Source organism: Ambystoma mexicanum, chromosome 2p, assembly GCF_040938575.1.
Source record: "Ambystoma mexicanum isolate Mex_15411 chromosome 2p, UKY_AmexF1_1, whole genome shotgun sequence".
NCBI lineage: Eukaryota > Metazoa > Chordata > Amphibia > Caudata > Ambystomatidae > Ambystoma > Ambystoma mexicanum.
Window position 1 is genome coordinate 107,814,134 of NC_090923.1, and position 144,179 is coordinate 107,958,312.

At 46.1% G+C, this 144,179-nt stretch overlaps 1 protein-coding gene and 2 long non-coding RNA genes across 3 annotated transcripts in view; 2 read left to right on the plus strand and 1 right to left on the minus strand.

Annotated features, from left to right (window-relative positions):
- Positions 1-72, minus strand: part of LOC138565840 (uncharacterized) — a 1,469-nt gene extending 1,397 nt beyond the window's left edge. Inside the window, exon 1 of the long non-coding RNA XR_011301651.1 lies at positions 1-72. This exon is cut by the window's left edge and continues 7 nt beyond it. This is a non-coding gene — a long non-coding RNA (uncharacterized lncRNA).
- A 398-nt stretch (positions 73-470) lies between these two features.
- Positions 471-2,834, plus strand: LOC138566262 (uncharacterized). Its single transcript, XR_011301882.1, has 4 exons — positions 471-581; positions 960-1,074; positions 1,179-1,280; positions 1,402-2,834. It is a non-coding gene; the product is annotated as an uncharacterized lncRNA (long non-coding RNA).
- A 5,315-nt stretch (positions 2,835-8,149) lies between these two features.
- Positions 8,150-120,671, plus strand: RPN1 (ribophorin I). The gene is made up of 10 exons (XM_069643350.1): positions 8,150-8,450; positions 28,524-28,588; positions 28,675-28,981; positions 37,711-37,920; positions 40,003-40,195; positions 41,291-41,390; positions 51,557-51,695; positions 63,712-63,831; positions 117,318-117,563; positions 119,963-120,671. The coding sequence occupies exons 1-10, from the start codon at positions 8,223-8,225 to the stop codon at positions 120,143-120,145; spliced, it is 1,791 nt and encodes a 596-aa protein (XP_069499451.1). The 5' UTR covers positions 8,150-8,222; the 3' UTR covers positions 120,146-120,671.
- The last annotated feature ends 23,508 nt before the right edge of the window (positions 120,672-144,179 follow it).

The following is a 144,179-nucleotide window of genomic DNA, read 5'->3' on the forward strand; positions in this document are numbered from 1 at the left end:
ATGGGTCATAGTCCATGCGTACCGATCCGGGGTCTTATTGATACGCCCTGTAGCAAGATGTGTCGGCTAAGTACGTAATTTAAAGGAAATTTTAAGCATGAAAATTTTAAAGGAATTTTAAGCATGAATAATATAAGCGGTCTGTTTGAATTGAAAAATTACATCTACTTTCTTGCTATGCATTATACAACTGTTTAACGTGATGGTTTTCTATTTTCTATTCCGTCGCTATTAATACACGAATCATACCATGTGCACTACATTTCCCAGCATGCACAATACGGGTGCACTTTGCCTGACTGATATAAGAGTCGGCCCCAAGTATTTCTAACTATGAGCATTTGATCATGTTCATAGGCCGTCCTTGCCTTTTTTGCTCAAATACTTAACATTAGATTCCCTGCAAAGTAATTTAAAAGTTAAAGCTCGGATGCAAAAAGTCGTTTTACGTACACACACGTGATATATATCACGTGTCGACGACGTTTCCTTTAAATTACGGACTTAGCCGACACATCTTGCTACAGGGCGTATCAATAAGACCCCGGATCGGTACGCATGGACTATGGCCCATGCTGCAGGTGAGCTGAGACACCATATTTATGGCGCTGTAGTCATGATTTTGTTAAATAAACTGCCTCGCGCTGCTCTCAAAGCACTTGCAGTACTGGCTAAGCGTTTTCCTTTCTGTGTTCGCAATACACATTTTTGAAATACGTAACAATGTATCAGCTGCCATTCATCGTGGCGCATAAGAACCAAAACGACTAAAAAATTCTCTTTACAATAGAAAGTACCCTAGTTGTTGGGCCGGCCGTTTTTGCGTGTTTATAACACATCTGTGCATTATGCACGGATATATAAACCGGTATTTATTGGTCTTAAAACAACACGATTCAGAATAGATCTGGATGCTCCATATATGAACAAGCCCTAATGGTTTCTGTTACTTTTCACAGCCACAGCACAACATCAATAAATGGAAGTGTCTCTACTTTAAATCCATCACTATTGCGAATTGAGCCAAGTGAAGCTTCTTTGCCTCACCAGCTTGCTAAGATCGAATCACGAAAGGTAACTTTTGTAAATTATTGGTACCTCTTAATCAATATGTAATTAATTAAGTAATGTAGAGCCTAAATAGGCGTCTTACTGATCACTGTTCGTATGTTTTACAGACACAGTGCATGAAATGAAATATATGGTATTCCTGAAGGAACCCATTGAAATTGCCGACAACTACCACCATATACGACCCAAAGAAATTGAGCTACTCTCAGGTTAGTCCAAGCCACTGCAGTTCTAAGACTGACAGTCCACACCGCTTCTAAGAATTGGTGAACAATATGTCCCAATCTATACAAACTTTTCATGTACTCCTTTTTATGTATTTTAATCTAGATGTTCTACTAATGGGAAAGTATTCACTACGGAAAAGTATCAATCTGCCCCTGTCCTGAAGACGGCCACTATCTACATCCTGACCAACGGCACCAGAGAGAGTCCCGTATGAGTCACAAAGGCCGAAACATATGTCGACGTGTTAATAGGAACTTGTGTATTTGCCGATTCCTACCTCTCATATTGAATAAATTATAAAAGGATAGCTGGTGTGTATTAAATAACCCGCAGCTATCCTATACCAATGCAAGTTATCTCAACAGAGTGATTAATAAAATAAAAAAACAATATTAGATTATTCACTCTGGTCAAAAACCTTTGAGGTACACATCAGAAGTTGGGAGACTACAATATATTTTGACTCTTCCGTGTAAACACATATGTACGCACTCACAGTAAGATATACTGTCCTTTCCTGTTACCTTTCACTATGGTCATTGACATTCTGAAAGGCCTGGTGAACCTTCACCAGTCAGATTGTAAGTGACTAGCACAGTTTGTTTTTACATTTTTTAGGTGTTGTTTTTATACTCATTTTTTGAATAATAAATTGAAAAGCGTATAAGTAATAGACGTGTGTGAATCAGGTGTGGAATGTGTAACCTAAAATTTACATGAGGCTACCTTGGACATAACCCTGTGCGACTCAGGGTCTTTAGGTAGGGGAAGGCGACCTATCACTCCTTGTTCTTCGCAGACAGCCATGAGGGTCAGTGTTGCACGGCAGGGGCACTATCATGGTGGAGGGCCCTGCAGTGCAAGCCCACTGCTAACTAAGCAGCACCAACCTGGTGCTGCGTAATGAAGACAAAGCACACTGTGGTTTCATACTCCAAGACTGAATGCGTGTGAGACCGTCCATTCCTTTTTATTGAGTATGGTGATGTGGCTACAGCCACGAGCTCCTGGGAGATACCATGCTCCCAGGAAGGGTGACCCATTAGACATGTGACAGCACGCGGGAAGTCAGAGACGGGATGGTAGATATCTACTACCTATGCTGCAATAATGAATGAGGATCAAATAAAGTTTACCACCTCCTAGTGTATGTATGTGTGTCTTTGTTCTCCAACTGTGGACACAACTGTCTCTTTTCTCTTTACTACCTGAAATGAAAAAAAAGTGTTCCACACACTGCCTGTTTGTACGCTTGACTTATATTTTAAGTTTCTGAAATATCACCTATTTGTATTGATTGTTATTTTTTTTATAATAAATAAAATATTTAAAAAATCAAAATGGTCATTTCCTAGGTAGCTGACGTTACCATTAAAGCTGCCTGTCAGTTCCCTTTTCTATTGTTGTTGTTGTCATGTAGAGGAGCAGTCCTCTGTTAATTCCAGTTGTTTTAGTGGGCTGCGACCCACGTGGGTGACGAGGCGGGGTTACCACCTCGAAGAGAGTTCGTGCCTGAATAAAGAGCTGTTAGGACACATCGCCTCCGGCTCCTGATTTATTACTTTGATTAGCTCCTGTCTATGATTGCTTGCATGCAGCATTGCGGCCTATTCATAATTGAACACATAACAATGGCGACGAGGTCAGCTTGACATGACACTGGAACCCGAAGCTCAGTCCAGCCACTCCGATGCAGCACAAGATAAGAATCTGACTGAATTGATGCACCGGAGTCACATAGAACACACGCGGCATCAGCACCTACCTCAAGTAAGGAACTCCTGGTGCATTGACTGCAGCGGGTGCATTTCAAGAAGAAAGCCGCCAGTACACGTGTTACGCATGTCGCATATCACACGAGGGGAGCCGGCGTATCCATACGCGCGCACTCGGAACCAAGTGCAAGGACATTCTAATTGTGAAATCTCCCGCGGCCGCCCAGCACGCTCCATATAAAGCGTGGATTGCAATCTTGGGATAGCACAATCACACGCGTGGGTAAGGGAGGAGCGCCGACTGAGAGGAATCCTGCTACATCATTGGGCCCAGTAGTACGTGATATTGTCTTTGAAATGCCTGAGTCCAAAACAGACACTTTCCAAGGCATCATTGATGCGTTAAATGCCTACTTCGCACCACTGCGCAACGCTGACTATGAACGACACATCTTTCACACATCCACACAACAAAGTGGTGAAAATATGGACAATTTTGTAATGAGGCTAAGAAAGAGAGAGAAATATTGTGACTGACAGATATTCAACGGACGAAGTGCTAAAATCTCAAACCATAGCCGGCATTGCGTCACACGAATTCAGAGAGAAGCTGCATCAAAAGAGCAGAACACTAGAAGACATATTGCAATTGGCAAGGGCTGACTCTGCTCTCATGCTACAGACGGAATCATTAAGCAACTTAAAAATTACACAGTACAGTCCGCTTCCACTGCATCGCTATGCCCCATCAGAACAAGGTGAGACACTCGTCCTGCAGAACAAAAAAAATGCTACAGGTGTGGTTTCAAATTTCCACATGTAGGCCCATGCCCTGCTATTGGACATAACTGTGACAAATGCGGTGGTGAAAACCATTTCCAGTCCTTGTGCAGAAACATCAATTTCTTTCAACTGACTGAAGTGAACAGGGACACTCGGAGGCAAGACCGCAACCCAGGGCGGGAAAGCGCCAGACCACGCAGACCATCTTCCAGATATCAATCTCAAGGCTCATCACGCGATACACCACAAGAGGAGAGAAAGCGAGAAGACCGAAGAGATTACTCCAGCCACACCAGCACCAGACATGATTCGCAAAGACGTCATTCCAGGCAAAAGATTAGACATCTCGATGACTCACCTCGCAGAAGACTTGAGTCACACTCATCCTCATCAAGTGGGGACCGGAAAAGGGGATACGTACATTCCATCTGAAACAGCATAGCCGCGGAATACAGCCCCACTCTACTACTACAAGTAAATGGACAAAACAAGGAGTTTCTAATTGACACGGGAGCAACGGTCAATGTCATCAATGATGAGACATATAAACTACTCACCTACAAGAAAGCACTGAAAGAAGCTGACACATTGATATATCCATATGGCTCCAATAAGCCACTCAACTGCCAAGGAATATTTACGGTACACTGTCAATACAAGGACAAGAGTCAAAAGATCAAAATATATGTGATAAAAGGGGAAGTGCCAGGTGGCAGCATCCTAAGTTTCAAATCTGCGATTCAAATGGGACGCATCCAAATAATGTACAAATAATGTCGGCATACACCACAAGCCCAAAGGACATGATGCAGAAAATGTTCCCTTCCCTATTCACAGGCCTGGGAAAACTAAAGGACAAACAAGTCAAACTACACATAAATCCACAAATTCCCCCAACGGTGCAACATTACAGAGGCATACCTCTCAACATACAAAAACATGTGGAGGACGAAATTCAGTCATTATTACAGCAGGACATCATAGAACCAGCGTCGGGACTGACCCCGTGGGTGTCGCCCATCGTACCAGTAGCCAAGAAGGACAACAAGGACAGTATTCACATATGTGTTGACATGAGGGCCCCAAATGTGGCCATAGAGCGAGAACGACATCTCGCCCCAAGAATGACTGATATGATGCATCTACTTCACGGATCTAAAGTGTTCTCAAAGCTAGACTTGAATAAGGGATAACACCAGCTGGAGTTGCACCCTGCTTCAAGATATATCACCACATTTTCAACACATCTTGGCCTGTTCAGATATAAAAGACTCAGCTTCGGGGTATCTTCAGCTGCTGAAATCTTCCAGAACGAAATACACCAAATAATAAAATACATTCCCAACTGCCTGAACTACTCCGACGACATACTAATTTTTGGCACCACACAAGATAGTCACAATGACACACTGAGGAGAGTCTGCATGGCTTTGGAAAACGCCCACCTCACACTCAACCCGTATAAATTTGAGATCAGCAAATCCACTCTCAAATTATTCGACCATATCTTCTCAAAAGACGGCCTGAAACCAGATCCGGAAAAAGTTCAAGCGCTAGTGGAAACCCCCACACTCACATCAGTTTCCGCAGTACGCTCATTCCTCTGCATGGCGAGCTACTGCGCACGATATATTCAAGATTTTGCGTCTGTGAGCACACCGTTTCGACTTCTCACCGGGAAGCATCAAGAATTCCAATGTTCCAACACATGTGAAGAGGCATTCCAAGAAATTAAAAAACGGATCACCACAGCCTCATGCATGGCATACTACGACCCCCACCTTGACACGGAACTCACAGAAGATGCTAGCCCTGTAGGGCTAGGAGCCATTCTAGCGCAATCCAAGCGCGGAGCGTCCCCAGACACTCAAGGAGAATCGTAGCATACGCACGCCGCAGTTTGTCCACCACAGAATGTGCATATTCTCAACCTGAAAAGGAGATCCTGGCAGTAGTCTGGGCACGCAAACATTACCACCTATTCCTGTACAGGCAACCTTTCACCATAATCACTGATCACCAGGCTCTCAACACTATCTACGGCAAACCAACAGCGAAAATGCCACCACGCATCGCCAGGTGGGGCCTGAGGCTACAAGAGTACTCATTTAAAATAATCCATCAGCCGGGCAAGGACAACAACCCTGCCGATTTTCTCTCAAGATATCCACTGCCAGCCCAAGACGATCGTCAATCACACAAAGCGAATCAATACTTACGCTACCTGATCAGCAGCGCACTACCCAAGACCGTCACCACAGATCAACTGCTGGAGGCAACACAAAAAGACTGATTACTTCAGACAGTACAAGCATGTCTGAGATCGAACCAGTGGCAAAGCAAACAGAGAGGGGTACCACTCATGTCCGTGGATGAAGAACAACACTTCCGAACATTCAAGCTAGTCCGCAACACCTTATCCACATCACCCGAAGGCCTGTTACTGAAGGAAAACAGAATAGTAATTCCAGCTGCCTTGCAAGACCAAGTGCTAGACATCACGCACGCAGGACACAGAGGCATCGTATCAACCAAACGACAATTGAGGACCAAGGTGTGGTTCCCATCCATCGATGAACGAGTAGAACAGCTACTACGAAAGTGCCTACCATGCCAGGCAGTGGCTCCTCGCACATTCCCCGAGCCAATCCAACCATCTGAAACGCCTCTACGAGTGTGGGACGAGGTAGCTGTAGACATGTTTGGGCCGCTGGCCAATGGCAAATATGCTCTAGTGATCATCAAAGAGATGTCATGATTCCCAGGAGTCCATCTGATCCACTCCACCAGCGCTCAGGCCGTCATACCAGCTCTGGACAAGACCTTTGCCGACTACGGCATCCCTTCCAAGGTCAAATCAGACAATGGGCCTCCTTTCATTGGGCATGACTTCGCAATGTTCGCAGAACACCTAGGCTTCCATCATCACAAGGTCACACCTCTGTGGCCACAAGCGAATGGAATGGTGGAATGGTTCATGGGAAACCTCAAGCGCACCCTACAGATATGTTCCATCACAAACGGGTCGTTCATGCAAGCCATCTGCACATTGCTACGAGAGTACCGGAACACGCCACACAGCTCAACTGGTAAATTTCCATCAATGCTAATGTTTGGGCGTGTCATCAAAACAAGACTCCCGCATAACCCACGAGATAAGACTGAAGCCACCCAAGTAGAAGATGCCAGAAGCAAGGATCGAGAGAGCAAGACCAGGATGAAAGAGTATGCGGACACAAAGAGAAAAGCAAAACCAAGCTCAATTCGAATTGGAGACCAAGTCCTGGTACGGCAAAATCAAACCACGAAAGACATGCCCACCTTCAAGCCGGATCCCATGACAGTCACTCACGTTCAGGGTTCGATGGTAATGGCAGCTAGCCCACAGGGCACAGTCACCAGAAATTCATCTTTCTTCAGGACATTTAGAGGCACTGACATAGCTCTCAACTCACACGCTTTTTCATTCCAATGGGCGTCTCACCCGCCAAAAACAAAATCGGGTGATTTCACCCGCCTTTGCAACACAAATGGTTGAGAGCTATGCACTGACACCAATGTCAGAACCCCCAGGACATTGACTGATGACTCCTCAGACATAGACTCTGAGTACCATGAAGAGGAAAGAGACCCTGACAACAGCAACAGTGATGGTGAAGAGACACTTTCGAAGTCGCCCCCACCAGTGAGCAGGCCATCCAAGAGAGTCATCAGAAGGCCCACAAGATGGATTGAAGAACTGAACTAATCAAGTTGAAGTGTTTGTTCAAGTGACAGGGAGATCATGTCATGTCCCTTGTTGTTGCTGTCATGTAGAGGAACTGTCCTCTGTTTATTCCAGTTGTTTTAGTTGGCTATGACCCACGTGGGTGACGAGGCGGGGTTACCGCCTCAATAAAGAGCTGTTAGGACACAGCGCCTTGGCTCCCGATTTATTACTTTGATTAGCTCATGTATATGATTGCTTGTATGCAGCATTGCGGCCTATTCATAATTGAACACATAACAATGCCGTGCCTTTATATCCATGGACAGATCCTATGTCTTTATGTGTGTTCAAATGTTTACATTTTGAACAAAAAATTTAAATAATCACAACTATGGGCCGTTTAGATCTGAGATGGTAGTGAACCAAAAGTACATATAAATATACAGTGATAAACATTGGACACGTGAACAAATAGTTTGGGGTGGTAAGGACGTTCTCTATGCAATACGTTGACAGACGTCCACTGTGCCTGAGAGCTTCTGGCGCATGCGCAAAGAATCTCCTCGGCTCGAGAGGGCGTGTACTCGAAGGACGCCATGTTTGACTCGAGTTCCCCGGATGAATGAAGCGTCAGCAGCAGCCGAGGCGGAAGTAGCAGCGTGCGCGCAGGCGCAGTCTCCCCGTGTCACCATCCTTCACCCCCCTGCTTGCCAACCATGGAGCGCTCCGTAACCCGTCTGCTGCTTGCCACCGCCGCCTTGCTGCTGTGCCGGTGCCGAGCACAGGAGCTGCTGAACGAGGAAGTGAAGCGCACCGTGGACCTCAGCACGCACCTGGCCAAAGTCACGGCCGAAGTCACTCTGAGTTGCCAGGGCCCTGCAGCTGCCAGCTCTTTCCTGGTGGCGCTGGAGCCGGAGCTGGAGAACCGAGTTGCCTACCTTGGGGTCAGTAATGTCGATCTACCAGCCTGACAAGTACACCCCGGCAGGCATGAGGCCATGTATCGAGCATACGTGGTGGATTTAGAGCATGCATTTTTTTGGACACCTGGAGGTGCAAGGAGTATGGTTAAGAACATGGTTTGTTCGTTTCGTGTTCCGTAGGGAGAATGGGGGCTTAATGGCTATTATGCACCCGTGGTCAGAGATCATCATGTGCAAATGGTGGTGCACGGCCGGTATTGGTTTCATGCATGTGATCATTTATTCACGTGCACTTTCAGGGGAACGTGTACACACTAGTGGTGACAGTGCACCAGTGACAGGCATTGGGTAGGCACTCGTTTGCTACAGTTGTATTCAGCATATGTATATAGTATGCCCTTTGAGTGATGCTCTAGTCTGAAAAGTGTACAGGTGCAATGTTCGATAGAGAAATGTGAATGCACATCGTACATGTAAGTTCAGAGGTGCTACGACACCTACATTTCGTGGGTGTAGTTAACTGGTGTTGGGCCAGTCTAACTTGGAGCTTCCGCTCCTTCTGTAACTTCTTTACGCATTTTAATTCGACTACTCTGATGAGGCTTCAACGTTACAAGCAGTTAACTCTTCCCTTTCACGTCTGAAATCGCCCACTGATCTGCAGTCAGTGATTAGTGGATACACGCATGACATGACTTAAAATGTTGCAGGACTGCTGTGCCTTCTTCAGTATTCTGATATGGTTTACAGGTCTCTCTCTCTCCATATTCGTTCGTCCGTGGTATGGTTGTGGGTATTATTTTGTCGGGAAGCCCACCACGTCAAATGCTTGCATGATGTCTTCCTCGCTGAATCTGTATACCAGCGCACAATGTCTGTTGCTTTTAAAGTGATTCATAAACTGTAACGTAATGCGTTTGGTGTCTAGAGAGAGTTTTCATGTTTGTACCCTGGCATCAAACGTACAGGTGCGTTTTTATCAATCGCATAGAAATTGCGTAACGTATGGTTTGGAACGCAGACAACGCTTAAAGAGCATTTACCCCACAATGACTGGAGTACGCATGGCGAACTAAGAGCGCACAGAACCAACTCGAACGCACGCGGCAAGCCGGAATGCATGAATGCGTGACCGAAATATATGTAACAGACTGGGGTGCATGGAATGGATTGGAGTGTATGGAACGGACTGGAGCATGCGACGTATATAGTATGATTTAGAATGCAGAGAATATCTGAAAGGGTATATAACCCATTTTATCCCACCACGCTTACTCTCTCCTTACATCACCACTCAACTAGAACACAGTGATACTATGACACCATTCGGTATAACTGTTCTCATACCAACACTCGCCGCTCACTCCACATCATTCTAAGTAATCACTGCTGGTAACACACCCCCCCCCAGCCAGGCGTTCTCCTCAGGCCTAATGCAGCCACATCCGGTCTGGATAAATCCTGCCAGAACGAACACATACTCCTGACCTCTCAACCAGCACCCCTACCGCTAGAATGCAGCTATTACACGGTTACCGCACAAGCTGCACACATACCCACACGCCCCCTTTCGACTCTCTCTACTGATATGGACTTCGGTTCCCAAGGGCGTTCAACCTACCAGCGCCTTCAGACCATACCAATGGTATATAAGGCGCTATATAAATGCAAAATAACAATAACAATAAACAGGTGCTGTAATCACCTGCAGATTGGACGTGTGCAATTTCTCATTTTACGCATGTACATCAATATGATATGGCATTTGTAACGCACCTATAAACACATGTTTCAAGGCGCGATGAGGCAAGGAAGGGGAGACAGAGGAAGGATAAAGACAACGTTCTTACTAGGCCAAGTTACATTGAGATTGTGCAAGTGCGGGTGGAAGGGAGTGGCAGTGCTGTATGTGGGATTAAAACAATAACAAGAAGTGCGACCAGCTGGTGCAAGGGTAAGTGCAGGCAGCAGGTGTCCAAAAGTGCATGTGTGTGGACTGTAGGGTTACAGATGCAATGGTTGCCGGGTGGCAGTGCGGGTGTGCAACTGGGCAGGCAGGGTCCTGGGCAGGAACAGAGGGTGGCCAGTGCAGCATCAGACAAGAAATCAGCAGGGGAGAGGAAGAGGTCCCTAGGTTTGGTGCCATTGCTCATTGCATTGATTTAGTGGCGTTCCTATGCCCCCTTACACATGTATTGTTTTTATATTCTTTCTCTTTTATAAAGTGGCAATTTACAATAGTGTTTCAAAGTGCCAAAAGCAGAGAAACGGAGGGGAAGGCGTTTTCAAATGGGCACAGTGTAATGAATTTTACCTTATCACGCAGTCACATCGGAATGTATTCACTCGCGGCTGCATAGTCTTTGACAACGTAGCATATTTAGAACATCATATGAGATCCCGAGAACCTCGGTAGGTACAGAAAGCAGGCAACTCCTGGCAGTACATCGGTCCAGGTGGTATTTATACCTCGTTTGAAACTCCTTGTGAAAAGCCTGGAATGTTGTGCCTTTTGTGTACGGATACCAATGAGTGCATTTTTTGTTTTGGAATCGCACAACGTTTTTGAGTTAAAAGCGGCATCGTCTTTCCCTTAATTGTATCCAAGTTGACGCTACCGGCGTGTAGCATGAATGTTTAATGGAACATTTGTTTAATGTTTCACAAAGTGAAATAAATCGGTGTGTACTGGACGGAGTGAACGCGACCTTTGCTAGGAATCGTTTGCGCTCCGCCCCTTAAACATGATCGTCATTTTGCACTCCCCCGAGCCCACTTATGGCTCGCCTCCACGCACATCTTGCCTGGAACCCGGTGCCTTTGCTTCTGCACAGCGGATGTTGGATATTGTGGTTTGTAAACGCGCGCCCAATCGCAGGCTGACCCGGGCTCTATCGCATACGCTTGCAGCGGCGTCTGACACGTCAGCGCAAGCCTCCCTCCTCCCAGTGCAGAGAGCAATGAACGAGTGTGCATGGCCATCGAACAGAGGATGCCCCCTCGAACTCCAGCTTAAACGCGATTTTTGCACTACATTTAACAGTACCATGTTTCATAGACATCCCTACCGGTTGCCGCAAATGTATTGCTTCATGGTGTTGTAAACGTGCTCCAATGTCGGGAGCATTCGGTTGGGTCTTTAAGCCACCTCTGTAACTTCAGTATGTTCGATTATATTTTCACTGCTACATGGGCGTCTTGCAGTGTGGGTCTGCAACTTTTGGCTTCCCATAGGTAGACAGTTCTTTAAGTGAGATGAAAAATCGAGGTGGTGTTTTAAAGAGGTGGTGTGGCCGGAGTGCTCGCAGTTGCCTGGCCGGCTTACCTACAATCAAGACTTTAGAAACGCGTACATACACGTTTTCAGGACCTACGTGAAAATATCACGTGTGTTTGAAATTTCGTAGTCTTTCTGTTTAGTTTTCCATTAAACATTCAACATTGCATGATGGGCTTTGTACAGTATCCTTGCCCAACCCTGTTTTTTTCCCTTTGCGTTCTGGGACTTCTAGATTTCCATTATAAATCCAGAAAGACGCAACAAAAAGGACTGTACTAGCTAATCTGTTGAATGGCACGTGGGAAGTACAAGGGCACGATTTCTTGCACATACAGAGCCGACTCACAGGTTGATAAGCCCTGCTAGCAGTCATCATTGTGAACTGGATAGTCCAGCCCCTTTGATGAGTAGCAATTACCCTTGAGATGGATGGGGATGCAGCCCTTACTCATACATCAATAATGGAGCTGATTCAGGAAGTTGACAAAAGGAAGACTGTTTGTTTTAATATCAACCTTATCAGGGAGCATAACGAACATCATTGCAATCACTTGATCTTCAAACTCAAAGCCTTTAATAAAAAACGGAGCTTATATAAGCAATATGTGTCATCAATGATGTTTAACCTGCGTACGTATCAACGTCCTCCCACGTGGCAAATTACAAAAACCTAAGAGTATCGGGGATAGGCTCTAAGTGAACATCTAAGTATATGATCCTTACTAGTCTAAAAAGGTGTATCTGTGTGTTTAGTTACTTAACATCAGGTGGGGCAACTAAGCCCTCCACTTAAAATGACCATTATGAACGTCAGTAAATACACAACGTCCCATTGGTTTTCATAACTATAGGACCCCTAAATACGCAGGTCCTCTACAATTGATTGCCACTTTACCCTCCTTCAGTATTTTTCCACCTACGTTAGCAGCAAACAGGCTGGCCATCCAGATGCTGGTGAGGTCGTCTTAACTTTAGCTTCCGACCAAATAGCATATCAATCCATCATCACCTCAGTGGTCTACTGTCAATTAGGTCTTTGAAATTCGCCCTTGAGAGTGTTCTTATCTCTGTGAAAATTAGGGAGTGAGAAGCACAGTCTGCCTCCATGCGTAGGTGTGACCATCTCGTTTATCCAACTTCATGCTTCCATGTAGCTAGAGACCATAAAATTGAGCATTTGGTGCATTTAATATTATTTTCTAATAGACCTCTGACGTCTTCCCTGTTATGTTCATGCCTCCCAAACAGGAGTTTGTTCTTTCACACGATTTTGTATCCAAGTCAGTTTACTCCAGTTTGATAAGACCTTGGTTTATTGGCTCGTCCAGCCTCGCCTTTGCTGAAACTCACTTGTAATTCAATTGCTACTTTTTAACTGCAACACACTGAAATGAGGTATTTTCACCATTGTCCAACCTGTTATAATACCTTAGTGGAAACATCCATAAGTCTCTCCTTCCTATATGTATACGTTGGTGCTTGCCGCAGTCTATTCACTATAAGCTAAAAGCTAACTTCACGATTACTTTGCTACTTGCGTTTCTTCTGCATCTGTACATGTGTAAAATAACTTGATATCTTCTGCTTCTGTGGCATAGGTTTCTTCACCTTGATCCCGAGATGTCACTTATCCACGACACTTTCTTGATGCCTTATATAATGTCTGCATTCTCTGATCACTGTATCTTTTATGTACGTCATTTCAGCTTCATGTAATATGTAATGGTAATTGACTTTACCATTCAGCTTATTGGCTCTGCTTCTTCAGGAGTTTCTTTCAACTGGCCATCATATTTTCTTGTATGCAGATATGGCTTTCTCAATGGGTACCTTGGCTCCCAGATTCTCTTGGGTACTATGCACTTTCTCTGGTACTAGACTGAGTCCATAGTCTGCTCTTTGACGATTCAACTGCTCAGTGTATGTCACATGCTCTGGCTTCCAATCTATGGGTAATATGGGCGGGACGGTTGAGGTGGGGGTACTTGGCTCCTCCTCTACACTTGCTTCACAATTTATGAACTCCCCAATGTACTTTTTTTTTTTTTTGTTTTTATTTTTAAATGTTTTTATTTTTTAAGGGAACCATTTACCACCAGAAACACTCAAATGTGCACAATTAATATATTTTTATTGTGAAGTAGTCATCATTGTGACTTTTTACACAGAAAAGAAAGAATTCTCTAACAATTAACTTAAAATAGACAAACAATATATTCTTATCACAAATAAAACACCTAAAATATGTACAAATTAACATCTTAATATCAGAAGATAGTTACAAAATAAAGTCAAAACCACACAAACGCGCAGTTTTACAGAGAAGCATAGAATTAAGAAACCACATATTGTCATACCTTAGTATTAATCTGCTGTCATTCTTTCAATAATAAGACCACTTCAGAGCTAATAAACAACTCGCTACCCTGTGCCAATTTTTGCCAGAACATACCTGTATTCAAATTTCTTATATCGTCCACAAATCTTTGTAGTCTTTTTCACTCTGACAGTCCATTTACCTGTGCAATCAAATAAAAGGTGGCAGGCTGTTTCTCACCCAAACCTCACACTGGTCACAACTATCTGATGGAAATCTTTCTGGCTCTCTTATATGGCGAATTTGCATAGTCTGTAGCAGGTTTAATCTTAATCTTAGGAAATCCATCCTAGCTGTTGGATTCGTTGATTTCTTTAAATATGGAAGAAGAAAAGATCTTGGTTTGTCCGCTTGAGTCCATGATGCCAACATTTTAGTCGTTCTCATTTTATGTATCGTTTCTACATTTCCAATATTTCATTACATTTGGTTCTCAAGTTACCTAGAAAATGATTACCGTTATTATTCATTTGTTGAGCGACCTCTTCATATGTCAGCTTTGGAGGAACCAAGATTAATCTATGCAAGGCAACCCACTTCCATTCCATCATTGACAGCAGAGATGGGAGCCCCAATTCATACCGCAAACATGCAATCAGGATAGAACTTGGAATAGCTAACGTCCCTTTCCATATTTTGCCTACAAGCCTATCCCAATCCAGATTGGGTGCTTGAAGATTACATTCTAGGCCAAAGGTAATTGATGGGATAACTTTCCCTGCATAGAAATTGATTAGTGGAAGCAATGAGAATCTTCAGTATTGGGTATATATTCTCTTCGTTTGGGCACACATCTTCAACAAATTTGTCTCAATGGTTGATTGGAGGTGGGCAACGGTTGGATAGGCCGCAATTTGTGATCCTAAGTAACTTCTTTGGCAATGCGTTCGATTACATTATCCATTTGCCACGTATACAATTTAGTTTTCTTCAGAGGATGCTTTAAAGATGAGAATCTTTGATGTAATGGGATTATCAAATCGTTTTCTGAGGCATAGTTGACCACAGCTTTTAATAGGTGCTGTAAGCCGACTTGAGTGTGACCCAAGACCACTATCGTCGGCATATGCCAAGCAATTAATTTGTTTTGGTGCCACCAGACCCTTCTCCATTAGCCACCGGGACAATTCTGACAAAAATAAGATAAACAATAAGGGAGCCAGTAGATAACCCTGTCGTACTCCCGTTTTCGACATTCTCACTCTTAAGGCCGAGCCCTGATGAAGATTAATAAGGATAGTTAACAGTTGGTCTGGTTTGTCCCTTGGGAGAGATCCACCCAGGCTCCAAAAAGCGGTTGTCCAGCCTTTTCTAATGAATTCATAGTAATAGATCTAAGTACCAGAGTTTTTAAGGAGGTGGATACCCCTTTTCTAAAGCTGGTTTGTTGTTTCGGGAGTATACCCTAGGAGTCCGCCCATCTCTCTAGTTCTTCCAAGATTATTCCCGAAAAGATTTTCCCATCTGCATCTGTGCACAATAATTGAGGAACAGGATGTATCCTTTTACTATTTTTAAAATATAGTTGACTATTGATTGCTATGGAGACATTCTCCAGCAACAACCCGTGCTCATGGTCTGATCACCACGTGATCCACTTCTCCATGTCGTCTATCGGACACTCCACCCCTACCACATCCCTTTTGCCCCCAACACTAGCCTGCAGCTCCAGAAATCTCACCAAGGAGCGTCTTGCCCGTTGCTTGGCTCACTCCTTCCTGAATTTCCCCTTCTTTTCGACCCTAACACCATAGCTGACCTGTGCTCTAATATCCTGACTACAGCAATTGACTCTTATTGCCCCATCTGACCACAGGAACTCCTGGTTCACTCGGAGATTCTTGAATTCTGAGCCAATAAACGGCTCGCTGAAGCCAACTGGAGAAAGTCCTCAACCAAATCTACAAAGCTGGGGTTTTCCTCTGCTGCCAAATGCTATAAACACGCTATCCTCCTAGCCAAGTCCACTCGTATAACACTCTTATTGCCAATGCCAAAGTTCTTTTTCATCCTTGGCGGAACTTGAAACACCCACCACCCCTGCCACCATCACCAAAGATGATCTATGGTGCACCAATATTCAGAACGCTATGCTAGCTAAAATGAACACATTGCAAAACAAAATGAACTTAAAGCAATTCCTTTTTTAGCCAACCTCTCCTCTCTTCCCCTGCAACATGCAAGACCTCCCTGTATTTCGCTTTGGCAATGGCTGTTTCCGAGGTTAAGACCATCCTTAAAGGTCTAAAACCCTTAAGATGCAAAGGAGAAATATGCCCTGCAGCTCTTTTCAAGGACTGCTCCGAGGATCTCGCACCGCTCATCACCCCCCTTCATTAATTCCTCCCTTTCCATTGGCATAGCCCTGTGCCTCAAGGAAGCCTGGGCTCTCCACCTCATAAGAAAAAAACACGCTAGATCCCACGAACCCCTCTAACTACCGCACCATCACGACTCTCCTGTTCTTAGTAAAAATTCTAAACTGGGTAGCCTACCTCCAAATCCAGAAATACTTGGAAGTCAATCACATCCTAGGGATCCGTAGGGCTGGGTTCCGCCCGGGCAATGGTACAGAATCAACACTGCTAGACCTTAAGAATCAGTTGGATGACTTCAGGGACATGGGCAAAACTGCCCTACTCCTACATCTCGGCCTATCGGCTACCTTTGACTTGGACCACAAGATTCTCTGCCATCACCTTATCACAGCAGCAAACCTTTCGCCTGAACTACAAGCTGGATCGCCTCCTTCCAAGGTTTGAGATCTACGAGAGTATTCCCAGAAAATGTCAGCGCCCTGCCTGCACACATTTCCTGTGATGTCCCTCAAGGGTCTTGTACCCATTTGTCCTCCTTGACTCCATCGGCAAACTATGCTCATGACACACACACTCTACTCCCTCTCTCAGGCAACTACATGGAAGACTCCCTCATTGAACTCTGTCTACTCAACCGTTCAGACTTGCATGGCCATGCACTAACTATGCCTAAACTATGAAAACAACTGAGCTCCTCCTGGTGGCCCCCTCAGCATTGCTTAAGAAGCTTGACCCTCAATACACCACCTTTGCCATCTCCTTCGCCTCACACCTTCACATGGTTTTCCACTGCACCGTAGGACGCAGATGGTTCACTATGTTGGGGGGGTTTAGGGGCAAAAGCCACATATTCACCCCGGAGCTTCCAGAAATGTAACTTCTGTTCTCTGGTGATCAACATGTGGAGGGGAAAGAGAGTCGAGGGGGGGGGAAAGGGCAGGGAATAATTATCCGGCACCTGTATGTAGAGAAAGAGATGAACACAACACCAGACTCAGGATAAAACAGGACGATAGGATTTGCTCACTGGCTAAGGGGCCAAGTTGATGGCTGCAGTTCTAAGTGTGATTTGCATATGGTCTTTCCCCTCTCTGTAATGGCTTAGCAGGTTAAAGAACGATCGTTTGGAGGGATGTCCAGATTTGTGTAAGAGGTTGAAATCAGTTCTATATGTTCTAGCCATCACCTTTGTTTTGCCACAACGGCGCCCCAGAATACATTTTGATTGCTACATTCTTCTAAACGTGGTGTCACATGGACAGTAAATGAACATCCACAATCTATATATGTAGGGATCTTTATTATTCTTTAGCTAGTTGTAAATGTAGGAGTGTACACGGGAGGTCCCAAAGGGATTGTCGAAGGTTAAGAGGTCAGGAGAGACTTGTCACTGCTTATGAGATAAAGTACATTGTTTGTAGTTTAAAGTACAGTTCATACATACCCACGCCATAACAAATTGGTATTTAGTGAAACCTAAGTAGGGTGTCCTTTTGGAAGAAATCGATTGGTTTCCTTTTAATCGTACGGTTTTAAGGTTTGGACTTTCCCACAAAATACTGTATCTTGCCGCCTGACGAGGAATGTATAAGCTTTGCAGCATACGTTTATTGTCGGGTCTATTATAGGAAATGTGATTGTGTTCTTCGTCTACATTGAAGGTACAACCATTAGATAAAAAGGGAGGTTAATAACATTTTCAAAATCCTGCCTTTTTGTTGCAGAAGAGTTTGGAGATCTGCTGAACCATTGTGTCAAACGTCTACTTTTGAAAGCAAATTCGTACGCCAAAGTCTTGTAAACTAAGTCCTTCCGGTTGCTTCGGAATTCTGAGTTTGACCAGCTCTCGATCTTTTTATTTATATGAATCTCTAGATTTCTAAGGAAAGCTTTTGGTATCAAGAGAGGGGAACACACTGACTCTCTAGGTGCAATCCATAATTTCCCTGGTTTCAATGTTGCCACACCTAGTTTAATAATCTGGTGACAATGCTTCCTATTATTCCTTGACTCCTTAAAGGAGTTTAATGCTCTAGTCTCTAGAACAGTGGCATTCAAACTGTTTTTATGCCGAGTCCCACTTGGGTAAAAATATTGCTGCGGGGCCCCCTAGAAGCCATTTCTGCTTATATTTTCTATTAAAATCAGTCAGTACTCCCTTTTGGTGGAGCCTCTCCAGCCCCACAGTTTTAGGACCCACTGCTCTAGAATATAATACTCGACTATATTCAAGATATTTTGCAGGGCCACTTTGGCAGTTCAGACCAAAATGCTCTGGCTTTTTATGCAGTTTTTCATTGGTATACATTTTACATTTGTTTAAAGTGTAGCCTGATCCGTTGGTGTACTCGTTGATAGTGTCTAAGAGTACTGGCAATGAGGTTGCCTGCTGGGATCGATGCATTCTTTTTTTAATACGTTTTCTAATTGTGTACGAGCAGGGGTTCATTGGAAAGAGGAAGCAAAAGTGGACATACTTGACTAGTGCCCTCTTAAGTGAACCGGGGGTGGGGGTGTATCTAATTCCTGTTAATATGCATGGACGTGTTTGGGTGATAGTAAACACTGGCATCCCCCCAAAATGATTACTGAACATAAGCTAGTCCAAAGTTTCAGGGAAAAAAGTCAGAGGCCTTATTGAACGCATTTTTCATATGTAATATGGTTCCACACTCACATTTCCTTTTCATTTCTTACTCCACGCCGTACCACCAGTGCAAACCTATTGAATGCCTTGTGTCTATTTGACACTGCATGGCCTTTCTTTCCTTAATGTTCTGCTCAATGAAAAACAATATCTATTGGCCTCTGGCCAGGCTCTCCCAAACACCAAACAGAGAACCTCTATTGCTGGTCATCCACTGGACCCTGAACAGGCTGATTCAGTCCACTGGTCACTCTGTTTAGGGGAGTGCAGGCCATAGTGTTTGGTTGGGGCCCATGGGGTATAGTGTTTGGTTGGGGGCCATGGGGCATAGTGTTTGGTTGAGGGGTGGGTACAATGGGGCATAGTGTTTAGTTGGGGGGGGGGGGGTCGCTGCAATGGGGCATTGTGTTCGGTTGAGGGGAGTGGGGCATGTTGTCCCAAGAGTGAACCCAATAACAAAGCTAAAACAGGCACTGTTGGATGTACACCTGACTCCATGAATGCCATATTCCTCTTGGCCAACCCAAACGGCAAAGTATAGCAGTCCAAAATAATGGAATGTCCAATCAAGGGTCAATAAAATATATATACTTTAAACAGACAATATGCAATAACTAAATGGAAAATGTGTAGTACAAAATGTAAGTTTGAAATACAAAAACACTGCTACACCTCAAAAACATAATCTTTTTCCTTGTTTTTTAAAAGAAAATGCAAAGAAAATAATAATAATTGGGGGTTGAAAAAGCCTCCTGCCCCGCCCCACCGACATTTACATTTCGGCCCACTATAGGCAGCATGTAAGGTACTTCCGGCCCTCTGTCAAAATCAGTTGTGCACCCCTGCTTAACCCATTCCTCATGTAACATTTTGTCACACTAACTCACTTGAATGGCTGGTAGCAGTGGTTTCTTTTTTTTTTTTTTTGTCTTTACTATCTAGTGACCTGTATCTGCAGGCTGTTAACCTCAGCTGCATTGCTGCACCCAAGGATGACTATTTTCTAAAAATGGCCCCTCTCTTCTTTTGTTTTTTATTTATTTTTTAAACATTTTTTTGCCGTTTCTTGTTAGTTAGTTTCTTCTGGGCATTTACTCTGTTCGCATCAGGTTTGAGTCCTTTGTGTAGTTTGCCTTTGGAGGACAGCCTCCCTGTTGTGTGATTGACAGCCTAGGGCTGTGAATGAATGGGAACTTGAATAAAAAGTGTGGTTTTTTGGACTGAGTAGACCACTGGAGGACAAAATCTGAATCCGAAGACGAGAGAAGACTCCAGCAGCACCCTCTTGGACGCAGGAGCCTGCCAGACCCCTTCGCTTTCGTCACCACGACCAAGAACCAGGAACAAGGGTCTATTAATATCAGTCAGCACTCCCTTTTTGATAGAGCCTCGGCAGCCCCACAGTTTGACGACCCACTGCCCTAGAATATAATCATATTCAAGATATTTCAATATAATCATATTCAAGATATTTTGCAAGGCCACTTTGGCTTTTCAGACCAAAATGCTCTGTCTTCCTTTTTATGCAGTATTTCATTGGTGGTATACATTTTACGTTTGGTGTATTTAAAGTGTAGCCTTATGCGTTGGTATACTTGTTGATGTGAGTACTGGCAATGAGGTCGCCTGGTGGGATAGATGCATAAGGAGTTGGTTGAGTACAGAAATATTATTTTTTCAAACTGTATACATATTTTCTTTAATAGCACGGAGCAAGCGTTCATTGTAAAGAGGAAGTGGACATATTTAACTAGTACCCTCTTAAGTGAATGGGGGGGGGCTCTATAATTCCTGGGTAAAATGCATTAGAGTTTCGGTGATTGTAAACTCTAGATGGCATCCCTCCAAAATGATTACTCAACATAGGCGTTGCATTGGAGGTCAACAAGCTGGAACACTTTCTTCTTTTTCAAGGCACTGTGGGGCTTGGAGTATTTTATTCTTTTGCCATTTGGGTGCTTCTTATCTTTGGGAGTGCAATTTAACTCTACACTTAGTTCACCTCAACATACCCGCACTGGCCTTGGAGCTTGTGCTTTCTAAAGGTGATTCCTCTTGAGTTGCTGTGATTTTTTATTTATTTTTTTGTAATTTTTTTTAAAAAAGAATTCTTTAAATATCTTTGTGTATAAATATGTAACTTTACATGTGTAAGTGTTTAATTGGATACTTGTATTGACTGGTTTCATTGCACAGCTCTACAACTCACATTACCCCTCTTAAGATAAGCCTGGCTGCTTAGTCACCAACGTGCTTACTACAGGCCTACATTAAAACCTGGGTTACCTAATACCAAGAGATGTCGTGTGTAGTCCCACCCCAGTTGGACTGCACTAATTCTTACCCAACACAGAGTTTGAGGTTGGCATATGAGTTTACCTATTATGGGCGCTAAATTGTTTGCCAAGATTTTTGTGACCAATGTATAGTATGTGTTAAATGAAGGAATGGCCCAGAGTTTGATGGAGATAGTGGGTCTTTCTTGGCTTCGGTTGGACCACACTAGTGGCCTTTTTACATGGTCTGTGAAGTTCCTTATTTTCAGGTTATGCAAAGTTATAGTAGAATGAACGCTGGCAAACAATCTGGACCACCAGCTTTACTGGATTTACTTTTCTCATATTTTTGTTGATTTTGCATTAGAGGTGACTAAGGTCACTTTCATTTGGTATCATGTTTTAGAGCTTATTCCTTTAAAATAATCAGTCTGCTGGTGAATAGCTGTGAAAAGTTTATTCTTAGATTTTAATGCAAGCTAAAAAAAATGTTTTGCAACTAAAGTAAGTCAATTTGTGACGCCAGATCCTAAAGCATCAATTTCTGATATTATGATGGGAAATGTAGCATTAACTCACTTGGAAGAGATTGACAGTACTCAGAAACCTCCCATTCAAGAGCCAATTCGCAATTTGAATATAGAACAAAATATCAACATTCCAGAATTGGTTAAAAAATCCAAATTTACCCCCAATTTTCAGGGAGACGATGCAATTGCGATCTTTCATGAAGCAGTTACTCTTGATAATCAGAGATTTGAAGATAAGGCCAGGACCAACAGGCACCAATGTAAACAGAATTTGACCAAATTGCAAAGAGATGCCCTACAGAATCCTTTTATTGTCATTCGGGAAGCAGACAAAGGCGGCAATCTAGTGGTACAAGACAGAGGTGATTATATACAAATGGCATTCAACCATTTGGACCTTCCAGGATGTTAGGCCAAATGATGTGCGGCCAAATGATGTGCCAATCCTTCCAATCATTTTGCAAGCACATAATCTCATTCACAAATGGCCACAGAAGTGTCTATTGACAGACAAAGAGAAGGCATTCCTGATTGTTGAACATGCTTGTATGCCCACTATCTATTTCTTACCAAAGGTACACAAATGCTTTGAGGGACCCCCAGAAGGTAGACCCATTTCGAGTGACATGGGATGGGTAACTGAGCCTTTTGGTGCCTATATAAATGTTGTACAGAAAGAAGTCGTCAAAACTCCCACTTACCTACTTGACACCATGCACATTCAACAAATTCTTTACACTATGCATTGGTAACCTGACTACACATTAGTACGTTAGATGTTAAAGCTGTGTATCAAGCATGATCTGGCCATTGAGAGTATCAGTTTCACTTACCAAGTCTGCCTCTTTCCATTTACACATCCAAATTATCATTTTTGGAACTTTCTTTGAGTAACAAGGTATTCGGTTACCAGATATTTGGTCGAAAAAAATTGGTCGACCAGACAAATGGTCGAACCAATTTGGTCGAAAACCATATGGTCGAATTTTTTTTTTTTTATTTTAACCCTTTTTTTAAATTTTTTTGGGGGGTCCTCCCCAACCCCCTTTTTTTTTCTCTAAAAACCCCTTTTTTTACAAAATGAAAACCCGAAAATTAAATATATAAATAAAAAAAAAATTCGACCATTTGGTTTTCGACCAAATTGCAGTCGACTAATTGACTGGACACCAAGGTATTCTTGTTCAACGGGCAATATTTTCAACAAATGAATGGTATTGCCATGGGGGCTAACTCTACGCCCTAGTCCTGGCAAACATTTTATGAATTCTGTGGCAGAGACATACGCTTGATAGTTTGTTTTGCCACTGGATCTCGTGAATTCACGGACACCTGCAGCTGGCTGTTTTAACATTTCCGTCTTGTTCATTGTTACGAGCGCATGTGATTCTGTTTCTAGTGCCCACGCTTCTTTCCCGCAATTTATTTTCGTAAACATTTTTCTATAGTGCGGCTTGGCATCCGAGCCATTGTACAGTAAACTCATTTAATAACATTCTATGCAACTCCATTTACAGGCAATAGACCTACACCTTGTTACAAATCTAAGACAACTTCAGAAAATCAATTAAACCCATAGCATATCCTACAAAGCATCTTTAACTTTGCAGCAACACTGAAATTACATAAATGTTTGCTTAGTTTCTGAAAGCAAGTCCCTGCATGCTCGCACCAAAAAATACAGCCTGCTAGGGAAAAAGGGTCAAGATGCGCTTGCAAGGATAAACGGTATTTATTCTTCCAAAATACAAATGCATCAGCGAACAACTATGCTGTCGCCAAACATTCTGAGTTACGTAGGTACGTGCAGCACATTATAAGCACAAAAGACTTCACTGCTGACGTCATGACATATAGTACAAATCTACAATATGGATTGGCGGTGCCCTATACATGGAGGGCCTGCTCCATATCGGATGCCAGGCCATTAGTCCGTCTTCATCTGTCCATCTCCTTCTAGGTGGGCGCTGCTGGGCTCGTCCTCCGAGGTGAAGTTGGGCTAAAAATGTATTGGCTATTAACACAAACAATGTTATTTTGTTGTTGTAACAAGCACCTGGAAAATACAGGGCTGGGCTCGTGGGGAGAGCCAAGGTCCCATGCTTTACTCGCTCTCAGACAGATCAGCAACTCCCAAGGCCCTCCACCTTAATTTTTGACTATAATTTGTTGCCACCCTTCACTTCCCTGCACAAATCATGTGTCCCAGTTGTGAAGGCGCAATAACCTTGCCTTCTTACTTTAGTGATTGATCAAGGGGTGTAAACGTTTTATGGTCGTTGGTCTGTGTTTCGATGGCCTTGTGGCACGCGGGGGTCTCAGGATAAAAGCATTGCAAATCTGCATTTCTTGTGGGGTATATTTGGGGGCAGGAGGGCCTTGCTATCTGTCCCTTGGGATAGTACTACCAAGAGGCGCTCTGCTCCCTACTCGTGACCTTGCAGGGCGCATTCTTCCCATGGCGCAAGGGCCTGCCACACTTGGAACAATGGAGGATCTTTAAGACTCTGTGAAATCTGGCTGGGGTGGGGGGTGGTGTTCGCGCTCATGAAATGTATCTAATACTAACACACAAAATGGTGTTCGCCTCGCTTGGGCCTAAATTCCTAGATGGCTGCCTTTCGCCAAGATGGCGATTGCACCCACAGCTACCATGTAGCTTGTAATGCATGCACTAAGGTGATCGCACACCCTCCTCTATGTACACCCACCACCCCCCTGCTACCTGGATGGGCTCCCTTAGTGTTTATTTCTCATTCAGTATTGCCTGGGGGAGGGGTGGGAAACCCTCTCTCCTTCCCAACATTTCCCCTTCCGTTAATCCTAAATAAACGTACTGCTGGAGTGTTAGTGGCAGCTAAGTTCCAATATATATTGCCCCCTTCACACCCTCTGTACGTTTTCAGCTTCCAGGAATGGTGGTGACCCTGCCTTTGGAACCCATGCTCTGCAAACTTCTTGCAAGCTTTCCCCAGACTGGGCATATTCTTCTAGGTTACATGTCATGTAAATAAAAACCCCATCACAAGCTAAATCATCCCAGTGCTCTGTGTAATTCTCGGGTCAGGTGGGGGTGTGGTGAGTGTGCCACAATGATGTAAGGGATGATAAATCTCTATCATGCAAGGTTTGTTTGGGTCGTCTGTCTGCGTACCGCTTTCTATGGTACCGCGAAGGGCTTTGGGTTGACCACCATCATTGCGCTATTGGACACTGCTTTGGCATAACATCGGAGTCCCATTCTTCAATTATGTGTGACAAAGAGATGTTCTCAACATCTTAATGTGCAGTAGGAATCCCCTATTTATTTTGCACATGCCTCCCTCCATTGCCCTAAGCATATCAAGGATGTAGCGGTTCTGCATCTTCATTGGTCTCAAGGTGCGAATCTCCACTTTCATGACGTTGACGCCTTGCTCTGTGTCATTAGTCTGGTGTATCAGTTACCAGCGGACAATCTGCAGCCCTTTGACGTTTTCTGCAGGTTGCACAACAGTCAGTAACAATGAGGCAAAAAATGGCTCTGCTTTGCTGAACTCGTCTGGTATTTACTCAGGCAAGCTTGAGGAGTCTTTGGACAGAGTTCATTCTCTTTTTTTCCTTCACATGGTTGCAGCTTTTTCTTGCCGAGCGAGGGTGTGGAACTCTGTGGGCTGGCAATGGGTTTCTTGTTTCATCCTCAGGGCATAGAAAGGTGGTAGGGGTAAAAGTCTCCGGTTGCACTCCCCCTTCCAAATTTACTTCTGGAATTATAAGCAGGGCTGAGTGCAGCGTGGCCATCTAACAATAGCCCATCCATGATGGTGGAGGTGCAAGTACGCTTGTTGGCCACACACCCAATAGTAATCCATCACTGCTGCTGTGCCTTTCTTGAGATCAGGAATGAGCAGTCTTGTTGCAATGTTTGTTGGCCCTTTTCGGATATTGTTGCGGCATAATAAAAGTTCATATGTTTCATCTCTCTGCACTTTCACCGGCTTCTCCTTCTCCATGCTTCGATCCAGGTTAGTTTTGCAATGTCTTCAGTCCAGAAGGGTGCACATGCTGCTTCCACCCGGGCCAGAACCTCTTCTTATTAGACCTTCTGCCTTGCAGCTTACTGTGGTTCCTTGCCATTTTTGTTTGTGTATTTCAGTCTCTGTATTACCAGGTAGGATCGCTTTAGGCATTTGCTTTCTTTTGTATTTTTGTTGCATTGCTGGTGTTCTGGATCAACAAGTTCGAAAGTACCCCTGAGACTACATAGCGCAAGATGTACTTGGCATTGTGACTCTAAAATTGGTACTTCTTGTGGCACTAGGACCTTGGGTGCCCCTGATTCAACGAACAGACATAACAGCTGCCATTCACTTTGTTCCTACCCACGGAGCTCATATCTGTGTACCAGCTATTGGGCAGTTCTTGGTGACTCACATCTATGGCATCAAGACCAAGCCTGTGGTAGGCGTCATACTTTTGCCCTCTGTGCTTGTCTCCTTGTACTTTTGGGGGTACCTATATATCTATTAATAACACTAATAATAGTATTTACATTAGTAAGGTTTGTGTTAAAAAAAGCATTGCGAGATTTTGAAAACAGTAGGGTCCTAACAATACATTCTAACCAGTGTGAAGAGGTGGTTTCTCATAATGTGCAGAATTGTTGCCATGATGATGCTTCAGGTTGGGCCCTGGGAGAAACGCATAATTCAGTTTCATTTTATGGGTGTGCAATTACATTTACCTGTATATCTGACCTATTATTTACAGTGGAATTGTGATCTTCTCCTCTCCTCCCACGCCCCCCTCTATTTTATGTTCTTCTAATATAAAAGAAGCCCCTAAATAAATCCCCAAAACAAACATTGAAATACCAAATATATATAATGCATTGCACACATGTAAGAATACGAAACCCTGGAATATTTATTAATGTGCAAGGAGTGATTTGAGAGCGGTGGTTCCGTTTTCTTCTTCACAATCTGAAAGGCAATATTATGCACACAAAGGAGTGAGAGGGAGAGTGCCCCCCTTGTGCAAATTGCCCCCTTGTGCAAATGTATCTCTTTTAGCAGCTGTGCACGTGTTTGGGGTGGTTGGGGCAATCCAAATTTGGATGCTGGTAGTGTAAAGGGAAATGAGGTTGATGCCCTGTACCGTTTAAGTGCTGGTGCAGTGTTCGAAGGTGCCTTCCGAACATCTGACAGGTGTATCCAATAAAGGAGACCCTCAAACGGTCCATTACATCTGTAGCTGTTCCACCTGGGAACAAAGGACCGCTCACAGACAAATTCACTTGGCAGCTGCGGTTGAGTGGGCGGGGAATTAGTCGTGGAGTCAGCTGCGGTGCTTGGCACATCCTCTGATCGTTGTGGTACAATCTGTCGGGGAAATCCATTTGAGTGCTCATATTTGGGTTGTCAATTTTACGTTTGTTGCCTAAAACAGCTACTATGGGGTGATAAATGGTGGTCTTTGCTGGGCTGTGTGTGCCAACTGAACAGGGCCAAGGGTAGGCAATGGACCCGAGTTTTCTTCAACGAGATGCAAAGCTCAAACTGCTTACTATCATCAATCTTAATCTTGTGTCTTCAGAGCATCAAAGAGGCTGCTGCAAGCAAATATGATATATAACGCGCCTATACACAAGTGTTTCAAGGCACGATACAGCAGTCTCTCTTATTCTGTTGGGCTGATATCTGTAAACGGCCTGTCTGCTCGTGCTAGACATAGTGGGAATTCATTTCTACTTCCATGTGATGGCAACACATTTCTGTCTTACACGTTTGGAAGATGTTTGTATGCCACTAGTTGGCCGTGAGAGTCAAAAGTAGCAATATAGTTGTTGGTATCAAGCTAGCCGGGCACCTCTAGTAAACCAGCAGGAGATATAGCTCTCGGCAATTTATACAACTGTAGAGTTTGGACAGGAAGAGGCAACTTCTTTTGGGGGCAGGACGTTGTCCAGGCCTTTCACTTTAAGTACTGGATGCGTTTGCCCCATAGGTTTCTCTGAACTGATGATAAAGTGGTTACTGTGGGGCTGCTGGGGAAACAATCTTCGAACAATCTTTGAGGTGAGTTGGCACCGTCCTCCGCTTTCAGGCTTCATTTCGGGCGGGGGGTAGGGGGACAGCACTGAGACGTCAGCATTCAGGCTTAATTTCCGAATATTGTTGTGCATATATTTTTGGACCACCTGCTTTTAGGTGCTGCTATCATTTCCTAAGATTTTTGCCATGATGAAAACCGAGGCAGTCTCTGCCTTTGAACAAGAGAGAAAGCTTCAGTATGTGGCGCCGGATCCTGAATTTACAGCAGCATAGTGGGTGTTTTTTTTATTTTTATTTTTAAATTTTGTTTTTTAATTAAATTGTACAATAGCAACGCAAATCACAGCTCTGAGCGGGAACAGTGTGCCGATCTAAATTCTTTGTCATCGGAAACCCTCTAGTCAATAGTTGAAAAAAACAAGTATATTCTAGTAGGGATGCTAACTTAGTCTAGAGCCAAATATGTTGCCTCTTAAGTGCGTTATTGAATAAATGGAGCACTATATTTAGCCATGGTCCAAATATTTAATAATGTGGAGTTTCACGTTTCTCAAAGTATTACATTCATGCATATTTTTGCCGGTTTAATTGTATTCGATGATCCAATGAGTATGCTTCCCCCACCCCCAAACAGGTAAAAGGTGAAGGCGAAGAAGATGGCCATTTGGAAATTCGAGAGTCTAAAGTGAAAGGTAAAAGGTAAGGATGCTATTACTTGCTGAGTAGTACATGGAAGCAATGCACATTTTTTTGTCCTAATGATTTTTATTCAACCTTTTCTACAGTGTTAAGTATTACATGGTCAAATTACCCTCATCCCTTGCTCCTGGCTCGAAGACTAAAGTTACTATAGAAACGGTTTATACACATGTTCTGCATCCCTACCCGACGCACATCACCCAGGCAGAGAAACAATTTGTGGTATTCGAGGGAAATCATTACTTTTATTCTCCGTATCCAACCAAGACTCAAACAACCCGCGTGAAGCTTGCATCCAGGAATGTTGAGAGTTATAGCAAGCTTGGTAATCCCTCCAGAACGGAAGATATCATCGAGTATGGGCCATTCAAAGATGTCGAACCTTTAAGCCAGGTACGTGCTTTGAAATGTTGGCAGAGTTTTGCTCAATGTGGTTAAAACCATATTTCACTACTAGGACGCTACACTTGCAAAGCTGTTTTTTTTTATTTTTATTTTTTCAAAGCAAATCCCGGCGAAACCTTCAAGCTGTTCAGGACGGTTTTAGTGCCACTTGCAGGCCATTATCGCAGGGTTGCGCAGGCACAGCCCCCTACACAAAACTCGCCCTTGAGACCCCCAGTAACATTATTAATGGGCCATGCAAGGCTGGGGAAGCAAAACACCCCTTGCCTTGTTGGTGTGTGCGATTTTGAATGCAAAGTACGAAATTTGGTTTCCCTAAACCCTGCACCCCTCCCCCGGGCGTGCTCTCGTAGCGACCAGCTACAGATAAAGAATCGTTTGTGTTTCATTGACCTGTTTTCTGGGTTCCTTATAATTGGTGGCCCAGCACTGGCCTATTGCTTATTTTGGAGGAGTCTCCACTGCCATCTCCTATGATCTGCATTTACCATCTCCATAGCAACTGCTCTCTGGCTAGATCAGGGACAGTTGCAGAAACCTTTTTCTGGCTACTGCCACCACCACGTGTTTTCATCTGCATACTTGTGTGTCCGATACAACTCCACCTCCAGCTCTATAATTAAGATGACTGGGTGTATATATCGTACCACATGTGGTGAGGCAACCTGGGTGGCGTAGTTTTACTGAGTCTGTTTTCAATTGCAAGAACCAATTATTTTTGATCAAGAGGAGATAAGATCGTTTGTCAATGGCAAGTGATCACACTAGTCATGGAGAAAACTGAGTTCCATTGCCTGCTTCCTTGGCACAAGGCTTGACAATAGCTGCAGGGTTCCTAAATTGATTTTGCATGGTAAAAGATGGGTCCTACTCCCTGGAAAAAGACGGTGTGATGAAATGGCCTTTATTTTGGACAGTTTACTCCTCAGCGAAGACTTTGCACATTGGCATCAGCGAGAAACACGGTTGCGTTTTCCCAGATTAGGCACGCAAAACTGCCATGTTATCTCTTTGCTGGCTGCGAACTATTACATATTTTGGGAACCCAAAGTAAATTTGTCCATGTTTCAGACTAGCAGAGATTACTGCACTGTGTGCCATTTGAAAGTGGCCTACTAATAATGCAAGTTAAATGAAGCATTTTCCAGGGACTGATTCCAGCTATCACTTGAGGCACACATCGCTGGAATTTCCTCTATACCAAGTGATTTGGATGCTTAAAAAGATGTCCTCTTATACTAGAATGGCTTCTAGCGGTAATGGTTTAGACATATTAAAATGTATTTGGACCTACTAGGGCTAGATAATATGTGGTAGAAACCTGAGGACCAGCAAACTGTCAAAAATGCACACTTAGACTCTGTGATGGGCCAATCTATATCAAGTCTTTGCATCTTTCAATGGGTTATTCTTTTCCGTTAATCAAACAGTCACTTGTGCGAACCTTATCTGGATTTGATTGTATATTGTACCATATTGTTATGGTCTTATACCAACATAAAGTAATTTACTACTACTACTATTTCAAGCTACGCTGTTTACCCTGTGGTAGGTTGCTATAGCCAGTGCTGGGTATACACAGTTTATCACAATGCTGCCCTTACTGAGTTTGCCACCCTTTTGTATGTGAATTTGGTTTTTGGCATCTTCCAAATCTGGACCCCATGTTTTGTTTATTTGTATTGCGCACCCGACCCGAGGGCATCTGGTCGCCGTTGCACAGTAAAATTACAGGAATACTTTCAGCTTGGTTACAAAGTTACATAGAGTAAGGTGAAAACAGTAGGACAGGGAATACAGTAGGAATGCAATAAAACACACATACAAGAGTATATATACAGAATGAAGCAGAAGGCTTCATGATCATTTTAGGAGGCTGATTGGAGTCAGAGCGGGCGAAGGTATAGTCTGTTTCTAATGTTTAAATGACTAATGCTGACCATGGTTGATGCATTTATGTGTTATGGATAAGGTTTTGAGCATGATTGTATCTTTGGTATTGAGCCATTTGATCTGTCTCCTCAGATGAGAAATGTGTTCTCTCCTGGGTATACCAAGAGAAGCTGTTAAGGCGTTATTTTGAGAGTTTGGATTTTCTAGATGAGGTATTTGTTGGCCTCCAGTTAAAGAGCATTATAATAATCCAGCTTGGATAAGATAAGTGCTCTCGCTAGGGTAGTGCAGCTTTCCTTCGACAAGAAGGTTCTGCATGCTCTGATCAGCTTACATGTTTAGACTGTGGCGGAAGCCAGGCTGCTAACTTGTTTTAAGTGTGAAGGCAGAGTCTAAGTAAAAACCAAAGGTTTTTACTACTTTTGCCACTTTGATATACTTACCTTCAATGTTGAAGGTGGTATGGTTCAGGCCTAGTTTGTGGAGGTTAGATGTGGACCCAAGTATTAGCAGCTCGGTCTTGTCATCATTCAGGCATAGACCGTGTGCGGCCATCCATGCCTGGATGATTAGGTATATTTTATTCACCAGAGCCAGGTCCTCATCACAATTGCCCGATAGGGGTATGAGGATCTTGGTGTCATCTGCATAGTTGGTGTAGGTGACACCCAGATAGTCCAGTTCCTGTAACAATGGCTTTGTAAATAGATTACATAATGTGGGGGAAACACAAGAACCTTGTGGTACCCCACAGGTTATAGGTATAGGGTCGGCAGCTGCCAGTGGCAAGAAGACTTGCATGGTCCTGTTATTGAGAAAATATTTGATCCAGGTAATGGCATCTTGTGAAAAATGCGTAGCTGAGGCCCAATGATTAGAGAACTTGGTGGCCCACCAGGTCGAAGGCGGCTGAAAAAGATCGAGAAGAAGCAGCACAGCTGTTTTTCCCTTGTCCTTCGGGTCATCTATCTGTGTTTTTAAGTCCATTAGAGCTGTCTCGGTCCCATGATGGGTGTCTGAAGCCCGATTGTCGGGCACCAAGGACGTGATTAGACTCTTAAGTAATCCTGGATTTGAATATAAGCCACTTTGTCAAGGATCTTGAGTAAGAAAGGTACAGTGGTAATGGGTCTGTATTTAGTCAGAATTGACGGATCTAGAGTCTGTTTTTTTTCAGGAGGGGGTATGACCCATGACTCTTTTAGGTTGAAAGGGACAGTGCCCGAGGTAAATGAGCGATTGATCAGTTTGGTTATGAACGGCGCAAGGTCTCTGTTGGCAGCTTTGATGATTTGTGACGGGCAGCTGTCTCCTTGGCAGTTAAACTGTTTGAGTGACAGAATAACCTTTTCAACCTCATAAATCGAGACTTGCGAGAATTTAAACTGGTTAGTGGGTTTTTTGGTGGCTGCTGTGGTAATGCCATGTTCGTCTATATTGGGTAGTGTGGCTTTTTCCTTAGCAATTTTCCTTTGGAGTAGGGAGATTTTATTCTGTAAGGCATTCTGTATGCTTGTGCACCAGGATTTGTCCTTGATGCAATCATCTGTCACTGGGATAGGAGCTTCCACTTCCCTAAGAATGGTAAATAGTTCCCTGGAACTTGAGCTGGCTTTATTAATCCCTCTCATAAGACTCTTGTTTGGCGCGTATAATTTCCTTTTTGTAGAGGGATGCTAGGTATAGTAGATTTGTTTTTTCTGCTGTGGGGCTGACTTTCCATAAGGATTCAAATGTTCTTTTTTCTTTTCTCAAAGTTTTTAGATGTGGCGTAATCCATGAGCCAATGGGCTTTTGGTTTACTTTTCCGTGTCTTGAGTGGAGCAATAGAATCAAGGGCTTTCGCCGTGGCATCATTATAGGCCTGTATTGGGTTTACTGGACTAGTTGAGTTAGGAAGTAGGTCAAGAGTCGGCAAGATGGGTGGAATGATCTTATCTGCAGTAGTGTTATTCCTTGTGGGGAGGGAAGGTGCGATAGGGATGACCTTAGCTTTAGGAGTAATGGCAGGCACAGTAAATGATATCGGACGATGATCTGTCCAGGCTAAAAGTGATATCGATGTGATGGAGGTTACGCAGTTGTAGTCTGATACCCAGTCAAAGGTTCTCCCTTTGTCGTGAGTGGCTTGGGTCACTCTTTAGGGTAAGCCCCTGTTCTGCTAGTACATTAGCAATGGCTTGGTGATCATTCGGATCATTGAATCCTAGTTTGAAGTCTCCCATCAGGAGGTGTTGGGAGATCCGTTTGGTATTCTCCGAGAGGATGGCAGAAAGGTCTTCTTCAAATGATCCAGTGGGTCCAGGAGGTCTGTTTATAAGATGGATTTTGTGGGTGTCGTCATCTGCGATCAGGAATTTAGCTGTGAGTAGTTCACATCAGCTGGTAACCTGGCTGGGTACAATTCTCAGGGCCAGGTTGATTTGGCGATGAGAGCAATGCCACCACCTTTTAGACTCAGTTCTGTCAGCTCTTAGGATTTGGTAGTTATCCGATATGGCTAGAAGGAGGGCGGGGCCAGTGGCAGTGTGAAGCCAGGACTCGGTTATGTCCATGAAGTAATAGTCATCACCAGTAATCCGATCTGCTATTTCTTTGGGGTGTGCTATAAGGGATCTAGTGGTAATTAAGGCGCCTTTGATGTCTGGGGGCTTAGTAGCTGACTCTGGATTCTTCAATAGTCTTTTTGTGTGGGCGTGGATGGTAGCAATAGTGGTGGCAGGCAAAGTAGCGTGGTATATTTTGAGTGGAGGGACTGGACTGGCAGGTGGGAGTTTTTTTTGTTGATGGGAGTTTTAGTCGTGGCATTGATACTGTTAGCGGTGTGGTTGGTTTGAAAGGTGGACTTGAAGTTAGTGTCGCTTGTATAATCCTGCACGAAGTCTAAGGTTTCTGACTAGGGGTGCGCATGGGAGATTGGTGAGAATGGTAGGGTGATAAATCGGGATAGGTGGAAGGCTGTGGCTAATGACCATGCTGATGGTGTTTCCTGATTGTGGTGGACAGCCACCTATGAGCTGGGGGTGCAGATTAGTTACTAAGGGGATATGGCTGTCTTTACCTGTTCTAGATGTCCTTAGGTAGTCGTGATTATTTATGCTGGGTGTGTACACAACTGATCTCGGCGCTAGTGGGACATGTACGTTTTTGCAGTGTCAACCTAAAGGCATACATAATGCTAACAGTGTGCAGTAAGATAGTGATTACTGCAATAATGTCCACGGTGGCTAAGAGCAAGAGAGGTGTTAGAGGGTCACTATGTACTAGAGATATCCTAAATTCAGGAAATGTAATTGGGTACAGTGATATATCTTGGTGTACAATACTGGGCTATGTAGCCGAATTCACATAGCATAGTTGATACATAATTGACCCAACACAGGCATTACTTAGACATGTAAGGCATAAACAGGAACTGTTGAGGGGCAATGTCATAGAAGGGCTAGAGGGGGTAAACTTCCTATCTGATAGGATAGTTGCACATTAGGCGACGTACTGTTCAGCGATGGGGCAGTTTGGCTAGGTAATTAAAACGTGAATAAAAGCATTGTAGTCACCGTAGGCAGCAATCCTATTTCACCAGAGCATATACTAGCCTTGAGCAGAAGTGGGCTAGTACCCTGTCTTAGGAGTGCTAGTGTAGAGTCGGCCTAGCCGTGTGGTAAAGCTAGCATAGTGCTGAAGGCCTGACACCAAGTTGGACTCGGCAAGGATAGGTTATGCAAAGTCAGAACAGAGCCTATAACACAACGTATGCAAACGTGGGACAAAGCATAGCGTACAAGATATGCAGAAAAATGAGAGCAAGGAATATAATAACACGTATACAGATCAACGGGAGGCACAATATCTATAGGTGGGTTTGACTCTAAGGTAGGGCAATTGGGGTTGATGCGCTAGTTGTCCAGGCTTTATCGTGATGGGTGACAAAGATATCTGGTGATGCAGCGAGCATAGGGTGCTGGTCCTTGAAGCGTAACGGATTACTGGGGACTCTCCACGTAGGTCTAGGGAAAAGGATGTGCGGAGTAGGTATAACAGAGAGCAGATCGTAGCAGCGGTCTCAATAGAAGTGGAATCGCATCCTGTGTGATTAGGTCTAGGTGCAGGCCAATGCCCAGAGCCTTACCTTGATTGGGTAGGCAAAATGTAACACTGCTTCCCAGCGACGTAGGTAGCAGATGGGGAGCTCCTTCTCCGGGGGACGACGATGGACTAAGGTGGCTCAGTCAGGCACCTTATGTTGCTCCTTGGGGTGCACCGGCATTGCCTTCCGGCAATCTAGGATTGGCTAATGAACAATAGACAAGCCAATCGGGGGGCAGAAGGCAGGGGTGAGGCTCGGGGTCGTGGGGATGGCAACAACGGCCATCTTAATGCAGTACAACCCACGTGGTTTATGAACGGGCAAATTCGGAGCTGCACTCATTTCAGTTGCTCAGCTGTGCAGTATACGTCAATTGAATAATGCAATAAAGCCATGTTGATGTCCCATGGACGTAGAAATGACTTCCCATTATATCTAGCAACAGCTTGTTTAGTTTAGTTAATTTATTTATAGAGCGCAGCCAAACGCATGGGTAACTGGGCGCATAGACATGATGAACAGCATGTTACATATATGTTGCACATACGCGATAAGTAGGTGGCAAGAGACCAGGTTACACAGTGGTTCATGACAAGATTAGAGTAAACGTAAACCATATGAAATGGATTAAATGTGGGTGAGTAGGGCTTATCTTTTTACTGCGATGAGTTTTTACTTTAGCTCTGAAGGTCCAGAATGGTTTTTCAGCCCTGAATGTCATGGGGAGTGCATTCCAGCATTTTGCTGCAAGCACAGGGAAGCTGGATCCCCCTGCTGTTTTCAGGTTGAATTTGGGAATGTTCAGTTGGTGCATGTTAGGTGTTCTAGTGGGTCTAGACGAGCTATGTCTGGAGAATTTGCCAGATAAGTAGCGTGGTGCAGTCAGTGATGGGCATTTATGTGTAATGACAGGCAATCTTAGTTTGATTATGTCTCTAATGGGTAGCCAGCGGAATTCCTTGCTAATGGAGGAGATGTGGGCCTTGCAAGGAAGGTTGAGGGCACATCTGAGGGCATTCTTTTGAAGGAACTGCAGTCTGTTCAGATTGTGATTGGAGGAACCCAGGAAGAGTGTGTGTTACAGTAGTCCAGTCTGGACAGTATCAATGCTCTGGATAGTGTAAGGCAGCTAGAGGTTGAGAGAAATTGCTTGCTGGCATTGATTAATTTGTTGGTGTAGGCTGTGGATGAGATGAGATGGTGGCATTTATTTGTTTTTTGAGAGATAATGTCGAGTCAAGATACACGCTGTTGAGTCTACTGATCTATGAGTTAATTAGGTAGGCATGTATTGAACAATTATTAACAAGGTAATATAGTTCTGAGTGTGGATCCAGACCAATCGCAATGTTCTGTTCATGTATTCTATTCAGTGTTCCATTTAAGGCATGTGTATTCTTAGTGTTATTATTTGTGGAGTTCTCTATGGAGTTCTGAAATCTTCAGTTGGGTCCTGCCTTTAGAGGTGGTGCCTGCTGTCGCTTGAACTAGACTTGAATAAACAAGTCTTTAACTACTACATTGCCTCGAGTTTACTTTTTAACACACACCTAGCGTTTTGACTTCCTTTAATACTTTAATGATATTGCCGTCAATAGTGAATGATTGGTACCTGGGGTCCAATTTGTTGAGATGAGCCTGAGACCCTACTATAAGTAGTTCCGTCTTGTCATCATTCAAGTAGAGGCTATGGGTGGCCATCCTTGCTTGACTTTCAAGGTAGATTTCTTTCAGTTTTACAACCTCTTTCTCATAGTTCCCAGTGAGTGTAATGAGGACCTGGGTGTCGTCTGCATAATTGGTATGTGACGCCCAGTTCGTTAAGTTGGTCAAAGAGGCGCTTGGTGAAGATGTTGTGAAGTGTGGGGGAAATACTGGAACCTTGGGGGAACTCCACATTGGATTGGGACAGGGTCAACGCCAGCCGCTGGTGCGAAGACCCTAGTCGACCTATAGGAAAGGAAGGACCGAATCCAATTGGTGGCATTCTGTGAGAATGCAGCAGCCGAAGAGAGGTGTTGGGTCAGAATTTGATGGTCAACTAGGTCAAAGGTTGCTGATAGATCCAACAGGAGTAAGATGGCCAGGTTGCCCTTGTCTTTGGCTACATCCATTTGGATTTTTAGATCCAAGAGGGCTGTTTCAGTCCCGTGTCTGGGTCTAAAGCCGGATTGTTGCAGGCCTAGTAGATTTGTTTTCCAAATGTTGTATTTGGAGGTATGCCACTCTGTCTACAATTTTAAGGAGAAAGGGGATGGTAGTAATGGGCCTGTAATTGGTAGGTCTATTCTGGTCTAGGTTGGGTTTTTTGAGGAGGGGTAAGACCCACGCTAGGTAGGAAGGTTGGCATTGGTGATTGGGTTTAGTCATGGTCTTAGATTCTCTATGGTGATATTACGTCTGTTTCTAGACGCTGTTTGTGGTATCGTTCAGGTAGGTGCACATTTGGGCAGATCTTTGGGTATGGAGAAGGTGATCAGATGGTGGTCTCTCCAGGCGCAGGGGGTGCTTGAACCTTAACAAAACATTGATACATTGGCCTCTTTGAAATATAGAAACATTAATATTGCTAGAAGTCACTGAGCTAATCATTTGTGCAGTGGGGTGTATAATGTAGCTTTTTTGTGTTGTATTTCCAATTCAGAACTGTTCTTTATTTATGATTTTCCTACAAATATGTAGTTGATTCTTTTTTTTTTCTTTTGAATATTTTTAATTTCGTTTGTTATTTTTGAAGGATCCCCTTAAAGTACACTATGAAAATAACAGCCCTTTCCTGACGATTGCCAGCATGACCCGGCTTATTGAAGTATCCCATTGGGGAAACATTGCTGTGGAGGAGACTGTTGATTTGAAACACACCGGAGCAGTCCTTAAGGGGCCTTTCTCAAGATACGACTACCAAAGACAGCCCGATAGCGGAATATCTTCTGTCAAATCTGTTAAGGTATCTTTTAGATGTTCCTCTTGTTCAGCCTTTGTGTTATATACTGCTTTTCCGCTGCTATGTTCTCATGAGTCATCCTGACCAGCTGCGCCATTCCATCTACGCACGTAGAGATGGCAACAATATTAAAATCATCCCTACAAAAATGTATTGGCCAAAATCAAACTTGTTTTCGGTGCGCCTAGTTATTGATATGTTGGAACGTTTTGTGCACCGTCTATGAAAAAAGTATTGTATTGTACAATTGAAAAGGGTTCGACTTAACGAAAATTAGATACGGCTGTAGTTCCTCCCTATCTGCACGAAAGCAATTCGATTTCCGTTATCCAGGTACGAGATTGGTTAAAACGATAACCATTGTTTCGCTAAAATATAAATAAAGAGGCAAATAATAGTACCATGTCTAAAAGGCGCATGTTAGTGGCTCATGATCCATCAGCCTGATTAATGTTTATGGCCTGTAATAGGACGAGCAATATGTCCCGTAGCATTGACTGCCAAAAAGCTACTTGATTGGGGACATAAGCGTTGTCCATACAGGGTTGGAGGACCGCTGGAGAGCTATTCCGATGGTAACTTTCAGCTGAGATTGCAAGAATGGTAAACTTGAGTTCTGGAGGCAATGGTGCTTTCATTTCAAGTTAATATTACCTTGGTTAATAAAGGTGGGTGCAGCAACGTATATACACAAATTCTAACATGACTTGGTCCTGGTGCAATAATTTCTAAGAGGCGCAATATCTAGGGTTTTATTTATAAGTCTGTAGGAAATTAGGATGGCATATGATCGTGTTTGTGCGTGCAGTAGATGTCTCTAGTCCTCACTTTCTTTTCAAATCTCCAGGCAGCTCATTAAAGGTGAAAGGGACAGACTTGTGTTGTCATTGTGCACGTTTTACCAAGAATAACAAAGTTTAACTAATTATAGAACTTAATATGAAAGCAGGGTAGAAACTTCAAGTTGCAAGCTAGCCATTGTGCATCATCGCTTGCTCGCCAAGAGGCAATTCTCGCTACTGGCGAGTGCAAATTGTGCCAGATGAAATCATAGCGTGTGCATAGTAAGGCCTCCACACTAGCCATTGGTGAGTGATAATGACTCTTGCCAAGTAACACATGCTGGACTCTGTGCGTGTGGAGAATAGAGGGCGCAATTGACTTATTCTACTTGCTTGAACGTTTCACCTCTGGCATAGTGATAATCTATTAAAACATGTCCCTTAAATGATTTGAAGCTCTTGTTATAAATCCAGAGTCTGTCCCTTCTCCTCAAGGTGAGCCACCCCCTTTGGGACTAGGGAGGTGAGCCCTTTATGGAGCACCCTTCCTAGCGGACAGGGTCATTGGGATCCCACTGGGAGGGTCCACACTCTCTTTTGGGGACAATTAATACATCCCACCTACTCTTACTTCAAAGTATTACATGTTTGCCCTGTTTTAATATTTTATATATGCGAAAGTCTATATGGAAAAGATGGGGTTGGCCAGTCACGTGAATGAAGCTCCTGCTCATATGGTGTTCGCTTCGCCCTTGCAATAATCCAGCAATTAGTGTGGTTTACTAAAATTTCAGGTTGTTTGCGAACGTATATGGTTTTCATGCAAAGTTAATTTACTCTCAAAATATGGGAGAAGAGTTTGAAGGGAACTGGTGCAAACGTGATACATAGTCAGTTTACTCTGCACAGTTTTAAGAATGCATACACATTTAAGGGGTTAAAGTGTTTAACCCTCAATCTATGTGTCTGCTATATTTTTTTATATAAACTGGGCTGAGAAGGGCGTGATGAATTGGGGAGCGCATGCACTTGGTTGGCAGTATTGCAGCAAAAAAGCCCATGTCGGTCACTGAATGGGTAACTGTGTTTCTTGAACAAAAATATTCTTTTGCTTCTGGCAAACTCCTTCCAAAACTTCGAGAGCTGCAATATTGTGTGCTCAAATATAATTTGTCTAGGCTAGTCTGTGAATCTCTACAGGAGACATCCCTGTCACACTTCCTGTACTCTGACGCAATGGCTGTGATGCAATATAACTTTGTAAACGTCTTAATACTTGCTGTTGGTTTTTTTTGCCTCGCAGACCATCCTTCCGGCTGCTGCTCAGGACGTGTATTACAGGGATGAGATTGGTAATATCTCCACTAGCCATCTTCTCATTCTAGATGATTCTGTTGAACTAGAGATCCGTCCTCGCTTTCCACTTTTCGGAGGTTGGAAGACTCACTATATACTTGGATACAATCTGCCCAGCTACGAGTATCTTTACAACCTTGGTAAGCAGTGTTTTAGAGCTCCTAGATTAGGCGTTCTTTAGATTAAATGGCCCGTAAAAAGAGTTTTTAAACATTTAACACGTTTTAAAGTACCCGATTGTGAATGAATAAATCCTGGTGGTCACTAATGCAACAGGAATACATGTTTGCCTGAGGTAAAAATGGGATAACAAATGATGACACAGAACCTACCCATCGTCTAATGCAGCCTCTAGGCAAACAATGTTGGTTACCCATCAAGTCTAAAAGGGACAGCCAGTATTTTAGAGAGACACACTATCTAAATCTAAACTTTGATTTGTTTATCAAGAAGGCAAAACCTCCCAAATGGGCGCTTGGAACGTTCTTGCTTATCCGTCGCCACGACCTCGGTAGCTTTGCTGCTTGTCTCTACATTACTGTAACCTCTTCTATAAGGAGTGCGGGGGAGGGGCAAGACATGGAAGTGTGCACGCTTTATTAGAGAGCAGCCAGTCAATACCTAAATCTGAGCAATACTGATCACAAAGCATCTGCTCAGAAAGCACTGCCCTGCCTCTCTGAGCATAGAATACACCTCAAATGTCTCTTTTCACGCAGCAGCACACAATGCCCTCCAATCCCCAAGGCGCAAAGTTCCCAACAGAATGGAAACCCCAGCATTATTTAACAGGCCTAAAAGAAGCCTGTAAACAAATGCTAGGCTGAAGATAATCAATAACTGACAATTAAGATAAAGGACATACAAGGAAAATATCTTTTTGAGAGTTTAAAATTAAGTAATGATGGAGAGTCACAAAAGGGTAGATTGGCGAGAAGTAAAGTTGGAAACAAACATGGAAGGGGAAAAAAGATGTAGTTCAAGAGAAATTGGGGTGAGCTGGAAGGAGAGAAGGAAAAATAGGTCAAAACTAGTGAATATTGAAGGGTTCATTTATAGACGTCTTGTGGGAAGGCAAGAAGCCACTTTAGTACAACAAGGAACCATACTTGTGGAGGTTAACTTTTGCATTTGGGTTTAAATGTTTTTGTTCACGATCATGCAGTTAATAATTGTAAAGAGCCTAGATGCACCCCTCATTGTTATGCTGCATTGATTCCGATCTCTTTCCACAGGGGACCAATATGCCTTGAAGATGCGATTCATTGACCATGTCTTTGATGAACAGCTAGTTGATTCTCTGACTGTCAAGATAATACTACCTGAAGGAGCCAAGTAAGTACTTTTTTTGTGTGGCAAATGTTGTGAGATGGCTACTGGTTAAGCTGACCAAAAAACGCTTGTGGGGAAAATACTTGATCAGTACCTGGGACACGGGATACAAAGTACAACAAAATACCACTACCTTCAATATGTTGAACTCCTAGAAATTAAACCCTTCTAGAAAACAGCCCACAAACATAACATTGTGACAGTTGCCCCCTTATTGAAAACGCACACAATTAAAACTACGATTCCTTAATACCAAACTATAAAAATATTGACCTGGATAAAAACAGAGTCAAACGAAAAAAAAAAAAACTTTTTCTTCTGTAGTTTAATTGTGCTTGAGATGTCAAAGCAGCTTTAATCTACTCTTATTATAAATGAATATCAATTCATCATTGTTCATTAAAGAACGCATGGCTTATTTACACGTTTTTACATGATTATACTGAATAAATGGTCCACCCCATTGCTTTTGTGCTGCTAAAAACATGGACATATCAGAATAAAATGCACCACATTTTAATCATGACCCAAGCCTGTCGCCCATGTCAATTTATTAAGGGGCAATTTGTTCAAACGTACCAGTAAAAATAACCTGCTAACCCGGGTTCGAATTTGACAAAAATTACTTGGCTTGAGAGGGATACTCCCAGAGCTCGTGGATCAAGAAGGCAGGGACTGTGTAGTTTGCATTTCATATTCTCTTGTCAGATTGTGGAATCAGAAAAAATACAATATTACGGCTGTTACACCAAGCAAAGGAAAATACACCGACATGGGCTTGTAAAGATTCCCAGAATCTTTATTACAAAACTGAACAGTAGTCACCAAAGTACACAAATAACTATTTGGCTGTCAATATATCACAGAGACCACCAGCAGATTTCAATGTGAGCAGAATATCCCAGCTGGACATCAGCGTATTTATACAGTTTGTTAGAATGATGTCCAGCCCCTTTACAAGTTAATAACACACTGGGTTCATTTCCTAATTTACATATCTCGTGCATGCAGTATACTTTTAAATACACTTACTAACAGACATTATTATTCTCTAATTTAACGTTACACTCTTTACATATTACTTTAATACAAATCAAACAAATGTTTTGCATGTCGTATTTGGATAGCATTATTGTTCTTGTATACTTGTAGGTTAACATTGCTAATTCAAGCAATCCCCTGATCCCGAGGTCAACCAAGGACAAGGTCTGCATGACCCTAACATGTAGCCTGAAGGCAGGTTGGACATTAACCCTCCTACAGAGGTTAAAGAGGTTAAGGCAAGAACAAGAGCACATAAGACGGCCATTTTAGACTACAGGGTGACTTTGTACAATAAACTAAAATGGCGGCTCTAACCTAAAATGGAGGCTTGATTTACTTGATGTCACGACCTTGTAATACGGATTTCCTCGCAAAGCGACTGGGTGTAGGCCAACATATAGAATGAGGACAAAACAATATTATATCGGTTCTAACGGGATCGCCCATCTTGGATTTAATGGCTAGTTTAAAATAGTTCAGTGAGCCAGAGTTTAAACAGTACCCACCATGCGTGAGCCTTGGCCAAACCCATACCACTTGTATCTGTCGCTACTTGTGGAGGACTCTGTTTCTAGGACTCCCTATTTAACATTGTATTTAACTGAAAACCCCATTCAAGTTTTTGAAAGATGTATTAAATGCTTGACTGCACATTGGGTTCCAGGTGGGAGCCCCAATCATTTACCTGGGAATATATTCTGAACCACTTCTAGTGCCCCCAGACTTCACTCCCGTAGATGATCATTGAGTAAACTTTAGACTTGCAAACTTCTAGGCATTTATTCAATCTATAAGCTCCATACAAGAAGTTACATCGTATTAGCCCTTTGAGTCTAAGAGTAGCTCCCTTTTATAGCTTTTATGTCTGACCCAAGAGTCATTCCTGGTAAGGGAAGTCCAAGGTACCTATGAAAGTTGCCTATCTCGATTGGTACCTTTTTTTTGTTTCACACTGTTTTTCCAGGTAGTTATTGGCATACCGAAGGAAGCTCCTGCCCTTTCCCCACACCTAATCCAGCCACACAACATTCCCTGCTATTACCTTTCTATGTTTTCTTACTGTCCTGAAAAATGTTAAACTTTTATTTCACCTCCCACCTTGTAAAGTGCTCAGAGGCCCTCCTGTGTATTGCCAGTGTTGAATAAAAATTCAAATGTCATTTATTCTTTATCCACCTTCCTCAACTTCATAGTGATGCATACTGTTACAGCATTGCTGCAAGCTCTGGAAGATTTGTAATGGGTAGCTGCCTACATTGGGCCTGCAAACATTCATTCATGTGTACCAAGGATCATCATGTAATTCCATATTAATAAAGAAATATATAGTCATATGTTTGTTCCCCCAACCTTACCTGAGCTGCAGAGCTAGTAGTCTTGCATGTATGTCTTATGTGGTGGAAATGCCTCAAACAACTACGTGTCTAAGGATTCTGTTACTGGATGGATGGTATCCTGAAATGCCCAACTTATTTGTCAAGGGAGGGGGAAACCCCATTTACATTCCTTCAAACAATATTTCAAAACCACAGTGTTGGGGAGAATTCTCAAAAATGGGTTAATTCCCTCCACCTCAGAGACCCCAAGCAACTTGCTGGATTTTGAGGACTTGATTTTTTTAACCTGGAGAGTGTGATTTTCCCCCCTCCCCCCACCACCCCCCTCACCCTCTCATATTTTAATGTGATTTTTCATACACTGTTTATTTTGGTTATGGAGTCTGACAAACTCCATAGGCATCATCTTTTACATTGTGCCACACAGAACCCTCAGTGCAGTGACACAGGGAAGTCTTTCAGATTTCCCAAGGTTTAAATACCTTCTCTGGGATAAACTACTGTTCCCAGAGCAGTAAAGTGAAATTGACTTTAACTTGCTAGACCCAATCTTAGAATAGAGTGCTGGAGGGGTTACTTATTATCCCCTGTGTCCAGCTTCTCATGTAACATTTTTATGTTCCCCTTTCCTCACAGAATGGCTGGTGGCAGTGATTTGATTTGAACTACCATGGTTTGCATTTACCGTGGTCTGCGTTCACAGCCAAAGTAAAGCAACCGCGGCAGCCATCTTTGTCAAAATGGCGCCCGGTCGTATTCTTTCGCTATTTCTTTGTGGAAAGGGCCTTCTAGAGATTTGGTCTCTTTGTTCATTTCGCCTTTGGTGGGGTTTCTGGATGAAACCCGCCTTTGGTCCCAGAGCGTCTGGGGTAGGCAGGAAGTGAGGGAGGTGCCTGAAACTCCCTGTGCTTAGTCTCCTAGGAGACCCAAATGCACTTTGTGGTGATTGGCTGGCTAACTGTCCGGCAAGTGTGCACAAGAGGTTTGTCCTGACCTCAAAAATGTAATTGCAGTCAATTCTTGCCATGATTATTCAAACCTTTGAAGAGAAGCCAGTGGAACATAATGAAAGTTTGTGTCACTGGCAGAAATCCATCCATACACAAAGATTTAGCTACATCTTCCTATTTGTATTTGGCTATAAATGTAGATTCATGTATTTTTTGTAAAGGAAGAAACAAGTGCTCAGACAGTATGAGAGAACAAATCTGCAAGTAGTGCTTGCAGTCAAAAAATAATTTTTTTTTTTGGGTCATATGCACAGTGTAGTACCCCAAATATCTTGCCTGACTAGTATTGCTTCATAGTAGTCAAACAAATGAAACGATTAAGAATTCGTTGGCTAGTGTCTGCAAAATATACACATTTCAACAAGTGTTTTGAATACAACATTTCGTGGATAATTGATAAAACAATGTGCATAGAGAATGCATACATTCCAAGCTAATACACATTAGAAAACCTGGTGTGCTATAAATGGGGGTACCACAAATGCCGAGGATGGGTTTGACTTGCTGTCCTTGAGAGTGGTTAACGGGTAGCAGGAATCTGGTGTGTGGAACCACTGAGAGTGGAATTATGCCCTCTCGTGGGGTATACCAAAGCCTGGCAATCGGGGATGACCAAGAAACTGGTCGACGTCTGGGTGTTAACATAAAAAGTTCATGTGGTCCATGTTCAGGGACCCCCAGGTGGGGGGCTCAGTAACCACTGACGTTTCGGCTTAGCTGGATGTAAGCCGCTTTCTAGGGCCAAGTGTTAGTAGGTCTCCCTGGGGGTGGAAACATATACATACACAGTGTTAGGCATGTAAGGAGCGTGCCTAGGTAGGATTAAAAAGGTTAAACCTGTGATAAGGATAAAAACAACAAGAGAGGCATTTGGCCCCGTATCTAAAGGACTGAGCTGTGTTTAGTTGGGCTCAGAGAAATTTCTTGAAAAAGTGGTAGACAAGTGTAGGTGTTCATGTTTGGAACGGGCTCCTCTCTCAAGAAATGGCAGTTCAGGCAAAACAGGTGCAGCCTAAGGAGAAGTGCCTGATGGAGACAGAGTTAGGAGCAGCTATGGCCTGGGACTGTGGATACATAAACAATCGGAGAAGGGTTGCAGCAAGTGGACAGAGTAGTTACCTTGCCATCAAGGAACTAGTTACCTTGCCATCAAGGAACTGTGTGCATGGTTCTAAAATCCCATGAAGGGTAAGTCTGGGAAATGGATTTCGTAGGCTGCGTGCCTGTGGACAGGGGATATAAAAGACAGAGCCCATGTCAGGAGTGGCACCCAAGACTAGTGAATGTAAGGGCTGAACAAACCTGTCTAGTAGAGGTCGGCACCTGGAGGTGCTGCAGTGGCGTCTTCGCACGTACCGGATTGGCAAGGGAAGGAGCTGTATTCGCACCCGAGTGCGCATGCGTAGGTAATAAGTGGCTGAGTGACAAGGCGCATGCGCGCTGGAGATGGCATAATGTTGCCATGAAGGGTAAGTCCGTTCTCAGCCACTGGAGCCTCAGGTCGCTTGTTATAACCTTTTGTCTTTTACCAACTTCTAAAAATATTCTAAATGTCAACAGTAAGATATTAATGTCCCCAGCACCTTTTGTTACTGAAGTCACCTGTGGGTGTAGGTTGTGTCTGTGGGCCATCCCAAAGGGTCTTTACTGATTTAGTAACTAGAGTATACAGTATTGAAGTATATTTGTGCGTTACCATTCTATTGCTCCTTACTGATAAATTAATATTTGTTTATGCAAGAAACCTTGAGTGTAAGAGTTTATTTGAATACCTCTAACTGTGAATCTTTGAGTAACTCAACTACAGCTCACGTTTCCCCTCTTGAGATAAGCCTGGCTGCTCAACACGCTACCAAAACTGTGTAGTACAAGCTTATACCAAAGGTTGGGTTGCCTATACCTGTAGTCCTAGTTCTTTGTAGTGTTCCCAGAGGGTACTGCATACAAACTTTGCCTAACGCACAGTATAGTTGAAATTGTATATGTTATGCAATTCCATTTTCTTGACCTACTCTTGACCCTCGTGACCCCAACAACCTAAGACCCATTACAAATTGCAATTTTACTCTTAAAGTACTGGACAAAATAGCAACAGCCCAATTCCAAGAATATGTAGAAAGCCATGAGATCTTACATCCACAACAATCTGGCTTTAGAGCCATGCATAGCACCGAGACAGCTATGCTGGACCTACAGTCTAGAATGTTGGAAATTATGGACAAGGGAAAGGCTGGACTTCTGGTCCTGTTGGATCTGAGCGCTGCCTTCGACCTGCTTGACCACCAGCTCTTGCAGCAAGCACTTGAGAAGGTTGCTAATTGCTCCAAGGAATCAATAAGTTGGTTATCATCCTTCCTTGAAAACAGAATATCCAGAGTACACTGGGGGGACAAATTCTCATCTGAATTTAACATCTTCTGCGGGGTACCACAGGGAGCTAGTCTATCCCCCCTGCTCTTCAATATGTACATCCGATTACTATGTGAGCTACTACAACAACTCCAGATATTTTTCACCAACTATGCTGACGATACTCAGCTGGTCCTGGAACTGAGTGGGGATTACACTAAGGATAGTACGATACTAAATACACTCTACGGAAACATCGAAGATTGGATGGACAATAACTGGATGTGCCTGAACGGCAATAAAACCGAATTAATGATTTTCGGATCCATCCAGGCTCGAGCCAAACTCCCCGCTGAATATCAGGCCTTCCAACTTAAAGAAACTCTTATTCCAGTGTCTGATAAGGTCAAAACACTAGGCATCACGTTGGAAGCATCCCTCAACTCTGATGCCCAGGCAACGTACGCGAGTAAAAACTGTAATTCCATCCGGCTACTTAAAGCCATTAGACCACTATTGAGTGAGAAACTATGCCACAATAGCAAGAGCTACCATCATGTCACGTTTGGACTATGGTAATGCCCTCCTGGTAGGAGCTAGTAAGCAAAGTATCCAAAAGTTCCAGCTGGTCCAAAACAATGCGATCAGAATGGTCAAAAAGAAAGCAAGAAGTGAACACATCAGTGAAGCTAGGCGGGACCTCCATTGGCTGAGAATAGAGGAACGCATACAATTCAAGTCTATGTGCCTTTCTCACAAGTGTTTATATGGCAAGGCACCAGCCTATTTGAAGTCCAAACTCACGTTTTACCATCCTTCCAGGGCATTAAGATCAGAGGCTAATGGGCTCATAACGCCTCTGAAACACAAGAAGGAACTTGGTATGGGCAGAGCCTTCCCTAACCGAGCGGCCTCTAACTGGAACAAATTGCCGAAGTACCTTAGATTGGAGTCCAATCATTTGGTCTTCCGCAAAAAACTAAAAACGGAGCTTTTCAAGTAACACATGTTTAGGACCCAATGAATCAGTCAACCTGTAGTTTTATGTTTTTGTCCTGTTGCTTCTTCAGGCTCCACCTTGAGCTATGTACATGTCTACATGTAAGCGCCCCGATGCCTGCGGGCGGTCGGCGCTATATAAATAAATACAATTTTCACCTGTAGTGGATACTCCTGTACTTAAAACACAGTCCAGATCTAATCCCCCCCCCCCTCCATCCCAGAATGCTGCAGCTTGGAAAGTCAGATTTTATTTTCTTTTTTCTTTTTTTTTTTTTCTTTTCCAAGGTACCCATTTGAAGAACAAGCTTACCATAACTTTTTCCTCGGAATAACCATCAGATTTCTTTGAATAACCACTCTTCGAAACCAGAAGCTTCCTAGCTGTTGGGTAAGAATTAGAGCAGTCCAACTGGTGCAGACTACACAAGACTTATCATCTTAGAATTAGATAGCCCAACTTTTAATATAGGCCTTTACTACACAAGTTGGTAGTGTGACTGAGCGGCCACGATTACCTTAAGAGGGTTAATGTGAGCTGTAGAGCTGTGCAATTGAAATCCGGAAGTACACTTAGTTATATGTAAATATTTATTTATAATATACACAAGGTTTGAATAAGCATTCTTTAAAAAGCGTTATCTACTAGTAACATTCAATCTAAGTTGGGATTCCGTTTTTAAGCAATAAAAGTTTGTAAAGACTTTTCTTATGCTAGCACGTGTTCAGCACATGGAGTGAATACTAAAGGTCAGTATTGCACTTATTTCGATTACCAAATCCGTTATTGGGTTGTTTATGGAAGGAAGGGTTAGAATAAGATTTAGAACATACTTTCCACAGTTTGTATAACAATTACACTCTCACAAAGGGAGGCAGGTAGATGTTTATCCCATCAATAATGGTGTCAACAATTAAAACCAATGATGGAGCACGCACTGCCAAAGCCAGTAGGTTCAGAAGTGTACCAGGACAGCCAAAGTGAATGGATAAAGTCAATAGTTCTGATGCACATCTTCTTAGATAAAGTCTTGACAAATTTAGTAGGCTCAGAATAAATCACAGTAAATCAATTGAGCTACTTTGTAGAGAGCACAAGCTGTTCGGCCAGCGCAGGTCAGCTGGGATCAACTCCAAAAAGCATTACCTAAGGCAGGAGGCACAACTGTACCTGTGATTCGAAGAAACATTTTCCAGCTGGATTCCTCCTTGATACAGTTTGGCAGACTCTTGTTCCTGGACCTTTGTCGTGGTATTGAAAGGGAGGACGTCTGACAGGCTACTGCGGCAGTACTCTGGAGAGGGACTCCTCAGCAACCTCTTTGTTTTGGCACCTTTTCCTCGGCACCAACGAAGAACGAAAAGCTCTGGTTGGATGTTGCTTGCTCCCTCTGTCCTGGACTCTGTTGAGTGGACTCTGGATCAAGATTTCCTGCTTCTACAGGGTCCTCTGGATGCCCACAAAGATTTGGCCTGATTCAGACTTCTGAAGCCGAAGCACTTGTCATGGTCACAGGACCCGTGGCATTGGGCTTCAGCAGCTCTGGTGAGGCACAGCAAGTCGGAGGTTGCGCCAAATGGAAGCTTGTCTTGAGGTTAGTTGGTCCCACCAGCCCAAGGGAGGAAGTCGTCCCGTGCGGGTCTTCCCAGTCGATTTTTGAAAACGAGGTCAGCACAGCTGCATGGCATCACCGGGCACTTCGCAGTACAGTAGGGTGCTGCTGGTGTTCCTTCACTTCTTCGGATGCTCCTCTCCAGTGGTCGACTCGGCCTCTAGTCCACAAATCCTTGCTTTTTATGCGATTATTATTTTCTTTTTATTTTCCTCCCCCATTCACTCGCAGCCTAGCTGTTAATCATCAATATGTCAGGACTGGTTTCACTCAGGCACACCTAGAGACAAAGAACAGGGAAGTTTTGGGACCCTCCCTAACTTCATGCCTTTCCAGACATCCTGGTGCCTTGGCGGGCTTCAGGGCTGAAGCCTGCCAAAGGCAAAACACACAAGGGGCTCGAACCAGTTTCAACTAACAGAGTAAACGCCAAGAAAGAACTAACAAACAAAGTGGTGAACAAAGAAGACAGAGGCCATTTTGGGAAAATGGTCACCCGTGGATGCTATACTGAAGCTGAGGGTTCAGCCCGCAGTAAAAAGGCACACTGGTAGTAAAGGTAAACGACTGACACCAGCTAATTGAAGTGTGTTAAGTGTAACAAAAAATGTTACATGAGCAGTGGGGTAGGGAATTACTAAGTAACCCCCCAGCACTCCACATTGGGTGGTGTGTGCTGGTCCCACAAAGATAAAGGTAAGTAAGACTGTGATCATCTTACTATTCTTGGGAACGGTAGTTCACCAAAGAAAATGTAATTAAAAAGAGATGTCCAAGGGACTTCTTAGTGGCAGTGCACCTAAGGTGCTGTGTGTCACTACACAAAAAGCAGATCCCCGTGGAGCTTGTCAAACTCCAAAAAACAGTAAAACACAAATATCCTATTCATGAAAAATACATGAGGATGTGAGTAAAAAGGTCCCACTCAGGAGGAAATGAGCCCCAAGTCCAGCAAGAGCTGGTGGGCTCTAAGGTTGAAGGGAATTAGCACAGAAATGAAAATTTTCCCTAACACTAGTGCAATATAGTTTTTCTTGATACAACTTGTAGGAACTTCATTAGATATTTTATACCAATGTAAATGGAACCCATGTTCTCTTTGTGGCATTGTAGTAAACTCCCACCAAGCGTAATACAATGCAAACCCCATTTCTCAGTAATTCCTTGCCTACTGGCATCCACCCTTCTGTCAAAATCAGAAACGTGTATTTGCCGGTTAGCAATGGTCTTTTCAGCTTTAGCGTACTGACAATTGTTTGATTCTTTGGTAATTTTCAGTCCATTAATCATAGCAGTCAAATTTCAAACTGCTTCCTGTTTAAACTAGTGGATTCTATCTTACGTCCTTGTTTATCCTCGTAGCATGTTTGTTGTCGGCATGGTTATGCTAGCCCAATTCAACTAAGGTTTTCTCGACTTTCTGTAGCATCTAGAAAGCAAATAGACGATGCTATATCATCCCTTGTTGTTAACCCTTGTTTTCCATCAAATACATTTTAAATTGCTACACTGTTTTACTGGGTGATGCACAGATCTGCCTTATGGTGGATTTGGCAATTTATGGATAGCTCACCTGATTGTGTAGTTTTGGTCTTGCCTCAGTGAAGAATTAAAATGTGTGTGTTTGCTTTTGTACAAGAGTATGTTTGTCATGCAAGTAAAAGAAGCTTTTTTTGTGCATCAACCGCGTTGGGAAAATTGTTTTTCTAGATTGGAAAACCTGAGCATTGCAGTTTGTTTGGCAAGCCTCCTATATTTTAGTATGAAGTTGTTAATGTCTCAATCGAGAGAAATGAGCAATATATGTTCTCTTACAGGAATATCCAGGTGGACAGCCCGTACGATATCGATAGAGCCCAAGATGAATTGCATTACACCTACTTGGATACCTTTGGTCGCCCTGTTATAGTCGCGCATAAGAACAACCTGGTAGAACAACACATTCAGGATATTGTGGTGAGTTTGCCTTTTTTTATTGCGCTTTTTTTATTATTTGTCATTTTGCCTGGTAGATTAACATGCACTGCGACCCACTAAGTGTCGGACCACAGACGTATTTGGCTTTTCCACCAGTTGGTCTGGGGAATGCAAAGTAACACTTAATGGTGGCTGTTGGTCTCGTATTTCTAGGCTGCATGGAGAAACAAAATGGGTCCCAGCAATTTGGATCCTTGCTTACACATGGTGAGCCCAGTTGGTTTTATTCATTGCTTTGTTTTCAGCAGCTGAATGAAGCAGATGCATTTTGGAAATCAGAATAAAATGAATAAATACAATGTTTTGTGGATGGGTAATGTCACAAATCAGTTAGTACAGTTTTCCTATGTATGTTTTAATAAATGTAAAAATAAATCATTCCTGCATTCGCAAATGGAAAATAAACTGTGCAAAAGAACATTAGTACCTGTAATCCTTGATGTTCGTTGAGGTTGTTTGTGGGTTGCAGGAGCTCTTGGTGCAGTGCGAGAAGACTTGGTTTGTGATATCACACTGTATACATTCTTTGATCTAGGTAATCATTAATTTCATCTGCTATTGCCAGATAATATTTTTTAGATCAGTCTTGCATTGTAAATGAGTGCATATGGTTACAAACCCTGGAAGAAAATTGTCCCTGTAAGCTGCTGGGAGGCCCGAATAACTCATTGGACTACTGCACAAGCCTTTTTCCCCACCTGCCCTCTTCTACCCTCCGTCCTCTTCAACTCATCCAGAACTGAACCGCAAGACTTATCCTTGGCCTCAAGCCCATGGACCACATCTCTCGGGCGCTGAAATCCATTCACTTGCTCCCTGTGGCTGCAAGGTTTAAGTTCAAGACCCTTTGTGTTGTCCACAAGGCTTTCTGGGCCTGGGCCCATTCTATCTGCAACGTTCTCTTCCTAAATATTCTCCTCCCCGAGCCCTCCGCTAATCTTCCTCCAACTCTTTGCGGGTAAGCCGCTTCTCCAAGCAGAGACTTCAGGGGTAGATCTTTATCCTCTGTAGGTGCCTCTCTCTGCAACAGCCACCCTGCCTCTGTCTTGAGCCAGACCTCCTTCCATTTCGGAAACTCCTACTCTCTCCCTCTCCCCTGCTAACTACCCCTTTCTGCTCTCTCCTCTGCTTCTGCTCAGTTTCTCTGACTGTCTTCCTGGTGTACTTTTTAGAGCCTCACAGGTCCCAATCTTTTCTCGCCAGTCTCCTGCACTCGCCCCCCGTCCTTGCACTTGCCGCAGCACTACTGTACTTCAGTTATGACCCATGATAGTAGTATCTCTCTGCACTTAAATGTTCTGACGGGACAGCGCACACTCGTCCCTATTGCCCCCAACCCCCCCCCCCCCCTCCGCTCAATTAATTTTCTGTTCAGCTGCATAATCTGAATGTACCATGCCTAGTAAGATGGTTTGTCTGGTCTTCCCCTCCCATGCATGGTTGCGCTTTGAAACACTTGTGTACAAGAACATAAGAAATTATCAATCCTTCCATATAGTGTTTTGAAATCTAGTTATTGTATTGATCGCGGACCTAGTTTCGAGAAGCAACAGAGTGCTTTCCAGAGGTATACAACAGTACAGATGCCTAACTTTCAGAGGTCAAAACAGATATACTGCGGGGGGTGGGGGATATAGAGGAGGGTTATAGCTGTGGTGGGGCGAGGGGTGGGCGGTGTCTAGCGAGTCGGGTGGTTTTATGTTTTTAACTTGATTCCGACCAAGAACCTTTTTTATTCCCTTTCTGGTGACATTTTCATGATAACCTACAGAAAGATTGTTAGGATAAAGTTTTCAACTACCTGTTAGTAATACATCTTCTGCAAGCTAGAGTAGGAAAGCAGGCACTTTTTAGCGGGCAGGAGGTTGGAGTAATCTGTGAAAGCAGAATTATATTGATAAACACATTGGTACAGGGTGTAAATGAGTTTGGAGTCTATATAGGCATGGGCAGGTGCCCTTAAGTTTGAGGGTACCCAAATGCCAGACTGTTAATATGCCAGCCATAGAGGAAACTATTCTCACACTTCTTGTCTTTATTTTCTTTGTCATAGTCTGACCTGTGGAATGGGAGCTAGGTAATGGGTCACTCCATTGGATAGGGTACTAGTGAAACAGAAACCTGCATATATTCTGGGGTCGTTTGTAGGACCAAAGGTTCCAACCTACCACTCGAGTGCTATACACTGTGTTAGGGAGAATTGTCATTTCTGTGTTAATTTCCTACCACTTTGGAGATCCCCAGCTCTTTTACTGGACTTGGGACCTTTCAATTTTAACTCCTGAGTGAGTGGGACCTTTTCCCTCTCTCCCTCATGTGTTTTTCCCTGATTTGGATTCTATGTTTTCACCTTTTTTGGAGACTGACAAACTCCATAGGCATCTGATTTTTGTATAGTGTCACACAGCACCTTTTTCTTAGCCTAGAATAGTAAGGTGAAATTGATCTTACTTTGTAGGTCCAGCACACACCATTTTATGTGGAGCGCAGGAGGTGAGGGAGGGAGGGTGGTTACCTAGTATCCCCTTATCCTACTTTCTCATGTAACATTTTGTGTTAACCCTCACTACTTTAAATGGCCGGTGGCAGTCGTTTACCTTTTACTATCAGTTTTTTTACTGCTGGTTGATCCCTCAACAGTGCAGCACCCATGTGTGACCATTTTGTCAAAATGGCTCCTGTCTTATTTTTTTCGCCATTTTCTGTTTGTGAGGTCTTTCTTGGCTTTTACTCTGAAAATTGAGACAGGTTTGAGCCCTTGGTGTGTTTTGCCTTTGGTGGGCTTCAGCCCTGAAGCCCGCCCCTGACTCCAGTGTGTCATCTGGAATGACACAAAGTGAGGGAGGGTCCTGAACTCCCCTGTCCTTTGTCTCTAGGTGTGCCTGAACGAAATCTGTCCTGATTGACTGGCTGATTGTCCGGGAAGGATAGCCACCCTGCTATGTGATTGACACAGGGCTGGGAATGAATGAGAACGAGCTTAAAAGGCGAAGTTCTTGGGACTACAGGCAGAGTCTGAGTCATTCAGTAAAGTGTATCCGAAGGAGAAATCGCGAAGAGAAGCGCGCTGCAACCACTTGGACCTCGAATGAGCCGGTGAAGCCCTGCTGCTGTGCTGTGCTGACCTCCCATTTTTTAAATTTTTTTTTACGACTTCTCCCATTGGGCTGGTGGGTCTAACTAGCCTGGTAACAAACTGTTTGGCGCAATCCCCGACTTGCTGTGCCACTCCAGTGCTGAAGAAGCCCAATGCCAGCGGTCGAGTGTCCATAACCGAGTGCAACATCTTCTGTGGAACAAATGTCCTCCCAAGGACACTCCAAAAGCAGGAAATCCCAATCCAGAATCCAGGACTGAGGGAGCAAGGAAAGTCCAACCAGAGGTATTCAACCTGCATCAGTGCTGTTTGCGAAGTACTGAAACTGCAAAGTGCCGCTGAATCGAAGAGAGCCTGTATCTGCCGACGACCTTCCCGAGTACTACTGCAGGAGCCCGCCAGACGTCCTCCCTCTTGTCCCCCCATGAGTGAGGCTCCAGGGTCTGCTTGGCTGTAGCAAGAGGGCATGCAGCTGGACCACTTTTCGTCTAACCAGAAGTACTATTTGGGTTTGGGGGGTACTTACCTTCTGGCCTTAAGTCATGCTATCTCACTTGAGATTTGAACCTGCTTTATGAGTTGATTTCGATTCCCCTTTTCAGATGCTTTTCAGTGATTTCCTTTGAACAGTCTGACTTTCTCCAAATTACTTTTGGCTGTCCTGGCTCCATAAAGGCACCTTTCTGAATCCACTAACTTTGGCATTGCTTGTCCCTCCATGGGTTGTAGCTTGCTGAATAATGTTACTGCTGGGAAAGGCTTACCTAGATTTTATTGGAGGATTCAGTTGTCCTCGCATTATAAGAAACTGTTCTAACCTCTATATTTTCCCTTAACCCTTCCTTCCTTAAACTCAGAACTTGAAAAGTATGTTGGTGTGATATATTAATGCAATGGTATCCTTGTAATTGAAGTCACTTCAGTGTGTAGGAGAAAAGAATTAGCATCTCCAAATAGTATTCCGTAGCTTTCTTGATTTTGAAAAGTAATTCAAAAGGACATTTACAAACAATTACATTTTTAAAGAATGCTTTATTAAAATTGATGTTAAATAATGATTTATATCTGAAACCTTTGGTTACTTGTATAGATGGATTTCATTTGTACAGGTCTACAGCTCACATTTACCCCTCTTGAGAGAAGTCTGGCTGCTTAGTCACACTACCAATTTGTGTAATACAGACCTATACCAAAAAGTGCGTTCCCTAATACCAAGCAGATAAGTGTTGTGGAGTCTCACACAGTGTGACTAATTCTTACCTAACACTGCCATTAAGTGGTAGCCGCAGAGTATTACAGGCTTCTTGGACTGAAGACCGAGTCGACCACTGGCAGAAACACCCAACGAAGCAATCGTGAAGAGAATCCTCCTGGACCATTGGATTGCCCAGGGAAGCCCTGCTGCAGTGCTGAACTTCCCTAATCCCAAGACGAACTTTGCTGGAAGACCTTCCCCCAACTGGCTGTACTTCTTTGCTGCTGCTGGAACCGAGTGGCAGGGGGTTGAAAATCTGTAGTCGAGTGCATCGTCTTTGTCGGACCAAAGCTCCAGGAAGATCCTGATGACCCTCCCGAAACAGGACGACCCAAACTGGAGTCACCTCACCAGAGTGCTGCTGAACTGAAAAGAGCCCGTAGCTGCCAACGACCTCCATATTGCTGTGCAGGAGTCCTCCAGACGTCCTCCCTCATGTCCCCATAACTGAGGCCCAGGAACATAGGATCTGCCACACTGCACACTGTATTTAAAATGTAAGAGAAATCCAAAGGACTTCTCAGTGAGACTGCACTGAAGGTGCTGTGTGTCGCCATACAAAATGTAGATGCCTATGGAGTTTGGCAGACTCCAAAAACAGTGAACACGGAATCCAAATCGGGTAAAAACACGCGAGAGTGAGAAAAAGGTCTCGCTCACTCCAGGGTTAAAATAAAAGTCCTAAAGCCAAGCAAAAGAGCTGGGGGTCTCTAAGGTTTAAGGGAATTGGCACAGAAATGAGATTTCTCCCTAACACAGCACACAGCTCCTTATGGGCAGAGTTGACGGGGACCCTTTGGGTCCTCCTTTAAGATTCTTTCTGTATCCTCAAGTAACTTCAGTTCTGATAGAGAAATACTTAGTATCTCTCCCAAAACTCTATATTCTGAGAGATTTGACACATGCCACCTTCAGTGGAGTGCTAAAGGGATACCTAGTATCCGCCTTCTCTCTGCTCCTGTGACCTTTTAGTAATATTCGATTACAGGTGCTTTTGAGTTCAGTGAAACACAGATAGGGATAAGTACTAACTGTTGTAACTTATTATTTGGCTGGCACACAGCTAACTCGAGGTAAGTAAAACCCATATAACATTTTTAATCTCACAACGTAGTCCAGGTTAGATCGTTCCCTGTAATATAAGTAACCTATGTATGACTTACAAGGGACAATGGTACAGACTCTTCTTGTGTCTATCTACAACAGTATAGGGAAAGCAGAACCCAATGTTACACTTTACTGAATGACTCAGGTTATTGTGTACCTAGAATAACTAATGCAGACTTATTCTGGACAGTCTAGCAGCAAGTCAGGGGAAGCAAGACCCAGTTGGAGGACACTCATACAATTCTCCTTCAGAAATAATCTGGTGAAACCAACACATTACTTTTGGGAAGAGGCACAATCTAACCACAGGTGAGTAATATAACTTCATACCTGCTTTCTATTGGAATGGAAAAAAGGTTTCTAAGGAAAGAAAGATGTTAACCATACTTTGGAGAACCATACTTTTGAGAATAGTGCATAATGCATCCAAGGTAAGAACTTTTATAACTGTTCACTCTTTAAGTTAGTTACAAACCAACTCTTTACAAGTAACTTTTAAACACGTATTCTATTTTCTAGGCAAAAGGCCCAATAAAAGTTATTTCTCTGTTTCTTGGAGCGTGAGTGTTCTCAGTGGCAGAAGAGGGGTCACTAGGGACTAGTGACCAACAGACCAAATAGGTTCTTAAGATGCAAAAGTCAGAGTTCCTTCGACAGACTTGCAAACGGGTGAGTACTTTACTTCTAGGGTTAGAAGAGGGTCCAGGGGCTTCGTAGAAGACACACCAGCATGATTCTAGCAGTGGGACTGGGTGCACTGGACGAGAGACCTCCCAATCACAGAAAGCACCCCACAGCTACACAGAAATCCTAACAGACTTAAGCTAAGTACAAACACAAGCCAACACAGTACCTTTTAGCATTGAAGATTTTGCTGCAGGAGGACTTCAGGATCTGCAGCCAAAAATCCGGTCAGTGGATTCCTTGTCGTGGTGACTGAAAACACGCACTTAGAAGAAACCTTGCAGCAGGGATCATTGAAGAAGGCTCTAGGCAAATTTTCCTTGCGGCTTAATGCGGTTCTGTGTATTTGGCGCTTTTCAAAAAGAACAGAAGACACAATCGCGTTTAAATTCTCGTCATCACGAAGGTCCATCACTCTGGTGAGGGGATTTTATTTTTGGACTCTATTCGTGTCTCTGGAGATCCACCAGGATGCCCACGAAGTTTTCTGCGAGATTCGGAAGACCATGCACAGCACAATGGCGCGAAGTCTCAGAGTATTGGGGTCTTGCAGCAACGCAAGGTTGCAGCAACGCGTGGGATGGCTCAAAATGCAGGTCTTCTTGAGGGTCCCACCAGGCTCTGGGTCGTCATTTTTGGAGTCCCTAGGTCGATTGGTAGGAAGGGCTGCAGCCGGCTCGGGTTACACAGCAGGCTCTCGGATCACTGGAAATCGTTTCCGCCACTTTTCCTTCATCCTCTTTGGTTTCAGTTCCAGTGGTCGACTTGTCTTCAGCTTCCAGGTTTGCAGTATGTATAAGGAACTACATCACAACTTCTGCATTCTCTACCTGCATTTTACATCGAGGGGCGGTCTGGTTGTCAAATCTGGACAGCCAGCTCCCCACTGGGATTTGTCCCCATTCAGCAAGGAGGAAGACAAAGGAGTTTTGGACTCCTCCCTCACTTCCTGCCCTCACAGACAACTGGATTCTAGGGGACTCCCGCCAAAGATTTAAAAAATAAATCGCACATTTCCCACCCTGGATGTCAGGGGAAGGTGAAGGAACAAGAAAGGACAAGAAACACTAAAATGACAAAGGACTGGCACCCTGTGAACACAGCCCGCGGTAAAGGTGCACCAAATTAATAAAAGGTATCACTGCCACCAGCCATTGAAGGTAAGCCTGTCCCTGTAACAGAATTGTTACAGTTTTAGTGTGAAAAGGGATACATTGTATCTCTCCAGCACAAAGGTGGGGGTGGGGGTTCTCGCTTCATAGAATAAAATATAAAGGGGATCCAAAGATCCTTTCTGCCCTGTACACTGTAGTTTTCTCAAGGTTAGCAAAAGAAAGTTAAAATGGGAGCCCCTACGGCAACCCAGCAACAGGCACTTATTGGCAATAAGTTGTTAAAGATTCTGTGATTGTGGAAAAGGTTCCTACTCACTGAGGCATTAACGAAATATATCCCACTAGTAAAGCAAAAGATTCTGGGGTTGACCCAGGTCAGGAAGATGTACCCGTTTTTGTGAAAATCTTACCTAACCGGGACACACGGCATCTTCAGTGCAGTTTCACTGAGAAATCATTTAGATTGCTCATAAGGTTTAAATACCTTTTCTTGTCTGAACTACTGTTCCCAAGAAGAGTAAAGTGGAATTGACTTTACTTACCTTTTCTCTTTCTGGGTCCAGCACACACCATCTTAAGTGGAGTGCTTGGGGGCTACCAATTAGCCCCTTATCTTGCATTCTCATATAAATAATGTTGTATGTTACCCTCACTACTTAAATGGCTGGTGGCCGTGGTTTAATTTTCTTAACTTTGTTCTTTTCTATGGCAGGCTGAATCCTTGGCTACAGTATAGCACCCCTGGGTGACCATTTTGTCAAAATGGGCCCGTCTTCTTTTTTTTTGCCATTTTTCTGTTTGAGGTTTTTCTTGGTTTTTACTCTGTGCGTCAAGGCGGAGTTGAACCCTTTGTTCGTTTTGCCCTTGGCGGGCTTCAGCCCTGAAGCCCGCCTCTGGCTCCAGTGTGTCTGGAAAGGCAGGATGTGAGGGAGGGTCCAGAAACTCCCCTTTCCTTTGTCTCTAGGAATTCCTGAATGCAACCAGTCCTGAATGGCTGGCTTTCCTTTCAGGTCAGCCACCCTGCTGTGTCATGGATGGGAGAAACCTGCTTAAAAGACGAGGGATTTGGGACTAGAGGCAGAGCCGACCACTAGGAGAGACACCTGGTGAAGAAACCTTGAACAACGCTTGCTGCATCCACCTGGACCTTCGAATTGCCCGGTGAAGCCCTGCTGCTGTGCTGAAACTCCTTTTTCTGATCAACAAGAGAAGCGCCGGAAGGGATGACTTCTTCCCTTGCATTAGTGGGACCAACTAACCCTGAGACTAACTCCACTGGACCTTCTTCCCTGATTGGCTGTACTTCTTCACCTGCTGCTAGAACCGAGTGCTGGGAAAGAATTGATGTAGTAACCCTGTGGGAGACTAAACCAGTCTTGTCCTCTTGGTATTGGATAACCCACCTATTAGTATAGGTCTGTACTACACAAGTTGGTAGAGTGACTAAGCAGTCAGACTTCTGTGCTGGAGCTGTAGCAATGAAATCCACTACAAGTATCCAAGTAACACTTGCACTCGTGTTTTTTCTTTTTTTTTTTTTGCACCACCCCAGATCTTGGACACTGGTTGGGCTTCCTTCACTCCTTGAGTCCTGTACTCTGGCGAGGTGACTCGAGCTCTGGTCGTCCTGCTTCTGGAGCGACTCCTGGAGCTTTTAGCCTGATAACTGACTTTGCACTCGACCATGGATTGCTCGAGCCCTGGCACTCTGTTCCTGCAGCAGCAAATAAGTACAGCCAGTTGGAGAAGAAGGTCCAGTGGAGTTCATCTCTGGGTTAGTGGGTCCCGCTAACCCAAGGGAAGAAATTGTCCTGTCCAGGACTTCTCTAGTCGATCAGAAAAAGGAGTTTCAGCACAGCCGCAGGGCTTCACCGGGCAGTTCCAACAGTCCAGGAGGATGCAGCAAATTTCATTGTTTCTTCATCGGGTTGTTCTACCCAGTGGTCAACTGTCTTCAGTCCAAGAAGCCTCGCCTTTTTAAGCGGTTTTCTCCCATTCATGCACAACTTAGCTGTCACTCACACAGCAAGGTGGCTGTCCTACTAGAACAACCATCCAATCAGGACTGGGTGCATTCAGGTGTCCCTGGAGACTAAGGACAGGGGAGTTTCGGGCAACTCCCTTACTTCCTGCCCTGCCAGACACACGAGAGCCAGAAGTGGTTGTCAGTACTGAAGCCTGCCAAACGCAAAAACTAACAAAGGGCTCATATCTGGTTTGGCGTGCAGAGTAAAACCAAGAAGACCTCACAAACAAGAAATGGGGGGGCAGGGTGGATCTCACACAATGGTCGCCCATGGGTGCTGTACTGCATTGCCATTGTCTGCTCAAATTTCCAGTGCTACGCTGATGACACTCAGGTCATTTTCAGGCTGCCCTCTGCCACCTCCTCTCCCTCATCCCCGATTGCTTAACTGCCATTCAAGATTGGTGTGCCTCCAATGGTCTTTGTCTGAATGCCAGCAAGACGGAGATCCTCCTCATCGGCACACCTTCACCATCCTTTCCCCTCAATCTCTGGCTGGCCTCCCTTGGCCCTCCTCCTACCCCCACCTGCGAGGCTAAGAACCTCGGGTAATTTTGGACTCCACCCTTTCCTTCTCCGCCAACATCTCCGAGGTCTCTAAGTCACATTTCCTACTGAACCTCCTCAGAGGTACTCTGCCTTTCCTCTCCTTCCCTCAGAAGCTCATGGTATCCCAAGCTCTAGTTCTCTCTAGCTTGGACTATTGTAACAGCCTCTTTCTAAATCTACCTGCCTCTACTCTTTGCCCTCTGCAACTAATTCAGAACAGGACTGCAAGACTTGTCCTTGGCCTCAAACCCTGGAAATCTCCAGCTCTGAAATCTCGCCATTGGCTCCCAGTGGATACAAGGATTAAATTCAAAACCCTCTGCATTGTCCACAAGGCTTTCTGATGCCTGGGTCCAAAATACCTTCAGCTATCCCTCCGCAAATACCTCCCTTCTCGAGCTCTTCGCTCCTCTACCTCCAACTTCCTCAGGGTCAGTCATTTTTCAAAGAAACAAGCTGGGGGTAGATCTGTCTTCGGCTGGGGCCTCCCTCTGGAACAGCCTCCCTGCCACTCTAAAACTTGAGGAGAGCCATCTCTGGTTCCTGAAGCACCTCAAGACCTTCCTCTTTAGTTCTGCCTTCGCTCCCCCTCTCCCCTGCTGATCTGTCCTCTCTTGGCACAGTGCATCTGGCCACCCTCTGTCCTCCGGCCCAGATACCTGCTCACCCTGCCACCCTCCCGCACTGCCTCCGGGCCGCCCCTTGCACTGGGGTCTGTATCTGTACCCATACAGCACCCCCTTTTTCTTCCTTCACTTATCAGACCTACCCGGTCTGCTGCATTAAACCAAGCACTTGCAAATTGCTGGCTGCACTACCACTGTTTGTTGCCTTTATTATTTATTTATTGTTATTTATCTGTTTCTCCTCTGCTTCGCGCTTTCCACTTCTCTCCCCTTCCATACACTTTTCCCCTACCACATGCACTTGCACGTTCTCAATGTCACTGGGCCTAGTAAGATCGCTGTTTTGTTCTCTCCTGTTCCCCTCCCTTGCCTTGTCACGCTCTGAAACACTTGTGTACGAGCACGATAGAAATAAAATATCAATAGCTGAGGATTCAGCCTGCGTTAGAAAAGCACAATGGTAGGAAAATTAAACCACTGCCACCAACCATTTAAAGTAGTGAGGGTAACATAAAAGATGTTACATGAGGAAGTAGGAAAAGGGGCTACTAAGTAAACCCCCAGCACTCCACATAAGATGGGGTGTGCTGGACTTACAAAGAGAAAATGTAAATAAAGTCAATTTCACTTTACTATTCTTGGGAATAGTAGTTTTCCCAAGAGAAGGTATTTAAACCTTACGAGAAATCCAAAGGACTTCTCTGTGATACTGCACCGAGGGTGTTGTGTGTCACAATACAAAATGTGATGCCTATGGAGTTTGTCAGACTCCAAAAACCAAAAGAAACAGCGTCCAAATCAGATAAAAATACATGAGTGACAAAAAGGTTTCACTCACTCCAGGATAAAGATTAAAGTTCAGCAAAAGAGCTTGGGGTCTCCAAGTTTGAAGGGAATTAGCACAGGACTGAGAATTGTCCCTAACAGTTGGATTGGCCGTTGCCGATTGCTGCAGCAGTCCTCCGCCAAGTAAGAGGTAGGAATCGGAACTAAAATGTTGAAATTTTCTGGCACCTCTGTCCATTACGCATGAAACATACTCCATTTGGCTTTTATTCTCCCTACGCTTTAGCCATCTGTTTCACACTTGCAAGGACCAGCGCAGTTCAGTTTTTGGCATCAGTTTGCTTTAGTGAAATAGTCTTGGGTTGCATTTATTTCGACTATATAAATGGAGATTACGATGCAGTCTTTCGTTAACTCATCATATATCTACAGCTGCTTGTCTCCAATTTCTTGCATTATCACAACCATGCTCCCATTTGAAACGTTTTTCTAGTTTCATTTTTAATATTTTGCTGTACTGTGAGGTTTGCATTGCGTGGGTATGGCTTTTTATTTTTCCTGTTGCGGGGGGGGGTGGGGTTGTGTGTGTGTGTGTGTGTGTGTGTGTGTGTAAACCTGATCTCTTTTGAATAGATTTGTGTATATCATGTTAAGATGTGCTTGCTGTGTGCTGCTGCCTCACTGTTCTTTTTTTTCATATTACATGTACACAAGACCTCATAGCAAAATAATCATCCATTTTTATTTTAGGTGCATTACAATTTCAATAAGATTCTGATGCTGCAGGAGCCTCTTTTAGTGGTTGGAGCATTCTACATTTTGTTTTTCACTGTGATTCTTTACGTGAGGCTAGACTTCTCCATCACCAAGGTATTGTTTTAACTACGTTGATGTTTTATGTAACCTATACCATGTGCCTTAAATCCATTAATGTCTTTGGTTGCTTAACAAAATCCTAATGGTTTCTATGGGCAGATTGTGGGGGGAGGGTCTGAAACTGCATATGTTAACATATATAATTCAATATACAGTTGTCTAATAGTAAGAGGCTTTGTACAGAGTCTGCTCTCCTAGAAGAACAGTCTTAATTTCCCAAAGTCTAATGGAATACTTAAACTTGGTACCGTGAGTGCTTTACCCCCAATATGCAAAATGATATCTTCGTGGAAAGGCAATAAGAATTCCAATCTCATACCTTTGACAAAGGGCATATACCATTTAATCCGTGTTCTAAACGTTTTGAAATGATCTAACGTCCTACTGTGATGTCATGTGAGAGGATTATGCAATTCATAATACACTTCTGTGACATCACAGCAGGGAGATGCATCATATTCTGTGCTTCTCCGTAGTCTCCACAGATGAAGCAGAGAAAACCCAGTGTGGTCCACTATAATCTGTGACTCCCTAACCACACAAGTCTGACAGTTTGTGAGAGTCACGGTTCATGCCCTGTCAAAGGCCAGGCTGTTCTGCCTTTGATAGGGCAAGAGCTGCTGTCTCATAAACTGTTCCTCTTGGAGCTATGGGTGCTGGAGATGAATGCAGGACAAGAACCTGGTATATTCTTTTCTTTTTGGAGATGGTTGCCAAGATGGTATGCATTGCTTGTCCTGTTGGTTGATGTGGAGGGAATTACCCAGGTATAGTAGATGGTGGCTGGTGGTATGTTGTGTAATGTTTGCTTATGCCTGCCATTCTGCTCATGCAATGCTCACCCATTGGACGGTGAACTGGGTAGAAAAGCTGTGCATGGGAGTAGGGGTGCATGCACCACATAAAATAAACTTTACAGACAACGGAGGACGTTGATGGACAGAGGGCTCTAGTGTTTATGCGTGCAGACCGTAAGAACCCTGAGCTCTGTTAGGTCTGTTTCTAGGTTTCCTTTGTTGATAACATAAAAGCATTTTTTGTTCCAAGGGAGACCTGCATGCCCATGATGCGCAAGTTCATTATAGAAGTGTAGTGATCTGTTGTCAGTTCAGAGGGTTATTCCATTGCTAAATGCCAGTAGTGATGTTCATACGTGTTGAGATGGATTAAACAAATCAGCCCAGTGGGAGGAGTTTGTGAGGCCCCCCTATTTATGGTAAACGGGGAAGACACTGAGTTTAGCCAAAACCAAATCAAGATGGGTGAGTGAGCAGTCAAGGCTAGACTCGCAGAAGGAGGGGGAATGTGAGAGTGGTCAAGGGCTACAATGAGTCTTCACAGAGCAACACTCAATTCAAGTTAGACCGCAGTGCATCAAAAAATTAATTTTTTAGGCCTTTTAGTTGCATAGGAAGCATATCAAAATTACAGTAAGTATTGGTAATTGAAACCATATATAACCTACATATACATTCAGCAGTTAAGATAATAAAGAGGCATATATACATTAGAGAAGTGTTTCAACAGATGAGTACTCTGATGTCAAAATACACATAAGTGCAGCTTTCCTGCTATCTTATGAAGTCTAAGATGGTATGTGGGTATTCTGCCTTATAGTCACATGTTCCCATTTATAGCTTCTTCAGGTAAGGTATTTCAGAAAGGATGCAGTGGTCTGTGGTGGTGCTTTAGAAAGTTCCTAAAAGGAAGGCAAGTACCTCACTCTATCCCTTTTCGAAGGTAAGTCTTCGGAAAGGATCCGATGACCAGAGGCCAGGGCAGCGGGATTTAGGGGTGGAGGCTTTGCACCCAATGTTACCCTATGGTGGACGGGGGCAGAAAAACTGCTGTTACCTTAACCCCCTAATTCTGATTATTACAGGTGACACTGCAGATTTTTCGGTATCCGCTGGGGACTCTTGTCTTCTGCACTTGGTCTGTGTGAGGAAGGTACAGGGGTCGCGTGTGCAGGTGCCACTTTTCGTGTCAGGAGTTGGTCGTGTTGCACAGAAAACTGTTCCAGTCTGCTGCCAGAAGAAGGTCCCAATTGAAGAAAAGCAGAAGACTTTGGTGGTGCAGACCCTTCAGGGCACCTCACTGAATTGCATGAATGTTGTTCCAACGATAATCCGCACGGTCTGACGACAACAGTTGATCGTACATCGGCGAATACAGAAGCCGCCCCAGCACAGAGAGATGGCAGAAATTGCAAGGACATGCTAGTTGTAGCATAAGCAGAAGATCTACCAAGTTCCAAGGCTTTGCTCAGACCGACGATGGCTGAAGTGAGGTAGCCCAGGAGAGGTCTGGCCAGTCCACAGGCTGGTCCAGGGACACTTTCAAAGGCATGGATCCTGGAGCAGGTGTTGAGACTGGCTGTTCCCACCAGTCTAAGGGTTGAAGCACCAACAATGGTATTCTGAGATCGGGAAGAGGAGCGGGGCTTCACCAGGCCATTTCGTGGAGTCTGCTGCAGGAATCCTCTAAAGGCTGCTCTTCCGTTGTACACCATCTGGTTCCAACAATGATCTGTCAAACAGTTTCAGGCGCCCGCTTTTATCCAAGATTCACGCTGGGAACAAGCCCACTAATGGTAAGGATCTGTACCATTCAAACAGCCCAGGGTTGCCCTATTCTGGACATCCACTGGTCCTCTGGTGCACACAAAGCCACAGGCTTCCCTGGGAAGAGAATTTCTTTGAGGCATTTCGTGAACTGAGCAGGCAGAATGCCCAAGAATAATATATTCCTCAAGGGAGGAAGTCCTTTTCCAAGCTTCCTTGTTGATTTGAAAACTGGCTCAGGACAGCAGCAGCCTTTTCAGCAAGCTTCTCTGGTTGCTGGAAGGTGCTGCAGGTGTCTGGTTGTCTTATTCGGATCTACCGTTCCAGTTGTCGACTCTGTGCACCAGGATCCAGCCTTTTATCCAGGAATCCAGCCAATCAGTACTTGTGCTACATTCAAACTTTGATGGGTGGCTTTATGGTTCCAGGCAGGCATAACAGAAGACGAAGACCAGCAGAGTTTCGGGATCCTCCCCTGCTTCCTGCCCTTGGACACTCTGGAGCCTTGGCAGGCTTCACAAAAGATATCCGCCAAAGACCACATTCAAACCTGGATCTCCCCCATCCAGCATGTCAGGAAAAGGACCAAGAATGGACAGGCAACCAAGACATCACTATGTTGGGTCAATCGTGACACTTATCTGCATTACCATGGCTGTGAGCACAGCCTGCGAGTAGAAATTACACAAAGGTTGATAAACACAAGCCACCAGCCATTCAGGTATGCTTGTCATTGTAACAGACGTTGTAGGTGCAGTGAGAAGGCTGTTACCCCCTCAGCACTCCATTTAAGGTGATTTTTGCTTGGTTTTAAAAAAAAGTTTGAAATGATTATTAGGATGTTGCTTGTAAAGTCAGAGTAATGCTACAGTGATCATAACAGTGTTTAGGATGAATGGGAAATTTCATAAAGGTCTTTTTTCATTCTTAGTTTTTATTGCTGTTTAATTTTAAAATAGTGAATTATAATGATTGGTTTTATATGTGATAATCAGTTGTATTTTGGAATGTATTTGTAGATGGTAATAAGTTGCTTGATTTTTTTGCTTCCTTTTGTGAATTGTTCCTCGGTTGTTTAAAGGAAATATTTAGTTGTGAACTGTTTTGTAAAAGATTGTTTCAACCAAATACAATTTTTAAAAAAAAGGTGATGTTTGCTGATTTCACAAAAGAAAAGGTAAGAAGGATGAAATGTATCCCCTGCCCCCTTTCCATTTGGAACGTGTGTCCTAATGTTAGGGAGAATTCTGATTTCTGTGCTAATTTCCTTCAAACTTGGAGACTCCCAGCTCTTTTGCTGGACTTTTAAATTATTACCCTGGAGTGAGAACTTTTTCTCACACTCATGTATTTTTATCTGATTTGGATTATGTGTTTCCTTTGTTTTTGGAGTCTGACACACTCCATAGGCATCTACTTTTTGTATGATCAAACACAGCACCCTGGTGCAGTATCATAGAGAAATCCTTTAGATTTCTCTTAAGGTTCAAACACCTTTTCTTGGGTGAACTACAGTTCCCAAGAATAGTAAAGTGAAATTGGCTTTACATCTATCCCTTTGTAGGTCCAGCACACCCCATTTTATGTGGAGTGCTCGGGTGGGGGGGTTACTTAGCCCCTTTTCCTCCTTACTCGTGTAACATTTTGAATGTTTCCCTCACTACTTTAAATGACTGGTGGCAATGGTTTAATTTAATATCCTCTGCATCCTCCTGGACCGCTGAGCTGCCCGTTGAAGCCCTGCTGAAACTCCTTTTTCTTATCGGCAAGAGCAGCCCCGGAAAGGACGACCTCTTCCCTTGGGTTAGTGGGACCAACTAACCCCGCAATGAACTTTGCTGGAAGACTTTCCCCAACTGGCTGTACTTCTTTGCTGCTGCTGGAACCGAGTGCCAGGTGTCGAGAAATCTGTAGTCTAGTGAAACGTCTGTAAGCCAGACCATAGCTCCAGGAAGATCCCGAGGACCCTCCTGAAACAGGAAGACCCAAGCTCGAGTCACCCCACCAGAGTGCTGGGCTCAAGGAGTGAAGGAAGCCCAACCAGTGTCCAATTATCCGCGGTGGTACTATTTGCAGGTAGCTGAAACGGCGAAGTGCTGCTGATTTGAAAACGGACCAGCCGGCGACCTTCGAACTGCAGTGATGGAGTCCTCCAGACATCCTCCCTCTTGGCCCCACGACTGATGCCCCGGAACCCAGGATCTGCATCCCTGCAACCAGAACAGAAGCCAGCTGGATGCTCTTCTTCAAACCTAAGGTACTGTGCTGACTAAGGGGTACTTATCTTTTTGTCTGTAGCTTGCTTTCTCACCTGAGACTTGCAATTTCTGCTTTTTGAAGAGTTAATCTCAGCTCTGATTTTCACAAGCCTCAGTGTGGGGCCCAACAGTGATTTTCTACAAACTCTAACTTTGTGCAAGACTTGTTTGCTATCTAAAGAAGTGCCTCCGCTCCACAGACCTTGTTCAAATTAACTTCGTCTGTCTTGGCTCCCTGCAGACCCTTCTAACCCTTTGACTTCGATTCTAACTGCCCCTCATAGGTGGTACGTTGGGTTTTAACTAGTATTTCTGGGAAAGGTTTAATATTGACTTCATTGGGGGGTTTAAAAGTGCTCCCATGCTCTGAGAACTTGCTAACCTGTTTCCTCCCATTAACCTTTCCTCTTTTCCAACCTCAGAATTATACTAAGTACAAAAAGTGATCTATAAATGCTAATACTGTCCAGCCTAGTGAAGTCACTTCAGGGTGTAGGAAGTGTGTATGAAGCATCTCTAAAGAGTATCTACTTGCTTGACTTGATTCCAAGTATTTTTGAAGTGTATTTATATTGTTGCACATTGCACTTTTTAAAGAAGGCATATTTAAAACTGACAGTTAAATAATGTTACTAGAAAACCTTGAGTGTAAGTGTTATTTGGATACTTGTTTACCCCTAGTGAGATGTCTGGCTGCTCAGTCACTCTACCAACTTGTGTAGCGTAGACCTATACCAATAGGTGGGTTACCAATGTCAAGTGGACAAGGTTGGTGTAGTCTCCCATAGGGTTACTACATCAAATCTTGCCTGACAGTGTGTGTGTTTTGCGTTTGGCGGGATCCAGTAGGTAATTCCGCCTAGGCTCCAGAGTGTCTGGGCAGGTAGGAAGTAGGGGGAGCAGTTTTCCATCCCGCAGTCCTTGGTTTGCCAGAGTGCTTGAATAGGGCCAGCTCCCAATGGGGCTCTGGCTGTCCTGATTTGACAGCCAAATGCCCCTTTCTGTAAAATGTTGAGAGATTACAGAGTAGTGTGTGCTGGAACTGTATAAAAGTTGAGGCTTCTGGAGTGAAAAGAAAGTCGACCACTGGAAGCTGAAGTAACCGAAGATGACCAGAGACTCCTGCAACACCGTGAAGCGACCACTGCTGTCCTGACCCTGTTTTCTATGCGACAGAGGAGCTCCGAAGAGGACAAATCCTTCCCTTTGGCTGGTGGGAACAACCAGTGCCAAGAATGACTTTGAAGTGAACCTTCTCCCGAGGTACTAGGACCTTCCAGAGCTGTGGCACCCCAATACCAGGAGACCAGCCCATTTCGAGTATATCATTTTGAAAAGGCCGAATCCGTCCAAATCTTTGCTGAACCTGAGTGTGGGACTGCAGAAAGTGAAGATTGATCGGGGCGATCTGAGTCTTGTGTTGGTGCTGCAGAAAAGGTGCTAAAACCGCAAGTTGCTGAAAGTCGTGCCACAGGTCCTCCCTCGAGACTTCAATGTCGCGGAGCATCCAGCACTAACATTTTCTTCTAACCTAAGGTACTGTGGGGGGGACAAGGCATTGCTTACCTGATTCCAAGAAGTCGCCCAGAGTGTTGGAGTGCATGCAGAGGTGTCCAGGACAACCCCCTTCTTGCCTCTGACCCAAGCAGCTGCTTGTGTCCCCTTCTCGAGGCCGTTTTAAAGTCTCCTTTGTTAGTTGTTAATTGCTGCTTCAATTACACTAGGAACTGGAAGAAATCCAAACGAACTCTTCGTAATCTGCTGCTTGTCAAAACTTCAAGTCCTCTCAGGACTGCCTTTAGCTAGGGTTGCGTTTTTGGACTTAAAGGACTTACTAGGCAAAGAAACTGTCTCTAGAACACCTTGAACTAAGCTTATGTTACAATACCTAACCATTTTTCTCCCTTTAAGTGACTTTACTATGTGTTTGCAGAGTAAAAGTATTACTGTATAAACAGTTGAAAACCGCATGAGCGCGCAGTATCCGATAATACGATAACATTGTCTCTTCCCTTTCTAACGTTGCCACAAATGTAACCGCGAACAAACACAAAAGTGAAAGTGCCCTTTGAAGTGTATTATCAAGTGACTTGAAGTGTTCTAGTATAAACATCTGAAGTATTAAGAGATTCTGGTGTAAATATAATAAATATATACTTGCTATAGAACTAGATGTGTAAGGCTTTTTTGTTGTGCCTGTCTGGCTAATATTCTGTGTACTTAAAAGCTCACAACTTCCTCCTTAAGATAAGCCCGAGTGCTCTGCCACTCTATCAAGGTCCTGAGCTACTACAGACTGATACTAAGAGTTTGGGATCTACAAAACAACTGGGATAGCTTACTAAAGTCTTACTGCCAGTAGGACTTTAGGAAAGCTCTACTAACAAGAGCCACCTCCAGTTGTCTCTCGAAGGAGAACACGTTCCTCGATTCTTTAGGAAAGCGCTGTTATTCGATCTCAGGACTGCATCTGCGGCAAGCCAACGCAGGCGCCCTCTTCACTGCGGATGATCAGAAGCTGTAGCGGGAGTTCAGGGAATTTCTTCTCAAACTCTCCCCGGACAAGCAAGGCTCCTTCGAAGCCGGTCTGGCAGATGCCCGGGCCATTGCGCAGGACTCCAAGAAGTCTTTGGTCTCTTACATAGACAGCAGAGGGCTGTGCCTTGGTGTCAAGATGAGGATGGTGTGGTTGCATGTGCAGAAGAGGATCCAGACCTGCCCTTCAAGTGTGTGTACCTTTTTAATTTGTTAACCGTTGACTAGTATAGGGGTAGGTAAGAAGCTCTGTAACTTACTGTTAGGTAAGATTCTCATAGAAATTATACATCTTCCTGACCTGTGTCAACCCCAGAACATTTTGCTTTACTGGTGGATTATGTTTCCATATATGTGAGTGGGAACCTTTTTCCACACTCACAGAATCTTTTCCACTTTTTTCTTTTTTTTTTATATAGTTGTCAATATTTAGACTCTCCATAGTGTCTTTTTAAAAGTTATCCTCTTGAATAACAATGTTTCTGGGTTGCCCTAGGGGCTCCCCTTTTTAACTTCTCTGGCTAACCTTGAAAGAACTACAGTTCCCAAGGGTAGAAAGGATTTTGGAATCCCTTTTACATTTTTATTTGGTGAAACCAGCACACCACACTGTATGTGGAGTGCTGGGGAGATGCAATATATCCCCTTTCACACTAAAACTGTAACAATTCTGTCCAGGGACAAGCTTACCTTCAATGGCTGGTGGCAGTGATACATTTTATTAATTGGGTGCACCTTTACCACGGGCTCTGTTCACAGCACCTAAGGGTGCTAATTTTACCAAAATGTCCCCGGTCTTCTTTTTTTGCCATTTTAGTGTTTCTTGTCCTTTCTTGTTCCGTCCCCTGACATCCAGGGTGGGAAATTCGTTTTTTTTTTGTATTTGTTTTTTTTTTTTATCTTCGGTGGAGTCCCTGGACTCCCTGTCCAGGCTCCAGTCTGTCTGTGAAAGCAGGAAGCGATGGAGGAGTCAAACTCCACAGCCCTTGGTTTTCCTCCTTGCCTGAATGGGGACAAATCCCAGTGGGGGAACTGGCTGTCCTGATTGGACAACCAGACCACCCCTTGTTGTAAAATGCAGTGAGGGAATGCAGAACATGTGCTGTAGTTACTGTTAAATACTCTGAACCTGATAGCTGAGGACAAGTCGACCACTGGAACCGAAATCGAAGGCGAGGATGAAGGAAAAGTGGCTGAGACGATTTCCAGCGACCGGAGAGCCTGCTGTCTATCCATAGTCTGCTTCCAATCCAATCAACCTGTGGACTCCGAAAACGACGACCCCGACCCAGAGCATGGTGAGAACCACTAGGCTCAAGAAGACCTGCATTCTCCAGCATGGGGGCTGGTATGGATTAACATGCTCATGAATATTCCCTGTCAGGCTGGGAATCCTCAGTAAAAGAAAGTTTCACTTTTGTTTACAAACTGTCTTTCTCCTATAAACCAATCACTGTGCTCAGGGTCATACAGCTCCCAGCCAATGACTGCCCTTCCTTAAGCCTCTCCGCTGGCAGCCATCTTCAGATTTTTACCGCACGTTCAAGTGTTGGGAGTCCTCATGTTGTGCTCTCTAGCTTATCTACGACTTTTTCATGCCTTTTCAGTCTGAGCCTGTGTGCTTTCTTTTTTCAACCGGCAAGCCGGGATCCGTTTGGCGCTTTCATCGCCCCTCAAGGGCAAGGATCGTCGAGTTTCATAAAAGAATCAGGAAGGCCGTCAGGCCTACACCACACACTGGACCATGTCGCAGGAGAAAGACAGGTTCGCTCTTCAAGCTCTGCTCCAGCTGCAGACTAAGGAACGTGTTTGTGGAGGACAAACACTCCCAGTGCCTCTACTGTCTCCATCCGGACACAGGGAGGCAGATTGCGAGATTTGCATGGGATTCACCAAGCGCAGCATGCAGGATCGGCGCAGCAGGTTGGCGGCATGACTCGGAGTCCAGGCCTCTACCCCAGGCAGAAAGCAGGGGCATGCCTCACCCAGGACCGGCCGGAAGTCTTTTGAAGTCGCTCCATCTGTGGGGGGCCAAGCGCTGCAAGTCCATTTCCGTTGGGATCGCCAGGCAAGCGGGCCCCGCAATGAGCAGGGCACGATTGACGTCACTGTCTTCTTCCAACGCTCAAGCTCCTCGAAAAGGAAGTTGGCTACCCCCAGGAAGCTGCAGGAGAAGGCAAAGACTCCTAACAAGACAACCGGCCTGCCCTTGAAGGCCATGGTGGCCCAGGAGAAATTGTCCTTGTCGATTGAGCTTGTGGATCACACCCTCTCGAAGGGGAAGGGGGCTGGCACGGTCCAGGGGACCCCAGGTACAGCAAGAGTGGCCCTTTCCCCAGGTGGGAGGCTTTGGCCAAACAGGTGGAGAAGACACCGGATAAGAGGCCAGCCCTGAGCCCGACGGTGACCCCTCGGGATGCAAAGAAGGGGGTTGGGGCAGTGGTGGCCTCTACGGTGCTCCAAGCCATGGATATTTCTTCGAACAATGAGAACATGGCTTCTGTTGACAACTTCGTGGAGAATGACTGCAACGACAACGGCGAGAAACCCATAGAGGGGCCGGGGGGTAACGGTGGAGCCGACGATGAAGACTTAGGTGCTGCGCCCAGCAAGCCTACTCCTCTCCCTCCTTCTACCAGAGGTGTTCCTAGACATCTTATCCACTCTCAACATGCTGGTGTTGGAGATACAGAAGATGTCCTCGGGGACCCTGGAGTTGGGGACCCTGGATTAAGAGAAGGAAGAGGCACCAGATGCTGCCTCACCAACCGCTGCATCAGCTATCTCATATACCCTCCCCCCTCTAGGGAGACGGGGACGGAGTCAGAGATGACGGACACAGATGACGACGGTGGAATATCCCCTCCTGCCGAGAATCGCCACCGGATGAAGTCTGTTCATTCGACTCTATGGTCGCCCGGGCATCGAAGCTCTTCCAGCTAACACGGAGGAGGCCAAGAAAGAAGGGTTCCTGTATCAGTGCTGAGAGGCTAAAAGGAAGACATTCTGGTGGTGCCCCTTCTGGACGACACCTGAGATGAGCGCCTGGTGCTGCTGAAGAACCCCGCCTCGGCCCCAGCGAAAAGAGGTGCCGGAGTCTGCGCCAAGTGCCTGCGGTCACAGCCATCACCAGATTAAGTGGTCTCAGCGGCAGTGAGGAAGAAGTCATCCTCAGCCTCCGTTCCCCCGGACAGCTGTAGGTAGAAAGGTCGTCTACTCTGTGGCTACGACGGTCAAGGTGGTCAACACCTTAGCGATCCTGGGCAGGTTTGACCGGGAGTTGTGGTATAAAATGGCCCTGCTGCTGGAATTCCTTCCCGAGGACAAAGTGGTTGTGGCACTGGAGATACTTCAGGACGGCGCAGTGGCATTGGAGCACGCCATCACCGTGGCCCTGGACATCACGTACACAGGGTTCTGCCAGATGGGCAACAGGGCTTGCCTTCGTCGTTGTGGCTGGCTGAAGGCCACCAACTTCAGGCAGGAAGTGCAGACGAGGGTCCTGGACATGACGTTCGACAGGGACCATCTTTTTGGAAAGGCCGTCAATGAAACGCTCCAGGCCATAAAGACAGACGCAGAGACGGCCCAGTGCCCTTGGCACCCCAACAGCACAGTCCATCTTTTCGTTCCTCAGGAGGGAAGTCTGGCAGATCATCCAAAGACTTCGGAGGAGGTTTGCCCTCGTACAGCCAACCCTCCTGTTCCTCGGCCCAGGAGACCTACAGGGGTCGCTCCAAGGCCTTCGGAGGTGGCCGCTGTCATCAAAGGCCCCAAGGCGGTGCGCAGACCTCCAAGCAGGATTGAACCGGCCAGGCCGTCTGGCCCCTGCACCACTGTGGAAGGCCATCTGGCGTACTTAATCAGCGCGTGGGGGGGGAACATCACGATCGATGGGTGCTGGACGCTCTCACCCTTGGGCACTGTTTCAGTGAAGGTGTCCACGGATGCCACCTGTGGCTCGACAGAACAACACATCTCTCAGTTGCGGCTGGAGGTTCGAGCCATGTTAAGCAAGGGGGCGATGGAGCTAATTCCAAAGCGGCTCTGGGGCTCCGGAGTTTACTCCAGATACTACTTGGTAAGAAAGAAGACTGGGGGCTGGGGGCCCATCCTCGATCTGTGACGTCTCAACAGGTACATAAACGTCACGTTGCAGCACGTGCTCGGCCAACTTGTGGAGGGAGACTTCCTGTCGTCGCTGGATCCAGAGGATGCGTACTTCCGCGTTCCCATTCACAAGAAACAACGCAAGTCATTTTTACCCAAGCATGGGAGGGGATCACATCAGACAAGTGGGTACTTTACTGTAGCTGTCAGCTATTGCATAGAACTCATACAAACACCACCCAACCACTCACCAAGACAGACTGACAACGCAAGAGGAACCCGCGCATTCTGCTGGAAGAGGTCTCAGCACTGCTAGAGAAGGGTGCCATAGAGATCGTCCCGGCAAACCAGGTAAACAAGGGTAACTATTAAATTGTACTTCCTTGTGCCAAAGAAAGACCTTACAATGCGCCTTGTCCTAGACCTGCGCCCTGCAAACATGTCAAGCCACAGAAACTTTGCATGACCACGCTACAATCAGTAATCCCACTGCTAAAACAAGCGGACTGAATGGCATGAAATTGGACATGAAAGATGCATACTTTTATATTTTATATGTTCCCAGTGCACAGAAAATTCCTGTGCTTCAAGATCAGAAATCAACTCTTATGAATTCAAGGTGCTACCCTTCGGCATAGCCTCTGCTCCAAGGGTATTCACTAAGGTATTGGCTGTAGTGGCAGCGCACTTACGCAGACAATCCCAGGGACGACTGGCTGATAACGGGAGATTCCCCAAAGTTGCAAGCACAATACCCAAAGAACAATCAACCTGCTGTTTCAATTGGGGTTCTCAATCAACTATAAAGACCCTTCGGCTTTTTGTGATTTTGCGATCCTGTAAAATGCAGCGAAAACGGCTGTTTTGTGCAAAATACTGTGAAAACTGCCATAGTCTTGCGTCCCGTCCCCATTCCTCCATACTGTATGGGCGTCCCTTCCATGGGATGTGAGAAGGAACCTTTTTCACTAGAAAAAAACCTTCTTCCCCTTTAGATTGAGGCGTGCAGGGGTGTGGCCCAGGGAGCATGCGCTGCCCTGACTCTGTCCTATGGCGCCACACCCCAGTCCCCTTTTCCGCTTCGTCTGGGACGGTCTGAATTCACCAGTCCTCCTGGGTTTGGCTTCGGCTGTGTAATTCCACGCGCTGATACTATTTCTCTTGGTCTTTTTTTTTGGTCTTATCTATCATTCAGGTACTCGGTCCTCGGGCGTCGCGCTCCTCCCCGGCCCATGTCGACTTCTACAGGGTCCAGCAGGTGTCTATCCTGCAGCGGGCTCTTCCCAACTTCAGACCCCCATGCTCTCTGCCTACATTGCCTTGGCCCTGACCATGGTTGGCAATAATGTTTGGCGTGTGACTCGCTGTCCTCGAAGGCTCTGAAGAAGACTAGCCGGGTGGAGGGAGCTCTTCCAGAGTCGCCTCCAGAGGATCTCGAGAACTTTGTGAAGCATCGAACCAGGCCTAAAGTTGGGCCGATATTTTCCAGCGCACCCCGCAAGGGAGACTCCTTCCCAGGGACTCCCATGTGGGAGGGACTGGCCAGGTCCTACTACCGGCACGTGCACCGGGGCTGCTTCAGCTACCGGCTTTTGGGTTGAGGGATCCTCTGATCCTCTCGGGTGCAGTGTCGAGGGACCGGAAGGTTCTTTTACCGGGTCTACACCCGAGGGGCTTCGCCCTAAAACCAGCAATACGTCTGAGGGGGGGTGCCTAAACGCAGCTCTACCGACCCCCGGATCTTGGGAGTCTTAGATGAGGCTGGGCTCAGCGGGCGGAGCACCACTTTGCAGGCACGTGGCAGGCAGCTCGACAAAATGGCCGCTACGCCAGAAAGAGGCACCCGTCTGATGCCATTCCAGGAATTCGGCGAAGACTGAGTGTCAAGGTGGGACTGGCCTCAACCAGGTACGTGGCCTACAGTCTACCCCTCATTTGCGCAGGGCAGCTTTCCTTTGCGTCCATATGGACGGGGTATGCAGCGGCTCCAGCAGCGCCCAGCTCCCTGTCGGCACCCCCTGCCACCTCTTTGACCAGTGTGGAGGTGCTCTTCGAGAAGTTCCTCAGCCTCATGAGGTCTCCGAAAATGTGGGGGGGGGGTTTATCATCAAGGACGCCATCGGGGGAAGTCCTTCCCGCCATACTAGCAGCACCACAGATGCCTCCATCGGGCCCCCAGGCCCCAGTGCAGCTGCCTCCTCCGGCTCCACAGCCAACTCTGCAGCCTACGCCACTTCCTCAGCCTGCGGCTGCGGTGCGGCGCCATCCACTCCTCCTCCTCCTCCTCCTCCTCCTCCTCCTCGTCCTCCTCGTCCTCCTCAGGATCCTCCAGATCCGCAGGATACGGAGGAGGAGGAGGAGGATCCGGACACGTCCTCAGCCAGAGCCTTTGAAAGGAAGCGCCCCCAATTCAGCACGATCCTCCCCGCAATGAGAGACAATAAGGGACTCTCCCGTAGTGGGAATAAGACCAAGACAGAGTGCGGGTGAGCGTAAGTGGGAGTTTATCCAAGGATAAGGCATGCAAAGAACTCTGCAACCTACGAGAGCGCTCTGCCTGACAATAGCAAAGACAGGCGTATTTCTAATACAAAAAACGTCATCAACACCTAAACACTATAGGGGGCACAAGTCAATTGGGATTGGGTGGTGTCGACTAACTATAAGTGTTGCTGGCGCGGGGTTGGTCTTGGCGGGACGACGTCACTGGTCAGCCTCGTGGGTTGGGTTGGGCCTGGCAGGCCGGCTTGAGGTCATCCATGCGGTGTTGATGTGCTGGGGCAGCCTGTGACAATAACGAATACCTTTCCTGTCTCATTTGCCCTAGGCCATGCACACTACAGTTATTCAGAAAATGACATTTACGTTCATTAATAAATCGCTTCACTAGCTTATCTTATAAAATAAACACAACACATGAGGAATGCACCTCGTGAGAGGTCTGGTGGTTGTTGGTTGGGGTGAGATTTACCTGAGTCTTATTGACCGGTATTTTAGGTCACGGGACGGGGCTCTGGGACCTGGGCCGAGTGATACATGTCTGTCTGCTGCGTTAGAAGTTATTATATAGATGGGTCTCTGTGTCTTGTCCCAATGATGGGGGTCGTCCTTACACGGGGTCAGGATTCTTGGGGGGGTTCGTGGGGATTTATGAGAGGGTGCTGGTAGATCAGTGGGTTCATCTGTGGGTTTATTACCGTGCTGTAAATAACACAGGTGGCGGGCTGTGGCCTTGGTTGCGGCGCCGGGGCCTCTGACTCTCTGAAGTAACGCCAGCTTGGTTGGGGGAGGTGAGGGAGCGCAGCACAAGTCTTAGCTTTTTTATCTGGCAGGCTTGGTGGGGTGGGAGAGGGAATGACCTTGCATATACTCACAAAGGTATTTTCCTCGTGCGTTGCTGATCAGTGAATGCAGAAGTTTTATACTGTTCTGCCTCATTTTAACGTTATTCAGACACACATATATATATATATATATTTCATTTTCGTTACACATTTCTTTAATACAGTCGGTTCCAGTACCTTTTCATTACCTAACATTATGTTCACTACATTGTGTGCGTATTGTATGTACATTAGACGTTATACGAGGGATATCTAGGTTATGGCCTACAGAGATTGATGCTCGCCGCTTTGGGTGATTCAAAACATATATGAGTTCAAGTTTCTACATACTATTGAAAAACACTTTTACAAATAGAGGTTACACGTTTGGTCAACATCTTTCTCCGTGGTTATAGCAGCATTAGTCCAGACCTGGAGGGATATCATATAACGTTACATTTTTATGGTTCGTTCACATTTTAAACAGAGGTAGTTCATTAACACCAATACTTGAACTATTTTCTACCTTCTTCAGATAGTGATGCTTCAGCTTTTTTCCCCGTTGCCCCGGCCTTGCGGTCTGGGTCATACGGGGTGCAATATCACATTGTTACTAATATAATGTTGCCGTGTTGGCATCTCGGGTTTAGCTCATCTCCGACTTTCTCATGGGAACGCGCTCGCAGCGGACCTGCCAGGGCTGCTGAGGCGGCAGAGATGCATGAAAGGCCCTCCAAAGGTGGGGGCCTCGTTACAGTGTGCTGAACTCACACCATGTTTGCTGTGCACGATGGCGTCTAGGCCTAACTTAAGTTTCGGTAAATGCAAAGACAGGGTGCGTGTGGGCAATGTCGTCGGCGGGTGAACCCCCCTCCACCTGGGCCCGGGTGGCATGAGGGTGCTCCCACCGAGCCATGGTCCTCACCTGGGGAGGGAGCTGTAGGTGAGGAGGGCCTCGTGGCCATTCCTCCCCTACATTTCCCCCCTTTCGTTACTTAAAGTAACGAATTTCTTTAGCTCTTCTAATCTTCTACATTCTTGTTCTTCTAACACTGCACCATCCCATGCAGGGGTTCCTTTTATAGGCATCCATGCTCTGCACACCCCCCTTAAGCTCTCACCTCTCCTAGCATACTCGTCTGGTGTACATGTCAAATATATACAGTCGCCGGTCTCTTCCAGATCTACCCAGACCTCCTCATACCATTCCAGTTCTACGTCTCGTGGTTCTTTAATCGTGGTGTGCCATAGCTTATCTACTATGTACTTGTCACGGCACATAGGCACTAACTGGTACCTGGGGGTGTTGTCTGTTCCTGTCTGCACATGTACTTCTTGTGTTGCTTTAATTGTACCACCGGAGTTGCCCATTGTCACCATCATCATTGCACCGTTAGGGACTGCATTAGCACAACATCGGAGGCCCACCTGGCACAGGCAGAACATCACAAGGATGATCACCACTATTGGTATCAGGAACTTCATTGTCACTCCAAGCCATGAGGGAACCCAGGAGAAGATATTGTCGAACCACGAGCTATCCTCAGCTCCACCTTCCATTTTCATCTTCTCGCCCAGGTTATGTACTGCTTCAATAACGTGGGACAGGGACCCATTTTCTGCGTCTTCAGAAGGTACGAACGTGCAGCATGCACTTCCTATTTTTCGGCAAACACCTCCATCGATTGCTGTTAACAGGTCTAGGACATACCTGTTTTGCATGGTCATTAATCGCAGAGCTCGTAGTTCCACCTTTATTATGTTGAACCCTTCTTCAGTGTCATTGGCCAACTGGATCAGTTCCCACCGTGTGATCTGGAGCCATTTTGCATTTGCTCTTGCTTGGACACTTGATACTAGTGAAGCAAAGAATGTTTCCACGGAGCTGAACAGGCGATACTTGTCTGGGATCTGTGCCAATAAATCAGATGATGCTTGTGATATGTAGTTCGAGGCTCGCTTGTTCCTTGAGAGCTCTTCTCCTTTCCCTCCGGAGGACAGGACATAAAGGTGCGCTTGTGTAGTTGGAGACGCTGCATTCTGGTTCAAGCCTTCGTTCATCGTGTTACTTCTGTCAATATGGCTTTCAGGAATCACCATTAGTGTTGAATGCAAAGTGGCCATTGAGCAGCTACCACTCCATGATTGGGGAAGGTGCAGGTACGCCTTGTTCCCGCATACCCAGTAGGTGTCCATTAGTGCTGCTGTTCCTTTTTTCATATCTGGGATGGTGAGAGTTTTGTTACAGTTCTTGTTCGTTCCTATTGCCATTTTTCCTTCTCCCTTGAAACATAGTTTGTTTTGTATTTCACTTTGTAGCTTAAAGGGTTTTTCCATCGCTGTTACCCATGTTAATTTAGGGATGTGTTCTTTCCATATTGGCAAGCACGTTCTTTCCATCCACCGCAACTTTTCCGGTTGAACACCCTTCAGTGCTTCTGCCTTGCACAGCACTTCTTCGTCTTTCCATTTGCTTTCGGAAAACAGTGTCCCTTGTATTGCAAAGAAAGGTTCTTTAAGGCAGATCACTCCAGACGCTTGCGAATAGCACGTTTTGTTGTTCTGTACCATTCTGAAAGAGACATCGTGTGCTTGGAAAGTGTTCTTTATTCTACACAGCGTGAGATGAAGGAGACATTGGGCATCCACAATGGGCAATTCTCGTGGCAACAATACTTTAGGTGTGCCTGATGCATGGGGGATAAGTGAGCAGACATAACAGCTCTCATTGGTTGTTTGTTTAGCTGTTGTGCTCATATCTGCATACCATTTATTTGCTTGGTGAGGGTGTCGTGGGTCTTCCATTTTGTCTAACCCTAGCCCATAATACTCATCATACCCTTTTCCACCAGTCTCTCTTCTCCGCCTACTTTTCTCCCTTCTTCTGTACCTTCTCGTTATAGGAGGTGAAGAACCAGGCCCCCCTTCCTCCCTCCCACCCCCCTTTTCTAATTCTTCATATAGGGACGTGTGTTCTGTCATCATAATCACTTTTCCATCCTCATTAATAAACAAGAGATCGTTGTTTGAAATTGGGGCGGGAGGGATCGTGTGGTTGTTGTATGTTCCAGGTTGGGACATTGTGTCATTATCTACATTTTTGGTTCTCCATTGTGAGAGGACAGCAGTGGGTGGTGTAGTATAGTATCCCCACACAAAGTGTGATCCATCCCAGATCAAGAAATCACCTTCTTTGATACCTACAGTCGGAATTGTTTTCGTTCCAGGAGCAAGGGTGGTGTTGTTCCCCCCTCCCCCCTCGTTCATCTCGGTAGAGATGAACGCTATAATCCAGTGTAACACCAGACAAAACATTGAGATGAAGAACACGATAGCACACATTGATAAACCACATTCAAATGAATATGTTAATCTAGCCACTAACATTTCTCTAAATCTAACATATCTATTAGTTGCAGGCTGCCCATTCGATGCCATGATAAATCCTGTTTGAGACACAAAAGTTCATTAAATACAAACATGTAAGCATTTCCACATTGTAACGTTTCGGTGATAAAATATAGGGTTGGGTGAGGAAGGGGGTTTGTTGACAGACAAGGTAGCTTTCAGTCAATATTATTCGTAACTTACTATATATATATATAAATAATAAAAAAAACATGACATTTTTAAAAACAACAATAATAAAAAACATCTTAAATAGTACAGGAAGGAAAAAAAGAACCCCACGCAAAACTTTCAAAAATTGTAAAAAGAAAATTTACATATACATGTGTACATGTTTTAGTCCAGGACATTTGTTGCGCGCTAATTGTGTTCACTGTTCATCTCATGAAGCACACAAAATTCAAATCATTCATTCCGCACAACTTCATCGTCCGCTGTTGCCTGTGCCTCATCCTGCACCTCACTCTCCGCAGCGCTGTAAGCTTTACGTACATCTGTCAAATGCACCCAATATCGCAGGCCCTTAACCTTTACTGCTGTAGGCGTGCAAAACACTACCTCATAGGGGCCATGGAAGCGTGGTGCGTTCCACCTCCGCACAAAACTTCTAACATATATAAGGTCCCCAGGCATTAGCTGTAGTGGTTTTTCAGGCAAACCGTTTGGTTCAGTCGCGTTCCCCTCCTCTCTTGTCGAGGGGGGGGCTAGTTGCTTTGAAATTACGCGCGCTGCCCGTGTCAATTTTCGCAGGTATTCTGTGAACTCCTCCCCCAATATGGCTGCGCTTCTGTGTGCATCAGAACGCTCACGGAGAGGCGAATGCGCTGTGTGCATTCTTCTTCCTGTGACGATCTCGTGCGGGGACAAATGGTGATCCTTACTTGGCTGGTTTCGTAGCTCAAACAAGGCCAAAGGCAGGCAGTACATCCAAGTCTTTTTAAGGGAAAAACAAAGTTTTGATAATCTGCTTTTTAACAGGCCGTTTATCTTTTCTACGACGCCATTACTTTGAGGATGATAAATCGAACATAATTTGTGCTTTATTCCCAATAATGTAGTCACTTCTTTAAAGAGTTCATTAACAAAATGCGTCCCGTTATCTGAGCGAATAACGTCGCAAATTCCCCAGCGCGGAAACACTTCCCGCACTAGGAACTTCGCGGCGCCCTTCGCGTCAGGGCGGGCACAAGGGCCTGCCTCCACCCACCTCGAAAATGGACATACAACCACAATCATGTATCGAGCCCCGTTACACCTTTCTCCCATGTCTACATAATCAATGTGGAGCTCTCTGAATGGGCCACTTGGTTTTGGTATCGTACCCCTTAGTGTACGCAATGTCATACCTGAGTTGTAAATTTGACATGTCGTGCATTCTAGAGCTAACCTTGTGACGTGTTCCTGGAGGCAAGGTGTAAACCAATCTTCTTGTATCTCTGCCATTATGTGTTTCTTTGTGTTGTGTGCAGGAAAGTGTAGTTGTTGAAATGCTATTTCTAACAGCGTGATTGGCATTACCACTTTTCCTGAACTCTCTTGTCGCCACAATAAATCAGTCGGTGATTTGCTGCATCCTCTCTTAGTCCACAGCAATTTTTCCTCTGCACTAGCTCCCTCTTGCAGCTCTATTATCTCCTGTGTGGACATCATGTTGTATCCTGTGGGGACTTCTTGGCTTGCTGTGTGGTGCAACATGTACTCTCCTATTTCACCTTTTTGTAGATATGAAGCTGCTTTGGCAGCGGCGTCTGCTGCCGCGTTCCCCAAAGATACAAAATCTGTATTGGTGGTATGAGCTTGACATTTTACGATGGCCACTGCCGTGGGGTCTTGCAGGGCCTCAATCAGTTCTTTCAATAATTCTGCATGCTGGACTGGCGTTCCGTCTGCTCGTCGGAACCCTCTCCGCCCCCACCGGGCCAACCCGCCGTGAACTGTTGTTGTCATGTATGCTGAGTCTGTATATATGGTCACTGCGCACCCCTTGGCGGCATGCAATGCTTCTATTAGCGCTATTAGTTCTGCTGCTTGCGCTGAATAGTGTGATGGGAGGCGGTGTTGTACTAGTATCTCATATTCATCTTCCTCTAATCGTACCACTGCCATACCCACATGCTTTTCTCCTGTCTCCATGTCTATTGATGCTGACCCGTCCACAAAATACACCTCACCCTCGGTCAGGGCATTTTCAAAAATCACTTGATCCTTACTTTCGTCACCTGTGTACGTGGCGCAGTTGTGGTTTTGCATGTCCTCTATGGTGCATGCCTCTGTGATGAATGTGGCTGGGTTCACTGTTTTACATCTTACTATATGGATGTTAGCGCTGGACAGTATTATCTCATATGCTGTGGCGCGTTGTGTTGTCAATGTGCTCTTTGTTCGCTCTAATATTGCAAAAAGTGAGTGTTCCACGAACAGTGTCACCGGGCAGCCCATTACTATCGTGGCACTTTTTTCAATTGCGAACGCGGCTGCAGCTAGGGATTGCTCGCACGCGAAATGACCTTGCATTACTGCGTCTAGGGTGCCGCTGTAGTAAGCTAGTGGTTTGTGCCCTAAGGATGTTTTCTGTGTCAGTACTGCTGTCATCAATGTTCCTTTGCAGTGTGAAAATAAGAAGAACTCGCGCCCATAATCTGGGTTTGCTAGTACTGGAGCGCTTGATATCAGCTCTTTTAGTGAGTTAAATGCTGTGTTCGTCACCTCTGTCCATTCTATGTGTTTGTGTTCTTGTTGTGCTTCTTTCAGTGCCTGTAGCAGGGGCCTTGTGTACGCCGCATAGTCCAATATCCATGCTCGGCAATAGTTACACATCTCTTTTACTGTTTTGGGCTCCCCAATTGTTCTAATCGCCTGTGCCCTGTCTGGTATAATTCGCTTGCCATCCTTTGATATCAACTGACCCAAGTATAGGACCTCCGTCAGACAGTATTGTAACTTCCCCTTGTCCACCTTGTACCCCTTATTTGCCAATAATGTCAAGAGTGTTATCGAGTCCTGTCTGCATTCTTCCTCAGCCTGTGCACAAACCAATAAATCATCAACGTACTGAATCACTGTGCTTTCTACAGACAAATTCCCCAGATCTTCATGTAGTACCCTGTTAAATATGCTTGGGCTCTCGCAATATCCTTGTGGTAGTCTGCAGTGTTCGAACCTCCTTCCTCCCAATGTAAATGCTGTCAAGTACCTGCTCTCTTCTGCCAAGGGAATCGAAAAGAATGCATTTTTTAAGTCAATTACTGTGAAGTGTGATGCTATTTTTGGAATGTTGCACAGTATTGTCGCCGGGTTCGGGACTAAAGGGAACTCCTTCATTACCACATCGTTCAATGGGCGTAAATCTTGTATCATCCTCCATGAACCCCCCTTCGCTTTTTTGATTGGGTAAATGCATGTGTTGCATGGGGAGTTTGAGGGCACTATTATACCCTGTGCTAGCAGTGCTTCTATTGTCTCTCTGATCCCTTCTTCTGCTTCTCGCGACAGTGGATATTGTTTCACCCGGGGTAGTATTGCTCCTTGTTTTACTTTTATCACCACAGGCTGAACTTCATGTAGCAACCCTACATCGTGGGGGCCATTAGTCCATAAGTTAGCGGGTACTGAACTCATGTCTTCATCAAAAAATGTATGCGGTGCTCCTACTACCGCCATTAGTTCAACTTTAGTTTGTCTGGCTGTAACTACGATGTCGCAGGGCATTGCCAGTTCCATCACTACTTCACCATCTCCCTCAGTGTCAGAAAATAGCTCCTCGTCCGAGAGCTCTCTCAGGGGGATATTTGCATTTGTACACAATACTGTCCGCCACTCACACCCTTCCATGTCAATACCAATCACGCATATTCTGTTTGCTGATACATGTATTGCATGCAAATCCAATGATAGTACTTCCCCAAGAGCAGTGTCAGGGCTTGCTATGGGACGAAAAAGGAATTCTGCTGGTATTCTCCACTCCACCCTTTTTAGTTCTGGTACTATGAGAGCCAATGTTCTCATGCCTTCAACAAACATCTCCTCATTTCTTGGTACCCCTCTGATCTCTTTTATTGTTGTGTGGCCGTGTATTACTGCTAATATACGGAGGGGGCATATGCCTGGCGTTGAACATACGATGCCGCTCCCTGTGAATGATATGGTCATGTTTAGTTTGCTCAAGAGATCTCTCCCCAGTAAGTTGATGGGAGAGTTTTCATAGTACAGTAAGGGTGCTTTCACTGTTTTACCCCCCACTGTCACATCCAATACCTCTGTGTAAGGAACTTCAATTACAGCCCCAGAGAACCCCTGCGTCTCTAACGTTCTATTAGATAACGGGAACCGGCCCTCTCTAATGCATGATTTCTCCGCTCCCGAATCCACCATGAATATGAATTGCTTGTCTCCTATCTGCGCTCCTATCAATGGTTCCTCTGATGCATTGTGGGTCGTAGACAGTACTGGACACGCAAGTGCTCTCTGTGGGCTGTCCTATGCGGGGTGTCTCATTGCCCCCCCTTGATCGAAAATATTCCCCGAAACTACTGACACTCCACTGTAAGGTGCGGGGGCTGGTGCCCCATTAGCTCCTGTGGCGAAAGTATTACCAGGCGTGTAGTGCACATTGTCATTATTCTGTGGGCTGGTTTGTGTTCGGTATTGATGTCCGTGTAGTTGTGCGTTACTCCTTTGTACTACATTGTCTGGTTGCTGGTATTGTCCCATGGGGAGGCCGTAGGGGCTTCCTGGATGGGGGTGTCCGTACTGTTCTATCTCTTGGAAACCGTTGTTTTGTCTGCTCCTACATTCCCTTGAGTAATGCCCCCATCTCCCACAATTCCAACAGCTCCCCTGTGGACCTCTGGGACCCTGCCACCCATTTCCTCCCATTCCTCCATACCCTTGTCCTCCTCTTCGCCCCCTGTACCCACCTCTTCCTCCTCTTGGGGCCCACTCTTGCCACGTTGGACCTCCGTTCTGCTCCTGCTCTGTCCACTGTCGTTGCCCTTGTCCTGCCCAATTCGCTGCTATTCTTCCTTGTATTGCTATTTGCCCCTCCTCTCCTTCCTCTCCCTCCCGTATGAGTGGGAGTCCCGCTACCGCTGCTGCGACCTTCACCAATTTTGATTGCACCAACTTCGCCTCGTCCGCCAACCTTTTCTGTGCTACTTCCCTCTCTCTTTCTTTGATCCTTTTACAATGGTGTACTATTATGCTTTGGATCTCCGGCCAGCCTTTTGCCTCAACACCTGCTATTTTATCTAGTGCCTTTTGCACTTCCTTTGGGAGCCCTCTTTTAATGATGAAGTAAAATAGAGACGTGGATTGGTGCCAGGGCGTACCCGTTTCCGCTCTCCACATCTCCTGCACCCGGAGAATGTAATCCATAGCGTCCTCCCCATCATTCATGGTACATTGCATTACTGACTGCAGATCAGGGGTATCTGGGAAAGTTTCCCGCAGTGCGTCCCACACCCTTGCTCGCACGGTGTTAAAAGAAGCCCCATCATGGCGATCACACTCCAAAGTTACAGCTGGAAAACCCGCTTTAGCCCACACTCTGTCTGCCTGATCCCCTACTGAGGACACTAGTAGGCTTTTCACATCGCCTACTGCCAGCGGTATACCCGCGGTATGTTTTTCAAATGCATATATCCACTTGCTTGCCCCTCCTGACAGCTGTGGTAGTAATTTCATTAAGTTAGCCTTGTCCATCTGAGCCCACGGTATATAGTTCGGCCTCCCACCTCCCCTGTGGAGTAATGGTAGTTGTAATTTCCCTTTTGCCGTTGCAGCTTCCTTTTCCTTAGTCACTGCTGACTCTAATGACGCCATCTTCCCCACCCTATTTCTTAGTCGTCCTATCCATTCATCCTCTATAGTCCCCAGTGAACATGCCCCATCTAGCTCCTCGCCTTCTCCTCCTACTGCCATGCTCAATCTATCACTCTCATCCCCCCCTCCTCTGACATCACATAACAAATCCTCTCTGATCCCTCTCTCTCTCGAGACATCACCAATGCTTCCTTCTGCTGTCCCTACTTCTATTATCCTGGTCGGTTCTTCCTCAATTCTGAACAGTATTTCCCCCTTTTTCCATCCTTCCTCAATTTGTCTACTTTCGCTCGACGCTCTAGACGTGCGTCCAGATTGTGTGGGGGCGCACGCTGTGCGTTCACATATGTCTTTTATTCTTGAGAGCTCATCTCGTGCCACTGTAAGCCTCGACTCTAAGTCACTCGTTAACTTCTCTATGTCCACTCTCTGTGTGCCTCCCTGGGTGTGCTCTCTAGTGTTTTCGTATGGTGGGGGTGCAGTTGGTCTTTGTGGCGTGCTGGTTGAAGGGGGAGGCACATAAATCGGGTCGCTATATCCTGTTGCAGGGGCTGGTTTAGGTAATATTGGGTACAACATAACCACTTCCGCAGGCTGTTCTGTACTTAACTGTTCCTTTTCCTCTCGCGGGATCATTAGTGGATTGTCTGTGGTGGAGGGTAAATCAATATTTGGAGCTGGAGCTTTGGGTGGGGGTACTTCCTCAAACAATCTCCAAAGATCTAATATCTCCTTCCTGTTCTGCCATTTTTTTCCCTTATACTTAAGGCGAATACATGTACATACCATATCAAGAACGCTTTTGTCAAAAGACCCTCCTTCTGGCCAAATCTGGGGCAACCCCTCCCCTTTCAATTCTGTTAACCATTGATCATGATATTTATTTATGCGTTCAGCATATCCCGGCAAGCTCTTGCAAATGTGTGACAAGGGAGTTTCAGCCCCCATCCTTTAAATCGCTAGCGCTACCTTGTTCGCTTTCGTTACCTTTTATTAGCTGTAAATATGCGTATGTATTCCTTTATGGCACAGACAAGAGCGGACCTCTTAAAATTATCACCCACCGTTATTCACTGCACAAATCTCTTCTCACTCACCATATCTCATCTCCTTCCCATTCCCAGGCACTCTTATGTGATCTCACTTGTAATTGATCAAGTACTGGTTATGGCCACACTCTCTGACACCACCTCGCGGCCACCCGTTCGTCTCTCACACTCGTACGGTGCGCGCACCCTTCACAATGCTTTCCACTCACACTCTTTGTCTTTCTCCTCCCTTTCCTCCCTAACCAGCTGTCCCTGTTTTCCTGCTAAGGTTACTGTGTTCACGTCTGTACGTGCCACTACTGAGTCCCCGCTTTTTAAGATGTTCTAACTTCTTTATACCCTTCTCATTTTCGCCCCCTACCCCGTGGAAATGGAAAAACAAGAAATAGAGAGAGAGAGCACAATCACTAAAAAATATTCCCGGTGTCTCCTTTTGCTAGACACCAATAACTTATTTCTCACTTCTTCATATATTCCCAGTACTAGTCTAGATAGCACTATGCGGCGCCGCCTTCCACCCCCTCTCGGAGCTAGGTTTCCGTCACTTCTACCACGTCACTTATTTCTTACTCCTAATGGCCATATGCAAAAGAAAGAATAAAGAAAATTTCAAGACCCGTCTGTAGTAGACCCCCGATATTCTTCTCCTCTACCTGTCCCCGTTCTGTTATTCCCAATTCCCTTTCTTTTCCCCTTGACGATCACTCGCACTCGGTACTCACGTGCCCGTCTTGAACCGATACTCTCCGAAACTGGGTCCGTCCAGGCGGCGTCACCGGTAACTCAACGGTCAGCCCCTGGCTCCGGCGAGCGGCACTCAAAGGGGATTTTTTTCCAATCGGGATCCCGTACCCTTTCTCATTGAGTGCGCACTTCTTATTGTGCCGGTCGCCGTTGGCGGGCGGCCTCCCGGAGACGGCTCACCGTGCGTATCCCTTCTCGACCGGAGATTCTCGTGCCACAAGGGGGTCGTTTAAGAAGGAGTTAGGAAAAATAGTTTGGAGATATCACGCTATCGGGGTCACCACTGAAAGGAAGCGCCCCCAATTCAGCACGATCCTCCCCGCAATGAGAGACAATAAGGGACTCTCCCGTAGTGGGAATAAGACCAAGACAGAGTGCGGGTGAGCGTAAGTGGGAGTTTATCCAAGGATAAGGCATGCAAAGAACTCTGCAACCTACGAGAGCGCTCTGCCTGACAATAGCAAAGACAGGCGTATTTCTAATACAAAAAACGTCATCAACACCTAAACACTATAGGGGGCACAAGTCAATTGGGATTGGGTGGTGTCGACTAACTATAAGTGTTGCTGGCGCGGGGTTGGTCTTGGCGGGACGACGTCACTGGTCAGCCTCGTGGGTTGGGTTGGGCCTGGCAGGCCGGCTTGAGGTCATCCATGCGGTGTTGATGTGCTGGGGCAGCCTGTGACAATAACGAATACCTTTCCTGTCTCATTTGCCCTAGGCCATGCACACTACAGTTATTCAGAAAATGACATTTACGTTCATTAATAAATCGCTTCACTAGCTTATCTTATAAAATAAACACAACACATGAGGAATGCACCTCGTGAGAGGTCTGGTGGTTGTTGGTTGGGGTGAGATTTACCTGAGTCTTATTGACCGGTATTTTAGGTCACGGGACGGGGCTCTGGGACCTGGGCCGAGTGATACATGTCTGTCTGCTGCGTTAGAAGTTATTATATAGATGGGTCTCTGTGTCTTGTCCCAATGATGGGGGTCGTCCTTACACGGGGTCAGGATTCTTGGGGGGGTTCGTGGGGATTTATGAGAGGGTGCTGGTAGATCAGTGGGTTCATCTGTGGGTTTATTACCGTGCTGTAAATAACACAGGTGGCGGGCTGTGGCCTTGGTTGCGGCGCCGGGGCCTCTGACTCTCTGAAGTAACGCCAGCTTGGTTGGGGGAGGTGAGGGAGCGCAGCACAAGTCTTAGCTTTTTTATCTGGCAGGCTTGGTGGGGTGGGAGAGGGAATGACCTTGCATATACTCACAAAGGTATTTTCCTCGTGCGTTGCTGATCAGTGAATGCAGAAGTTTTATACTGTTCTGCCTCATTTTAACGTTATTCAGACACACATATATATATATATATATTTCATTTTCGTTACACATTTCTTTAATACAGTCGGTTCCAGTACCTTTTCATTACCTAACATTATGTTCACTACATTGTGTGCGTATTGTATGTACATTAGACGTTATACGAGGGATATCTAGGTTATGGCCTACAGAGATTGATGCTCGCCGCTTTGGGTGATTCAAAACATATATGAGTTCAAGTTTCTACATACTATTGAAAAACACTTTTACAAATAGAGGTTACACGTTTGGTCAACATCTTTCTCCGTGGTTATAGCAGCATTAGTCCAGACCTGGAGGGATATCATATAACGTTACATTTTTATGGTTCGTTCACATTTTAAACAGAGGTAGTTCATTAACACCAATACTTGAACTATTTTCTACCTTCTTCAGATAGTGATGCTTCAGCTTTTTTCCCCGTTGCCCCGGCCTTGCGGTCTGGGTCATACGGGGTGCAATATCACATTGTTACTAATATAATGTTGCCGTGTTGGCATCTCGGGTTTAGCTCATCTCCGACTTTCTCATGGGAACGCGCTCGCAGCGGACCTGCCAGGGCTGCTGAGGCGGCAGAGATGCATGAAAGGCCCTCCAAAGGTGGGGGCCTCGTTACAGTGTGCTGAACTCACACCATGTTTGCTGTGCACGATGGCGTCTAGGCCTAACTTAAGTTTCGGTAAATGCAAAGACAGGGTGCGTGTGGGCAATGTCGTCGGCGGGTGAACCCCCCTCCACCTGGGCCCGGGTGGCATGAGGGTGCTCCCACCGAGCCATGGTCCTCACCTGGGGAGGGAGCTGTAGGTGAGGAGGGCCTCGTGGCCATTCCTCCCCTACACCTTCCATGAACGTCTTGCTGGCCTGGCAGTTACCTGGGCCTCCCCCAACTCGAGTTCGAGCAGTCGGCAGAGGGGGTTCTGGCTGAGGTCCTCACGCAATGCCCCTCTGCCAAATTGGGGATAGGAAACCCAATGTAGTCTCCCAGGCCAAGAAGGGCTGGCTCAAACCCCACTCGGCCCAGCCAATGAATCGAAGCCTGACGCCAAGTACAGGCAAATGGAGGGGGATACACTCTTGCTCTCGGCCCATCCTCAACCACACTTCTCGGTGATAGCTGCGGCATCGCTATACTCCAAGCCTCAGTTGTCCTCAGCCTCCTCCTCTAGCGGTACTGCTAGGCAAGGAGGAGAAGATCTTGGAGGCTACTCCAACGCATCCTTGCACCTTTGTCAAGCCCATGCCATGCTGGCTGCCGCCAACCAAAGGTTATGGCGGGTAATTGCGGTCTTCCTTCTGGAACTCCCCACCCAGTGGCAATCGCGCTTTAAGGCAGAAGTCAAGCTGGTGGCGCATGACCTCATGGAATCCACAGTGGCTCATATCGATAACTCAGGCAGTGCCATCTGCACTGCCACCTGCATTGCCACGGACATGAGAAGGTTAGCCTGGCTTCCGGGCAATGAAATTCAACCCAGATGGCCAGGAGCGCATTCTAGATCTAACGTTCAAGGGCGGTGGGGTCGGGGGGACCTCTTACACTCTACAGACGGATGCTGGACAAAAAGAAAAAACCGCACAGACGGCCAAGTCTTTATCCATCCTGACAAAGACCACGGCCAAATAGTACAGCCATTCTCAGCCTGGCTCTATGAAGGGGTCATACATATGGAGGGTTCCGCGGCTTCCAGGAACGCAGATCCAGGTAGCCGGACTGCTCGCCATCTCAGAACTGGCACAAACAGCAAAAAGGGGCCAGAGGGGGGGGGGGCGAGAGTGAGGGCTTTTTCCAGTCCCCCCTCCTCAGTGTCTGCCTCCGAGGGAAAGGAGGCATGACACGCCCCTTCGGGTCCACGTGTCTCCGGTGGGGGACAGGCTTGCTCTCTATGCACTTTTCCGTAGTATCCACGGGGTGCTGCCTTCCTATCCCAGCCTCTTCTCCCTCCTCCCCTCCACTCTCACAGGTTGGGACAGCAATTATTTTGGTGGAGATCTGTTCGCTCGTAGAGAGCCAGGCAGTGGAGGAAGTCCCAGCCTCACAGCGAGGCTTTGACCTTTACTCCAGGATTTTCGCCATTCAGGATTTTTGCCATTCAGAAGAACCAGACGGGCCTGAGAGTTGTGATGGACCTTTCCACCCTCAATCTCCCTACCCCTGCAAAAATTAAAGATGGTTACGCCAGCTTTTATAGCAGAGCCATTGTGCAAGGGGGACTGGATGTGCGCCCTGGACCTGAAGGGCGAATACCTACATGTCCCGTTTTTGCAGCCCCATTGTTTTTTTTTTTATATGGTTCAGGATCATAGGCTACCATTTTCAATACAAAGGCCTGCTATTTGGCCTCGACTCGCCCCCAGGGTCTTTACCAGACTCATGAATGCTGTGGCTGCCCTCCTCATAGCGCAGGGTCTACCCATACCTCGACGACTGGCTAGTCAGGACTACATCTCCGGAAGTGGTTTGTCACTCTTCCCATGCCCTTATGAACACACTGAATGATCTGGGCTTCTCGTTCAACCTCAAGAAGTCACTGTAGCCTACGCAGACTGACATTCCCGGTCAAGTGGCACTGCGAGTGGAGCGCTCGCTTTGACATCCGTGCAGAGCCTGCTAACGCAGGTTCGAATCCCGGCAAGGCCAAACTCAGCCTTTCATCCTTCCAAGGTCGATAAATGAGCACCACACACCGTGGGTGATAATAAGCAGCGCTCAGTTACCTGAGGGTTCGTAGCGCTATATAAGTGCCAAATTATTATTATTATTATTCCTGGGACTCATCTGGGACACGTGCTCCGAGAAGGTCTTCCCGTCGGGGGACAAAATCTCGGCCATCAAGAGGGCCACCACCCACTTCCTCAGCAGAGAAGTAACCGCAGCATGGCGGTACCAACATCTCCTGGGTCTCCTGGCAGCGGTCCTATTAGCCGCTCGCAAGACTAAGGATGAGGAGGATTCAGCTACACTTAGCGGCTTCATGGCTTCAGGAGCGGGGCTCTCAATCCGAGATCATAAACGTTCCTCCAGCTCTCCACCCGGACCCAACATGGTGGTCCATGGACTACAACCTGCGGACGGGCAAGCCCTTTTGGCCGCCCTCTGCGCACGCCACCATCACCACAGACTCTTTGCATGAGGGCTGGGAAGCCACCCTGGACGATCTCTTGGTCCACGGCATCTGGACTCGACAGGAGCAGGAATACCACATCAGTTGGTTGGAGCTGAACGCCATCTGGCTAGAGCTCAGAGCATTCCTACCACTTCTCATGGGCAAGGTTGTCCTCATCCAGACGGACAACTCGACCAGCATGTAGTATGTCAACAAACAGGGAGGCACCAGATCCCCCTCCTCTGTGCAGACTGGCTATCAGCATGTGGGAGTTGGCCCTGGAAAACAACATTTACCTCTCGGCAGTCCACCTCCCGGGGGAATCCAACCTGGAAGCGGACAGGCTCAGCAGGCTGGGAGCAGACAATTAAGAGTGGCAGCTAAACTACGTCGTTATTCAGGAGATCTTCAACAGGTGGGGTCACCCCCACGTGTATTGCTTTGGCACCTGGCACAAAAAGTGCTCCCAGTTCACATCCTGGCAAGGGCAGGGCCCTGGCTCTCTGAGCAATGCATTTCACCTCCAGTGGACTGGCATGAAAGTCTACGCCTTTCCGCCCACTCCTCTGATCCACAGGGTAATTGGCAAAATCGAGGAGTCTCGCCGACTCCTTATCATTCTGATAGCTCCATGGTGGCCGGCAAGGCCATGGTTTCCGGAGCTACTATGTCTCTCGGAAGTGCCCCCGATACACCTTCCGACAGGCCCAGCACATCTTCTGGCGCAGCAGGGAGGGGCAGTCTCATCCACCCTGCGCCAGGGAAACTAGCCCTCATGGCGTGGTATCTGAGCAGGAAATGCCTCGGCACCTTGACTTCTCGCAGGCCAAACTGGATATCATACCGGGCACCAGGAGCAAAGCCACCAGGCCCCAGTGCAAAAGCAAATGGACCAGGTTCTGCCACTGGGCAGACTCCAAGGGAATTGACTCCTTGGCATGCACTTTGGACGAATTGCTCTCCTTTTTGGCGCACCTCACGCATTCAGACGTACAGGTCGACGCCTGCCGCACATACCTTGCAGCCATTTGGGCTTACAAGAACTTGAAGGAAGGCATATTCTCCTCCAACCCCATCGTCAAGAAACCTCTGACGGGTCTCGCTAGACTCTACCCACCTGTCAAGAGGCCGCACCCGGTGTGGGACCTTAACATATTCTTGGGGGCACTGGCGCACAAACCATTTGAGCCAATGGCGTCCGTGGACATCAGGCTGGTCACCGTCAAGACGGCCTTACTAGTCGGACTTAACTCGGCTCGTAGAGTCGGCGAGATCCAGGCGCTGGTCGCCTCTGAACCATATACCACCTTTCACAAGGACAAGGTAGTCATGCGTACGCACCTGGCATTTCTGCCCACGGTTCCGTCTGCTTTCCACCTGAACGAGGAAATAGTCCTTCCTACGTTTTTTTTCCCCGATCCTAAGGACGAAGCACAAAGAGTGCTGCACTTTCTGGATGTCGGGCGTGCTCTGAAAGTCTACTTGGACAGGACTAGGGGCTTCCGCAAATCGGATGCCCGGGTTGTCACTTTTGGAGGCTGGAGGCTCAAGACCAGGCTATCGGGCCTCTAAGGCTTCCATATTCCGCTGGATGTTCTCTGCCATCAAAGAAGCGGTTGAGGGCCAGCACAAGCCGCTTCCAGCCAACATGCATGCCCACGCGGTCTGGGCCAAGGCAACGGCCATCGCATTCCAGCGCCATGTCCCTTGGCAAGTCATAAGTAGGGCAGCCACTTGGGCCTCTCACTTGGCTTTCTGCAAGCATTACTGTTTGGTTGCCGGCTCTAGATCAGATGCGGCTTTCGGATAGGCGGTTCTCAGAAACCGATTTGCTTAAGGAGGGTCTCCTCTCCACCCTGGGCCTACAATCGGTTGTAATCGCCCATACAGTATGGAGGAAAGGGGAAGGGGACGTATATAAGTTACTCACTGTAGTGACTAACGTACTCTTGGTCCATAGTCCCCTTTCCTCCATACGTACACCAACCTCCCCCCCCCCCTAATTATACTGGTGTCATTAGGCAATGTTAAATCTATTGTCAATGGGGACTGAGGTGTGGCGCTGGAGGGCGGAGTCAGGGCAGCGCATGCTCCTTGGGCCGCACCCCGCGCCGCACCCCAGTGCACCTCTAAATTTAAAGTGGAAGGTTTTTTTCTGATGAAAAAGGTTCTGTCTCCCGTCCCTTGGAAGGGACACCCATACAGTATGGAGGAAAGGGGACTATGGACTAGGACTAATACTACGATAGTCACTACGGTGATCTAACTTATAATTTTAGCGCAAAAACTGTTCTTTTTGCAAAAACGACCATTAAAAAAAAAAAAGAATAAATACATACTCAGGGTGCCAGGTTCTGAAAACTTCTTTTTTTACACAAGAAATTAAATGCGCTAAAACATCTCATCACTTATGCCCAAAAAAGAGCACCCCAATCCACAAAGGACACCTGAATGGGCACCTTTTTATATGCACGCCTATTCAGATGGCCTTTTTCACCTCCTTGAGCAAATGCAATTATTATTATTTTTTTTTTTATGAATACTGAACACGTGGAGCGGGGTGTCACCCGCTTCCCATGTTCAGTATTTCTGGACTTGAGAGTTACAGGGGTTTCCCCAGCTTCCTCAAAATTGGAGGTGGGGGACTGAAGAAAAAAAACCTAAAAAGGGGACCCTGCAGCGTTGGATCTGACCTGCATTAGAGGGATGGATCTGACACTGCAGGGTTGCCCGGGAAGCGGCAGCGATGAAGCAGTTAAGTAGGGGAGGTGGTGGTAAAAGGTATATTTTGCGTTGCTTGGCTGAATTGCAAATCAATTTGCGGCGAAATTGACTGCGGTCAATTGCGCCGCAAATAATAGCACTTCGGTCAAACAACCCAGAACCCTATTCAAGGCAGCAGGCCAGCGCACAATTTGCACTACAGATCAGCCCTGTGGAAATGCGCAGGTCACCTTTTGAGAATAAGGTGACCTGCTCATTTCCAAAAATAGGTGATCTAAAAATAGCATATCCTTGGCTCTATTTTTAAATGCCCAATTATTTGAGGATCTGGGTAAAAATCTACATTTTAAAAAAATGGTCACACTATGAGAAGGAAAAGAGAGTGATGGGTGAGATGTGACGTGATGGGCAAAAAAGTAGAGGGAGAGCAGTGGGTCAGAGGAGGAAGCACTGCACTAGAGAGCAGGGGCAGCAGTGATGCGGTGGGCCTGAAATCTGAGAGCGAGCAGAGGTACAGAAAGTAGAGGGAGCGTGTGGTCAGGGGGAGCAGTGAGCCAGCAAGCAGAGAGGAAGCGGTTAGCTGGAAAGCAGCAGTGAGCTGCACATTGGGAAAGAGGATGAGGGAAGAGTGCGATAGAATGGGAGAAAGGATGCAAGATGCAGAAGCATCACAAAAGATTGAAGGACTGTATATTGCGGGAGGAATTGTACAGGGTAAGGTGCGAGTATGATTTGGAGTGTGGCAGGGGCTGCGGAGTGCAAATTGTGAGTTGACCATGTGATATAGCACATAAGCATTTGTATGACCGAGGGAGAGTTTCAGGAATGCAAGTTGTGATGGGGGAGTTGGTGAGATGTGCGATGTGTGTTGGTGTGATAGGTGTGTGGGTGTTTGGGGCCTTGGAGAACATAGAACAGGAATATTTTCAGCATTACAACTGATAATGATCAATTTAGTTAACACTATTAAATAGGCATGCACATTAAACCAAAAATGTAGCCAAAATAAAAACTGTTCTGCCAAGCCAGAGACATCTGGGACTCAATAAAAAAAAGATACATTATGACGACACCCTGGCTCTCTTGTAGCCTTGATCTGACTCTTTCCTGCAACGTGGCAATCTTACACCCTCCAGTTAATACAAAATGTCCTGCAAACATGCTGCAATAAATAAAGGTTTGTGCCGCAATATTTCCCATTTCATGCTGCAATATCCTGGAGGGTCTGACTATAAAAAATAAAGCCTTGTTCCAAGTCAAACCAAACTGTTCCTAGGAGCTATCATAACATACTGCTGCAAATACCTAATTATCTGGCCGATCGCCAAATATCTGTATACAAAGCAATGCGCCTGCTAGGGAGGATAGCTTCATGCATATATCTGGTTCCACAAGTGCAACTGCGCATGCGTCCAATGCAGGAGTGGTTAGTGTAACAGTGGTCTCAGGGAAGCGGTCAGTGGGACGATCTAGTGATTGTTTCGCTAACACTAGTACAAGCACTTCGCTGGTGTCAAAGGAGACTTTGTTAAAATGAAAACACTTTTACAATCCTCCAGTACAAGCGATAGTTACAACAGATGCCTCACTCTCTGGATGGGGAGCTCACTTTTTGAACCACACAGCATGTTGCCTGTGGACACATACCACAGTCCAAGACCACATCAACCTCCTAGAACTACTGGCGGTGCTCAAAGCCCTGCAAGCTTTCCAACTCCATCTAACAGGCTAAACAGTGCAAGTCTTTACAGACTGCACCACTGCCATGTTCTACATAAACAAACAGGGAGGCACACACTCTCCAGGTCTGTGCAGGCTATCCCAGAACATTTGGAAGTGGGCACTCAATCTGAACATGTTCCTAGTATTTCAACACGTTTCAGCGGAACTCAGTTCCCTAGCAGACTCGCTAAGCAGAGATCCTCTGCCAGAGAAACACGAGTGGCAACTCAACAGAGGAATTCTAGACAATGTTTTCTCACTCTGGGGTTATCCTTTTTTAGACTTGTTTGCCACAAGTCTAAACGCACAATACCCAGACTTCGCATCCAGGTTTCCTCAACCCAAATCAAAGGGAACGCTCTGTTGGTGTCAGGGAAATTTGCTTCCGCTTTTCCACCAACACTGCTCTTGAGCAGGATCATGCACAAGATGCACCAGGGACAAGCGACTCTAATCCTGTTTGCTCCTATGTGGGTGAGCCAACCTTGGTTTCCATATATGTGCAAATGTGCGTACCAATCGAGCCCCCGTGTCCCTACAACATGCTATCCCAGCATGGGGAGACAACATTCCACCCACATCCTCAGTCTAAGAACTTTGCAGTTTGGCTCCTGAAGTCATAAAGGTGTATGTAAATCCTAAAGGAGGCGCAAACCTAACACCAGGCCCTGCTACTTCAACAAATGGAAAAGATTTGTAATATGGTGCTGATAAAAGGATTTCTGATGTTTGTCAATCTGCTTAGAATCACATGCTGTGCATAGTCCGACATCCAGTGTTAACCGCAGAGTTGCATCTTGTCTTTCGAAAATCGAAAGGGGTCGTTGACATGGGCGTGCCTGTAACACTATCCCTACGTGACGTGTAGTGTACCCAAGATCCCTCGCGCGTCGAGGTCCCTCAGATTTGTTCCCTCAGATTCGTTGCAGTTTCTGCCGAAGACCTGCGAGATTCGACAGAAGGTGATCCTGTTGGCGTTGCCAACCACGTGGCTGGGCCTTCCGCCGGCCTATACAGTAGGGAGAGTGGGGGTCAGGTTGACAATTTCATTTGAAACTGAAAATGCCTTTCCCTTTCTTCCCTCTTTCCCAGTTGGTCTTAGTCACTCTGTGTAACCTCAGCTATGGAGAGGACTCCATTTAGATTTCGCCCTATTTGTAAGAGCAAATTCCTATGGAAGGATAAGCACAGACAGTGTAACCGGTGCTTGCTGCTCGATCATAAAGAGGAAGGGTGTGCAGCCTGTAAGACTTTGAAGGAGCGTAGAGTAAAAGGATGGGCGGCCTATGGTATGGCCAAGGCCGGGTACTTCACCCAATACCGCTACCACCGAATGTGACGACGGCGAGAGTGACTATCAGGGCTCCAAACTGGAGGTTGTTGATCTTTCGACGGAACGCTTGCATTCCCCATCATCTGTCCCTGGCCCCGATAAGCACGGCGTAAGCTCTGCTAGGGGGAAGTCACACCACGGCGACAAAGACACACGTGCATGACACTAAGCACACAACCCCTAGCCTTACTTCTACTACGTCGAAAAAGACTTTGGCGCCAACGGGTGCACCAGTAATTCTGGTGATACCCGCCGATCGCTGAGATTGGCAGCCCTCCCCGCAGCCGCATGCGCGCCTAGCGACTGGGCAATCCAAGACAAAGGGCGCTACCCCAAAAACACATAGTTCCGTCGACGCACATCACAGGAAAGCGTACAGTGATGACAGAGGACTGAAGACAAGGCCTTACCACCGCCGAAAGTTACGGCACTGCTGGAAAAGGTAGCCGATGGGGGCAACGCCCCGATTCCGCCAAAACAGACTCCCTTACAATCTTCAGATGTACCTACGTGCCTCCCAACTGGTGAGGACGTCGAGGTCAGCCTGGCAAGAATTGTGGCTGCCGATTCCCAAAAACTGCTTGGGACTCTCTGAAAGACCCAAATATCTGCTGAGATTGAAGGATAGCGTTCAGAAGTCGAGAGAAGGCCACGGGGATACCTCACCTTCATCGGTCCCGCCAAAGGACGTCTCTGAAGGAGAGGGAGGACTTTCTTCGACGTTAAGGCACAGATCTCTACATTTTTCGACGGAAGAGAGTGCTAGGGACACTTTTTCGCCGGAAGACTATGAGAGAGACACCGTTCCACCCCCAGACCGTTCCACGTCGTCAGTCTGGACTAGGGGAAAGTTTGAGGGCTGCATGGAAAAGGCTGGACAAGTTTGTTTTACATGCAGAACAACCTACACCAAGAAGGCAAAGGGAGGAAAGCCCTGCCAACCCTAGATCTGAATTCCCAAAACTTTTTGACCCCTCTTTAGAAGAGGACATATATAATTATGACCTTACTGAAGAAGACATTCTACCAGTTGGGGTACGGGAGAATCCTTTCTATAACGAGGAGGAACATAAGCCCATTGAAGATGAACCTATTGAAGGCTGGGGGGAGGACCCAGATGTGGGTGACCCTCAACCATGGCAGTCCCCAGAGCCACAAGACCCCGACATTTTGGCTTTGGACTCTCCTCGGAACACCCCTACGAGAAATCCCTCTCCTATTGATTATCAACTAACCTTTAATGTAATGTTACGTAAAGCAGCTGATCACTTTAAAATTGCCACTGAAGAAGCAGACTTTGTTGAGGATATACTCGCGGAAGCTGCCAACCAGCTAAGCCATCCCTCTCCTCAATTTCATCTTTGTCTACACCGGCTCTTACGAGAGGTGTAAACCCAAGAATTGAAAAACTCTTCCGTCCTTCTCCATCAGACCCTCTATATATGAGGTCATTCCACCCCAGATTCTTTGGTAGTCACTACCACAAGAAAAAAAGCAGGGGTCCTTTGTCAGGGGGATGGAAAAGGCTTTATTCCCTGGGTAATGGGGTTACCACAACGGCAGCGTACACCACGGGTATCGCCAATAACACCACTCTATTGGCCAGTTACGCAGATGCGCGGTGGGCTTTAATACAAGAAGGCCTACAAGAGGCTCCACAACCTCTACAGACTCGCCTACTTACCACAGTCTCTGAACCAAAGCATTTTTTAAAAAATGGGTTTATTTATAAATCAGCGCACAGAACACAGAGTAACATTACTTATATCCTCACAGAGCTTGTACGACATAATATCCCATCCTCCTACCCTCTGTGTTTCCACGTGGGCATTGTTCTCGGCCCTCATTCGGCCTGACCAGAAGCGGGGGGGGGGGTCGCCCATAGAGTGGAGGGCTCTCTCGTTCAAGCGTGGCTTATAGGTCAGGGCTGGGTAGTTCTGATCATAGTCTAGGACTGGTGTCCAGGTATCGATATCAGTGAAGCAGTCCTGCTTTGACTGCCGTGACCTTTTCAGCTATCCGAATATCCCATAGTTTAATCCACCACAGGGTCATCAGGGTTCCCTTCACGGACTTCCAGGTGCGGAACAAGAAAAATTGGGATATAAACATTGCCCTCCTCCCTGTTCTCGGGTAAGAGTCCGGGAGCGGGATCCCCAAGAAGATCTGCTCGGGGGTTAGCAGAATTGCCCCCTGGGTGATGTCTTTTATGGTGGCAAGGCCTCAGGTCCAGAGCTCTTACCTTGGGGCAGGTCCACCACATGTGGAAGTAGGATCCTGGGTGGCTGCAGAGGCGCCAACAGTGGGGGTCCAGGGCCTGCTGGAAGTGATGGAGGCGCAGGGGGTTGGGGGGGGTAGTACCAGCGCAGGAGCAATTTGTCGGCGCATTCCCGGTTAGTGATACGGCGGGATGCAGTGCGCGTTCTGGTCCAGATGTTCACCCAAGTGTGGTCCTCTATAGCATGACCCAGGTCCGCCTCACATTGGGACATGTAGGAGGGCTTAGCGTGGAGGGGGTCTTCTTGCAGTAGTTTATAGAGGGCCGAAATCTTTCCCCGGGCAGGCAAGTCATTCACTGTAAGCTCTAGTGGGGTAAGGGTTCGTATTGCAGACGCTCGAGTGTGGGGGTGGGAGCACCAGTGCCTTAGTTGGGCATAGGTGAATCTGTCAATTTCCGCTAGCTGAAAAGTCGTTTTACAGTGTTCAAAGGTGAGGGGGGTGTCCCCTGCGAAAAGCTGCCCCAGCTTTGCAAGGCCTCCTGCGTTGATGGGTGGGCGCCCGGGAAGAAGGCTGTGTTGAGGAAGATTGGGGAGAGTGCGCTCAGGTCTCCTGGGATGCCTCCACGTCTGCGGGCCCACTCCCATGTCTTTATCGATTGTTTCGTGGCAGTCAACACACCCGGCCAGCTCCGGCGTAGGGTAGTGGGAATAAACTGGAGGAAACAGAGGGGGAGGCGGGATTGTTCGATCTCTACCCACTTTGGGCGATCTGTGGCAATTCCCATGCTTGAAAATGGGCCAGCTGTGCTGCTATTGGTATTTAGGGGGGTCCGGCACCCCCAGTCCTCCCAGTCTCGTGCTGGCCACCATCGTTCTCCGAGGGATCCGCGCTTTCTTGCCCTTCAGATGAAGTCGATCATTTTCCTTTGGAGCCTTTGTAGGGGGTGAAGAGGGATCAAGGTAGGGAGGGAGGCGCAGGAATAGAGGAAGCGGGAGAGAAGGTTAATTTTGCGTGAAGTTATGCGGGCCAATAAAGAGATTTCCTGCATCTGCCAACGGGTAAGGTCCTTCTCCAATTCCTCGAAGAGTGGGGGAAAGTTAGCCTGATAAACTTTTGGGTGAGCTGGTGATCCATTGGAACAGACTTTGCTTCTTTAGGGATCCCTTCTCGCCTGGGCTCAGGCCCACTCCGAGGGCCGTTGATTTCTGGAAATTGATGGCGAATCCCACCACCTCCCCATTGCAGTCAGGGCCGTCCTCATGGAGGCTTTGATGTTTGTGATGGTAAGCAATACGTCGTCCGCGTAGAGGGCAATCTTGTGTTGGGTGGTGCCGATCCTCGGGCTGCTGATCTGAGGGTTTTTGCGAATTTCCATTCCAGTGGCCGCAAACGAGTTGAAGAGGCGGGTCAGGGGGGCCACTAATTGGGGGCGGAAGAGTTTATAGAATCGGGTGGTAAATCCGTCTGTGCCTGGAGCCCTAAGCTTCAAGCTTTTTATGGCCTCCTCCACTTCTTCATTTGTAATGGGCGTTCCAAGTCGTTCTCTTGCCTCCGGGGTCAGGAGCGGGAGAGCCGCCTCTTGGATGTAGGAGCTCTGCTTGTCCGGGTCCCTCGGGACAGCTGTCATTATTTCCCACTGGCGGGCGACCGCCAGGCGTAGTTTCTTGTGATCCGCGTAATGGACCCTCCCCCGTGGGTCGCAGAGATCTAAGATGGCAGCTTGTTAGCCTTGTTGTTATGAACATACCATTGTTTGGTTCTAGTAAGCAATTTCGCTGTGGCGTTGGCGTAGTGCGCCTCAAGCCTCTTCCTTGCCATCTGCAAGACCTTTTAGGATTTCGGGGACCAGCCTTTTCGTTTATGGATGGCTTCGGCTTTACAGACTTCGGTTTCCAAAGCAGCGCGGGTCGCCTGCTTCTGTTGATGGAATAAGGCGCCTTGGGGCGATCAGTTCCCCTCTAAGCACAGCTTTCATGGCATCCCAGGTGTTGGCTGGGGAGGTGTCATCGTCGCGGTTTTCCATGAAAAAGATTTTTATTGTTCTGGCGATCGCGTCTTACTGCCATTTCTCCCAAAATAGGGTCATATAGGCTCCACTGACGGTGAGGAGGAGAATCCGGGTCATGGGCCCGCAGGGTGAGCAAGACTGGAGCATGGTCCGAAGGGATCCTGGGGCCAATCGTAACATCGTCTGTGAAGGACAGAATCTCGGGGGAGGTCTGCACCAGGTCGATTCTAGAGAAGGTACGGTGCACGTACGAGTAGAAGGTAAAGTCTTTCTCTTCCGGGGATAGCACCCTCCAGGTGTCGACAATGTTCAGCATGCAAAGCAAATGGAGCAGGGCTGTTGCCAGCTTCAGATCCCTGGCTGTTGGAGGGTGGGATCTATCTCTGAGGGGGTCTGGGACCCCGTTAAAGTCTCCTCCAAGTACGACTTGTCCCTCAATGAACGGAAGGAGGGAATCCTCTAGATCTTGATAGAACCCCTCCTGATGCTCATTCGGGGCGTAGGCTGAGATGAGTGTGTAAAGTTGGCCAAGGATGATGTATTTGTCTGCCACAAAACGACCCTCTTGGCATCGCAGCAGGTTGAGGATCTGGGGCTTCATGCCTTTTGCAAACAGAATGGCGGTACCTTCCTTCTTGGTTCCATTGGATGTCAAAAATTGTAGAGGAAAGAGCCTGCTTCGCAGACGAGAAAAGTCCACCGGAATTAGAGGTTTCTTGCTGAAAAGCGATTGAGGTCCCGTCGCTTTGCAGCCTTTGTAAGATGGATTTCCTCTGGAGAGCAGAGGGAGTGGGGGGGGGGGGGTAATTTAAGCGCCTGACTTTCAGGGTAGTAAACTTTAGTTTGAGGTTTGAGATGCGGGGGCTGGCTCTCCAAGGTCGTTTGCTGTCGGGGGGGGGTTGGGGGACAGTTAAGTCAGCCATAGCTGCGAGGGATCAGCTGTATTGGGTTCTCTTGTGGCTGAAGGTTTTAGAAATTATCTCCAACAGGAGGTCTGAACTTCCGACATCGGCCTCCAACGGGAGGTCCAAACTGTGGCCGGGGGGACCGATTTGAAACTATCGGTGCCTCCCCCAGCCACCAAGGCTGTCAACAGGCAACATAGCCAACATGGTTGAGGTTCTCTCCAGGGGGTAATATGGTGACATCCACCCTGGAGGAGGGTATGGACCGCAGGGGGTCCGCTCCAAGCTTGCAGGAGTTTAGATGGTTCCCACTCTGTGTTCCTTGGGAGTGTCCTCAGTTGTCATTTGGGTTTGCAGTTTCTCTGCACTCTTGACCAGGGGGCCCGTTTCGGTTTGGGGAAACTGCGTCTGGAGCAAGGCTTGTTGGGCTCGAGGAGGGCGGCTCTGTGCCCGCGGGGGAATCCGGGCGCAGGATTGATGCTGCGTCATCAAGGTGGCTGATGGTACGGGGGGGAACCCTTGTACGAGAATTGTAGTGCTGTGGGAAACAGCCACCGATATCGAATCTGCTGGTCTCGGATGAAGAGCGAGGGTGGACGGAGCATTCTGCGCTTCTAGAGGGTTAGAGGGGAGAGATCCTGGAAGGAGATTCCGTCCTTTGAGCAGCCTAATGCTGAAATGGCCTCCTTGGTGGTATAAAAGTGGACTCTTGTGATCACATCTGGAGGCGGGTCTGCGTCGGATCCCCGAAGGGGGCGCATCCTGTGGGTGCGGTCAAGTAGGAGCCGAGTCTCGTCCAGATTTGGCAGCAGAGACTGAAAGAAGTTGCTTATGTATTCGGGCAGTTCCTTGTCAGATAATGATGAGGGCACCCCTCGGATGCATAGGTTGTTGCCCCGGAAGCGATTCTTTTTAAAATTATTTTTTTTCCATGTCTTCCTGCTTGAATTCAAGGATTTCGGATCTATCCATCAGTGTCTGGATGGTGCGTTGCATCTCCATCAGTGAGTTAGTGATCCACAGCCAATTTCTCGGCCGCCTCCATCCTGTGCTCGATACTGCTGGCCCGTTGCTCTGTTTGCTCTAGTTTAGTAGTAAGTTGCGTCATGCAGGCTCTAAATTCAGATTTAATATCTGTGATGAAGGCTTGGAGATCTTCCTTGGTTGCGAGCGTTCCTTTGTCATCGGTGGCCTTTTGGGGTGTAAGTTTAGGGGGATCCGTTTTCTTTCCCTTTTCCGGGGCCAACAGCATAGTGGATATGTCAGGCAGATTTAGAGGGCTTCAATGCTTTGGTCATGGCTTCAGGGTTAGAAGATGACATCTGCGCAGTTGGCACAGTGTTGGCGTGCTGCAATAGCTGCCAATAGCTACAAGAGTCCCAGGAGGTTGCGTGGACAGGCGGTGCTTCCACGCCTTTAAGGGGTAATGGTATTGCCGTAGTGGAGAAATCACGCGGGGGTAGGGTGGCTACCGACTCACAGTTCACTCTCCGCAGCAGGAAATCAGGGCGATTAAGGCGCCCCCCCCCCCAACTGGGGAGGAATGAAGGTGGGCAGGGGCGCCCAGGAGGCTGCGGGAGGTGCTACCTCCACCGCCGGAGGGGCCACAGCCGGAGGATCGGGGTCTCAGTGACTCTGAGTGGTGGGGGGCGGCGAGCCTCAGCAAGCGGGGGGGCCGCTCCAGCAGACCCCGGCGAGGCCCGTCGGCCCCCAACAGCAGGCCTCCCCACCCGCAGGAGGAGGCCGGTGGCAGGTCAGGCCGCAGTAGGGAGCTGCAGAGAGCAGGGAGGCCCTGCGCCGGAGGGAGAAGGGGGAGGTAGGACTTCAGGAAGCTCCGGCCTGGAGCCGAAGGAGCCCGCCCCACACAATGAGGGGCAGCAGGGGCCCACCTGTGCGGTACGTGTCTCCCCTCATAGGGAGCAAGGCCACGTAGTAAAAGGTGGCCGGGAGCCCCGCCTCCAGGAGAGCGCCCAGCGGTCAGGGGAAAGCTGGCCCCGCCAGAGGGAGGGCACAGGAGCCCCGTTGGTGGGCCCCGTCGGAGCCCAGGCTTCAGCCGGAGCCACTCGGGAGGGGGCGGGAGCAACTGCCGCCACAGGATCCCTCGGGCTAGGAGGCCCAAGCGAGGAAGGGAACGGAGCGCTCCAGGTCACCAGGTCCAGCTGGGAGGGCGCTGATGGTGCAGGGCCCGCTCGATGGTCCGGGGTCCGACGAAGCTCCGGATAGCCCGCAGTTAGTGCACACCAGAGGGGGGGGTCTGCATTTCCATACCGGACCAGGGTTGATGAGGCAAGGCCAGCGGGCTGCTGAGGTGAGGGTCCGAAGTCGTGGACACCATCTTGGATCGCGGCGAGAAACACTGGAGGAACGTCTTACCCCCCCGCCCCCCTGCCGCATTTTCAGTGAACCTGAGGGCGTTAGGCTCTCGGGCTGGAGCAGTTGGTGCGGGAGCAGATCTGCCGCATTATACCCTAAGTAGAGGCGGCGGGCGTAGCAGGAACCGTAGGATTGTAGTTATCGCCATGGACCAATATAGTGGAGCTGCCTCATCGCAGGCGCTCCAGGCCATGTCCGAACCAAAGCATTTTAAAGAACACTTTGGACTCTGTCGAGACAGTCAGCCGAGCCATCGCTCAGGGCATTCTCCTTAAGACACGCGTGGCTTAGAAATTCAGGGTTTAAACCTGAAGCGCAAGCATATAAACAAACCTGTGGAGGAATCCAACTTGTTTGGAAAGGCGGTCGATGAGGCCTTAGAGACCGCAAAAAAAAGAACATGAAACCCTAAAGAGTTTGGACCAAATTACTCAGACCTTCCACAAGGCGAGGATTTGGAAACTGAAGGTTTTTTCATGGTCAACGCTCCACTCATCAACAATACCCTTCAGGAAACAACTGGAACTCTCCACAAGGGACCAATACTTACAATGCCCCATATCCCCAAAGGGGACAGTGGGCGTGGTAAGGGAAGAGGCAGGAACACGACCCCAGAGGTTCTACTGACTCAGGCTCCAAATGACTCGAAGATTCGCGTCCCCTCCCATGCCTCTCCGGTCGGGGGCCGGCAAACCTAATTCTCGAATGCATGAGCGGGAATAACCACAGACCAGTGGGAGCTAAAAACCATAGCCCACGGGTACTATGTAGAGTTCAACCAATCCCCAAAATACAAACCTCCACGTCAACTAAGACTAACACCAGAACATCTTCGCATACTTCAAGAAGTCGAGATACTGGAACAAAAAGGAGCCATTGTACCTCTATCACAGGTAAAGGAGGGTATTTATTCATTGTACTTCCTTGTACCCAAAAAGGATCTAACCATGTCCTGTTCTAAATCTGCGCCCAGCGAACAAGTTTGTAAAACAAAAAATGTGCATGGTCACCCTGCAGGAAGTCATTCCTCTGCTCTCACAGGGGGATTACATGGCAACTCTGGATATGAAAGACACATACTTTCATATTTCGGTGTTCCCAGCGCACATAAAGCACCTCCGGTTTATGATAGAAAACCAACATTATCAGTTCAAGGTACTACCCTTCGACCTAGCATCTGCACCAAGGGTGTTTACAAAGGTACTAGCAGTAGCGGCAGCACACCTGTGCAGGCAATCCATTCCAGTTTATCCTTACCTCCACGACTGGCTCATAACAGGGGACGCTTACGTAACGTGTCTGTCAAATACCCAAAAGACGATGGATCTTTTATTCAGCCTGGGATTCTCCATCAACGAGAAAAAATCCAGCTTAGATCCCAGTCAAGTCAAACAATTCCTAAGGGCTCTAATTCGAACAAAGGACGGCCTTGTCTTCCCCTCCAACAAGAGGGTTCAAAACATGTTATTTCAAATCCCTCCCTATGTAGCCAGTCGAGAGGTAACAGTACGCAAGGCTATGCGTTTGCTAGGAATGATGGCGTCATGTATCTACTTAGTTCCTCACGTGCGCCTGCGCCCAATGCGAGTGGCTAAGCAACCAGTGGTATCAGGCCAACGGACAGTGGAACGATTTAGTAGTGGTCTCGCCGGCCCTAGTTCTCTCGCTGCGGTGGTGGTCGAGGGAAAACCTCTTGAAAGGGAAATCCTTCACCACCCCCGCAGTGGAAGCCACTCTTAACTACGGTTGCCTCCCTTACAGGGTGGGGAGACCACTGTTGCGCTCACCTGGTATCAACAGGGACGCCACCCAGCCGGGTTACTCGCTGGTATGCTTCTCAGCTTTGCCCTGATGTGGTCTGCGGGGAAGGTTCTGTCTGAAAATACAGGAGGACTGTGTTCAAGACTGACCGACTGGGGTAAGTATCCTCCCTCCACCCCCGTATGATTTCAGTCCCTCTGGCGCCCTCTCCTCACTTTGTGGTAGAATTAGGCGTGCTCTCCGTCCTGCCTTCTTTGCAGGGGCGCGTTGTCTTTCATGGGCGAGTGCGGTCCAGTTGCTTCACTGACGCCGGCCCGTTTGATATTGTTCAGGTAGGTCTTATTGCTGTTCTTTCGTTTTGTTGCTATCCTGCATGCCTTTCTTTGTCTAAAATGTCTCTTTTTTTTCTCCCTTAGGTATGTGGAGCTTCAGCGCGGTGAACTGGCTTGGTTTAGCCCCTCTGGTAAATGATGGCGCAGTAAGAGCGCTATGATGCAGCAAGTAAGCACTATGCGCAGCGCTGCAAAGTCTTGTCTTTGCTAACCTGTGTTTTCCTTCCTTGTACGTCGCGGTGCTCTTCAGCGTGAGTGGAATTTCCGGAGTGGTGCCAGCCGAGAGGCGACCAGCCAGGTAAGCCTTTTGAGCAGTTCGTAATTTGTAAAGGTCTCTACTGCTTTCTTCAATGTTGCCTCCATCTTCCTCTTTCAGGTCGTTCTGTCCGGGAGGCGTGCAGATTCGAGGAAGCTGTTCTCAGTAACTGCGAGTGTTTAAATATGAAGACTGCAGGTAAGATGATGATGATGATGCTGCTGCTGATGATGTTCCTTTTGTCTCCTTGCAGGTTCTGCTTCTCCGAGGTTCGAGGGAATAGCTGGACACGGTGAGCGTCACGTTGCAAGCTGCAAAGTAACGCAAAGCGTGTTGTCTTGCTCGGCTGTGGTTTAAATAGCCCCAATAAAATAGTCCAGGTAAAGTAGTCCCTAGGCTGCCACACCCAAAACACTAGACCGCATAGCTTGGTTCTTAGGAACCAAGCTATGTGGATGCCTCCATGTTGGCTGACAATACAATAAAGTAGTTCCCAAGCACATTGTTTTTCATGATGTATGAGCCTGGCGCCATAGGCGCCAGGACTGGCCCCATAGGAGCCAGGACTGGCCCCATGAGGGCTTTTGAAGAGGATGTCAGGCTCTAGAGGCCCGAGTCCTGATTCCACCTGGCCAATAGGTTTGCCACAGGGGGTTTTGGGCGAGGGTCGTGACACCCACCTGCTCCAGCAGACAGCAAGCAGAGTTTGGTCGCCAGACAGTATCCAACCACATAAACCTGCTGGAACTGCTGGCAGTGTTTAAAGCACGGAAAGCGTTTGAAACACAACTACAGGTAAAGACTATCCTAATCCTCACAGACGGCACCATAGCCATGTACTATCTGAACAAACAGGGAGGCACTCATTCTCCAGGGCTGTCCAAACTGTCTCAGAACATTTGGAAGTGGGCTCTCAAACGCAACATGTTCCTGTTATCAGAACATGTTACAGGGAAACTCAATCTACTGGCAGACGTACTCCGCAGAGACTTTCTGTTGCACAGCGAGTACGAATGGCAATTACACAGACATCGTCGCCAATGTTTTCGCACAAGGGGTTTTCCAGAGACCAATGTGTTCGCAACCCTGGAAAACGCCCAATGCCAAGATTACGCCTCCAGGTAACCCCAGAACCGATCCAAGGGGAATGGACTCTGGATAACATGGTCAGGGAAATGTTTCTACGCTCGCCCTCTCCCTCCCCCTCGAATCCCCTTCTCAACAAGATCGTGCACAAGATGCACCAGGAACCAGTCTCGATGATATTGGTGGCCCCCATATCGGCCTGGCAACCATGGTTCGATCATCTGATGGAGATGTCTCTATCTCATCCAGTCAAACTACCTTGCTTGGACAACATATTGTCGCAAGACAAAGGGGAGACGCTTAATCCATGGCCGTAGATACTGAACTTAGCAGCCTGGCTCCTGAGGTTATAGAATTTGGACACCTGCAGCTCCCTCAAAGATGTATGGACATCCTCAGGGAGGCAAGGAAACCTAACACTAGACATTGCTATTCTAGAAAATGGAAACGGTTTGTCATCTGGTGTAACTCGGAGCATCAACCCAATCGACTGCTCTCCCACTCACATTGTCCTATACCTAACTCACTTGATTCAGGCCTCGTCTTCAACTCAATAAAGGTGCACCTAGCGGCACTTTCAGCATATACAACATCACAACATAAGGGTGTCATGGTGGAAGATACCAGTGATTAAAGGCCTTCATGGAAGGGTTAAAAAGAATTCACCCTCCTATTTCCAACCCGGCTCCCGGATGGGACCTAAATGTGGTGTTAACTAGGCTAATGGGAGTTCCTTTCGAGCCCATGCACAAAGCAAGTCTTAAGAACCTCACCCTCAAGACTACATTTTTAATAGCAATCATCTCCATTAGAAGAGTAAGTGAACTGCAGGCACTCTCTATTCTAGATCCTTTTGTAACCGTTCACACAGACAAGGTGGTTTTGCGCACTCATCCTAGATTTGCGCCTAAATTCATTTCAAAGTTCCATGTGAACCAGTCAATAGAGCTACCAACGTTCTTTCAAAATCCCTCAAGCCTGGGGGAAAGAACCCTGCACACACTGGATGTACGCAGAGCTGTCATGTTCTATATGGAAAGAACTCGTCCACTAAGGAACACTAACCAGTTTTTCGTGTCTGTGACCACAGGAAAAGGAAATGCAGTCTCCAAATCCACTATTTCTAGATGGATTGTCAATTGCATTACACTCTGCTACTATCTTGCTAAGAGAGGACTGACCTTCAAGCCTAGAGCACATTCCACTCGAGGCACTGGGCCATCCATAGCATTCATTGCAGATGTTCCCCTAGAGTACATTTGCAAAGCCGCAACCTGGAGTTCTGTACACACCTTTACAAAACACTATTGCCTAGACACTCATTCTAGGTCTGATTCTCAGGTGGGACAAGCAGTACTAAGACATTTTTTCACTACTGTTCCTTCTCACAACCCACCTCCAAATCCGGGTACTGCTCTCTAGTCTATGCACAGCATGTGATTCTAAGCAGATTGACAAACATCAGAAGACATGCATTACTTACTGTAAAAGCATTTCTGATGGTTGTATCTGCTTAGATTTACATGCGCGTAACCTTCCTCCCCGCTCGGATGGAAGGAACATAGACATCTTACTACTTTCTCTCTTTTCTGTACTCACGATAGTCATAAGGCTCCCTCGTGATAGAAAAAATACAATCGGAGGGACCTCGACACGTGAGGGATTTTGGGTACACTACACGTCACGTCGGGATAGTGTTAAAGGCACGCCCATGTCGACGTCTCCTTTCGATTCTCGAAAGACGAGATGCAATACTCTGCTGTTACCACTGGATGGCGGATTATGCACAGCATGTGAATCTAAGCAGATACAACCATCAGAAATGCTTTTATGCTAAGTAATGCATGTCATACACCCTTGTTAGGGAGAATTCTCATTTCTGTGCAAATTCCCTTCTACCTTAGAGACCCCAAGCTCATTTGTTGGACTTCAGGACTCTTTCATTATTACCCTCTAGTGAGTGAGACCTTTTTCTCACTCTCTCTCGTGTTTTGACCTGATTTGGATTATGTTTCCTTTGTTTTTGGAGTCTTACAAAATCCATAGGCATTTACCTTTTTGTATTGTGACGCACAGCACCTTCAGTGAAGTGTCACAGCAAAGTCCTTTGGATTTCTTATAAGGTTTCAGTACTTTCTCTTGGGTAAACTACTGTTCCCAAGAGCAGCAAAGTGAAGCTGACTTTACTTACCTGTTTTTCCTATGTATGTCCAGTACTTCCATCTCATGTGGAAGTACTGGGGCGTTACTTAGTAGCCCCTTTTCCTACTTGCTCATGTAACATTTTTGTATGTTACCCTCACTACATTTAATGCCTGGTGGCAGTGGTTTATTTTCCTACCATTGTGCGTTTTTACCGCAGGCAGAAGCCTCAGCTGCAGTAAGGCTGTCAAAATGGCCCTGGCCTTTTTTTTTTTTTTTTTGTACAATTTTTTGCTTGTGAGGTCTTTCTTGGGTTTTGTTTTGCGCGCCAAACAAGGTTTAACCCTTTTGTTAGTTTTGCCTTTGGCGGGCTTCAGTGCTGAAACCCGTCCCTGGCTCCAGTGTGTCTGGCAGTAAAGGAAGCGAGGGAGGTTCCCCAAAATCCCCTGTCCTTTGTCGCTAGGAATGCATGAATGCACCTAGTCCTAATTGGCTGGTTGGCTGTCCTTGCTGTTTCAGTGACCGCTAGGCTGTGCATGAATGGGAGAAACCTGTTTAAAAGGCAAGGTTTTTGGGACTGAAGACCGAGTCGACCACTGGGAAGAACAACCTGACGAAGAAACAGTGAACAAAGCTTGCTGCATCCTCATGGACCTTTGAACTGCCCGGTGAAACCCTGCTGCTGTGAACTTTTTTTTAATTTTTTTTTTTCTTCTAATCAAAGAGAAGCTCCGGAAGGGACGACTTCTTCCCTTGGGTTAGTGAGACCAACTAACCCCGAGACGAACATCACTGGAACATCTTCCCCGATTGGCTGTACTTATTTGCTGCTCCAGGAACGGAGTGCCAGGGGTCGAAAAATCCATAGTCTAGTGCAACGTCTGTGATCTGGAGCTTCCCCAGGACCCTCCAGAAGCAGGACGATCAGAACTAGTCTCCTCACCAGAGTGCAGGACTCAAGGAGTGAAAGGAGCCTAACCAGTATCCAACATCCGCTGTGGTTCTGTTTACCGAGCGATGAAACTGCGAAGTGCTGCTGATCCGAAAAGAGCCTGTTGCTGCCGCCGACCTCAGAATCGCTGCCACAAGAGTCCTCCAGACGTCCTCTTGTCCCTACGATTGAGGCCCAGGAACCCATGAGCTGCAACCAGTTCGAAACCAGCAGGACCACTCTTCTAACCAAAGGTACTGTTCTGACTTCTCAGTTGAGACTTGTAGTAGCTACTTTGCTAGAGTTGATTTCAGCTCTACCCTTCACAAGTGTAACAGCTTGTGAGCCTACAGTGATTTTTTTCAACAAACTCTAACTTTGTGCAAGAATTTGCTATCTAAGAAGTGCCTCAGCTCCACAGACTGTGCTCCACTTGACCTTGGCTGTCGTGGCTTCCTGCAGACTCTTCTAGTCCATTTAACTTTGAGACTTACTGTCCCTCAGAGGTGATTACTTGGTTTTTAACTATTATTGCTGGGAAACATTTTTAGCTAGACTTCATTGGAATATTTAAAGTGCTCACATGCTCTGAGAACCTGTTTAACCTTTTTTCCTCCCTTAACCTTTCCTTTCTACCATCCTCAGAATCTACAAAGTGTACTAGTGATATATAAATGCCATTACTGTCCTAGTTGGTGTAGTCACCTCCGCGTGTAGGAAGTGTGTAAGAAGCATCTCTAAATAGTATCTACTATCTTGGTTTTCATTATGGAAAAGTATTTTAAAGTATATTTGATCCACCATTGCCTGCTCTTTTTCTTTTTAAAGAATGCTTATTTAAAAACTACTGTTAAATAAATCATCATCTAGAACAACACACTTGAGTGGAAGTCTTACTTGGCTACTTGTATTTGTGGATTTCATTGCTAGAGCTCTACAGCTCACATGTACCCCTCTTTGGATAAGCCTGGCTGCTCAGTCACACTACCAACTTGTGTAGTACAGTACTGTACCGAAAGGTGGGTTCCCTTATACCAGGAGGACAAGGGTTGTGTAGTCTCCCACAGGCTTAATTCTTGCCTAGCAGCGGGGAGTCCACAGGACACCCACCGAAGATAAAAATCACACAAAGGAATTTCCCGCCCTAGAGGTCAGGGGAAGGAACAAAAAAAGGACAAGGAACACTAAAATGGTGAAAAAAGAAGATGGGGTGGGGGACATTATGGTAAAATGAGCACCCCTGGGTGCCTTTAACGGGGCTGTGCAAACAGCCTGCGCAAAGGTGCACCCAATTAATAAAAAGGTTCACTGCCACCAGCTATTAAAGGTAATTTTGTCCTTGTAACATAAATGTTACATTTAAAATGATGTATGATATGGCATTTATAACACACCTATACACAAGTGTTTGAAGGCGCGACGAGGCAAGGGAGGGGGACCAAGGGGAAGAGGAGACAACAATCTTACTAGGGCAGGAGATGATGAGATTGCGCAAGAGCGGGGGGTGGGGGGAGGGGAGCGGTGCAGTACATGGGAACAACAGTAAAAATAAATAGAATAATAAAGCATTAAGTAAAAGTGCGGCCACTGATTGCAAGTGCAAGCGTAAGTGTAGACATCAGGTGAAGCGTGCTGATACAGGGCTGTAGCGATACAGAAGAACAGTCCGGGGGATGCCAGGGAGGCAGTACAAGGGTGCAACTGGCGGGGCGGGGGCACCTGGGTATGAGATCAGTGGGTAGCCAGGTGACCAGTGCAGTTTCAGCCAGGAGTTCAGCAGGGGAGAGGAGGAGAGAAAGCTGAAGCAAAGAGGAAGGTTTTGAGGTGCTTCCGGAACCAGAGATGGTTCTCCTTAAGTTTCAGGGAGGCAGGGCAGCTGTTCCAGAGGGAAGCCCCAGCCGAAGAAAGATCTACCACCAACTCGTTGCTTGGAGAAGTGATTGACCTTGAGGGAGTTGGCGGCGGATGAGCGAAGAGCTCGAGATGGAAGATATTTAGGAAGAGAGTTGAAGGTAGTGAGGCCCCAGGCCCCAGAAGGGCTTGTGGACAGTGCAGAGTTTTGAACTTCATCCTTGCAGCCACTGGGAGCCAATGCAGAGATTTCAGTGCTGGAGAGAACGATCCCTGAGCTTGAGGCCAAGGACAAGTCTCGCAGTCCTGTTATGGATGAGTTACAGAGGGCAGAGAGTAGAAGCAGGCAGATTTAGAAAGAGGCTGTTGCAGCAGTCCAGCCTAGAGAGAACCAGAGCTCTGGAGACGGTGAGCTTCTGGGGGAAGGTGAGGAAAGGAAGAATACATCTGAGGAGGTGCAGTTGGTAGTGTGACTTCTTAGAGACGTCAGAGATATGAGCAGAGAAGGAGTGTGGAGTCGAAGATGACCCTAAGGTTTTTAGCCTCACAAGTGCGAGCAGGGAGAGGGCCAAGAGAGGCCGGCCAGAGAGTGACAGGAAAGGAGGGAGCAGGAGTTCCGATGAGGAGAATCGCGGTCTTACTGGCATTAAGGCAGACATCACCTGCCAATGAGAAAGGGGATACTCAGTATCTCCCCAGCACTCCCCATAAATTGGGGACTGCTGGTCCCACCGAACAACACGTAAAAGGGATTCAAAGATCCTTTCTATCCTTGGGAACTCTAGTTCTCACAAGGTTAGTCAGAGAAAGTTAAAAGGGGAGCCCCTAGGGCAACCCAGCAACAATAGGCAACAAGAAGAAGAGGATAACTTTTAATAGACACTATGGAGTTTTAAAAATGACGCACATAAAAAGTGTTAGATTCTGCGAGTGTGTAAAAAAGGTTCTTACTCGGAGGTATAAGGAGAAATAATCCACCAGTAAAGCAAAAAGTTTTGGGGTTGATACAGTCAGGAAGATTTATCATTGCCATCTTACCTAAAAACAATTTGTCTGCTAGGAGACTTTGAAAGCTCAGATTTGGAGCTACATCAATGCCAGTTTCTAAGCATTCTGATCCGTTTGACCACTTATGGGCAAATGCTGCTCTGCTGCACCTAGTGCCTGCAGGCCTCAATGTAAGCCTTTGCTCCATCACACATGGGGGAACTGCAGGGGCATCTGCACTTGTTGGAACAAAGTATTATGTCTTGCAGCACATTCCCCTTTACGGTTTACTGATGGGATGCATCCTATGCAAGACCATGGCGCCTGTGAATAATCCCAGTGCGAATTATGCATGGGCCACCACTATTTCGTCAATCTCGACCGCCAAGTTTGTATTCTGCCCATTGCCTTTACTTTATATTTCATAGGCTTGGTATCCCTCTTCATCCTTGAATTCTCTGTACTATTAAACCTGTTGTGACTGAACAGATCAGTGTTTACTGTGGAAACAATTCATGCTTCATTTGCAGATACATTGATTTGCATATGTTTGAATATTGTATTTCTCTCTCGTGCAGGATCCAGCTGCCGAAGCCAGGATGAAGGTCGCCTGCATTACAGAGCAAATTTTGACCTTGGTAAATAAAAGGCTTGGACTGTACCGGCACTTTGATGAAGCCGTCAATAAATACAAACAGTCCAGGGACATTTCCATGCTAAATAGTGGTAAAAAAACACTGGAAACTGAGCATAAAGCTCTTACGAATGAGATTGCCTCTCTCCAGTCAAAGCTTAAAGCGGAGGGATCGGACATGTGTGATAAGGTAAGAGGTGTATGTTTGTGTGTCTGTATATGTATTGTGGATCATGGATTTCACACTTGTGTTTTTAAGGTTAGTTCGAATATTACTTGATTCTTGGGCATAGATTCACCAGCCTTGCTTAATCTGTAAATTTACAACATTAATAAAATTATCGACCCTGATAGAGGGCAATATTTTGACAGAATATCCTATGCTGGATAAACCTACCCTAAGAATCCTAAAAAATAATATCTTAACAGAAACATATTATTTGTTGTCGGATATGCCTCCGTTTTGGGTAGCCTTCCAACAAAGGAATTCTGAAAAGAATTGTCTTGGGCTTTCTATAGTGCAAATCAAGTTCTGTACTAGGTAGTAGCAGGGTACAATAGTAAGGCAGTGAATTGGGTCCAGGACCAAACTGGCGAATTGTACTATGTTCACTAGTTGATTCTTTCCTTTAGTGTCCTAAAGTTGGGTTTAAGTGTTTCCATTCTTTTTTTGATAGATTGTGTTCCCTAGGGGCTGGTAGGACTAGCAGACAGTCTTAGTTTTAAAAAAAAAAACGTTTTTTTAAATTTTTTTTTTTTTACTGTTTTATGTTCTGTCCACTGTGTACATTTTTTGTAGCACTTCTTGGAGTGCCATTTACGGGACTTGTGTATGTTGGAGGGCTCTCAAAAATATCACTCACATTTCCCATAGGGAATGATTGCTCATTTATATCAAACATAGATGAGAAGTTTGCATCTGCCACACTTAAACTTGGTTTGGTAAAAAGCCATTCAGATCCAAAAAGAAAATATTTAGATTGAAGAAAAACGGATGTGGGCCTCCAAGAGCTACATTGACAGTTGTGTTCACAAACGTCAAATCAAATTAGAACGCAGTGCTGTGAACATCTGGCAGCCATCTTGAGACGGCAAACCTGTGTCAGATTACAGCTTGTCCTTATCTTGGAGAGGGGAAAGGGCATGCACTACAGGTGTGGAATATACCCCTTAAGAGTGTGAAATGTGTATGTGCACCTCGCACAGTTAAAGGTGGGGTTGGGGTGGGGGGGAGGATGTTAAGGGCATTTGACCACGTCAAAGTTCAAATTAAATCGGACCAAACACAAAAGGGAATTTCTGGGAACTTTTAATAGACTGAGTAGTTTGAAACTTCCCAAATGGAACAATCACACCTAGTTTTGAAAAGTATTGTTAAATTCTTTCCGTTGGGCAAAGTTAACGGGTCCAAAAAAATGAACTTCCTAATTCAACTTTGGCCCTTATCGTTAGAACTGCATAAAACCTAGTGTAAAACTTAGATATGTGAAGTTTTAGGGGGTCTCAAAAATATTTCCCATTGTCGAAGTTTAGGGTTGAAACTTCGAGCCAGATTTATGCAGACCTTGTACATCCACTGTGCCATGGAATAGCCGAACACCATGCCCCAGGCACAGTTCCCAGCCAGTGATGACAAGGACAGTCCGTGTATATTGGGTATTGGTTAAGGCCCAGTGTCGGATGCTTAGCTCCAATTAGCTGTTACGCTGAAAAATATATGACTGCCTAACTGTCACTAAGAACAACCCCACCCCGCCCCCCCACCCCTCTCTGGCTTTGAATTTGTCATAGGTTCTTAAACTTCACAATTAATTGGAATTTCAAAATGTAGTAACGATTACAATTGTGTGCTAGGAGGTGATATTAGTTATCAAAAGGGGGATGATTAATCTGTCATGCCTACGATTAATTGTTTCCTCTTTAATCTAGTTATTGGTTGCCGAGTAATGTATCAATGACACATCTTGGGAAAAGCTTTCATTTAGTTATATCCTCTAACATATGGAAAGAATTGAAGTACTCTGGAAACCAGTAAGAGCACCACATACCAGTATTCTGGGTTTGTGTGAAGGGGGAATAGCTTCTGAGATGTAGTTACTATTTTTTTGTAATCCCACGAAAACTAGTAAATCAATTCAAAACGTGGGGGAATTGTGCTGAGGTCCCGTGACCAGGCATAAGTGGCTCATAAAAACGTGACCTGTACTCTTCCAGTGGGTTCACGAGTGAGGGATTCTGTCGTGATTTGTTAGAACTGGTTGGTTGGATGCTGAATCTATAATTGCTCAGCATGGAAGTGAGGTCTAGAGAAGAGCAGCAATATGCCCATGCCCTTATAAAAATGCAACTTTAATTTAGAAAACAGACCTTTGCCTTCGTCTTAAACCAATCCTTGACGCATTCACATATTTTGTACTGTTATTTACTGTAATGGCGTAAGCCAAAAAAACATTTTCTGTTGCATCTACATATTCACATATGGGCCCCTTTCTTCTAGAAACCACCTTTTGATAATCGGAGATTTGCTCTGCTTCATAAAAAGGCACATTTTTTAGAAGTAAAAGCATGTTTTTCCCTTCATTCTCATAGGTGGGTGAGATTCAGAAACTTGATGGACATGTGAAGGAAATTGTTTTGAAATCCTCCATGGAGGCTGAACGTCTGGTTGCTGGCAAGCTTAAGAAGGACTCCTACATAGAAAACGAGAAGGTGCATTCGAACAAACGCCAGGAGCTAGTCACCAAAATAGACAACATTCTCGATGCTTTGTAATTTCTGCACTGTTCAAATACGAAAGCGAATGAGATTAGAGTGTGCACATTTGAATACACACTCAGCCCAAAAAATGTTCTGAAATCTATTTTTCTCGTTTTTTTTTCATTGTGAAAAGTCCACCTTTCTGAAAGGGATATGTGGTGGGATGCTTATCAGGCAAGACCTAAAACATTTGATTTTTATTTGAAGTGCGAGAATCTTCGAGATAAAAACGAAGTTTCATGGCAGATTGAAAGTCAATACATGTAAAGCATACTTGATAGTTACAGAATTGCTTTACTAATGAGCAAAAGGCTCGAGTGACGAAATATGCCAAACACTAATCCGAATCAAAATAAACCTCTTTTTTTAAAGTACATTGTTTCTAAAAAATAGAATGACGTTTTCTCTTTCCATTGTCATTGGAGTGAAGGTTTAAGAAACAGTTTTTCCACTATTTGTATGAAATGAAAGTCCATTGTAACTTTTTTTTTTTTCTTTTCCCGCATATGAGTTTGAATAAAGAGGCTTTTGGGAAATTGTATTTGTTTTGTTTGCTTACTCCAATGTTAGGGCGAAAAGAAAATGAAAAGCACTTTTGTTCCAGCAGTATACCTCTTTAAAGATTTGCAGGTTTGAATTTACCTCATTGTCAGCTTGGAGATGTGCACGAACACGATATTGCAATAATGACCTACTTTGTAAATAGCGATACACACCACCCTTTTTCCACATGCACGAAGGCTTGTTTCTCCCATGCGTTTCAACACCCAATTCCACACACTAGCTAGCTTGGGTCAGATTATCTAGTGCCAGTTTGTGTGAAAGTAGAGCTCTTGAGGTAGGTTTGGTGCCTCCAGTTAAGTATTCCAGTGGAACACATTCTGCCAGGTGCCCCAAACAATTGATGTTCTTGGTTCAGTCTGGGTTTTCATGGCGTGGACTAACTTATTACTTGGATCCAGCAACATATGTTTACTTCCACTTGACTGAGTCACCTGGGGGAAATGCAGTATCCTGGAGATAACTTCTGCGTCCATATTAAGATCTGTATGGCAGGTGAAAGTTGTATGGTGAATGTGTGGAGAGCCACGAATGTCCTGTGGCATCATGCTTTGCAGACCTATCTGTGTTCATGGTAGAGCTGGCTCCATGTAGCTAGTCATGGATTTTTTTTTTCTGTGATTGCCCATTCTAAAAGCTGGGAATTTCGACTTGTGTATTGTGGTGTTACGTTTGGCAGCAAGATGTATCTCGATTAGCGAAGGCCCTGGGCTTGTTCTCGCCATTAGTCTCCTGGTATACGATTTCATAATCGCTCAAAACTAGCATCCACTTGCAAGATGTAGTGCTTCTGTTGGTCTGTGTAAGACAGAATTGCTACAGTCGAGACTGTCTTCAGCCATTCAAAAACCTGCTGGCATTGATCAGTCGACCTCTCACCAAATAGCTCCTTAATGCAATCTAACTAGTGGTGTTCTCATTCCCTTATGTGTGGGTGGGTACACTTTGGTAAGATTCACAAGTGGTTCAATGATGTTTGTAAATCCAGGGATGAAGCACCAGTATTAATTGTACAACCTCAGGAAGGTCTGTAATTCCATGAACATCTAGGGTCATGGCCTGTTGAGAATAGCATCCACCCACGCTGGGTCTACTGTAATCCCCTCTGCAGAGATGATGTGCCTCATGTATTTGTTGATGCCTTTCAGAACTGGCACCTCACTGCCAATGTTCACTTTCAAGCCTTGGTCTGGTAGGCGATTGAGCACCTTCTTGTGTCTCCTTATGGGTGTCTTGACATAATGAGGCCATCCAGGCAGACCAGAATCTCCAGTAGATTTTCATCTGACCGTTTTTGCAATTTCTTTTTTGAAGATCGTCAGTGCATCAGAGATCCCCTGGTGAACCTTAATGAATTAAGCTAATTGTCTCACAATGTTCCAGGTGCATCAAGGTAATGTATACTTCATAGATCCAGGACCAAGAACCACCTCCTGTCAGGTTATCCAAGGCTGTGGTGTATTGGTCAGGAATGTTGCAGTTGAGACGGTTGTCATTGCACATCCTGATATCTTTGTAACCACTCCAAGACTACTGGATGAAACTGGCCTGAAGCAGGTCATCCAGATGATGTTGGGCATCTTCCAGGTCGCCAAGGGGCAATTTCTCTTCTGGAATGGGGTCTCGTCATTGTGAATCTGATGTTCCACACCATGGTTCTTGCCAGTACTCTAGGAAGTGGTGGAAAATATATCTGCTCGTTACGATAGTTGCGCATGCTTCCAGCTTGTTACTCAAGATTTGATGCAGTACCCTTTGGGTGCACTACAACAACCTTGACCTCCTGGCAATAGGAGCACAACCTTTGGTACAAGTCTGTTCTACACAGGTTGGAAGTGTGGTTGAGCAGCCAGGCTTATATCAAGTTTAATGTGAGCAGTAGGGTAGTTGCAAAGATTCACAGTGATAAGTATCCAAATAAACACTTATACTCAAGGTTTCTTGATTAAACAATTATTAATTTATTTAACAGGTAGTTTGAATAAGCCTTCTTCAGAAGGGGCAATATAATTGTAACACAAACACACTCCAAAATACTCTTTTAGTTTCTCTAAATCAGTAAGTACCCATTGGGGATGGCACACAGACACTTCCTAGACCCCAGGTGACTTAAATAGATTGGACACTGGACATTAATATACAATTAGAGCAACACTGAGGTTGGTGTCAAAGAAAAGGGTTATTAGAATAAACAAGAGATCACACAAATATTCTGAAGCAGGCAAGTACTTTTTGAACCCCCAATGCAAAGTAAGTTAACCCCTTCCTGGAAGGTTGGGTGCAACACAATGTCAGTGGATAGAAGAGTCATTCAGGGAGCCAGGCCAGCCAATGCAATTGGCAAAAGTAAGTGAGCTGAAGCACTTCTTGCACGTAAGTAAGTCTTGCAACATGTTTTAAAAGTCTTGGTAGAAAAGAAGAATCAATGTAGGGCCACAAGCTCTTAGGCTTGTGAGTAGAAGATGCAAGCAACTCTACAAAACAACCAAGACAAGTCTCCTGAGAACAAGTAAGGCTACATAACAAGAGATAAGTTCTCTTAGACTGTACAGTACCTTTTGGTTAGAAGAAATAGTTCCAGCTGTTTTCTGTTCCTGTGCCTCATTTGTGGGGACAAGAGGGTGGACTTCTGGGGACTCCTGCACTGCAACGGGACGTCAACAACAGCAACCAGCAATCTTCAAATCAGTGGCACTTCAGTGTTTCAGCTCCTTGTGCCTATGGCAAATGGCACCACTGCAGTTCTTGGGTACCACTTCAGACTTTCCTCGCATCTGTGGTACAGCACTCTGTTCAGGTGGCTCAGGCTTGGTCAGTCCTGCTTCCTGGAGTTCGGGTCCGACTTAAAAGCAACGCACACAATCTGGTGTTCCTCTCCGTGGCACTTAGGTTCCAACAGCAGCAGCAGTGGAAGTACAGCCAGCTTCAAGAGGATGTCCAGATGGGCTTACTTTGGAGTTGCTTGGTCCCACCAAATCAAAGGGAGAAGTCGTCCTTGCAGGGCTCCCTAGTCTATACTAATTTGGAGCTTCAGCACAGCAGCAGGGCTTCACCATGCAAACCAACGGTCCAGAAGTTAAAGCAGGCGTCGCTTCCAAGTTATTCGGATTCCTTCGTCCAGTGGTCGACTCTGCCTTCCAAGCCAAAAAAGCCTTGCCTTTTTATGCAGGTTTCTCCCATTCATTCCAGCAATAGCTGCCAGTCAAACAGCAGGGTGGCTGTCCTTGTCGGACAGTTAGCCGGTCAGTCACCTTTTGGTGCATTCTTGTAACCAAGGGGATGAAGCGCAGGGAGTTTCAGGCACCTCCCTCACTTCCTGACCCTGCCAGACACTCTGGAGCCAGAGGCGGGCTTCACTCGTGAATCCCGCCAAAGACAAAACTAACAAAGGGACCAAACCTGGTTTGGAGCACAGAGTAAATCTCAAGAAGGACCTTTCCAGCGAGAAATGGCGAAAAAAGACGACCTGGGCCATTTTGACAAAAATCGCACACAAGGGTGCTTTACTGCAGCTGCGAACGCAGCCTGCGGTAAAAACACAACGGTAGTAAAAGTAAACCACTGCCACTAGCCATTAATCGTGGCAAGGGTAACATAAACATGTTACGTGAGAAGCTAGACAAAGGGGATACTAGGTAACCCCTCAGCACCCTGTTGTAAGATGGTTTGAGCTCGGTCTAGAAAGTTACACATGTAAGTAAAGTCAATTGCACTTCACTGCTCCTGGAAACAGTAGTTTCTGATGCTTGTTAATCTGCTTAGAATCACATGCTGTGCATATAGTCCGACATCCAGTGGTAACCGTGGAGTATTGCATCTTGTCTTTCTAGAATCGAAGGGGGACGTAGCCATGGGAGTGCCTGTAACACTATCCCTAACTTGATGTGTAGTATACCAAAAATCTCTCACACGTCGAGGTTCCTCATTGTTTTTTTCTGCCCAGTTTACTGGTCGCCTTATGCAGTGCTCTTCGAGAGACATTGCAATATTGTTATATTTCACAACCGTTGGTTGTTTATTCTTACCATCACTTCCTCGACGGTTGAGTCCTGTACCTCTGCTGAAGCCTGCCGACTATGGACCTTTGGCGGTTTATCAAGTTGGCGCTGCCAACCACATGGCCGGGCCTTCTGGCCAGCCTACACAGTAGGGAGAGTGGGGTTGGGGTGGACATTTTCTGTTTAAGAATGCCTTTCCTTTTCCCCTCTTTGTTTCCAGGGAATTGTCATCGCAATCTAATTTCTGCGCTATGGACAGGACTCCCATTTAGATTTTGTCCATCCTGCAAGGCAAAATTCCTGTGGAAAGACACACCTTAAGTGTAATAGGTGTCTTCTCCTTGACCACAACGAGGCGGCCTGTACGGCTTGTATGCTCCTGTGTCCCAAGACCATAAAGGAGCGTTGTGTGAAGCTGTGGGCGGCCTACGGGATGTCACAGGCCAAGCTTTTCCCCTGCCACCACAGCCGCCAAGTGTGACAAAGGGACTAGCGATGACCAAGGCTCCAACTCGGAAGCAAATTACCTTACAGCGGAGCGTTCTCGCTCCCCGTCGTCTGTCCCCGGCCCCAATCGGCACAGCGGAAGCCCTGCTATGGGGACTATACATCCCGGCAACAAGGATGCACATTCTTCCCACACAATGCACAGAACCCCCGGTCCGGCTTTGGCGGTAGTCTTGAGCATTCCAAAGCCTCAACGGGCATGCTGGACAGTTCGGCGGTGCCCGCCGATCCTCAGGATCGGCAGCCCTCTCCACAACCGCAGCAGCGGCATGCTTCTGGGCAGTCTAATACAAAGGGCGCTACCACCAATATTCACACAACCATCGAGACGCCTCAGAAGAAGGCGCTGGTGCCGCACAAGGCCCCGGTTGCGCCGCAAACAACTGCGCAGTCGTCTGTCCTTGAGAATTACTAAAAGTATTGCTAAAATAGTTTCAGCGGCAAGACAGAGCAAAGGAAGGACATGTTGAAACCTAAAGAAAGGCCTAAAGACTCGTCCAAACGCCCGTCACAATGACCAGCGCCTCAAAGACTTTTCTGAGAGCCCAGTGTTTCTTTCTTAGACGTTAAGGGATAAATCTCGGTGATTTAGAGAGGAAGATCAGCAGGAAGGGCTCTTTCCTCCCCTGGACCCCTCTGGTTCCTCATGGACCAGAGTGAAGTTTGAGGGGTGCATGAATAGACTGGAAAGGTTTTCTCCCAAGAGGCCTCTTGAAGAGAGCCCTTACACTCCTCGCCAAATTTCAGAGGACCTTTGCTGCTCGTCGGGACGAAGACGTGTCTGATCTCACTGATGATGAGATCACTCTAGATCAGTATGTTCAGGATGAATACCCCTTTGGGGGACCCTGCTGGTGAGCTTGCTGACCCAGCAGAGGTTTGGGGAGACGACCAGCCGATCGACATGCAACTTGGCCGTCACCTACTCCTACCCCGAACCCTGACACGTTATGCCTGGACTCCATTCCAGCCTGTTCGGCTTCTCCAATTGACGATCAGATGGCGTTTAACGCTATCTTAAAGAAGGCAGCGGAACATTTCCAAATTGCCACTCCGACTGTGGCAGATCCAGACTTTGTCGAGGACATGCTAAAGGAAAAGTCACCTGCCAACCAGGCTATCCCGTTGCTGAATTCTGTCAAGAGACGGCTGGCTCCCTCTTTGTTGACACCCGCTCAAACCAGGGCTGTCAATCCTAGAGTCGATAAACTGTTTCACCATTCCCTTTCTGCCCCCCCCTCTACATCAAGGGTCACGCTACTCCGGATTCCCTAGTTGTAACGACAACCAGGAAAAGGCCGGGTGTGCCCCTGACCACAGGTGAAGCACCCCTGATGATGAGTGCAAAAGATTGTACGCACTGGGGGAGAGGGTCACGACTGCTGCAGCATTCTCCACCTGCATAGCTAACACCACATTGTTGCCTAGCTATGCAGACGTTCAATGGAACCTGCTGCAAGAGGGCCTTCAAGAGGTCCCTGAACTGGTGCGGGCTCGCTTGCTTTCCATTGTAGCTGAGGGCAAACGGGTCAATTACAGTATTCTTACGAATACTTTGCTTGCTGTGGAAACGGCAGGGTGGACTTTAGCCCATGGTACCCTATTGAAATGGCACGTCTGGTTGTGGAGTTCCGGTTTTAAGCCGTAAACCCAGGCATCATTAATAAATAAGCCCAGTGGATGAGACCAACTTGTTCAGGAAAGCCGATGATGAGGTGCTTGAGACAGCTAAGAAGGAGCATGACACTCTCAAGACCCTGGATCAGATTACCCAGAGGCCTTTCCAGAGAAGAGGGGGTCGTTCTTGCATTCCTTTCATGGCCAATCTCTCTTCCCTCACAACCAGTAATGCTCAGGAAACTGGTCCTTGGGACAAGGGTCTGGCTCCACCACCCTGTGTCTGCCTAGAGGACAATGTCGTGCAAAGGGAAGAAGGCGAAATTCCACCCCTCGAGGCTCCTCAGCCCAGAAATGATCCGGGTCCCCTCTGTTGTGACTGAGTAGAATGTAGAATGTATTGTGAATAGAGCTTGGGGAGGAATGGAATGAGGGGAGTTCAGTTAAGAGATTGAATAAATGAGCTGAGACATGTAGGCTGTCTCCTGGCATTATTTAATGGAAACATGGTGATTATAAATGTGTAACGAGGAACACAACACCCGCCCATGCCTCCCACGGTCGGGGGACGTCTAACATCCCTTCAAGCATGGGAGGGTGCTTAAGACCGTCGCTTAAGTGGACATAGAGTTCTGCCGACCACCTCAATTCAGACCTCCAAGATCAGGACGCCTGACACCGTAACACCTACGCATCCTGCTGCAAGAGGTCGAGATCCTGGAGGAAAAGGGTGCCATAGTAGCCATCCTTCGTCTCGTCTACAGGTAAACGAGGGAATTTATTCAGTGTACTTCTTGTACCCAAAGAGGATCTTACTATGCGCCCTGTGCTAGAATTGAGGCCAGCGAACAAATTTATCAAACCTCAAAAGTTTCGTATGGTCATACTGCAGGAAGTGATTTCACTGCTCACATGGGGATTACATGGCAACATTGGACATGAAAGATGCATACTTTCATATTTCAATGTTGCCAAAGCACAGAAAATACCTCGGGTTCATGATGGATGACAAGCACTATCAGTTCAAAGTACTCCCCTTTGGCATTGCCTCAACACTGAGGGTATTCACAGAGGTACTGGCAGTGGAAGCAGCACACCTGCGCAGGCTATCCATCACGGTTTACCCTTAGCTCGATGACTGGCTCATAACAGGAGACTCCGACAGAACGCTCTCGGAGTAGCAGAGTTCTCTCCATGACCCATTTAACAAGACGTCTCTTTTACTCGCTCGCAATTGGTCCTGGTCTCCTTCCCTACTGGGGTGTGTCCATTGGTGTCTTATTATTTGGTTATTTCACTATATGAGTGGGGAATGCCAGCTTTCACTATCATTGTTAGGACTCCGCTGGAGTATGAGTATGGACATCCATAGACCGCCCATCACGCTACCAGTTTTTCCTGTCTGAGGTGCTTCCTGTAGGAGGATGATGGTAACTTTAAACCGCTGAGAGTATGTATCTACCTCTCAGCAAAGCTGTTGATACCAAACGCATATATTACCTTTAACGTACGTGTCCCTCAGTGGCAGCCGCTTCCATCTACACCTTCCACACTGTATTCCTCAGGTGTACATCTTGTAAAACCGACCGTCTTCGTACTGTAATCAATCCGCTCTATTCCTACCTTTTCCTCTTTCCGCACGTCCCTTAAATCCCTCCTTCCCCATTGCCCGCCATGATACCCCTCCCTCTACCCGCTCCCACTCCCCCTCCCTCCCCCCTTAAGCCTCCCCTTTCTTTTTCCCCCACCCCATCCTCGCCCTCACCCCTTCTTGCCTCCTCCTCCTGCTACCCCCCTCTCCCTCCTAGCTCAGCTCCACTTCTCTCCCCTTCCCTCTGTCAAATTGCTCTACATACTGTTTTGTTGACTGAATCAAAATTATAATTTGCTTCTTTGTTACGGTTATTGTTATATTAAATGTATCCTGTTGTTAATGTGCATCGCTTTGGTATAAAGCGCTATATAAGCCTAATAAATACAAATACATTTCTATGTTCACACACCTTCATCCTGCCACTTCTTCACCCACTCTACAGTTCCTTACCTATCAAAACAAAACTGACCCATAATGTCACGACATGAATCAAAGTTTCAGTTTGACTATCATGGCCTCTGCAGGTGCACCCAATCTGGCCCCCTTGCCAGCACTCTATGCCTTCTCAACAGTGAATCCCTCTCATAGTCTACACGGTACATCAAGCCTACTGCTCCAGACCCTCCATACCCAGGTGCCGCTTGAAACTCTTATTGAAGCAGATGTGCAGTATTCCCACTGCAGACCTGCAGTGGAGCCCTGCTTCATGGGCATTCCTTGACAAGGAGGTCCTATCGCTCACCCCAGTTTGGCAGGTGTTTTGTCTTCGCAGTCTGTGCCTGTCACCCTACACTGTGTGGCTTTACTTCTCCCTCCCAGGCAGCCTCGTCTCCAAACTGCGTGTGGTGGCTATCTCGGTGCACACCCAGGATCCGGAGCAAGACCTGAGGCATGCTATCGGGCAGGCCGAATGCTGTCGCAAAGGACTCCGGTTTGTCCGCTATCTTGTTCCAACTTCAGCATGGTGTGGCTGGGTCAATGGGTTGAGTGACTTCCTACAGGCGGCTCTAATCTTCCACGATCCTCTGCGACTGCGGACTGCACCGTGCCCTTAAAGCCTCTGACTTAAGTGACCGCCCTTGCCCTCGGTGCAGGTCCTCATCCAGCATTAATAGAATATCATGGTCGATCAAATGGATCTGCTCATTGCCTAATCCATCTGGTGACCCTGTTTCTCCTTGATTTAGATCTGGCTCTCGCTCTAAACTCCCCCAATCAGCCTCTGGAGGTTCTTCAACATTGCGAGCCATTGATTCATGGGTTCCTTACAAACCGGTTCAATGCTGAAATTGGAGAACCGCGAGACCCCCCCCCATCCCCCCTTGGCAATGCTCGAAACCTGGTGCGGAACAAACAAATGTACAACTTGAAAGAAAATGGCTAATCACAAAATAAATCTGCGCATATGGTAAAATTAAAAATGGCAGAGTTTATAAGGAAAAAATAATTGAAGACAAAAGCACAAATAGTGGTTTCTTAGCACCCTGAGCCTGGACCTAATCATTCATCCTATTCGATGTGAAATGCTCCAACTTGCATATAGAGTGGATGCTGAATGTCTAATTCAGATATTCAAAGACGTGTGTATGTCCTAGATACTGCTGTCTGGCAAAAGGCCTGGACAACCTTATTCTCGCATCTCGCAATTACTTGATTTAAAAGCTAATTTCAATCAAGTGAAATTCTGCATGCCTTTAAATATGCAGCACTCCTACCCTTGTCAAATAAATGCCATGCTCTGTCCTAATGAACCGGCTAGCTTCCGTCCTGTATTGCGCCGCCGGTATTATTTTCAATTCATCGAAGCAGCTGCCACCCAGCAGTTGCAAAACTTTGTTCAACACAATCCATTACTGGACTCTTTCCAGGTTGGTTTTCGATCAGGCCTGGGCTCTGAGCGAGTGGTTACTTCCACTGTAAATATTAAGTGGCTTACTGATGGTGGCAAGGCAAGTGCACTCGTAATGCTTGACCTGTCTCTGTCCTTTGGTACTATGGATCATAGTAGCTTGATAAATTGTCATTGGCATTGCCTGTATATGGATCCAGAATTATGTAACAAATAGATTGCACTCGGTGATACTGGACTTGCTAAAATTGCATCTGAAACAGATCAACTGTGGTTTCCCTTAATGAACTGTCCTGTTAGCCCTCCTATTTAATGTTTGCATTTGTTTCTAAGTCATTGGGCCTCATTCTAAGTGTGCCTGTCTGGAAACAACGGTGGCGGTAAGCTTACCGGCACTGTTGTTTCCGGACCGGCACACTGCAACTCTGCCAGGCGGGATGGCACCCTGCTGCAGAGTTTTCACAGAAGCACCGGCACCGTGAACAACGGTGCTGGAGTTTCCGTGTCCCCAGTTCTATGCGACTATTGGAATGGGGATTAACGAAATTACCGGCGCCTTACTTCCCCACTGCCAGACCTGTAATAGCCTGGTAGCAACGGGAAGTCGGGCGCCAGTAATTTGTTTTATGGGTCCGGTGGCACCCCATTGGTAGCACCGGCAGGGTTACCACCGGACTTGTAATGAGTTTCATTGTGTTGCCACTTCCTGCTCTCCCAGAAGACCCTGTCCAACATCTGAGGGACCTGCCTGCAAAACGAAGCTCCCTGGGTTTACAACACCCAGGACCCTGGCTGTGACCTGGCTCTAAGTGTGGGAACCATCTGGAGCACTGTGATTAGCTCCAAGAGGGCCATGTAAAACACAGCCTCCCTTATTGAGTGCATCCATCCCAGGCTTCTGCGGGTAAGGGCAACTCCCTGTATTTCCTTTGACAGATTAATGCCACCACACATAGGGATCCAGCCATCCATTGACTATCCAGTTACCACAGAGCTTCCGTTTTATTTTTTTCCATCAAATCTTTTTATTTAGGAAAGGTAAACAGAAGGAACAGTCACAGAACCTTTCTATGACAATTGCATAGCAACAGCACCATGTTGACCAGAAGATAACACAGCCAGAAATCAACAGTGGAAGATACAGGATGAAAATATACAGTGTGATATCTTAACATGTATCTGTGTATTTCTCCTCGCAGACCATCATCGTACAATCAGACACATTAGTAATTTGTAAACCAGCCGAGGGTAGGGAGCTTACATACACTCCCGGGATACTGTTCTGCATATTCTAGAAAGGGTGACATATACTCTGAAATGTGCCCATTAGCCCCAGGCTTGTGGCAGTGATTTTCTCCTCATCGGCGGTGTGCCAGCGATTGACATACCACTTCGTAAGCAAGGGTCTCACCAGATTTTTGGTGCTGTAACATACCATCTAGAGCACACTTCTGCTGCGCCCTCTTTATTTGTCACGCATCTGGAGCTACTGAACGTGCGGGCCCAGACCCTATTCCACCCAGCAACATCTAGTTCTCTCCAAGTCCCTTTCCCACTTTTTCATATAGTCCTCTTTGGTCGAAGGGTCAAACCTATCCAGCAATTTGTATAGGGCCGAGATGTATTCTTGGGGCACGGCTGTAGCTAGGGATAGCTCCATTGCAGTGAGTCCCCTGCCCATGTGTGCCTTCATATTTGGATGGTAAGACGAAGAGGAACTCAAAAACAACGGAGGGGGAAATGGAGCAAGCTAGAGTACACAAAAAGGTGTTCCCGTGTACGAAATTAGTTAACTTTGTAAGTACAATTTATGCTATTAAGATGTTGCCTTAAGTGGTGATTTAATCTCATTTTTACAGATCTGTGGTACCTGTGTGTGTGTGTATATATATATTGTAATATAAGCCCTGTGAGTATTTAGGGTCTCAATGATGCTAAAATCGAAAGAAAAGTAAATGGAGCGTACAACAAATTGTTTTTTAAATTTTTTTTAGTGCAAAAGAAAATTGTCTGAGATTCATGAAATAGACATTCCGGCTTGATATAGCACCGATAAATCAAAAAGTAATACAAAGCTAAATAAAATGGAGCAACTTGCTATTATTTCAACAATTAAACAGTGATTGTGAAAAAATCTAAATGTACATTTCAACAACCATATGGGGAATAGCTAGCAGCAGAGAACATTTTGTTGTGAGGAAACACAAACAGTAAGTACGAAAACAGTTTGAACATGAAATGGAAAAGCACATCCAATGTCATTTGAAACAATTTTAGTCCCAAGAGGGATCTATGTGTTTGCAAAACAGAAAATACAGCTGAATTGGCTGACTGGCTGACTGTCCCTTGCTAATCAGTGAAGTTAAGCCATCATCATCATGTGCATATTGACGCAAGAAAAACCAATTGCAACTTATTGTGGACATCAATACATCATTATAAAACATGAATAAATCATTCCAAAAAGGCCTGGTTAGAAGATACCAGTTTAAGGCTGATGCAGAGGAGCCTACGCCCTCTGCTTGCCTGAGTTGAAAGAAAGCGTGGATAGCCAGCCGCTATTGTTCTTATGGTACAACACAGTACCCAAGCAGAAGTTTGGCACAATGGGCATTTTGGTGGAATTAAAGGGGTGTACCACTTTCATCAGGTAAAGGATTTCTCTGTTCAGCCCTAGAGGAAGTATGACAATAACTGGATGTCTGGAAAAGTATACAGGTGTCATAGTTTGTAGTAGCGCTACAGCTTATTAGAATCAGTGAAGCTAGGTTATCAGAGCCAGAGAGAGTGGACCCAGGACAGACCCAAAATGTTTTAGGACCCATCGGGTGATCCGCAGCGTTTTGGAGGACCTGCAGTTGCTGGATCTTATTTGTCCCAAATATATACCATTACAGTAATCCATCAAACCAGTTATGGTCGATGTTATCAGGGTAGTCCAGATTTTCAGAGGGATGCAAAGGGAGGATTTTTCTTAAGGTGTTTAGTTTTCCAAATCAAGCGCTACATATGGTGGAAATCTGAGCCTCACGTGACCCGTTAGGTAGCAGTTTAACTGAGGACTTTCACTGAGGAGCACGGAGAAGGACACGGGCCAAGCGACTCTTGCCAGTATTCTCTCCTGAGGGCCAACCAACAGGACCTCTGTTTTACTGCCATTCAGTTGCAGCCAGTTGGCCGCCATCCAGCTCCCCACTTTCGCAAGGCAATCGCGCAGCTTCTCCGGAGGCGCATTTTGAGAGCAGTCCAACCGGAATATTAGCTGCGTAGGAGTAAAAAAGCACTCCATATTCAGTAATAAGATCCACCAACAGCCAGACATATACATTAAAAAGATCCTCCCAAACCAGGAGATCTCATGTTCATGGTGACGATCAAGATCCTCAAATGGATCTTTGAATAATTGTGGGAAATTACATTTGTATATACGTAGTTTTATTCAGAATTTGAACACCCACATAGGTTATGCTAGTGCTTCCCCAATTTATTGGATTCATTTTCATTAATTCCCCTCTGTGTCGCTTTGGTATGCATACACCCATAGTGCTGGGCAGGAAAATCATCCAACTCTCCTGAACCAATACCCGCAAGCTCGGGTAGGCCATCACAAACGCTGCACCCTTCAGTGCGAAGGCGCAAACCTTTCCCCAATGTTAAAGATACCGCCAGGTTATTTATTTAATATTTATTCCCCGGTTGGGTCTTTTTGCCAGGACCCGGTTTTAAAATGGCGTTTGTGTTCGCGTCTGTAACTCCAACCAAGTCGAGCCTGTTGTTCCACTTTTGGATGGCTTCTGCACAGAAGCCTCCAAAAGTGGTGCCACTCTGTCTGGGTCTACAGGATGTGTGGGAGGGGGGAATAGGCACCCTGGACTGAGTTGCCTTAGCATGTTTGAGTGACAGCGAGGACTGATGAATGGGGGTTTTCTGCATAAAAGCAGGGCTTTGGGGACTGGAACTTCAGAAGTCGCCACAGGACCTAAAGAATCCGAAGAGGGAGAAGCTGAGCCGACCTGCAACGACGACACCACCGGTGGAGCCTTGCTGAACCGACTCACCACTTCCCAACGACAGAGAAGATCTTCCTGGAGAGTCTTCTTCCTTTGAACTGGTGGGGTTAACCAGTTCGCCCTCTTTTCGCCTTCCTGGATCGTCTCGTGGTCAAATCGCCCGTGCCAGGCACCCTGGTGGCCAGATAGCCACGCTTCACCACTACCGCGAATAAAAGGGTAGTACCTTTTAACCGGGAAACTCCGCGGCTGGTTTCTTCCCTGGCGGTGCAAGGACCTCCAGCTTTCCTCCACGTCGAGATCTTCCCTGGACGAAGCACCAACTTGCACCCGCTGCCAGGAACAACTGCCCCCGCTGGAGCTTTCTTACCATTTCAGGTACTGTGTCCCGTCTGGTACCCTTGCAACAGACTGTTCAAGGTGTCCCGTAAATCCTTGACTCTCTATCCTGGGGTGACCTGGGACCTGTTAACTAACTTTTCTGAATGGATCCAACTCCTTTTTGAACTATCTGCAAAGACTTTTAAAGTGTACTTCAACTGTGTGATCTTGGGCACATTCCGCCTTGCTCTATCCAAGTGTGGGCCTGGCCTATGAACTTTCTTTCTCTACAGTAGACTCTGCCTTTCTTGACTTGCTGCGGCTCTTTTAAAAGTGTTGGTATTGTGTGCTTTCCTAATTCGGCCTTTTCCCTCCCTTTCTTAATAATTATTGGAGTGCCATCTTGGTTAAGCGCTCACCTCTGTATTGATAATAATTGGTGTTCTTTTCCTAAGACTTGTCGAATAATTAATCGGGGAGGTGTATATATTTCTAGTGACTGTGTTTGAACTTGCTTGACATTAGTGCCTTTGTATTTTTACAAATGTGTTTTTAAATAAATAATTATATATTTTTATACCAACGCTCTGGTCAGTGTTTGCTTGTGCTACTGTATTTTTGTACCTAATGTGTATACTCTATATACTGCCCAACTCTTCTTGTGAGTAGTCTGACTGCTCAGCCACAGCTACCAGGTAAATCTGGGTGGTACAGACTGCTACCAATTGGGTTTACTGCCAACACCTGTAGTCTTAAACTTTTTGCAGTGGTCCCTAAGGGAACTGCACAGGTTTCTGCCTGACACCAGCAAAATTGAGGCAAACAATATTCTGGACCCACCTTAAAGCACCCACTGGCTTGACCAAACTTTGCTCCGCTCTGCTGGTAATCTCTGTATTGCAGGATCAGTCCAAAATTCAAACCCACCATACAGCGCCCGCTGGCTTGGCCCAAAGTTGCTTTGCTGGCAACTTCCGTATTTCAGGCTCAATTCAAACCTTGTCTTGCCGCTGCCTCAGATCCGGAGGACTTGATTGCTGGAAGCGTGTCCCGAAATCCGATCGGTCGTCAAGGGACGCGCGCCTCCAGCGAATATGGCAACACGTTAAATTACTAAGGCAAGCCAGACAGGATGCAGGCCTCGGTGGCGGGTCCTTTGCTCTAGCCTGTATCACGACGCCTCGCCCATGGGACCTCGTGATCACACTGATCACACTGATCACAATGACTGCGGGGCTCTATACTACTACCAGGAGGCACGGGCAACACACCATCTTCTCAGCACCGTTGTCCCTTCGCCGTATTAGCTGCACTTTGGGGCCTCACAGCTGCAGCCCATGCTGGGGTGGGGGTCCTCCACAGGTCCTTCAGTTCGCCCCCTCTAAGGACCACCTTGCCGCCATTGAAAAGAGGCTCCTAGTGCATCTCTCAACTCTTAAGAAAACAATTCTATACTGTATAAACATAACATTCCGGAGAGGCATTCTAAAGAAAGAACGCAGGTATTTAATTAGAACTCAACACAGCACCATGTTCTTTCCACTGGAGATATATTGCCCTGGAGGAATGCTGACACTACTGTCCCACCAACACATTGCCCATCCTACATCCTCATTTCTCTTCTGGCCACCATTAGCAATGGCGGACTGCATCTGCTTCTAACATCTCTGCGTATCCAGATGTGCACCGTACCTTTTGCCTACTCAGAGGTGGTGGGACATTGCACTGTTACACCAACACACTGCCTCTCCTACATCATCATGTCTCTTCTGCCCACGATTGGCAATGGAGCACTGCATCCGCTTCTAATTTCTCTGCGTTTCCAGATGTGCACTGTACCTTTTGCCTGCGTAGATGCATTAACACGAGGCATTCCACTTCCCGAACGCCTCCCGCTCTCCCTCAAGTGTCTGTACTTGCTGGAGACTACCATGCATTCTGCTACACGCTGCAGCAGAACCACTCCCATAGTTACTCACTTATGAATTTGTAGTCTAAAGTACCACTTTCCAAACTATCAGCGCTGCTCACTTCAAAAGAACTTTTACTTTGAACTGAAAGCTGCTTTTACTTACCCGGCATTGCGAGCAGTCCTAAGGCTCTTGCCGGCATCACTGCATCACCGTGCTTCATGGAGGAGGCGGGGCTATATTCGACACGTGTTCTGATCAGGTGATCCTGGGCTCCTTCAAAAAACAGAGGCTACCACCCTTGCGGCGTTAAGCTCGACAGGGGTAAAAGCCTTGGGGCTGTTGAGCGGCTGTTTGGCTCTGGTGGTGCGCAAATTGGGGCGACAGCGGAGGAATTACATCTTTGATCCCATCAGAGCGCCTACTTACCCTGTGGAGTCGCGCACAGTCTTAGCCTGTGTCTACTTGCGGTTAACACTGCTCGGCAGCAAGTCCAGTCTGCCCAAACCGACCTCTGATCAATCCTTGAGCTGCCCGCGTTGCTGCTTGTCAGTGCGGACAATGGAACTGCCTCAAGGTGACTCTGTGGCATCACAACCTGGCGTCGGAGCGCATACTAGAAATCGTCTACTACAGTTGCGGAGGCAGCACTCCAAACCAGGAAAAGCCAAGGTAAGCGAAATATGCATTAATGTTGATGCGCCACTGCCGCAAGGAGAAACCTCGCCCGTAAACGCTAACACAAATGCAAAAGCAAATGCTAATGCTTCCATAACCCTGGAGACAGTCACCTTGCTTCCGGTCGGGTCTGTCAAGCGGCCCTGTACCGCTACTGCAATCCCGCTCAACGAGCCTGTGTCTGGCAAGCTTATTACAGACCCCTTAGAGGTTGCAGTCATGGCGGAGGCCGTCGATACTACCCACCAACTTAATATAAATACCTTGTCCCAATCATCCTTGAAGCTAACTTCTGAACAAAGCCTAATCTCTGCATTTCCACCAATGAGAGACTCCGTACACTTAACGTGTCAAGAAGCAAAACACTCCCAACTAACTTCAGATGATTTTTCGAGTAATAGCGTGCATCTGCCTCTACCTACTGTATATTTAGATGCATCAGAAACATTTTTGTTTGACATAATGGATGCCAACCTACTGGCAATGCGGTTGCCGTCCATTGGAACGCTGAACTTACTTGCATTACAAACAAGTTCCAATCATCCTCTTACAGTGGCAACAAAAAATGTTGTGCAACAAGGTGACACCAACACACAGGAAAGATCGAAAACTTCCAAATTAATTGATACGACGCTCGACACATATGATGCCAAATCACAGTCGAGTGCTGCAGAATTCAAATCACTGCCCTCCTCATACAATAATGCCAGAAACATAGGTCCCAGCGTGCAAGATCAAATGACGCCATCAGCATCAGATAAAAAGTAGAATGCAGTGTCCACCCAGAGGCCACCTTTGACATCTAACGTATGCACTCCAACAAACGATGACGTTGCCGCACGCGAAGCACGACTGACTGCCCGCCTAAAAGCGGACTTTAACCTTATGCGCGAACGTCTAAATGACAGCTTCATCAACAAACATGATAAGGGAGGAATATCTGCCCGAAAAGCGAGCATGCAGCTAAAAGTAATAAACCATTCATCAGTTAAAGCTGCTACTTCGCATGATCCTGATACTACAGTAAGTGTGTTCAACCTTGATTTGCTTGAAGATTCTCAGCAAATTAGTTCTTGCAAGCCGAGAACGGAAAAGGACAATCCTGATGAAACCGAACCAGGCCATGTTGAACATAATCCGTCAGAAAGAAGATCTTCTCAGGCAAGTGCAAGTTCTTCAGTGGACAACCCCACCACCATGAAAGGGAACATCTCCATTGCAGCAGGGATCCAGATCCATAATAATGTCCTAGCAGCAACATCAATTGCTTTAATGCCGTTTATGAAACTATATGAGGCATTAAAGGACACAGTGCGAGATCAAAATTCAATGTTGTCACTGATGAATCACAAATTGACCTCAATAGAAAAATACAACGAACACTTAAGCAGTCGCCTAGATTCGGAAGCTGCAGCCACATACCAATGGCATTCCCGTATAAATGAAACAACAAAAAGAGAGGCCCATGAAAAAGTAGACCTTGCCGAAGCTCTAGTGGAATGCCCAAAGTGGATCAGGCACAATGTTGCTGTACAGCCGCGAGGACTCACGACGACAGAGCTTTGCACTTGCAACCACGACAACCCGGCACAATCCTCGACTTCACCATCTTTTGTTACCATTCAATGCAATAGAGTTAAAAGCAGCTGAAGATGAGATCAGTGGTACAAAACACAATCGTGCGATCAATAAAAATAAGCAACATGCGATTGCCCTGATTTCTGAGGCAACAACGTCAACTGAAGTAAGAACAAGAGTGAGTTCCTCTCCACACACTGACGTCCAAACTAATACAACGGCAAACAATGAGGTATCTTTTGAACAATCCAGCACATCGTCTAAGGACGAGAAGTCAAGGCCACAGACTGCTCCTCTAAATAGAGAAACGGCAACCGAGAAAAAAAATCTCCTTTGACATATTTTCTGGCACAGCAAAATCAATAAAAACAAAAGTCTGTAGCGATGTTAAACGCTAAACAAGTGAAAATTGTAAAAACATCGAAGAAGGGCCCGGCATCAAAACGCCCGCGAACAAACAATGCTAAAAAATGTATAAGAATCTTGTCCACGCCTCTGCGCATCGAAGTAAAAAAAAACAATATCAGCGTCTAAACAGCCGGAACAGCAAATCACTAATAAAAAACAATTAGATGATGATGCAGGCAACTTGAGGAAGGCTACAAAAGGCGGGCGAGATATTAGCCCATCGTTTGAACTGTCTACAAACGACTCAATCAACTTGTGTGACCTATCCACATATTCAGTTGATGAAGATGAAGAACCAGATGTCGAATCGCATGAAATGGCTGACTTGACAATGAAATCTGTTGATTGTACAAAACAATCCCTTACTGATAAGTCTGTGCTGAACGTACGCTTCCCGTTAGGACCAACTATATTACTGACATCGCGACGCGAAAAAGAACAACTTGTCTCTAATAAAGACAGGTCAGATTCACGAAGCGGATGCCAAGGAGCGTCCAAAAACTCTGTCCCGACACTCAACCCTAAATTCACGAACGCTCAAATGAAAAATCATAAGAATCAAAACAACCAAGTTAGACCGTCGCAGCATGTTTCAGGGAAAGGAAGTCGGTGCAAACTTGAACTTGAAAATGTCTTGGAGGATAAAAACGAAGTAAACTTGAACAGAGCTAATGTCATGAGACTGCTGGACAATGTACCTGCACTACGAAATATTCAATCAGATGGCATTGGAATAGTGGAATACAAAACCGAGTCAAGATCTGATTGGGTAATCTTGCACATGAGGTCTAAGACCGTAGCAAGACCATTATTAGATGCAAAAGACGACTTGTTCTTTGGTTTCAATTTAACAGTCTCAGAAGAAGACCAGCCTTCTCATGACCCGACAAATGGAGAATGTCTTATTTCAACGTCCAACAATGCTAAAAGAGAAATGTTGAGGCAACCACTCATACAACAGTCAACGTTCCCAAATGAAACAAATAGCCAAAGGAGAAATGCATAGGATGATGCAGGGTTAGGATGCATGTCCCAACTACTGACATCATGGAATACACGAGGCTTCGGACATTTGTTCCGAGAAGTAAAATCACAGACCATACAAAGTATGTTTATCTGTCTCCAGGAGACTTGGCTCCGGAAGACCCCTTCATGCGACGGCTACACAACTTACTTAAATGCTGCCGGTAAAAACCAAACTGGACGTCCCTTCTCTGGCCTACTGTCAATGATGATAAAAAAACTCCTCAGGCTGGGAAGTGATTTAGAATTCAAAATCCTAACCTATTCGTACAGGCTATTACTCTGCAATCATCAGCTTATGATCTTCTGGGAAATCTACACAAACAACAACTTCTTCTAATAAACACTTATTGGAACCCTGCGATGATTTCAGATGCAGAATATCTGGCGTCTGTAACTGTGCAAATAGACGGTTGTTATGCCTTATTCGACGAGCTATTTATCTTGATCTGTGATGACTTAAATTATACCTGGTTCGACAAAACTAAAGAATGTCGCTCAAATGTCACATACCAAATTCCTACGGAAGTTTCTGATCGTGGCACTAAGTGGGTGTATGAATTAACAGGCAATTGCTCAATGCTAAATGGATGTAATGGAGGCGATATTCCTGCAGCTGCAACGTGGCACCGGGGAGATACAAAGAAAACAATAGATTATATCTGGGTCTCTGAAAGTTTACATGTCCTTATTTCAGATCTACATGTAAAAGAATCTACGACAAGTGACCATGACGCACTCTTTTATCATGGCTGACCCGGCACAATACAAACAATTCAAGTTCCACCGTGCAACTAGATATTAATAACACTCATAATCGTCTGCGGATAAATAGTAAACAGATCGATAAACTGACAATGGAATTCATTCACTCATGTTCCCTCAGGGTACATATAGAATATGTGGCTCTATTAAAACAGTACACCAACACAAACAAGAGCACACCCAGAGATTATATCCATCTGTTTAGCCCGGAGTTACATGAAGCAAAAAAATCATTATTGAAAGATTTGAAAATACTAAGGAAAGCTGGCGGCAACAATCTAAAGCTGCGAATAACGAAGAGGCGTCAACGCTATCGAAATTGGCTTAAGTCTTTCAACTTCATATGTGGCCAAGAACAAGCTGAACTAATCCTCCGCTTAAGGATCCAAAAAGATAGCTCAAATATATGGAAAATAATAAATAATGGCCACTTAAATCAAACCAACACCCTAGTGAATGGAGTGAATGCAGCCTCTTGGGTGAAACACTACAATGCGGTATTCAACAACGACCACGCCGACCCTCTTCCAAATTCTACACCAGAAGAGTGCAAATGGGACGTCATCGAATCCTCTGCTGAAATCGAAAAGGCAATTCAAAAACTAAAGTCTTCTCGTGCTGCAGGCCCCGACGGGATCTCCAATAATATGCTAGAAGCAAATAAAGAAAATTGGGCACAATTTATTAAAGCTTAATTCGTTCAAATTGCCCAAACGTCAAATATCCCTGCTTCATGGACTAATGCGATTGTCGTTCCGGTATTTAAAGAGGTAACCATCAGCACCCAGCAAATGATCGGCCCATTGCGTTGCTAGATACTATGGGCAAGATATTTGCCACTTTTCTGCAAAGAAAAATCTCGTGATGGGCAGAAAACAAGATGATCCATGATGTGAGACAAACTGGATTTACACAAGAGGTTGGCGTGGAACTCAATTTGTTACTATTAAATCTGGTTAAATTAGATGCAATAAAACACAAAAGAAAGATTGTCTTTGGCATTCATCGACCTAAAACAAGCCTTTGATAGCATCAATCGGAAGCTCTTGTGGCAGAAATTGAAGAACTGGGGCTGCCCAAATAGTTACTATCCCCGCTGATGGCACTCCATGCTAACACTAACATTCGTGTGCGCCTAAACACAGCAGGCAAACTATCAGAGAATATAAAAACTACAAGAGGTGTAAAACAGGGTGGCCCTCTTGCAGCCCTGCTGTTTAAACTCTTCATAGCCGACTTACCTGAGGCACTTGCACAAACATGGTGTTTTCCTCCAAAAATAAATGGAACTCATGTAAACCATGTAATCTATGCAGATGACATTGTGCTGCTTGACAGCACGGAAATAGGCTTACAAAGATTGTCAGCCTCACAAATCTATCTAATGGCAAACCACCTAACTATAAATGTGAAAAAATCGCAAGTGATGGCTTTAGGACTTAAAACCAAATCGAAAAAAGCGATTTTCAATTGGAAACAAGATAATGAGTCATTGACCAAAACTGACGCGATTCGATATTTGGGGGTTTCCTTTAATACCTCGATTAGAGAATGGAGAAGGACCAATGATGTCCAATGTCGTTTGCTTTGCAAGGACGAAAACTGCATACAAACTATGGAAAATTTTCCCTCCAACCATTAATGACCTTCTACCTCCAAAAAGTGACCCTGGCGGTATGCTTTGGCAGTGAATCAGGGTGGAATATCAGTGCAAGTTTTTGGGCCCAATTAGGTTATTGTTGGCGCAAGGCTCTCCATCTTCCACAATGTGTCCCAATGGTGGCACTGAGGCACGAATTGGGTCTTGTATCTCTACACACTACCGTACTGTGGAAATCTTTAGCACTTCAAAGGAAAATGCAAATATCTCCATTTTCAAAAGCCTATCTCATTCTAGCGAACAAAAATCACGATACAACTGCCTCACTGATAAATAGTTGGGAGGAGAAATTACTAGCCATTCTGAATAAGGCTGACATATAAATGTCCTTGGTCATAAAGATACCACAACTGGCAAAAGAAAAATTCAAACAATGGAAGTGGATCACAAACGCTGAACAATGCACTGCATTAGCTTCGGCTTTAGACTTTAGGCTTGAGCTCGCAAAAAATGGATGAATTGCCAAAGTATCTGACCAAATTTCCTTCTAATTACCATCGGAATCAGTTTATAAGATTACGTCTCAATCTCTACAATACAAAAGAGCGGCTGATGAAAATAAAAGATCCCATGACAAAGAATGACATATGCCGCTTCTGTCAAAAAGAGACTGAATCAACCAAACACCTGATAATCGAATGTCTGCAAATCGCTAGGCAACACTCTCTGCACCTAGAACGCTATGCACCGATAAATGGTAACATGGTTGAATGGTGGAGCCATTTGATTATGGGGACTAATGTACAGCTAACCTGCGGTGTGATTAACCTTATGGATACAATATTACCACCATCATCGAAAACATAGGAACCACCAATGGCATAGCCCCAAAATCTTCGAAAAAATAACCCAGTCTGTACAAACCACAGATGTGAAATGTCGAAGGACTTGGGCTTTGGGGAATTGGAATGGTAATGACAAAAAGTTTATTTTCTTTTACAAAACTAAAAGTCAAATAAAAAATAAAATAAAACTATCAGCATTACAATCCTTTCCCATGTGGCTCCTTCCTCCCACATGCCTCTGGTGGGACCTTCTTTGGGGGCAGTGGAACCCTCGATTACGACTCCCTCCACTGCAGCTTACTTGGTTTCCTTCCTTTCTCCTTCAGTGCTCAGGACTCGGTCTCATTGTCCTCAGAGAAGGTTGCTTGTCGCCAATGTGGTACAGCAGGATGGCTGACCCTTCCAGGCAAGGTGCTTTATTAATTAAGTTGCATGTCAAGTATGTAAAGGAACAAGGGCCCACTGGGTCCCACCATCCAGGCTACATCTTCCACCTGCCTTGGGTGAAGCACCTGGGACCGAACACTCTGTTAGGGAGAATTCTCATTCTCTGGCTAATTTGCCTCACCTAGTGAGTCCCCCAGCAGCTTTGCTGGACTTCTGGAGTTTTTTTTTTCACTTGTTAAGAGTGTGCCTCTTTTTCCCACTCTTACCTGTGTTTTGTCATGTGCATTTCTACTTGTTGTGTGATCTTGGACTCTGGAGCACACCACTCCATGAACCCAACTTGTTGTGTGTGTTACACAGCACAACACAGGGTTGTCTCTAAGACTTCCCAATGACTC

Excerpts from the sequence above, each read along its gene's own strand:
- RPN1 (XM_069643350.1), top strand. The coding sequence starts at position 8,223 with ATGGAGCGCTCCGTAACCCGTCTGCTGCTTGCCACCGCCGCCTTGCTG. Across the intron at positions 28,982-37,710 it reads ATGTCGAACCTTTAAGCCAG|GATCCCCTTAAAGTACACTA; the intron begins GTACGTGCTTTG and ends TTATTTTTGAAG. Across the intron at positions 37,921-40,002 it reads CTTCTGTCAAATCTGTTAAG|ACCATCCTTCCGGCTGCTGC; the intron begins GTATCTTTTAGA and ends TTTGCCTCGCAG.